Source organism: Ictidomys tridecemlineatus, chromosome 16 (genome assembly GCF_052094955.1).
Source record: "Ictidomys tridecemlineatus isolate mIctTri1 chromosome 16, mIctTri1.hap1, whole genome shotgun sequence".
NCBI classification, from domain to species: Eukaryota; Metazoa; Chordata; class Mammalia; order Rodentia; family Sciuridae; genus Ictidomys; species Ictidomys tridecemlineatus.
This window is the reverse complement of record NC_135492.1, coordinates 33,049,010-33,193,188: the sequence shown is the minus strand read 5'-3', so window position 1 is coordinate 33,193,188 and position 144,179 is coordinate 33,049,010. Positions and strand designations below refer to the sequence as shown.

The following is a 144,179-nucleotide window of genomic DNA, read 5'->3' as shown; positions in this document are numbered from 1 at the left end:
TTAGCTGCCTTAATCAGCAGAGACCAATTTCTTTTTCATTGGAATATTCATATATCCAGTGACCCAGAAATTCTCTTGAGAAGTATGGGCACAAGAGAAATGCTTTCCTATGTACCAAAATGTATATGAAAGACTGTTAAAATTACCATGATCTATAATAGAAAATATCCAGGAAGAAAACCTCCCTGAGGTTTGTTCTTGGAAAAATTATTTCATGTATGTGTTTTTATATATATGAATATACACATATTCTATAAACATATATTTACAAAGTATTTGTATATACATTTCTATAAACATATTCATGTGCATGTTTATATAAATATAAATATATATGTACATATATATATTTGCACATATTTTATATGTACTAGATACATTTTTAATAAAAGTAATTTACATATATTATTTCAGATTATCTTTGTTCATATTAGCAAAATGTTGAAAAATGTGTAAGAATAGAAAGAAGAATGAATACAATATATTTACTCAACAACATTCATTTTTTTGGGGGGGGGTACCAGGGATTGAACTCAGGGGCACTTGACCACTGAGTCACATCCCCAGCCCTATTTTGTATTTTATTTAGAGATAGCGTCTCACTGAGTTGCTTAGAGCCTCGCTTTTGCAGAGGCTGACTTTGAACTGGCCATCCTCCTGTCTCAGCCTCCTGAGTCTCTGGGATTAGAGACATGGACCACCGTGCCTGGCTCAACAGAATATTACACAGCAGTGAATAAATAGATATTGGCAAATCTTGAATATAAAACTACTTTGACTTCATTTTCAGCGATTAGAAATTGCTATGTAACAGTCTAGGAGAACTAGCTTAAAGAGAACAAAACAAAATCTGAAGGATCAGTGAGCTGTGGAGGGTTTATTGGAGAAGATAATACTAAGTGAAGTTAGCCAATCCCAAAAAAACAATACCGAATGTTTTCTCTGATATAAGGAGGCTTACTCATAGGGGGGTAGGGAGGGGGAGCATGGGAGGATTAGACAACTCTATATAGGGCAGAGTGATGGGAGGGGAAGGGAGGGGTCAATGGGTTAGAAATGATGGTGGAATGTCATTGACTTTATTATCCAAAGTACATGTATGAAGACATGAACTGGTGTGAATATACTTTTTATACAACCAGACATATGAAAAATTGTGCTCTATAGTATAATAAGAATTGTAATGCATTCCACTGCCACATATAAATTAAAAAAAATCCTCAGGTGCACATCTAGTCTCAGAAACCTCATCTTGTCATCTCCTATAGGTAAATCTAGATGCATTTATCCCAGGAAAACAAGGATTTATATCACTTGTAAAAAAATTAACAGATCTCATTTGTTACATTAACAAAATAGTGGAGAAAGAAATATAATCTTTTCAAAGGATGTGACATACCAATGACCAGACTCATATATATTTATGATAAAAATCATAGTGAAGTGGGAACAGAAGGGAATTTCCTAAGTTTGATAAAAGGTAGTTACAAAAACAATGTTGTGGACATCATATCGACAAGTGACATTTTCGATACTCTTCCTTTGAGAGTATAACAGAGGCAAATATTTTCATTATTTTATTTCATTCATAATTGTCCTGGTGATACAGGCCAGTGGGTTAAATTAAGGGAAAAAAATATGTGGGGATAGATAGGAAAGAAGCAAAATTATCACTATCCACACATTATATGCTGGTGCATATACAATAATTAGGATGGGTGAAGTTAGGGAGTTTGCTGACCATTTGATCAATTCCAAGTAATTATTATATTCTATAGAGCCTATAATAAAAGTCAATAAATAAATGAATGAAAGATATCCTGTCAATAATATTAAGGACTTTAAATATAAAGAGACAAAGATGTTTAAACCTCTGCACAGATGTTATTGAGAGGAATTAAGATCTAAATAAAGAAATGCATGATGTTTGTAGATTGGACAACTGAGTGTTGTTAAGATGTTAATTCTCCCCAAATTGATCTACAGATTTGAAATAATTTTAGTTAGACTTTAACAGCCCCTGTGTATGCACATAAATTGGCCCATGGATTCTGCAATTACATGAAAATGCAGATAGTCAAAAACAGCCAACTCCATCATAAAAGAACAAATCTGGAAGACATATGTTTGTTAAAAATGGAAGGCCAGTGCCCTTGCATTAATGTGCCCCCCCTTCCAGCAGAGGAGGTGAGGCACTGTGCACCTGAATACTGTAATCTCCTGGTTCTAGCAAGTACTACACTACTCAAGAGCCACCTGCCCAATGAACATAGAATAACTCTTCAAGGGGCAATTGAGATAACAACAAGAAATGATTCCATGTGAGCATGGGACACCATTCTCCAGGATAAAGAATGCATCCTAAATAAACTAAAACAATATGGTGCCCTGTCACCAGTAGGAAGTGCTATGGTTTGAATTATGGTTTATCCTCACTAAAGCTTATGTTGAGACTTCACCACAATGTAATCCCTACTGAGCAGTGCTGAGACCATTAAGAGCTAATGAGGTCACTACCCTTGTGCAGCGATTAATGTAGTTCCAGAGGGTGTGGACTGGTTATTCCTAGAGCTGGCCAGCTCTTTGTACCCCCTTTCACTTCCTTTCTCACCATGTGACCTCCCTAGGCTCACTTGCCTTTCCATCTTGAGCTCCTCCCCCAATGCCAACCAGATGCTATCGTCAAGTTCTCAGACTTGCAAGACCTCCAGTCCAAATCAAATGAATTATTATTATTATTTTTTATAAAATACCCATTTTTGTTGTTTCTGTTATTGTTTAGGAACGAAGAAAGGTAAAGTCTCTGAGTTCAGTTTCCAAGTGGTAAAAGTATGTTTGACTCCACTTACTCCATTCTCAGTAACCTACTTAGCAAAGGTGTTTCATTATTTCAGCAACTCTAGGCTCTGTGGTGCTAAGAGTATGGCCAAATTTCCACTGAAATTGGTCACGGTCATGTTTGGTCACTTTGTGCTACTGTGCCAAAAGATTCAGAGGCCAGGAAGGGGGTCAACCCATTGGCAGGGACCCTGATCATGAGGATATCTGACTGCTGCCCAATAAAGATCCAGAGAGGAGTGTTTGGCAGTTGAGATTCACTGGGACACTTATGCATCCCCCTGCTGAATTCAACATATCAGTACACAAGGCAGGTGTTGTGGCCCAAGGAAGACATGCTGAGTGGGCGTTCACATATGAGTCCGAGACCACCAGTGGTGGGGGAAGTTACAGTTCCCCCTATTAACTTTCCTTTTGTAAATTTCACCAGGAAAAGAGACTAACTGATTGGAGAAGATGGTCACAGACAGGCTGAAGATACCATAAGTAGTACTTACCATATGTAAGTAGCAAGAATTGTCCAAGATGGTGTCAGACAGAGAACCACCCAGACTTGGCCTTCTGTACAACCTATACCTACCACCACCTCCCAAAAAAGCAAGCTGCTGTGGGCTTATGGTTGAAACTTCTCTGGACTTTGCCCCTAGGAAATGAGCTGGCATGCCCAGGTGAAGACCCTGTCCAGGACATGGTCCTTTATGCCCCATTGGGACCACACTGAAAGGATTTCCTGTGTTAAGCCTGTGAGATCAGCGGTGTTTCATTTTTCCCAATCCTGATTTCTTTGCTTCCCAATTAAGTTCGTTCCAAATTACACTGTCCAACAAGCCTGTCCATCTGTGTCGTTTTGTATAGTTTTGGTCCTAGGACAGTTTTCATCTTTACAGCACACATAGCTGAGGTCCAAAGGTCAGGGAGGTGAAAAAGGAAGAATTCCCTTTCCTGCTGTATTTCTGGGCAATTGCACACACTCGACTTAAGAATATTCAGTACATCAAGAATTCTCCTTCCCAACACACTGCCAACCTCCTGAAAGCACAGGTACAATTAAAGACTCTTTATATTCCTACATTTTCTATAATAACCATTCACAGGAGACTTTAAATAAATGTGCTCTGTTCTTTAAAAGAAAGAATCAACTCTTCCCTAACAAAAGCAAAGTTCATCTATTCACACACAGTGAGAGTGCTATCTTCTTTTGCCTGGTGGTATCTGCTCCTCCTTACTCTGGTCTCCCCAGGAGCATAGATGGGGGAGGAGTCACTCCATGGGGTTGGTCATTCTCTCTTTTAAGTGGTTTTGACATCGATGCCAAGAAATTGACAGATGAGTGATGAGAGATGTCAATTTTTGGACTCGACTTTTGGGTGACGAGAGAATGTCAAGTGTTAGATGACTTTTCAGAAGCAATACAGATAAGGGTGGAAAGTAACTGTCATGCTAGTCATCCCTGAGTCCAAGGTTCTCAGCTGATGGCGTACTTTGTGACCAAATGAATGAGGTCAGTCTGCAGGAGGGGAACATCAGGGAGCCCTGATTCTATCAACTAACATCACCTGGTGTTTCTGCTCTCCAGTACAACATATTTTCCATGTAGTAATTAATGCCAGAGCACATTACATTGATTTGTGATTTCCTTTAAACAGCAATATGTTTAGCTGCAGATCTGTATGTGACTTTAAGAAAGAAGTAGAAGTCAGGGAAGAACAAGGGAATGAACCACTGGCTCATCTCCCAGGAAAGCAACTCTCTGCCACCCGATGTTCTGGACCCAATCTGCCGCAATTAGCTCAGTCAAAGGCCTGCCCTTCCGTGGGTCCCAGATTCCCAAGGGAAATCCTTCTGGGAACAGAGGTTAAGCCAGACCCTGATGCATTTTGCTGGCCAGCTGTGATTCCTCTCTGGAGGCACGGTGCAGTCAATACGTCTCAGCCTAAGTCGGGAACTTGAAATTCCAGGTACTGCCCTGGAAGCAGCTTGCAATGTGTCTTGGTGCTGGCTGCTCCTGCTTGTGGTGTTCCAGCAGTTTCTCAGCTGGAGCTTCTGCGAGAGGACAGGAGCATCTCACGACGACCCTTCGGAGGATGAATATTGGCAGAACACTTGTACAGCTGATGATGCACAGCGAGGGAGACTTGTAGAAACACAGTCGAGCAGAGCATTTTCATTTGCAGTTACCTATGCAATGAACACAGGTCTCCCACAGCTATTAAACCTGCAGGAATTAGTCCAAGGCCGAGGGAGATGGGACGAACAGTATTTGACATGGAATGGTGATTTTATTATTATTGGCTGCCATAAAATATGTACTTACATTCCAATGCTATGCGCTCATTCGGAAGTGAGACCCACATATTTAGATGTTTCCCTTCAGTGCCTACATGCATGAGGGGCTAACACCATATGTAAGGAAATTAGAGGCTGTCTTGGAAGATTTAGCACTACATAAAAATAAGTTCCTCTTCACCAGACAGCTCTCATTTGCCCTTCAAAATCCATTTTCTGCCATTCTCTGCCTCTTGTCCCATGAGGCTGACCTGTGCCTACAATCTCGAATCCTCTGCCTTTCTCTCAGCTCACACAAGTGAGGGGGAGAGGGAAGAGAGGGAAGGAAAATGGAAAAGGGGAAGTGAGCCTTCGGGATTTTAATCACCATGACATCTGTCTATAAAGTATCCTTTGAGCAAGTTGTGACTCTTGATTGGCGATAGCTCCTCTTAACGATGTAGCCACATTTAGGAAACAAGGGAAATTAATTTGAGTAGTCCATTGCATTTAACCCACTATATCTAGATGCCATGCTAAACTCATCACATACATTGTCTCATGTGATTGTAAAGTTGCTCTGTGAGTGTTACACTAACCTCTTCTAGGATTCAGAGAGGTTCATTTCTTGATTTGTTAGCTCATGCATAAATATGTACTGGGTGCTTCTGTATATGAGGAACTATTCTATGGTTGTTTTAGTCATATTTTGTGTCTCCATGACCAAAAGACTTAACAAAAATAAACTTAGAGGAGGAAAATTTTATTTTGGCTCAGGGTTTTAGAGATTCAGTCCATAGTCAGCCAACTCCATGGTATTGGGCCCAAGTTGAGTCCAAGCATCATGGCAGAAGGATGTGGAGGAGGAAAGCAGCTCAGGACACAGCAACCAGGAAGCAGAGAGAGCTCTGCTCACCAAGGACAAAATATAAACTTTTAAGGCACACCCCCAGTGACCTACTTCCTCCATGTACACCCTACCTGACTATAGTTACCCCCCAGGTAATCCATATCAGTGGGTTAATCCACTGATTAGGTCCGACCTCTCATAATCTAATCATTTTACCTCTGAACATTTTGCCTTCTCTCACACATAAGGTTTGGTTGCACACCTCGTATCTAAACCATAACCAGGGTCCAGGACACTTAATAAGCAAACATCTCCATTTATGGTTATGTTATCCAGTGAGCGGGCAGAATGGATAGGGAACACACTCAATAACCAAATCAGATTGACTATTAGAGAGGAGAAAATACTTCCAGCAAAAAGAAAAAAAAATAAATAGAGAAATCCCAGTGAGGATGGAAAGAATACAAGTGACAATGTTGTACATATCGATTGGGTCACAGTCCACCCACTCTGTAGGAGACTTTTGAGAGTTGTCCTGAAAACACCAGCCATGTTAACCATTAGAAGAGAAATAACTCAGGTAGACAAAGCACAGGGGCAAAGACCCCAAGAGGGGTGTGCTTGAAGTGGTCAGGGAACAAGCCAGGGTGGTTGGAATTTGCAGAGTCAGCTCAGGGTGGCAAAGCACAGGGTCCCATGAGCAATAAGACCAGGAAGCGGGGGCCACGTGAATATTGCATATGTCTCTTCAGCTCATAGTAAGTTTTTAGTTTACTTGGAGTGAATTGGAAGTTGTTCATAAATTTTGAGCAGAGACACAGCAGAATCTACTTTCAATTTTTGAAAGAAAATCACATTTGTGTCTGAAGAGAAGATGGAAAGTGGCAGAGGAAAAGGCAGAGGTCTCCTCGGGAGGTGCAGCAGCAATTTAGCCAACCTATTGGGGAGGATGGGGTTGGACTTCAAGGTCACTGTGAAGGGCATGCTGAGAGCTGGAATATGAATTTACTTACATGTGTGCAAGATTAGAACAAGGAGAATCTAAGTCCAGATTTGCCTGAGCTCAAAGCCCAAGCTCTTAAATTTCATTAATAAGTCCTTGGTTTTCTATTCACCTGCAGATGCCTCTAAAACATAAATTCCAATGTTTTCATGGCCATTTATGAAGGATCTACAAACTATAGAAGCTAAATTCTAAGATTAAAAGATTTTGGACTCTGGCTTTAAGTACCTACCCAAGTGCTAGGTAAGTATCTGACAACTTGGAATGGAACCACCATTGGACCCAGCTATCCCACTCCTCAGTATATACCAAAGGACTTAAAATCAGCATACTACATCGCCACAGCCACTTCAATATTTACAGCAGCTCAATTCACAATAGCCAAGCTATAGAACCAACCTAGATGCCCTTCAACAGATGAATGCATTAAGAAAATATGGTACACATATCCAATGTAATATTACCCAGCCATAAAGAAGAATAAAATTATGGCATTTGCTGGTAAAAAGATGGAACTAGAGACTAAGCCACTTCCCCAAAGTAAAGGCTGAATATTCTCTCTGATATGCAGAGGCTAACTTACAACAACACAGGGGAAGATTAGAAGTTCATTGGACTAGACAAAGGGGAATAAAGGGAACGGAGGGGGAATGGGAATAGAAGAAATAGTAGAATGAACTGGACATCACTTTCCTATCCTTATATATGAATACCTGACCAATGTAACTCTATGTTCTTTAAAAACCACAATAATGGGATCCCAATTGGAACAAGTTATAATTATGCATGAATATGTCAAAATATGCTCTACGGTAATGTATATCTGGAAAGAACAAATAATTTTTTAAAGAATCAGAACTTAAGGGATCTTCATTTTATTCCCAGTTCTCACCTCATGACGTCCTCAGTCAACTTAGGTAGACCTTTGCTCCTTACATTTCTCTATCTAGAGATGAATGCATTTTCTTAAGTGTAAGATTTTTTAATTATTTAAATTTAGATGTTAGAAAAAAATCATGAAAATCTTGGATTACCCAGTCTCCAAAAGAAGGAATGTTAGAGTCTCTCAGCTTTGGACCACAGCTTGTTGGAATGAAGGTTTATTAGCAGGATAGCCTGATTTTTCAAGAGAAGATACACAGTGGGGTAATGGTTATGGTATTTGTCATCACTCAGTGCCTACCTGTGTCAGAACACCACAACTTACACTGAAATAACTATGATTTTTTTGTTAGTGATTTTTTTATTTAATTAAGAAGATAGGATGGAAATCTGTTTATGTGAGACTCTTGTGAAGGTTTCAGTCTTTTCCAATTTGGGCAACTTATTCAATTCCAGTTTTGTGTTTTAAATATGTGGATGATAGCAGTATATGATTGCCATCTTCTACCCTTAATATCAGAACATTAAATTCCAGGAAGTGAACTTCTGGTCACTTAGCAACTTTATGTTAACCAGATAAATTTATAGTTCTTTTTTTGAAGGGTGGGGGATACTGGAGATTGAACTCAGGGGTGCTTGACCACTGAGCCACATCCTCAGCCCTATTTTGTATTTTCTGTAGAGACAGGGTCTCACTGAGTTGCTTAGCACCTTGCTAAGTTGCTGAGGCTGGCTTTGAACACAGATCCTCCTGCCTCAGCCTCCCAAGCCTCTGTGATTCCAGGCATGCACCACCACATCTAGCAATACCATCCATTCTTGTGTGATTGAAATAGAAGATGCTTCAAATTGAACATTGGTCCAAATTAGCATCATAGAGAAAAGCAAATGATTTATGGGCATGTAAAATTTTAAGTAGATTATGCTCAAAGAATTTTGTCTTTTCATAAAAGATAAACTAGTTACTAGATATGTCAAACCCTGTTAATAAAAATATTTCAATTACTACTCAGTGTATAGATGCAATTATTGTAGACAAATAATAACATGCCTATCATTAACTGAAATTGTGATTTTAGAATCATGTTAATGCAGTGTCAAATATTTATGTGTTATTATCGAAAATTTTATTCAGTGAAGAGAAATAAAAAGGTGTTGGTGGTGATAAACATTTTACAATTAAAAATACATAAACAGGCAATTTATGTTTGAACTATTATGAGCAGGCTTTTAAAAGTAAGTAGTATTGTCAACAGTAGGTCTTTGCTGTCCAAGGGCTAGTGGGTTTTCTTTTTAATTGTAAGGTGGTACATTGATATAGAAATGGAGCTTTCCAAAAATGTGTGCATTGCTTTAAAATATCAACTTTGATCTGATTTCTCAGATGAGGTATCTATTTTAACTGGTTGACAGCTGAATTAGTCCATCAAATCCAAAAAGCCTATTAATATTTAGCCAGAAATGGACGTGCCCTGGGCTGGTGTGAGGGCAGAGAGAGTACTTCCAAGCTTTAAGGAGTGGTTGGTCTGTTAGCTATCACTGGTGGGAGAAGACTGGCATAAAGGAAGGGGAAAGGGGTATGCAGGGCACCATGAAGGTCATGTGTGATGCCTTATGCAGATAGCACAGATCACCTACGACAGAGTCAGAGGCACACAGGGAAAAGGATTATTTTACCCAGGCGAGGACTCTTTTCTCCAGCTACATATCACCATCATTAAATAGGAACTTCCAAAACTGCAGAATGTCGGTATTTAGATACTGTGATATGAACCAAAGGGGTGGGTTCAAAAGGAGGCTGAGAACCTTTTCCTGGAAATCTCACTGATGAAATGGCATATGAACAGCCCTATTTTTTTTTTTAAATATATATGACGGATCTATTTATTTATTCCATTTTAAAAAGAATTTATCATATGATACATATCACATTAATTTTAAAATACCAAGCCTCATTTTGTTCAGGGATATGTATTTTAAAATACTTCCTCGAAAGACAGCAGAACGAATTGGACATAAGTGTCCTATGTTCATATATGAATACAGTGAACTCCATATCATGTTCAACCACAAGAGAGGGATCCTGATTTGAATAAGCTATACTCCATGTATGTATAATATGTGAAAATACACTCTATTGTCACGTGTACCTAAGAAGAACAAATTAGAAAGCACTTCACAACCACTAAAAAGACCAATTAAATATTGAATCTACAAATAAAAATTTTGTGTATTCAGTGTATGTGATGATTTGATATATGTACATATTGTGTGATGATTCTCACAATCAAATCAACTAAAATGACACCGATTACATCCTATACTGTATATCAGATCCCCAGACATTATTAATTTTATCATTGAAAGTTGGTACCCTTCGCCCAGCGTCTGACAGTTCTTAATTTAATCATTTCTACTCAAGCAGACAGAGACTTCTTTAAAGCATTGAACTGAAATTGTATAATTATATGTTATGCATTTAATCTATTAGGATTTTTAAAGCAGTAAGACACAAAGCAAACACATTTAGGAAACTGCTAGCTGGCTTTAGTTGTTCCAATTATGATTCCCTTCAGATATCAGTACTTAGAAATGTGAATCAGGACTACCAGGTGAGTCTACTGTGCATCACTGCGATGAATAAAATCAAAAGACTGAAAATATGGAGGCTCACAAATGATTTGGAGCAACTGGAACTCGCATGCAGTCCAGTAGAAGGATAAACAGGTGCAGCCGCTTTAGAGAACCATTTGTCAAAATCAACTTGTCAAAATGAAAAAAACCTGCGCTTTATGGATTGTGCAAAATTGCCTGCATGTGTCCATCGAAACCGCATACACAAAATGGTTCACAGCACTCTCGCCATTATCCCCCATGGAAAGGACACAAATGCAGGTAACCATGGAGTGGATAAATGGATTGGGACATGTTCAAAGAGAATGACAGCAGAGATCCAACTCCAACATGCATCTACCTGATCCTCTCGTAAGCAGAATATTAGCTAAAAGGAGCCAGACACAGAAGGCTCATTCTGAAGGATTTCACCGGAATGGACTAGAACAGGAAAGTGCAAACTGTGCTTCTAGAGGACAGGCAGGGCTGTCTGTCAAGGGAGCTCATAAGCAGGAAGGGAGCACAGGGATCCTTATGGTTCCCTGCAAATTTTCTAGATCTTGGATCTGGTGAGTGTCTGTATAAAACCATCATCCTGTGCATTTCCTGCATTAATTTCTTCCTGCAGGTAAGATACATAAAGAAGAAATATAAAATTCACAAAAAATAACCACTCAGAAAAGATTGTATGGCACCTTGTTTTGGAATGGCTAAGGTGTTTCCATTCCCAGCAGATACTTTCTATAATAGTTTACAGTTTAGAAACCTATTATGGAGTCAATCATGCATCTACAGGGCTGGAAGGAAACTCTGAGATTATCTAATGCGCCTCTTTCCTGTTACAGAGGAGGAAGCAGGAGCTGAGAGAGGAAAGTCTTGTGCATGAGGCTACCCTGCTAGACAGTGGCTGAGTGAGGTCTCACAGTATGTTGGTTTCCAGTGGGAATGTCTTCCACCACCTGCTGCTTCAATCCAATCTTCACAGGGGCTTTTAAAGGTGACACAGAGAGGTTCCCTGAGGACCATTCCGCACCTGACAATCCAGGTCTCAGTCCCACTATCCTGCACAGGGTGCAAGCTATTCTCCCTGTCTCAGGGCTCCTTTCCTCCCCTTTCAGCCTGCCTCCTGGGGCTGGCTTTCCCCTGACCTCCTGAACACTAGGTGCCACCTGCCTTGGGGCACCCAGCACCTGTCACCTGGGATCACCTCCAAAGGGAGCAATCCATATTGCCTTCCCACTGTGGCCCTTGAGAACACACATTTCAGAGTTCTTTAAGAGTCTGTGGTTTTGACACTTGTAGAAATGAATAAAAGAAAACAAACCATTTTCTTGAATCTCACCAAGTATTTTCTGAAGAAGTCTCAGTAGCCTCTTTTTGGGTAGAGGCAAATGCAGAAAAGAAAGTCCACAGGAGTAGAAAGCAAGTCATTCATCTTCAAATAATTGTCAATATTTAAAAGTAATGCAAGTTTAAGATAATTTATGAGCTTCCTTTAAAACACCACGATCCAGTGGCAGGTCTTAAAATTACCATAGTTACAGTAGTTACAGATAATATTTGATATATGTGTCACATTTGTAATGTGGAAAGCAAATGTCTGATTTCTATTGTTGATAACCAAGATCAATATGTTTATGCTTCTGTATGTGTTTTTGCTTCATTCCTAATGAAAAGAAATAATAACCTATGAAAACAGGCATTTAAAAAAAATAAGAATATTCTGATCTAAGTAAACAATGCTCCTGGAATTATTGGCTCTGAAAGATGATTCCTATTTATAGACAAAATGGCCTGAAGAGATTCTTAAAGGAAACAGATATATGACATTGAATCAGCCTTAATGATAATAAAAACCCCAGGATCTACAGTAGGGATGATTCTTTCCCCCCACCTATACCTATGCACTCCAGATTCCTGTACATTCCTTTGGAAGGACTCATGGGGGTAAAGCAGGTGCCTGTAAGCAATGAGGGAACCCGGCCAATACACAGGAGAGGGAGCAGCCTGTTAATAAGGAGGTGTAAGAAGGTGAGAAGAGGTGTTCTCTGTTTACAAAGAGTTTGCAGTTGGAAGCAAATCTTCTAATCCATGGAGAGATAATTACCAAGTAATTAAGAACAAACCTATGTAGACTGTGCTATAATATAAAATAATGGGAAAAATGAATTTTCATTCACAGGTAGAAGCAAAAGTACATTGGATTTTGTAATATTCCTCTGGAGTTATGAAAATTTACCAGGCTTTATTTCGGTTATTATCATGATGCATAAACTTCCAAACTCTAGGGAAGGTCATCTTTGGCAACAGAACTCCCAGGTTCTTGGGATTTGTGGTCTCTTCTCCAAAACACTTCAGCTTTCTAAAGGCAGGAGGATGACTCGGTACTTTGATGTGGCTTTTTGGAATTATTCAGGTCACTGATTTTATTATATCAAATAGTGTCCCAGGAAACGTTTACAGAGGGTTTTATGGAAGGGATCTTTGATTGATTGGCTGTTTCTCATTTTGAAAAATTTTCAATAATGGAAGTCAATTAAACTTTGGGGATAAAAATTAAAAAGTGCTTTATGTATGGAATATACTCCAAGTAATTTAAGTAGGATATTCTGTGATAGCAGAAATAAGATTCATGAAAAATGTTTTTTTTCCTGGCTTTTGTATTTGGGTTCTATGGCATGTTAAAAGGAAAATTTCAATTGGCTTTTGAGTATATGTATTCAGACTGAATGCTTTAATCTTTCTCCTGCAGAGCAACTCCTTTGTCTGTATCAAATATTCTATTTTGGTAAAGTTAAATTCACTAAAACAAAGTTTTAAAAATAAATAATGTATTGTTGCAGAAATATAGAATGTGATTTTTTTCTTTTTTTTTTTGATGCATTATAGTTTACTTAATTGGATTTGTTGTTACATATTCTTACACAAACCCAGTATAACTGTATAATTTTATAATATCCTTCCTCAATATTTTAACTTTCCCTAGAATGGGATTTTTCCTCCTTATTTTTAATTAAAAATTAGTTATGGCATATATACACAATGGAATATTACTCAGAATTAAAAAAAAAACATGGTATTTGCAAGTAAATGGATGGCGTTGGAGAAGATAATGCTAAGTGAAGTTAGCCAATCTCAAAAAAATAAATGCCGAATGTTTTCTCTGACATAAGGGGGGTGACTCATAGTGGGGTATGGAGGGGGAGCATGGGAGGATTAGATTAATTCTAGATAGGGAAGAGGAGTGGGAGGGAAAGGGAGGAAGAAGGGGATTACCAAGGATGGTGGAATGTGATGGTCATCATTATACAAAGTACATGTATGAAGACACAAATTTGGTGTCAACATACCTTATATACAGAGATATGAATTGTGGTGTATATATGTATTAAGAATTGTAATGCAAAAAAGTACATGAATTTCTTGTAAGATGATTTCTCTCACAATAAATATGTTAGTTTTTCTCGATTAAAAAAATTAGTTATGCATGACAGTAAAATGCATTTTGACACACTGTGCACAAGGGAGCTCAACTTCTCATTCCTCTAACTCTATGTGGTACAGAATCACATCAGTAGTGAAATTATACATGTATATCAGGTAAATTTAGAATGGATTTTTTTTTTCTTTTTTTGGGTGGTGCGGGGGATTGAACCCAGGGCCTTGTGCATGCAAGGCAAGCACTCTTCCAACTGAGCTGTCTCTAGCCCCTAGCACAGGATTTTTAAAGCAACTTTAGTGTTCCTTGTTTTAGTGGGTTCACCCTCAGACATGCCAACAATGACCACTAGAGGTCCCTCCAATCTGAGTTATTTCTAACTCCTCAAATGAGATTGTGTTTATTAAATGTGCAATCCCTTGCCTGTTTCTGAAAGCTGCTGAGACTTTACTGCATCTGACATAATAGTTTGTCATGACCTCCACAGAGAAGAGGGGCACACACTTCCAAACGGCTAGGCTGTGATTCCGCTTTATTTACATACAAGAACCCTAGTTTCAGCCCTTGCTCTACACAGTTAATTTGACAAGTTTTCACACTTCTGAGTGAGGATAGAAACATGAAAGCCCTTTATAGATAGTGACCACATGCTGGTACGGTTTCTGCAGCTTGCAGAAAACCCTGATTAGCCTATCGACTGGAAATAATTATTATGATAGGCAATTTTAGTCCTGCTCTTATCAAATCACAGAAAATGTAGAAAGGTTTCCATTCAAAGGAATCCTAGGCAGACTCTGGAGACAACTTTTTGATCTTCTGATACATTTATTCATTATGCCAAATAAGTTTCAGAAAGCTTGCCTCATGTGCAGGATGCATAGAGAGATTTGTCACAGTGTGTAAATTTAACATAATGAATTTTGTGCCTATGTGGGTGGAGATAAAGAAATTATGAGACTGCTTCTAGTAAACATACAAATTGCTCTTTATGATAGAAGTGTTAAAACAAGCAAAACTTTAATTTTGATTGAAAGTCAGCAAGGATTAGTCATTTAAAACCTTTTCCACATCCCTTAATGCCAGACTCTGTTTCAAGGGATGACAGAATGATTGACCAATGGACAGGGTTTTCTATTGACCAATAGACAGGGTTTCCTTCCAAGAAAAGTCAACGGTAGAATGATCTGAGGTCACTGCCCCTGTATGAGACGTAATTAATCAACTTATGATCCAATCCTTGAAAGTTAGATTAATTCTCTGATTTGCCCCCCAAAAAAACTGCTAGCCAAATAAAGAAGAAGAAAATTAAAAAAAAAAAACTCCTGAGTTTTTTACTCCTGAGTTAGCTGGCCTTAGAAATAAAGACCTGGGGACACAAACAGCTTGATGTCTCCACCACAAGAGATGCAGGAATCCTAAGTACCTGGTGTTTTGTTGCTATATTAAGGTAGCAATAACATAGGCCCAAAGCAGAGTACAACTAATTTCCCAAAATATTTTAAGCAGAAATGAAATGGTTTGCAAACTATTTCTCATGATGATCAAAATCAGCAGAATCTGTGGAAGTTTCTTACAAGATGGAAGTGGAATGGGAGTAACAGTTGAAACAGCCAAGAGACCCTCCAAGCTGAAAAATTCTGTCTGCTCATTAAGCATACAAGAAACTTTGGATGGCCTGCTCGAAATCTAATACCACACCATCTAGGAACAACCCAAACATTCACAGCTGGAGATCCTTAGCTTCTTTATTCTTCAGAAATAATTGGAAATATACACATAGATGTTCACCATCATGCTGCATATAACCACAAAGCAAGAACTAACTGAGTGCTCAACAGAAGGGGATTCACTGATGAAATGTTCAGGAAGAATTCAAAATGATTCTGGATGCCAATACTGGTTTAAAAGGGTGTGCTTTCACAATAAATATGAAAAGGAGATAGGCTGTAGTACTGATTCAGGTATTTTTGCTGTCAATAAGAATGAAACCCACCATTTTGTATCAATAATATTCAATCATTCAAAAAAGAAATCACTTCACACCGTGACTCCAAACACAACTGTGCACGTGTGTGCACATGTATGTACAACTGAAAAAAGATTCCCCTTTGCTCCATTTATTCTCTTACTTTATGTTTCAGTTAAATTAATTATTTTAATGCCAGCCATTATCCATGGAATTGATTTTCTAACCCACTAATTGTTCATAAGTCACAGTTTGAAAATCCTTGAATGGAAGAATAATGTAGAGTGGGAATCAATTTTTGTAAACACATAAATTCGCATCAGAATAATCACAAACATCACACATTGAAATATAAACAGCCTTTGTTGCTGGGTAATAGAGATTGTGACTTTTTTTCCCCTCTTTCTTTCTTACCTTTTGTTAGCTTATCTTCCCTTTGGAAATAATATTTCTTGGGTAATTGGTGAAATGAATTGTCTCCCATCACAGAAACATTTTAGACTCTTTCAAATTATCTCAATGTTCTCATTTCTAATATAAAATTGCGTTCTCTACTTCGATGGGGTTAGCCAGTGCAGTTTTTACCAGCAACCATAACCATGTCCCCACTGTGACACTGAAATTCAGAACACCTTAAGAAGGAGGAGAGAAAGAACCAGAGGAGGGAAGAAGTGAGATGGGAAGATGAAAGGAGTCTTACGAGTCTACTCCAAGCCTCTCCAGTGTATTTGCGTGTGTGTATGTATGTGCAGGTTTGGGGGCTAGCACTTATTTTTCTGTTTTCCTAGAGACTAGCATTGGATTTTTTTTTTTAAAAAAAGCCATTGAGACACTCACTTCATTAACCCCATGAAGTTGAAATACTCACATTGTGCTTTTCTGCCCCTCAGTTTTCCTACTTGAAAATAAATGAGCTCAGATGCCTACATCCAAGAATTATGGCCCAGAGTTACATTGGCTCCGAGGAGTCACCCAGTTAGCTACTTTGTGTTCCACTGGCAGATGATATAATTTTGGATTATTGGTCACTCAGATTCATACTTCTTACCTTACACCACATTCTTGCATTCAGAAAATTTTGAAAATGACTGCACATTTTATGCATTAGATGTAGCTCAGCGGCTAAAGCAGATGGGATGCTCCTTTCTACAAAGCTATAGATAACATTACTTCTACTATCTAGAGGGATGTGACCACTTCAACTTAGAAGTCCATAAAAATGAAAGGAAAACCTACTGACATGGAGATAACAATGTCCCTCTGCTCCCACGGGGATGCATTTATTTGAACAGTCCACATACCCTTTAGAGAAGGGCTCGGGGAATTTTTAGTGTCAAAGGTCATCATAAGTTATCTCTAATGAGAAGTCACTCAAAGGGCTCTCAATACACTTTGGGATGCTGAAGCTGCTTCTCATGATCAACAGCTGCCGTTCAAAGATGTCACTACTAACATCTCGAGTAGGTTCAAGGCAAAGATTCTCTCCAGGAACAGACTTCAGGATCTCTTTCAGTGGAAAGAGGATTGGTAGACCATTCTGAATATAATCAGAACTTTTAATACTCAGGCAGTTGGTTGTAGGTGGTTGGGAATTGCAGTAGGTGTGCTGAATCCACTTTCAAGACTTTTTTTTTTTTTGCCTTTGGGTGTTTTTTATAATTTTTAAAAATTCTAGTCACAAATATTTCAAATGAGAGCTTCTGTGTAACATGTGAGTATTCCTGACCAAGGACATCACCCGGGGACCCTCTCTTGCATTCCTGCAGAGAACCTTATCTGCAACTGGTAGCGTCCACTGTAAGAGAGGCTCGGGCTTCTCACTGAAGCACAGCCCAGGCCACCCGCCTTTCTGGTCAGGCCGTCTGCCAAGCCTTTCCGGGCCTGTGAACTTAAGATCCCTTCTGTAAACAAACACACTCATGATACCACCGTCGTGAATTCATAAACCAACATTTTTGATGTAACTAATTAAAAAATAAATAACACAAGCAGCGGGAAGAAACTAAAAACCCGACCATAGATGTTTAATGCAACTTTCCTCCCTCTAAACACACTCAATTTCTATCTTGCTTTTTACAAGGCCCATTAGCCTCATCGGCTTGCATTTCCATCCGTTCATCTCTTCCCACGTGCTCCTTGCCTCTGGGAGGTATTTCTGTAAAACATAGATAATAACACCTGCTCAGCCCACCATTCCGGGTTATTGTGAAGACCTGTAAAAGGGCTATATAAATGCAAAGTATGACTACATCCGTTTTTATTCATGCTCCGGAACCTGTGGGTTCTTAGTCTTAGCTGCTCGGCTGGCTGGCCCTGTGATGTCTCAGCAGGAGGAGGCGAAGCTGGGGAATGTGCCTTTAAATTTATTCACTGTGGTGCCAGACTCTGGCAAACCCTTATTGAGACAGCTCTTTCTCTCTGACAGCGCAACATGTCATCCAAAGATAAAACCTAAAATCTCCCTCTGATCTGTGACAGCCACTGAGGATGCGGGGCTGCTGGCCCTTTGTCTTGGCCGAGGCCCGTTCTGTCTGGATTGAGCATGGCTGTGGCCCCAGCATGCAGACAGGACTCAGCAGCCCCAGCCAGGCCTTCCTCATGACGGTTGGAAGCAATCCTTCAGTTGAAGGACTTGAAATCTCAGCACAGCCACTCCCCGGCAAGCTTCAGACCCTACACCCCACACCCACCCTCTGCCATCCCACAAGGACACAGAAGGAATTTCATCCATAGTTTTCAAAACTGCAGTTGGCGAACCATGGCAATTTGGAAAGGAACAAGGAGGCTTCCTAGAGCCCTGTGAGCAGGGTATCATCTGTTTCCACCCAGGCAGGTTTACGGGCCTCAACCCAATTCAAGAAGCATTGGCCAGGTGTTTACTGAGTTAAACAGAACTGGGTTAAGTGGCAGGCCAGGGGGTCCTACCCAAAGTACCAATCCATAACTGAAGCCAAAATATTTCCGTAATAACTCTGAAACAGCCCACCTCTGAACTCAGTTTCATACATATGTATTTTACATACATGACAAAATACAATTTCCTAAAAGTGAAGACCTCAGCCCAGGTGAGGTCTTTTTGCAATTTAAAATAAAATTGTAACTGGTACCTATCCCACCATGAGTGATTGCACAGAAAATAAAGTATTTTTAAATGGACAATGTAAATATTTAAACGTTTTAAAGGTCACAGATTAGTTTCATGCTTCTGGATCCCATGTAACTTCAACTTGCCCTAAACTGGAAACAATGTGAAAAAACACCCCCAAACCCAAAGAATCATGATAGTTCCTTCATGTTGCCAAGAAGCTTCTCCTTATTATCCTCAACTTTCACCTAGATGAATATTAATGACCTATTGCACTTTATCCCCAAAGCCACTACTTCTGGAAGGTTGATTGATTCCCCTCAATACATGTTGGTTGCTATAGGTTTCTAGTATTTCTCCTTCTTTCAAATAGATAGGTAGAAACCGCACCCGGTTTCTACCTATCTATTTGAAGTAAATGTATGTTATTTGTTTTTTTGGTACTATGGATTGAACTCAGGGGCACTGAACCCTTGACCCACATTCCCAGCCCTATTTTGCATTTTATTTTAGTGACAGGATGTCACTGAGTTGCTTAGTGCCTCACTTTTGCTGAGGCTGGCTGTGAACTCACAATCCTCCTGTCTCAGCCTCCCATGCTGCTGGGATTACAGATGTGCATCACCGCACCCAGTTTCTACCTATCTGTTTGAAGTAAATGTATGTTATTTGTTTGCTCATATAGATATTTACCTCTGTATTTGCACATGGAATTAGTGTCTGCTTCCTATCTGAGAGGGTCAATCACTTAAAACAAGGCTTATGATCCAGATGAGTGTTGCCTCTAGCATTCATCTGATGCTCAGTCATTACTTACTGAACATGTGAGGAAGTGAATGCATGAGTATGGTAGACCTTAAAGGAAGGCAAGTTCATGGCCTTGACAATTCAGAGGTATTTCCATTTTCTCCATGACTTTCTATAATGCGTGGTGCACACATTTTTTTATGAATATGATAATCATATTTCTGAGACTATAACAGTCCACCTTTGGGTGAGTGGAGAACAGACAGGGAGGAGATGAAGGTACCCCTGGAGTGAAAATTCATTTGACACAGAGGGAAGGCTTTCAGCCCACAGCATTCAGTTTAAAGCTTACATGCTGGTTACTGGGGGAAAAAAAAATCGACCACACACATTTAAAAGCATAGGGAAATACAAAAGTAAGACTCTTTGAAAACCTTAGGAAGCCTGTTTTCAATCCTGATTCTAAAGATGCACAGTCAGATACCCCTTCATTAGATCCTCATTGAGGCCCTTACAACTAGGTTCTAGGACACAGGGTGGAGTCAGGCTCAAAATCATCAGCATACAGCAAGTGTGTTCCAGAGATCCTGCAAATGCTTTCTGTTTCTGCAGCAAAAGGCAGATTCTAGCGAGATTTCTTACTTGGCTATTTGTTCCCAATGAGGATGTCTCCTTGCCACTGATATTTCAGCATAAACAAGAAAGATACACCTGCCCCCTAACAAAAATATTTAGCCCCTGCAAGTTTATATATTACATAATAATATATTTCCTACCAAAAGACATAAAGAGCCCCATAATTGGCTGTGATCAACAAGATCCAGGATACTGATTCTAGATTCCTGTATATTGTGAAAGTAGTTTTCCAACTATTGCAAATGGTGGTGAAATGATTAGGCTGGTGATGAACAATGCAGATGCCATATACTAATAAGAAGAGATTTGTCTTCCAGGGAAAACACTAAAAGAAGGGAGCTCAGAGCATAGCAAGGAAATAATACTTTGCAGCAAAAGTAAAATGGTAAACTCAAAGAGTTATAGTCCTGTCAATGATCTCCATGTTCACAGTTGTCTGAAATAAATTGAAAATAAAATCAAGCAGCGTGTTTAGCTGCATATCCAGTATGCCGTTATGAATATTGCTACAAGACAAGATGCTTACGATCTGACTGATGATATAAAATTATTCTCCATTGAAACATCCCTCCCATTTAACGGTAGTTGATGTCTTCATTGAGTCGTCTATTCAAATATGATACGGTACAAAGTAATTTTAAGATAAAATTTCAATCTGTAAGGTAATGAAAGATTTTTTTTTGAAGTTCATGAAAGTAATATTGGAGAATTCCTTTAAACTTAAAGGCATTTGTAAACAGTCTTAACAGAGGTAGAAAAGGTAATGCTGGAATATTTAATTATTCTTAGGACTGATGACACAATCATCACTCCCAACGAAAATTATTGTAATATAAAATGATTGAAAGGAGCCTTAAAAAAATCTCAGGAAGCTCTTGAATATTTTTTTAAAACTACAGCATTCTGTATTATTTGCAGTGAAAATGAAAAAAAAGAAAATGTTCCAGAAAAAAAATTTCTTTTTTAACTCGGTAAGTTTGCTCATTCTAAGTATCAGCTCTTAGCCGCCATCACCACCAACATTTTACAAAATAAAATGTATCACAGATAAAATACTTAAAGTAATGCTCATATTTATGTTTACAATATGGCAAAATGTTATATTTGTAAATAAAATGTAAGATATATTTTAAAAATAAATGTTAAAATTTATAAATAGGCCTCAGTCTCCAAGATAAAATGCTTCTTTGGAAATTCTGTGACACCTTCGTACCCACAGCGAGTAGATTCTCATTGAGGAGGCTTCCTAGAGCCTATTGTTCTAGGCAAAGAACCAAACCTAGTACAGCTCTCACCTCCTGCATTTCTGAATGCCTCTTCTTTCCTTTCCTTCTTTCCTTTTCCTTCTGTACCCCATACTCAAAAGTAGAGCATCTACAGATTTTATAGTTTTGTTAAAATACACACACACACACACAAAAAAAAAAAAAAAACATGGATAAGTTTTCTTGTTATGTGGGGGGGGCACTAATTAGCAGGCACTGGTTGATTCACAACAGTGGTTCACTGCTGGAGTTACAATTTGGGGGTCTCAGTTCTCCTCGCTCTTCATGCTCCTCTCCACCAGTTCACTGTCAGCTAGTCAACCAGGGACCTTTTTCCTCAATATCCCATAGTGTCTCTAGGTCAAAGTCTGGACATAAACAAGATAATTTCTTCACTCACTCATGGCCCCTTTGACCTGCTACCTTTTGAGGGGTTTTACCATTTGTTTGTGTGTGTGTGTGTGTGTTCATGAATTCATTTTCTTTATATTTTCAATACTGTTGTAAATAAGACCCTGATATGTTCATCTTTACCTCCTGCCCTGAACTTTCATTGGGACTCTGTTTTCCTTGACAGGTTCTTAACCTACACAAATGCACACCCAAAGACGGTCTCCTCTGACAGCTGTCCGGCCGAGGCCAATCTCCTTTGCTGGTCACAGGGAAGGGTCTAGTCCCTGTGTATTCTTCCATAATTTAGTCGCTAACAATTTTTCCACTTCATGCTTTATGGTAAAGCATTCACATATCCAGGGACATAGCGACCCTTGGACAATATGAGACATAATTGACATGTACATTGTGAACATTTCTTTTGGTCTGGAATGTCTCGATTCTAATACGGTTCAGACCCCCATCACAGGTGAACAGTAAGGACCTTACCACACTGAAGATAGAATGTATGGTCTGTGGATATGGCTGTGGATCTTGGAGAGCCCCCAACCCCAATGGATCGTATCATGGTCACTGCAGTGGTTGGTTAATTTTCTAAGCACAGTTCCACATATCTAAAACAGGACTAATGATTTCAACCACGTAAGGCTGATTATAAAAATTAAATGAGAAATTTTCCATCAAGTTCTGGTGAAGTCTTTCCATCACTGGTAGTTTAACATTGATGCTACTGAGAATGAAGGTGAAGCCAATGATACATTCCCAAGTTTCTCACTTATAAACTTCTGTTTGTTATTCACTCTGCTGAAAAAGATTCTCCCGTTTTACCAAAGTCTTCATTATTATTCAAGGTATCACTCAGACTTTATCTAATACACAAAACCTCTCCCTACTTGCCCCAAACCAAGATAGCTGCTCCATAATTTTATGTCTCTGGATATCTTTCTTCAAGAGAAAATACAGTATTACATTAAAATGATTCATAAGACTCTTGTCCCCACTTAGAGTCTATGTTCTCCAAGGTCAAGTACTTTGAAACCTCAGTTCTCTGATCAGTACTTGGCACATACATTTAAAGGGGTCCCAGGAAGTTGGGGGCTGATCAGCAAAAATTGATGTCCACTGGCACATTTGCTATTCACCAAATCTTGTTGGGAAGTAACAGAGCCACATGAGAAGGGAGGTCTTTAATAGAAAAAGACAGTAAGACAGTCCCAAGGCTATGTAAATGCATGCATTCATGTGTGTGTGTGTGTGTGTGTGTGTGTGTGTGTGTGTGTGTGTGTGTGTATGGGTATAGGTGTGGTAATTAGTATCACTGTGGGGAATCTTCTATATTAAAGAGCTTCCAAGAGCACTTTGGGGTGTTCTAAATACAGGATTGCATTTTACCGATTGGTGTCGGGGGTCAGGCAAAGTTTCATGGGAGATACAAAGCAGGTAGGCCCTAAGTGATTAAGAATCGTATTTGAACTACTTTAAAAAGTCATCACTACTGGGAACATTTGAGTTTGGTGTCAGCTGGCTTTTACTCGGCCTGTAATGGCCTGGAAGCCAATATATACAAGCCGGTTTGGGTTTGTTTATATGAAAACAGTGAGTTAGTTCTTCCTCACTGTGAACCTTACATGAAGTCACTAATGACAATTTTGCTGGATTCTCAGAGGTGCCCAAGGGAATATCACATTTGAACTAGTGCCAAATTCAGATTCTAGAGGTAAAGAACTAATTTACTTTTTTCCTTCCTCCCTCTTTCTTTTTCTATCATAAACGGGACCTTGTCACTATTCAGATTCTTGGATTGAGATGGTTCATATGAGTCCGTGTAGATCATTCCTTATTAGCACCTGCCTCATCCCCAGAATGACTACCTTCACCAGGAGGCTTCATGGGCTCCCAGTTAAATATGGGCCTCATTAGTACTTTTGCTATTCTAATGAAGACATCCTGGAAGAAGGAAATACATTGGCAAACTTTTCTGCATCTTTCCTGATGCTGTCTGGAATCAATTCATTGACCTCTTCTTTTATGTCATTTGTATGCATCTCTTGGGACATGACAGCTGTCATATTTTTCTGAATGGGGTGGACATGGGGCAGTCTTCTGTACTTGACTGTTTCATTCAAATAACAACACAGAACCAGCAGAGCAGAACCATCAGCTCTACCAGTGCCATCCATTGCCAAAACGAGTTTCAATCACAGGGGACCATGTTTTTGATCCTGGAGTACATTGTTTCGTAAGTAAGATCCATGCCATGGAACTTACTCAGGCAGCATTTACCCTCAATATATTCCATAGTTAGCTTGAATTTCCTAAATATAATTTTGTTATTTTTCAGGTCAGCAAGGCTTACTTCAAACACACGACCTTTGAGGACATCAGATGCAATTTTGGTCCCCTGCATCCTTGGGACTAGCATTTTCCCAGTATTTCTGATATTGAACATAAGAGGTGTTTTTTACTTTATACCAATCTTCTTTCTTCTTGGCTACCATTTTGCTTCCTATGGAAAAATGTTCTTGCTAAGCACCATGGTACTGCCCAGAGAGTCAAGAGGACAGAAGTGCAGTTCACTCAGAAACTTAGGCAAAAAGGACCCTGTGTTTCTTAAATATGTCCATTGATCTATTCTGCTTCAGAATTCAGGGCATAAAGAGATCTCTCTGGTGGCTGGAGGGATATCACAACTTGTCTTTTTTATTTCTACAGCATAATATCTGGTGTGTATGATACGCTCAAAAAAAATCCTCTGATTGGAGTGAATTAAAATTCCAAATACTTACAGAATGCATCCTTTAAATACAATAATCAAAATATAGAACATCGTTTTTAAAAATTTAAACATTTTTGTCTTGAAAAATAAAGCTAAATAAATCCAATCAATTTGGAGCTATTTGTTTAGATTCATAAAAACAAGCTATGTGGGTATTTTTCTAGGTGCAAACTATTGAATACAAGTTTTATAGATAAGAAATGTCAAATAATGCAGACAAGTCCACTTAATGAAGAGAAACACAATGCCTGAAGACTCATTTAATGCACAGGAATTCCTGCTTTACCTCTGCAAGGCCACAAATGGTAAGGGTAATAAGAAATAGGATTGAACAGATGGTTAGAAAGATGAATAGATGATTGATTAGATAGATAGATAGATAGATAGGCGATAGATAGATAGATAGTATTGCACATTGTTATCTGCTAAAGAAACTGCTTTACCCACATCATTTTATTTTAGAAGGACCCTTAGTGGAAGTTTTGCTATTATTATATTTTAAATATAGGAACTTAAGGCTTAAGAAAGTTATTTACAAATGACAACTGAGCTCCTACATGGTGTTTGAATGCAGGTTCTCTGACTTCAACATCTGTGTGGCCAGTTACTAAACAAGCACATGACATGCTGGTAAAGGTAGGTTTCAATTTTAACACTTCTATAGATTCTGTCCCTAAAAGAATCCTAAGCTGTTTCCATGTTGGTCTTTGAGCTTGCCTGCTAGGAATGCCCTTTTATTTTCAAAAGTAACTTCAAACACTCTGAAAATACAATAAAATCAATGAGGAATTGTATTCATGTTCCAGATCAACATATTCTAGAGGAAAACAAATGAAAACCACCAGAACACTCTGCTTATTTATGCACTAGTTGAATTATATAGGCCCACTCACTGTTCAATTAGTCTAATTATGGTCAACATCAGTCTCTGTTGTTAGGATGACAGAAGAATGTGATTCTGCCCCTTTTTTCGGAGCCGGACTTGTCTGATGAATAACTGATAGGCTCTATGTATAACACGGGTCATTTTCATGCACCTTGCAGGCTACTGTACAATTAAAATGATTGAAATTATCATTTTTGCATAAATCTCTTTTGAATACTTATTCCCTATGGTCATTTACATATGAACCTCCATAGTTGGCTGAATGTGGTATGATTTTATGAGATTTTTTATGTCTTTATTCAATGAGAAAAAAATCAAGAAATTCTTATAGTTCGGGTCTGAACTCAAGCCATCTTGAATACCCATCCCTTAACATGGCCAGAATTAATCAGATGATGGAATCTCAAAAATTTTTAAATGTGGCTCCATTAAGGGTATTGTTCAAGCTCGATATAAAGTTCATGCCCCATATGCATGAACACCTGCATTTGAATATGCATGTGTGTGTGCATGTGTGTGTGTGTGTGTGTGTGTGTGTGTGTGCGCATGCACGTGTGCGTGTGCACATGGGTATTTCAAGTATAGCCGGAGAACTCAGCAGTGAAAGTTGTAAAACCTGGAAATTTGAAATTAGGTAGCAACCAGGAATTGACTTCCAGCACTTCAAGGACTTCCCAAGGAGCAAACAATCTAAATTTTCTGCAACTCATGCAAATGTTTGTGGTTTACATAGTTAGAGGGTCATAAGATAAACTGGAGCATAAGACACTATTTTCTTTCTTTGGGTGGTGCTGGGTATTGAACCCAGGGACTTGTGCATGCAAGGCAAGCACTCTACCAACTGAGCTATACCTCCAGCCTAAAGGAGTAATTTCTAGCAAAATTACTAGGAGTTATGTGCCAGGAAGTGCTAGACAGGGTAAGAAATTGTGTTATTCCAGTTCTGCAGGAGCCCTGCCAAGCAGGGAAGTGGAGAGGAGGCCACTGAACACTCTCCTCTTAGAGGATGTCTCTGAGAAATAGCAAAGCAGGAGTTGATGGACACATTTGGTCCCAGAAATATCTTCTTTGGTTGGCGTGATAATCTGATGAAAAATTTTGAACAATGTTCCAAAATCAAGATATTTCACATAAACTCATATAATTCCAATTTCCTTTTTTCTTTGTTCTTTTTAGATATACATGACAGTAGAGTGTATTGTGACATATTATACATACATGGAGTATCACTTATCCTAATTAGGATCCCATTCTTGTGGTTGTAAATGATGCTGAGTTACCCTGGTGGTGTATTCATATATGAACACAGGAGAGTGATGTCCAATTCATTCTACTATTCCAATTTCTCTTGAGAAATTCAATATATCAGTACTGGGAACCCAGTTCCCACAGGGAATTATGTCCTGAACTGGAGTGAATGCTGTCACTTTAGATGTACCATGTGCTTTTCTGAGGCCAGAGCCCTGGCTGTCTGTCAACTAGAGTCAGTAATCTTATCTCTGTGATTTTGGGGAGAGGCATAAATGCAACTTTAAGGTCCTAAGGCTAAAGGATGGGGAGAATAATAAAAATGTAAACATTCTACTCAAATTTGAACTTCAGTTTGCTGCACAGACACAGAAAATCTGGGTGATCCTTTTGTGTCCTCAGAGAGTCCACCATCTTATCTGACATTTAGGTTGAAATTTGTTAAGCAGACAACGGTTTCACAAAGGTCGTCAATAAGTAATGAGTTGAACTGGGAATAAAATCTTATCAGATTCAAATGTAGCCATTGTATTTTGAGGGCTCTCTGAAGTAAATCATTCAGTTAGTATTTCATCAAATTAACTGGTTGTTCAACTGAACCAAAGCAACATCCTTGTTTGATTTATTAAAAACATACTCCTAAGTATGCTTTCTTCTCCTAAGACATGAGCAATAATCCATATAATGACTTTCACAAAAATATTCCCTGAACTAGGAGTTAGTTACAAATTTCTTGGCAAATCCAACAAAAATAATTTGAAGAGAACCAAAAAAACTCCCTAAAATACAACAGAATGACTCCATAAAATAAAGAATGTGTAAGAATAACTCCTGTTAAGAATTGTATTATTTCTCGTGGACATAATTGAGCATGCATTTTGTATTTTGTGAGAGCATTTGTTATGGTTTAGATATGAGGTGCCCTCTGAAAGCTCATATGTGTGTGAGACTACAAAAGAAAATTTAGAGGTGAAATGATTGAGTTGTGGGAGTTTCAACTTAATCAGTGCATTCATTAATCTGCTGATAGGGATTAATTGGTTGTTAACTATAGGCAGATAAGTTGTGGGTGGAGGAGGCAGGTCATTGGGGGTGTGACTTTTTATTTTGTCCCTGGTAAATGAGAGATCTCTGAAATCTCTTTCTCTCTCTCTCTCTCTCTCTCTCTCTCTCTCTCTCTCTCTCTCTCTTGACCTTGCTCAAGGACCAAGGCGGATCCAGGTTTAGAGCTGATCAGGTTTGAGGAAGTAACCGGCTCCTTGAGTTTAAGGCGTTGCCAGTTTAAGATAATGGGTTTTAGGGAAGTTGGAAGTTGAAGATTATTGCTGGGATTAGGGTGTTCCTGCTGCTTGTTCCCGTTGAGTTCTTGTGAGATTGAAATAGGATTTGGAGATAGCCTCGTGGGGTAGGTGAATTGTGCGGGAGACGGGAGAACGCGTTTGCCCCTGGACCTGTATGGAGGCGGTGTGAGAGCTGGAATAAAGAATTGCTGTTTGAACCTACAAAGGTGTGTGGTGGCTCGTGATTCTGGTGCCAAGCCGAGACATTGGCCTTTGGCATTTTGGTGGTCCGTACGTGGGATGTCTGAAGCTTGGGGGTAAGTGAATTTGCTCAATCCTGAAGGAGAGCAAAAAAATGGGTGAAGATTTCAAAAAACAATGTGTTCTTATTTTGATTTATTTTGTTTTTATTTCAAGTTGCCTGTTCCTAGAACTTTCTCAGGCAAACTGGGGAAAATGGTTGACTCAAGGTTTGAAGTTTTTCGCCTCTGAGGAAGAGAAATTGTTAGAGGAAGGAGGCACCCCAGTGAGACCAAGAACAATTAGGGCATATGTTGATACAATACAAAAATGTAGTCCATGGCTTTTTAAAGATGAGTTATTAAGTATATCAAAGGGGCCATCATGGTATCCTGTAGAAGGATTTTTCTTCAACAAGAAAGAAATGGCTAATTCTGTTTACTATACTTGCGTAAGATCTTGGGTTTTACAGACATCTGATTAATTTACAAAGCTAAAGTGTTAAAATATCAACCACTCAATATGAAATCAAGTACTCTTTACTTATTAAGTTCCATAAGGTAATATATTTAAACATTATGTGTGTTTTCATAAATTGGTGAATGGAAAAAGGTTTAATATTGCTTTGGTCTGTGTCTTTGCTAAAACAAGGTTACTTCGAGTTAAGATTATATCATGTGTAATTTATATACAGAGAGTATAAAAAGTTTCAGTTGGGTTTCAATTACAGTATAATAGTACCTTAGAAAATATGAAATTATTTCATCTTACTAAAGTGGAGTAATTTGTCTACATCGGAAATTTTATAAGAGTTGTTTCAGAATGTGAATTTATAAAAAGGGTTAATGGTTAAAAAAGAGATATAAAGAGATTCAAGATGTGGAAATATATTTTAATATAAAAGGTTAAAGGAAAAAGAAATGTTTATAGATGAGATAATCTCTGTGTGGTAATGTAAAAAGTTGTAAATGCCATTTAAAAAGATTTTGAGGAAACTAGACTTACTTTAAAAGCTTGAGAAAGGAAGAAAGAAGAAAAAGGTATTTGTACATGGCAGATTGAGACAAAGCTTCTCAATGGAGTAAAAAAGAGCCTTTGGTTGAAGGGCAGCCATGTAAACTAACATTAAAGCGATTTATACAGAATCTAAGCCTCGTTTAAAAGAGTAAAGCGGTAGGTGGTGAAAAAGTACATTTAAAAGTACAGTATAGAAGATAATTGGAAGGCTTTGAAAGGTTAAATTGAAGGTGGTTGAGATACCTTCATGGTGGAAAAAAGATTGCTTTACTCATCAAACTATTAAACCAAAAAGAGGGAGATGAGATAATCTTTGTGTGGTAAAGTAAAAAGTTGTAAAATGTCTAAGTACATTGCAAAAGGCTTTAAAAGGTTAAATTGAAGGTGGTTAAGATGCCTTCATGACGGAAAAAAAAATATATAACCCATGAAAATGGGAAGATAAAAGATTTAGATAAAGAAGATTAAAAATTTGAAGTGGAAAACTTCAAAAACAGAAGTACAGAAAGGTAAAAAAAAAGAGAGAGAAGATGTAGAAAGATAAAAAAAGATATAGGAAGATAAAAAAGATGTAGAAAGACAAGAATTTTAAGCCCACAAAATAGGAAACTAAAGAAAACTAGGAGAGAAAAAAGCAACTAAGGGTAAATATAAAAACCTTAGAAGAAAAGTAGAAGATAGAAATAAGATAAAAAATAGTTGAAAATGTCAAGTAAAGGTATTTCAGATGGAAAATGCCAAAGGCCAATGTCTCGGCTTGGCACCAGAATCACGAGCCACCACACACCTTTGTAGGTTCAAACAGCAATTCTTTATTCCCGCTCTCACACCACCTCCACACAGGTCCAGGGACAAACGCGTTCTGCCGTCTCCCGCACAATTCACCTACTTCACGAGGCTATCTCCAAATCCTATTTCAATCTCACGAGAAATCAACAAGAACAAGCAGCAGGAACACCCTAATCCCAGCAATAATCTTCAACTTCCAACTTCCCTAAAACCCATTATCTTAAACTGGCAACGCCTTAAACTCAAGGAGCCAGTTACTTCCTCAAACCTGATCAGCTCTAAACCCAGATGCGCCTTGGTCCTTGAGCAAGGTCACCTTATTAAAGCATGCATGCAATGTCCCATCGAATGTCCTCTAAGCAGCATGGGGTACGCTTGGCAAGGAATTTTGATGCGTCATTCCTACTTGGTAATGGCCCTCAGCACTGGATGGTGGTTTTCCCAGGCTCCTCATGCCCATGAGGAAGTGATGTTCTCATGTGGAGTGACGCTCCCTGCAACATGCATGTGCTCGTGGCTGAACTCCATGTGTCTCGGAAGCCCTGTGCCCTGGCTGCTGCTGCCTTGGGCTGATGCATGTGCAATGCCCTGTCCAAACTGCTCCTGTTGAGCAGCTGCTCACTCACTGTGCTGCACGAGCTGCCAGGAAAGGTGCTCATGCTGAACAGGAGCCACCTTGGATTTAAAGTTATGGAAGTGCTTATTTAAATGGAGTAGTGAGCAGGGGGTTCAACCTGTGTTTGGGGACACTCAACAAGAGCCTCTGGGACTGCTCACAGGGCAGTGTTCTGTGGGCCCATCTTTTTCTCCCAGGTGGTCTTAGAAGGCCTTGTGTACCTGGCAGGCGTGCCGTGGAGGCTGTGTGTCAGCAGCTCTCTTTCTCACCTGTCCTCCTAAATGTCACCAGAGGACAGATCAAATCCACTTTCATCACCCTGACCCCTGGACCTGCATTCCTCTGTGCCCGCCCACTGGCTTTTCCCAGTCACCTCCCGGATATCTCAACCCCACCATGACCAGCCTCCCTGGGGGGACTGCAGTGCTGAGATTTCTGACCTGGGTCTCAGCTTAGACATCAACAGCCGAGGTCAACCAGTTCCTTAATCCTCTAAGGACTGACTCTGAGATGCATTAGTGTTTGTAAGATTTTATTTCAATCTCATGTGTGGTTATCTTTGCTTTCCAAAGATTACCTGAACCTGTGTGTGTGTGTGTGTGTGTGTGTGTGTGTGTGTGTGTGTGTGTGTTTCTTTTTAGCAAGCCTAGGATTTTTTTTTTAAAAAGAAGCAAGTGTGGGTGCACAGGGCTGTCTCTCCACTGCCTTCCAGAATTTCTAAGTTGCAACCCGCAGGCAACGGAGTTCCCACTGGGAAAAGGCACTGTTCAAGGCAGTGTCAACTATGATTGGGGCTGAGTTGAATGTTGACAAAAAATCAACAGCAGCAACCAGGAAGGAGCAAGGATGTCAACTCTTTCTCTCTCCCCCCCGTCCCCCCCCCAGTCTTTCCTTCCTTCCTTCATATGTGTCTGTGTGTGCGTGTATGTGCGTGAGAGAGAGAGAGAGAGAGAGAGAGAGAGAGAGAGAGAGAGAGAGAGAGAGAGAGAGAGATTTCCCAAGAATTCACAAGTTCCAGGCAGAGGATTTTTGCTTCATGATAATGGTAAGACAGGTTCATAACATCCAAACATCCAGAGGGGTCTTCGGAAAATCCCTTTTGTCTCTTAGTACAAAGACAAAGACATGGCCTAAAAACCTTCCTCCCCCAAACTCAGTTCATGGACCAGCAGACTTGCACCTGGGAACTTATTAGAAATTCAAATTCTCAGGCCCACCCAGACCTGGAACAAGAATCTGCATTTTAGCAAGATGTCCAAGGGACCTGTGACACACAAAAATTGGAGAAGGACCAGACTCAGCCCCTGACTGCTTGGCTCTGCCACCTTCTGAGGTGAAATCTCCAAGTTTCCGAGCTGGCCTTGGCCTTCATCCTGTTCTCATTCCATGTCCAGCTCCAGCCTCCTTCTCTTCTAATGAATGCCTTCACATGGTCCAAATCTGGGCTCCAGTGGCACTTGCTCAGGGAACCATCCTCTGACTCCTTAGATTGCACATCAAGTTCACCTCTGACTCCGACACAGACCTGAAGGCCACATAGACCTCACTGCCTTCATGTGTTCAGGGCTGTGCTGTAGGATTCTTGGCTCTGGTGATTCTCATCTGTCACCAGTTCCACACAGAATGTAAGTTTCATGAGGGCAAAAGCTGAGTCTGGCTTATTACCCCAAGTCCCAAGACCCTAGCACAGTGTCCAGTATGTGGCAGAAGCTCAATAAATATATTTCAGAAAGCAGATGCAAGTTGTCAGACCTCGTCATTAGGATGTCACAGGCACACTGCTGGCTAATCAGTTTCTCTTTAGACATGTTCAGAGAACTTCTACAACTGTGGTCTGTTTATAAAATTCCAGGTAATAAGAGAAACCAACACATAGACCTACTACCTTGGGAGCTTCTGCTGCACATTGGACTTCATCCTGTTTAATCCTTACAGTGTTTTCTAAGTTTTATAAATTAATGAACCAAGGCTGAAATCCATGGTTTCAGACCAAATATCTGGGAGGAAAACCAGGCTGCATTCTTGATTGCTGCTTCCAAGACAGAGGAGGCTGGGACTCAAGCCCTGCCCTGGGTGGGCTGGCAAGTTGGCCCCCACAGCTAGATTGCTCCCTACTTCCGGCCCCTGTTAGCACAGATTTTGGCTGAGCACACTGCCTGGCTGCCCTGCACTGTTCCAGGCTTTGGGAATACCAGTGGGCCAGCTGCTACCAGGCTCTGGCTCTCATGGGGAAACCAGAACACATTTTAGATACCAGGTGGTGAACAGGGCTGAGGAAAACTAAGGGGTGGTAAAGGGAGGGAGGTAAGGAAGGGAGGCTGTAGTGTTGGAGGACCTCTGCCTCCTCATGCATTGCTAGCACTTAGTGTGCCATTTAATAGCTCCTCAATGAACACTGGTTGACAACTGGCTGACACATGGAATCCAAGACTCACAAAGAGGGCAAGAACCACCTGTGACCATAAATCAGGGCATGAAAACATCCAATCTGGGGTTGGGAGTTGATTCTGTAATTATGAGATTATGCTCTCTCTGAGCCACAGGTTTTTGGTTGGAATCATCAGATTTTCCTCAAGAACTTTAAAAAAAAATCACTAATGCTCAGCTTATTCCTTGAACAACTTTTGGAATCAGAGTTTCCAGAGAATGAAAACTCAGCCTGTTAAAGAGTGATCCTACAGTGGAATCCAAGTGCTTGGAAGGCTGGCATGTCCTTCTTTGAGCACGTGAGGAAAAAACACTGTCTCCCATTTTTTCAAGCCTACTGTGTGTCAGGTAGAGTGCTCAGGACTGCCAGAGCCTGGAAAGAAAAGGTGGTAAGGACGCTGGTGATGGATCCAGTGAACGTCGACTGGGGCCAGGTGGGGTGCGGGCCACCAAACAACTCTCCTCTCCTCCTAGCCCTCCTGTGAGTGGTCTTATCATGTTCACTGGCTGTTTTAAGTAATTTCAGAGAAGGCTCAAAAACACATTGGTTTTGTGATTTAAATCAGAGACTACGGCCCCTGAGCCCTATTCGACCTACCAGATGTTTTTTATAAGACCTGTGACCCTGGCTATTTTATTGTAAAGGGATTAGGAGAAAATGTTGAAATGTGTTTTCACTCATGGCATATAAATACCCACACAATATCCTTGATTTATACTTTTTGGTCTACAAAGCCTAAGATATTGACTATTTGATACTTTACACAAAAAGGTTTACTAGTCCTTACTCTATCATTTCAAAAATTTTGCAGTCTTAAGAGTCATATTAAAGGTAACTTTAAGTGGTATAAGCATGAATAGGTTAATAGTATTTTAATTTACTGTGTGTTAGAAGGGGAAAGTTTAACACAATAAATTTATGATTTCATGTTATTGCTAAATACAATGTAAAGAAAAATTAAATATATAAAAAATATATATATATATATATATATATATATATATATATATATTATATAACATTGGAATTTGAAAAACTAAAATCAGAAATGTTCCAAAATCAAAACAATGGATCCCCATTGTTATGATACAAGTAGAAAATTCCACACACAACCTCAGGGAATGGTTCACAGTCAAAACACAGGTGCACAAAATATATTGCATGACATGACCTTCAGATTATGTGTAAAATTGCATCAGCAGCACACAGGCATGTCCTTTTTAGACTTGGGTTTCATCTGCAAGACAAGTTATGCAATTGAAAATATTCCAAAATTGGAGAAATGTGAACAATTTCTCCAAAATATTTCAGCATAGACCAACTCAAACTATCTATCTCTCAATGAGTGTGTGAGCCATTGTGTGTGTGTGTGTGTGTGTGTGTGTGTCCTTGTATTTTTCTGTGTCATGGCATTTGATAATTCATTTCTTCCATTGAAAAATTGACTCAGATAATGCCATCTGCCATATTCCTAAAAACAAAATTTCTTTGTGATCGAATGAAACATTCCTCCCTGTTGCTTTGGATGTGTCCTTTAAGAATCACTGCTATAATTAATATACTCAAATCATCAAAGTATCAGACAAGAAAAATATATATATATATTTTAAAAAGTACTTGGTTTAAACAACAAACACATTATATAGTAATGAATGTGTTTACTAAAAGGAATAAATAAAAAAATATCTAATGTCAAAATACAGATTAGGACTTCAAAAATTTGAAGCAAATATTAATAAATGTAAAAGATGCTTCAGCGCTGCCCAGCCACACAGCGCCTGGGCAGTGTTCTTAAAAGGATCCTGTGGAGAGCTTGAGCCTCCTATGCTTACAAAGGGGAGGTTTGGGCTGGATCTACTTATCCTTCTCATTTGGGGTGGTCCTCTTCCTCAGTACAAAGCTGTATTGAATGTGGGGGTTCATTACATAGAAAACATTGGCAAGGTGAGGAATCTCTAGCTCTGGGAAGAGAGGGGTATATGAAAAGAAGGTGGCACTCAAGAGGTGTCTCATAGGACACCCCAACATCTGAGAGCCTCAGCCTGGAAAGGCCAGAGCCACACACCTGAAAGCTCTCCAATTCAGCACCAATACCAAAAAGACAGCCTCCACAGTCCTCCCTGAGGAAGAACTAGGCAGAGCACTTCCACAGACCTAATGTCCGTTCCTACCAAAGGCTTTGGACTCCAGAATATCCCAGGTCCTCTTGCATCTGCCAAAGCACACCACTGGATTTACATCTGAAATCTCCCACAAAAGGCTCCTGTGCCGAAGATTCAGTCCCCACATGAGCCATCTTCATAGGTGGGTTTGGAGGGAAGCATTGGATGGTGAGTGCTCTGATGTCAACATGAAATTCTTATTTAAGATGAATACACTACTGGGAGGTGGTAGGATCTGGAAGAAAGGCTGGGCATGGTTGGAGGAAGACCTGAACAGGGTGGTGTCCTAGGCAACAGTACCTTGTCCCTGTTGGCTCCACTGAATCCTCATTCTCCAAGTAGAATTTCTCCTCCTCCTATCCCTCTCTCTCTCCCTCACCCCAAGGCTCATCCTCTGTCTCCCATTCTATGCCCGTTTGGCAAGAGCTGAGGAGAGCCCCACTGCCACACACTACGACTTTATGGACAGCCTCAGAGCAGAACCAAATGGAAAGCTATGAAACCTGAAGGAAAAACATAGGATTCCACTCTAATTCATTTTCCTCAAATATGGCCACAGTGAGGACAGGCTGACCAGTTATAGATGCCACATTGGAGCCACGCTTCTGCCATTGTCGGTGCCCACTTCCACGTGGACCAGGCTTCCTAGAATGGAGGCCACATCTCAAATGCTGTTCTACTGAGGAACATTGCTCCAAAGACCAGCAGAGGGACTGCTTCCCTCCAACACGGTGCTTTGGTCCAGGGATGCCATGACCCCCGTGGGGTTCAGACAGCCAGCTACACCTACCTATGAACACCTGTTTCCTGAAGCCCTCTTCTAGCCTAGAGCCTGTTCTCCATCTCTTCTGGATAGATGTGTCTCTGCTATGAGTTTCTTAGCCTACGAAGGCCGCAGAATTTCTCTTCCATAAGACACTACTAACTGAACAGACTTAGTAGATTAAGGTATGAGAGAATTTAATCTAGAATGTGTAGGGATGGTGGTTTTCAGTGTGGACAGATTGCTGTGGGATCACAGCTGCTGTGGGTATTTGGCTCACAAAAATAGAAAATAAAAAAACACTAGCATTATGAACAGATCAGCTTTGTGGCAGATGTGCTGAGAAAGCCCTCATCTGACTTTAGTTAGGAATAATAACCTGGTTATTGTGATCACTTCTGGTAAACTCAGGTAGAGACAACCAGAGAATCCAAAGTCAGACTATTCAGGCTGTCTCCCAGCCTGTAATTTCCTTCCAATTTAGTCCCATTTCTGCTTGCTAGAATCCTGGCCATGCTCTGCCCAGGCAGTGGTTTCCTGGTCCTACATAAGGCTTTCAATAGCCCTGCTTCAGTCCACAAAACTGTAAGTTCCATCCTTAGCCCATGCATCCCCATCTTCCTATCAGAGAGACCTGGGCCACAGTGGCCCTGGAAGGAAGCCTTCCTCTTTGCTCCTCACTGATGTCAGCACTGGAGGCCTGCTCAGGACCAGGAGAGGATACCTGGTGTGGCGTCACACTAGAGTCACACCTGGAAACATCACACCAGCATTAACGTAGTTTTCTTTATGCATGAGCCCCAACACACCCTGTTTGAATGTTCTTCTGGGTCAAGGAGCACTCTTTGGTGCTATGAGTTGACTGAGTCTACTTCCTAACCTTGCTCCCCACCATATGAATCCCCCACTTACTCCGACAGTTGGAGATGATCTGGCCAAGCTCAGTCTTCCGGCTTCTCTTCATTTAGGAAGTGTAGCTTGAAGGCCCTGTGGATGATGATGAGCCCTGTATTGACAGGTCACCTGGAGCAGCATAGGAGACAGGTCTTCAGGAAATGGGCCTTGAAGTGCCTATTCAAGGACTGTGGACAGGTACACTCAAGAGGACAGGTACACTCAGTTCTAAATATCAGGGAACCATCTTAAGACACTACTACCCAAGGAAGACCTCCTGGTAGTCCTGTGGGCTCTTCCTATGGACCACTAGCCCAATCCCTGTACAGTGATCTGCCTGGACCTACCATTACCCTTTGTGGAGCCATATTCCACTCATGGTAAAAGGAGCACACAACCTGTATACAAACACAATCTCATCCCATCAAGATGGGAGGAATGGGACAGTGGCCCCCAAGATCCCACGTCTGCTTGAGGAAGCAGGCTGCATCTGGTGTGGCCCAGACACAAAACCTAGAGGCTTGGTCCTGATTGCCAGGGCCAAAAACAGACTCAGGAAGAAGACCACACACAGGAGTGCTGAAAGACAGCCACGAGAGCTCCTGGTCCCAGAGGCTCAGAGCTGCTGGGGTGTAGTAGGGCACCTCATCTGGCAAGGGTGGTCATTGGAAAGGGTTCCTGTCCTGCAGTTACCTGGACATTTGGTGTGCTTGCTCCACATCCATATCGATTCTGCAGAGACATCCTCTCAGCTCCTTGTTCAAGGAACATGAAAAATCTCCTGTTGCTGTCCTTCCCCATGTGTAACAATATCCTCGATCCCATAGAGTGGAAACTGCAACCTAGATCCTGTCCTATTCTCATCTCCCAAAATACCTGTCCCTGCACTTTTGGCCTGCACACTGCCACCTGACACAGACCCCCTCAGACATGGCAGCAGACATGCTGTTGCTCTACTCATCTCAGATCAACCCCTTAACATTGACCACTTTCTTCTTTATTTCCATCTATCCTTCCTGAACACCCAAAAGCTCCAATTCAAGAGGGCATGAGTAGTTCATTGTATTGGACTAGTGTCTGTTCCCCACCTAGGTGTAAGCACCAGGGGACAATCAGCAGAAATTCAGTTTGAATAAAGTAGGTGTTTTCCTCCTTCCCCTTGAACCGGGCTGTCTTCATGGTGGGGCGTTTTCTCAGGATAAAATGATACTTCATTCCCGGATTCATGGACAGATACATGACTGCGTGGTCAGGGACCTTGACTTCTGCAGAGAGAGGTGGAGATGATTGGTAGGTGACACTCAAGAATTATTCCACAAGACACCCCCAACCCCTGAGAGTCTTTGCCAGGGCAGGCCTGCGCCACAGACTTGAGAGCCCTCCAATCCAGCTACAGTGCCACCAAAGACTCCCTCAGTGATTCTTCCCTGGAGGAAGATGATGCACAGGATCTAAACCAAAAGAGCACCTGGCAATGGAAACAGCACCTTGGGCCCCAGAACTTCTCAGTGCAGGTTGGATCTGCCAAAGAGACACTGCTAGGCTTTGCATCAGGATTGGCCCCCGCAAAGGCTCCTGTGCTTAGGCCTTTCTGCCCAGAACAGCCATGCTCACACATGGGCATTCAGGGAAGCGTTGGATGGTGGGTGGCTGCACATCACCAATGGATTAATCCAGCCATAGGTGAATACACTAATGGGAGGTGGTGTAAAATTAGAGGTACACTGAGCAAAAAGATAAGATGACCTCAGCAAGACTATGCCCTGAATAATGATATTGTTTTCTAGATGAGCTCTCCTTTCTCGTTTCTCATTATGATCTCTCTGTTTTAGATTTTTATTCTGGTTCTTGTTCTACTTCTGGTTCTTTTTGTCCTGCACATTCTTGTCCTATTTCTGGGTCCTTTTCTTGTTCCTATATTAAGATTTCAACATTTCTTTCTTGCCCATTCACCACTTCTCATCTTCGTGCTCCTCCTCCTCCTTCTCCTCCTCTTCCACATCCTCCTTCTACTTTTCCTTCCTTTTCTTCCTCCTCTTTATATCTTTATCCTCTTCTCCCTCCAGTTTGTCCTCTGTCTCCTCCTCCACCTTCTCCTTCTTTCTCTCAAATCTATCACACTATCTGCCCAGATGCAGCCTCTGTTCAGGACCCCAAGATGAAATCAATTCTCAATGAATGGCAAGTAGAGAAACCAAGACAAAAGAGAACTTACTCCCCTTTTTTTGTAACTGTCACAGTCATGAAAGACTGCCTAACAGACACATACCATTTTGGTCATGCTTCTGCCTGTGCTAGTCAACACCTTATCTGGACTAGGCATTCAAAAATAGATGCCACATCTGATAATGAAAACAAAGTTTTCAAAATCTAGGAGACGGCCAGCATCACTGACATTCTCCTGCCATAATGCAAACATGCTGTCACACCTAGGGGTTCCAGGAACCCAGCTAGTTCTTCTATTTGACTTTTGTTATACACAAACCTCCACTGGTCTGGAGCCCGCTCTCAATTGATGCTTGGGTTGAAACTGGCTGCTTCTGAAATCACCTTCATAGACTCTCAGTTTTATAATTCCTTATTGAATGACTTATTTTTGTACCACGGATTAAAACCAGAGGCACTTAAGCACTGAGACACATTCCCAGGCCTTTTTACTTGGGTACAGGGTCTCCATAAGTTTCTGAGGCTCTTTGAACTTCTGACCCTCCTGCACAGCCTCCAAAGCCACTGAGATTCACAGCCACTTCCACATTGCCCATTTCCTTGATCTATCTTGAGCTCAGCCTTCCTTCTATGTGAGACACAGCCAACCCAAACAACTTGGTGTATAAAAATGTGAGAACTGATCATACATGCCCTAACATTGGTGAGTTCCATTGTGGACAGGGTGACATCGTGGAGGCTAGGAGTGGCTGGCTCACAGGAAAGGAAAGAGCACTGGCACTGTTGACAGATCAGCATTGTGGCTTCTCTGCTTCTGATGCCCCTCTTTGATGCTGGAAGGAATAAGAACTTGGCTATTCTGATATTTTTATGAGATGGGCACCCAGAAACAGAGGACTTGAAATTATTTCAAAAAACTACCCAACCACGCTGTCCCCTGGCCTTGACTTATTCTTCACTGAGTCCTGTTTCCAGTTGCTGCAATCCTGACATTCTTCCTTTCTGACATCCTGGCCATGGTGCTGCATCAGTCTACATCAGTGCTGATCCCACTTGGGCCTTGCTTTTTCCTTATGCTCATTAGAAGGCATCCTTATGAGTGAGTCATAAACCAAACTGCCAATTCAACCAGCCTCTCTTCTTTGACCCTCATGGATATTAGCTTTGCCACATCTGACCAGGCCCAGGAAGAACACATTTAGGAAGATCCAGCAGCCTCTGGGGCCTCACTGAGAACCTGCAGATATGACTCACCCATCACTGCAGTTTCTGTTGTGCACAAGGCCCAATTTCTGGCTTTTTTCTGGGCCAAGGCCCACTTTTTTGGACTGTGGGTTACCCTGAGCCTCTGTGGATCATTCCTCCCCACTGAATGTCCCATGTACTCTCATGCTCAGAAACCACATTGAGCAGCCCAAGTCTTCTGGATTCTTGTCGTTGAGAAAATGGTGGTCAAGGCCCTGTGGATGATGCTCGTACCCACCCCCTGGCAGGTCATCTGGATCAGAGGAGGAAAAATGTCATCAGAGAATGAGTTTTAGAACAGCTAACCAGAAGAAGGTGCTCAAGGACATTCAGGGGACACCTTAGCTATGTATACAAGGGCACCATCTGGTTATCTTCCTACCTGAGCATGTCCTCTTTATAATTCCCTGGGTTCTTGCATGGTGCTGCCAGACCAATCCTGGTATAAATAAATGTCTGCCTGTATCTGCCATCTCCCAAACCACCCGACCCCCATGGAGCCACAATCCAGTCAGGGTCAAAGGACCCAACTGTCTGTGCATAGACACACTCTCGTCTCACTGAGATGGGAGCAATGGGCCAGTGGCCTGTATGCCAGGTTTGTTCTGGGATGCAGCCTGCTTTTGTGGGTGGACTAGGCAGATACATTGGAAAATTTGGGACTGACTGCCACTACACAAAACAGACTCAGTTATAAGAGCACACACAAAAGGAGAAAATCTTCCAGGACAAAACTTAGGACAAGAGGTGCCAGGAAGCCTCACTGGGGGGAGACTTGAAAAAAGGCAAGTGTACTAGTAGAATAGTGTCCTCCAAAAATTCTTGTCCACACAAAACTAGGTGAGACCTTGTGTGAAAGAGAGTCTTTGCACAGTGATGAAGCTATAAAGAGCTCACATGATGGAACACAGCATCAACTGGGCCCAAATCCAATATGTGATATTCTTGTAGAAAGAGGGGCGCTTGGACCCAGAGACCAGGGAGACTGGGGGAAACAGACTGTGTCAGGTTTGAGGCAGAGACTGGATGCCCCACAGAGGAACCACAGATTGTGGGCAGCAGTAGGAGAGTGAGCAAGGGCTGGGAGAGTTGGTGGGGGGGGCACTCCCCTTGAAACCTGTGAGGGAGTTTGGCGTTAGGATAGCACAACACCTGTTGTGTTGCGCCTCTGAAGCCAGAGAAAAGCCCCTTCCTCCGCTGTAGGCTACCCAGATGGCAGGATTTGGTTGCAGCAGCCCAGGACCCGCCTGAAAGTCTGAGCTTGTTGGCCATGCAGGTCGGATCTGGGACACAGACACACTCTGATGACTACATGGTCTCACCCCTGAGGCAAGACAGGCGCCAAGCCAGGCCAGGTGGGGAAAGGGCTAGGAACACACTGTGGGGGCTGGTGCCTGTGTTACTGGATCACTTCTGACCTGTTTCCCTGATCTGCTGCCAACACAGACTACAGAGGAGGGTACAGGGACACAGAGCACGGATCTGCCCCACTCAGGATGTGCAGACAAACACCATGGCCAGGAGCCTTGTGTCATCTTCCCATCCTGAGAGCTCTTCCCTCCCTCACCTACCACTACCTCCCCATTGCCTCTGGCAATATCTACTCAGTGCGATGGCAACATGCCTGGGTGCTGCTCTCTATTGAATGCATGGGGAGCCTGTGAGCCCAGGAAAGTGTGTTTCAAACACCCAGATCAAACGGGCCACCTGGAGGCAGGAAACAGAGGTGGCTGAGGCAGAATGCCAGGTATGGACTTCTGGCATTTAATTATTTATATTAAAAGACAAACAAATAAACAAACAAACAGGTTTTGGTGTTCGATAATATTTGATGTGCAAATCCTCATCCCCCACCCCCAATATTTTAATTTTTTATTCAACATATGAGATTTTACCAGTATGAACTTAATTTTGTATTATAGAAAATTCATTGAAATCACATTGGTATAAATAACAAATCACCAAACCTTCAATGTTTGTTCTCCTTTCCTTTTAGAAACCACTTTTCTACAAGAGAACAGAGGACAGACTCATGGAAATGCTTGAAATGACAAGAAGCTCTCACTCAAGCTCAGCATTCAGTCCTGGACAGGGTACGACCAGGCCACTTTGACATCTACTCCAAAGAATCTACCAGACACATTCTTCTGACATCACTGACTGAGCCAAACGAACTGACTAGAAAAACCTTCATATCCTGAATACATTCATCACTTCAGGACACTTGAGAATGAATCAAATCCATTTCTCATTACCTTGCTCCACAGCCAACAATTCTTCAACAAATTCAAAGGAGCGACTCATATAAGCACATCCAGAGTAAGGTTAATTTTAAACATCTATGTGTAAAAAATACAGCTGGTATTTCTTCTTTATGCTAGGTATAAATGAAATCTCCCCCACATTACTTCCACAAACCAAAGGAAAATATTTGTGAAATTCCCATGTAGAAGACAAGATACACTTGCCAAGGAGGCAGTGCCAAGAATTTTGACACTCCAAATGTAGAGTGTGTGTTTAGGAGGCAGTCACAGTTTCCATGAGAGAGTCCCATGAAATCAATTAGGAAGATCCATGCTCTAGCCCTACCATACAAGTGATGTGACCTTGAAAGAGTCACTTAGTCTTAGCAACCATCACCACTAACCACTAAGTCAATGAATAAAGGTCCTCAGGTGTCAAGCTACAAAATGTGGGATGAGCATGGATGAGGATGGGTGGGAGAAGTCTCCCCCTCTAACATAATTAGGGAAGGCTGTGCCTGCCCTCAAGAGGCTGGGGGGCCTGGGATCCTGCCACAGAGAAGGATTCCAAATCTCACAACCTCTGAACACAGGCGAGAAGACCAGATAGAGTCCAAGGACCCTGGGGTGGCCCAATGGCAATAAAGGTCAAAAGGAACTAGGGATCTGCCTGGACCCTCAATCCTCTACTCTGAGCAGGGTTGCATGATGAGGCCAGAGGCCATCCACAGCAATCTGCCTTTACAGGAAAACAGGGACTGCAGGCTGCCTCTGGCTCACTGAATCAGGGTGGTGTTTTCATAAAGCAAGACCACTTCCTCACTTTTTTTTTAAGAGAGAGAGAGAGAGGAGAGATAATTTTTTAATATTTATTTTTCAATTTTCGGTGGACGCAACATCTTTATTTTATTTTATGTGGTGCTGAGGATCAAACACAGCACATGCCAGGTGAGCTCGTTACCGCTTGAGCCACATCCCCAGCCGAATACTTCCTCACATTCACCTGCAGCTGCCTCTAGCATCGAAAATGCTGCAGAGACACTTGGCTACACCACGAACAAGCTCTGCCATTGACTTCAGATCCTTCCCTGCTAGGAAAGGAGGACAAATGCTGTCCAGATGCAGCTAATAGAATTTTCTCTGTTCTCTGGCTTTGATTTTTCAGAATCAAACACACACACACACACACACACACACACATACACAAACGCACACACTATCTCTCTCTCTCAATGAAATAATATTTGGACCACAGCACACATATCAATATGGTAAATACTAATTATTTACAGAAGAAGGTTCTAGACCATGTGTTTGCTTGATGTTATTGTTTTTATTATTTTCTCAAGAGGCTAGGAGCAAAAAGGATCCTGTGGCTGTCCTCCTTAAAGTCTTTCATGGCTCTTCCTTTCTGGCAAGTCTCATGGGTTGTACAGCCAGGAAGGGGAATAAATTTGGAGGCCAGAGCTAAGGACAGCCCAGCCTATGAAATCAGATTTGGTGTTTTCTGGCACAGTTTGGAACACTGACACCTGAGCCCAAAGATCTGTCCAGAGAGTCAATTTTGAAAACACTTGTCTTTACACATGAAAGGCACATTTTCAGGGAATGATTAAAGGAAGGAAATGTGACTTATAATTACTGCTAAGCATGTCTTAGCAGTTGTGTATACTAACATGGCCCATGAAGAATGCCAAATTTATGTCAAGTTTCCAAACCACACACACACACACACACACACACACACACACACACACACACAATTCTAACAATTAAAACATCCATGACACATATCAAATAATTGTGAAAAATGGGTAAAATTATATGTATACAAAGGAATTTCAGAATACGCTGCTGAATTTGTAAAATGAATCAATATTTTTTCTCTTTAATTTTTATTGTTGGTTGTTCAAAACATGACATAGTTCTTGACATATCATATTTCACACTTTGATTCAAGTGGGTTATGAACTCCCATTTTTACCCCGTATACAGATTGCAGCATCTCATTGGTTACACATCCACTGTTTTACAAATTGCTATACTAGTGACTGTTGTATTCTGCTGCCTTTCCTATCCTCTACTATACCCCATCCCCTCCCCTCCCATCTTCTTTCTCTAACCCATCTACTATCATTCATTTCTCCCTCTTGTTTTTTTTCCCCTTTCCCTCTCACTTCCTCTTGTATGTAATTTTGTATAACCATGAGGGTCTCCTTTCATTTCCATGCAATTTCCCTTCTCTTTCCTTTTCCCTCCCACCTCTCACCCCTGTTTAATGTTAATCTTCCTCTCATGCTCTTCCTCCCAACTCTGTTCTTAGTTACTTTCAAAGAAAACATTTGGCATTTGTTTTTTAGGGATTGGCTAGCTTCACTTAGCATAATCTGTTCTAATGCCATCCATTTCCCTGCAAATTCTATGATTTTGTCATTTTTTAATGCAGAGTAATACTCCATTGGGCATAAATGCCACATTTTTTTTATCCATTCGTCTATTGAAGGGCATCTAGGTTGGTTCCACAGTCTTGCTATTGTGAATTGTGCTGCTATAAACATTGATGTAGCAGTGTCCCTGTAGTATGCTCTTTTTAGGTCTTTAGGGAATATACTGAGAAGGGGAATGGCTGAGTCAAATGGTGGTTCCATTCCCAGCTTTCCAAGATATCTCCATACTGCTTTCCAAATTGGCTGCACCAATTTGCAGTCCCACCATCAATATGATGTCTCTGGGTGAGGTATATCAAATATATGTTTATTCAGTGCAAAGTGTTTGTTTCCTTCAAGAAAATGTCTCATGATACATATAGGCCAGGAGCCAAAACCTGGAGACTTTCTCAGTTGAGAGAAGCCGGGAACTTTGTGTTTCATTGGAGAATTTCTGCCTAAATCTCAAAAGCAGGACCTCAATGACATGACCAGATAGTGGGTTTATTGGAGAATGTCCCCCATTCCTAAAATGATAGTATGGACTATATCCCGCTAGGCCAAGGGTAGTTTGGGCTTCTGCCTTCTATTTGATGCCATTTTCCCCCCCTCTGCTCCCCCACACCCCAGCTCACTCTTGAAAGGCCTTCTGTTCTGCCAGCCATAGTGACATCTGCTGGCGGACATGGGAAGTCACAAATCTGGGGGACCCTCTCAACCAAACCTTGTTAATGCTGCCATTTATCACAGGGGCAGGGGTGCGGGCTCTGGAGGGCTGGGGTTCCTGTCATTTTTCCCACACCCTCTCCCAAGAGAGCAACCGTGTCTCAAGCAGCCAGTTCCCACCTTCCATTCGCAGAACTGAAAGTCAGGCAGATGCAAACCCCAATGCTAGCGTGGGCCCTGGAGAAGAAGACACCACTTCAGGTGACAATAGACTTGACTGGATGCTTAGGGACTGAAGCAAGGCAGTTCTCACCCACCTCTGCTCCCTCCTCATTTTCAGCAGGCCTCTGCCTGTGGCTAGGAGAGGAGTGGAGCTCTGTCCCCCACCTGGCCCCGCTGTCTCAGCGCTGCTTTAGGGGCAAACTTGCAACTAGGTGAGTCGAAAGGGGATTATTCCAACTCAGAGTTTCTTTTCTTCTGATCTAACACAGGAGATGTCCACTTTGTGTTTCTGAGAACTTCATGGTGTCCTAAGAACTCCACTTCACTTTGGCTACTCAAAGTGGAGTCGCTTGGTCAGCAGCACCAGCATCCCTGCTCAGAGCCTGTGAGAAACACTGCCACTCAGAGGTGCTGGAGTTTTGCACTGACAGAAGACACTTTGAAAGAAGCCCCGAGGCTATATCTGCACACACCCAAGTTCATGTGCTTGTACTCCACACTGGGTTCGTCACCTTGGCGCCCTTGGCCCATCAGGCCAGATCCTTCTTAGTCTGTAGAGGTCTTCCCCCGTGCAATGTAGACATTCAGCAGCACCCATGGCCTCTACCTGAGTTGTGCACCAGCACCCCTGACTTGTGATAACACAAAAGGTCTCCAGGCATTGTCAAATGACCCGAGGGGACGGGGAAAGTCACCTCTGTTGAGACCCATCAGCTTCAGGGTCACCTGAGACCTTGTTACAAACACACATTCTCAGACCCCACCCCAGACTGGCAAAACCACGAACTCCAGTGGGGCTCAGGAAACTGGTTAACTCTCTGTGAGACACAGGCACTCTGAGGTGGAAGAGGACTCGGGAAAGGCCCTGCAGTGAATCACGATTTGGTGACAGAGAAGTCACAGCGGCCACAGCATGACCAAGAGATTACAGGCTGTGGGTGATAAAGAGCCCAAAGCTGGAGCCACCTGGGAGGGTTTGCAGCCAACACTTTCCCCTGTGCTGTCTCCATGACCTTGGCCAAGTGACCTGATCTTTCAGTGCCTCAGTTGTCACCTATGAAAAATGGGGATGACAGGAGAATTTGAAATAAACAAATGACAGGAGAGTTTGAAGTAAACATGTTTGGATGAAGAAAGGTGCCTAAGCTAGAAAAGTGTGTGAAATAGATAAGGATATAAGGTAAACATATTTTGATGTATTTTAGTACAACCAAAGGTGAGAATTTAGATAAGCAAGATGTAAGCAAGATGTGATGCAATATAGACACAATCTGTTAAGATAGGATAAGAAATAGAAGTTATGAAATAAACATGTTTTTGGTTTGAAGTGTTGTAAACAACTATAGTATTTAAAGACCAGGAAGGCTGAGCTCTTTGGCCAGTTTAGACCCACTATGTCGGTGGGTCAACATCGAGCGAACTGAGTCCCGCCAGCCTCTGTTCCTGTGCCTCCTGTGATGTGATGAACCTGGCGTGAATAAACCGAGCATTCGAAAAGGCATCTCGTGTGTAGTGGCTTTTTCTTCAGGACACAGATTGTCGGCCGGGAGCGGTTGCCTGGGGCAGGGCCGATCTTGACTCCAGGACCACCCGGGAGTGATCAAGGGACCTCGCCGCAGTCTCCTACTTGTGTCAGCGGACAACCAAAGCACTGTTCCTCCTGCAACTATTGAGGGATGAGGAAGCTTTAATGATAAGGTGCTTAGAAGAGTGCTTGGCTCCAAGACCTTCAGACAAGTCAACTAACTGGTCTTGTCTTCACCATCACTGGCCTGTCTTCCCCCCGATTGTTGAGTCCCCTACAAGCCAGCCAGGCATGTGCTTCATTCTCTGCCACATCCTCAGCAGGGAGCCCTGGCCTGGCCTGGACCAGGCTCTCAATGAACATCGGTGGAGAAAGGCCCAGTGTCCAGTGTCCAGTGCCCACGAGGACATGAGGACAACAGCAGAAGCCCTCTGTCTCAGAGCTTGAACTTTGCTGTGGATCCTGTATGTTCTGCAAAGGGACCCCAGCTTCCTAGATCCAATTCTATTAGAAGGTGTCCTTGCAAATGTGGCAACTGGGCAAAAGTGAGCTTCTCCGTCCGTGTGGATTAGACAGGACCTCAGGTAGATCTACAGGCATGCTGTAACCAACAGCCAATCAACACATGCTTAGAAAATCATGGAAAGACTAAAGATGGGGGCGGGGTGCTTCACAGATGCTGTGGGTTTTCTTCTTCTACTTCTAGGATTCTCTCTACCCACCTCCTGAAGTCAGTCATACAACTATCCCCATTTCAGATATGGAAACACTGAGGCCCCAAGAGGTTACAGAACATCCCAAAAATCATTATCCAGTAAGCAGTGAAAGTGTTCTTCTCATGCTGGTCTCTGATTCCAAACCCATACCTGCCTTTCTTCCCAGGGCACTTCCTGGTCTGCACACAGGGATTACATGCCTTAAGATTGGGAGGACAATCCTAATTTCAAACCTTCTACCTCATGTTATGCTGAAGACCATCCTTAGTAGCAGAGCACGTGTCTTATTTGGTTTAAAAACTCCATCTCTGGTAGTAATGAGATCTCTCTGCCACAGCCCCACCAGACAGCCATTTGGGACCACAGGAGTGTGAAGAAAGAGTGACCACAGGAGTGTGGAGAAAGAGTGACCACAGGAGTGTGGAGAAAGAGAATACAATTCAGGAAAGTGAAATACGAAGAAGCAAGAGCTGAATACACTAGAACAGACAGGACCAGCAGAGAGCCCAGCTGAGAGAGGCCTGGAGCAGGGTTGGGGCGAGCCAGCGCATTCCACGGGTATTGATGAAGGTCTGCTGTGTGCCTGGCACTATGCTGAGAAGTAGACGCTGCATTGAGTACAGTCTCTGTCCTTGCCCTGCTAAAGATCCCAGTCTGGGGATTCAAAGCTGGATGACATTGTCCAGCACTATGCCATTTCTTCACACCCCAGCTGACCTTCAGCCCCCAGCACCATAGCCCATTTGCCTACAGTGAAGGCCAGCAGCAGCTTCCCGTCATGGCTGGCAGGAGGGGGTGGAGAACTCCCAGCTCTCTCACCCTGTAAGAGGGCTTCTATTAGCAGCATGATCTACATGGACACCCAGCACTCCTTAGCAGGACTGTGCTTAGTCACTTAGTGACAACAACTGGCAGTTCCTAATCACTTCCTGTTTCCACCTGGAGTTTTCTAGCATAACCTCCCAAGAAAACTACTTGCTAACAAATCTGGATCACAGAGTCTCCACACTTTACCTCAGGGAAGCCAGAGCATGAAAGAAGATTCTAGAAAGATGTACAGTGATCCCAGTCTATCTGGCCATTTTATGCCTGAATTTATAGTACTCCTTGGCTGCTCTGACTGCCCTGATAGGTTTAGGAGAAAAGACAAGCCATATTTTGGCACGTAAAATGCATTCAGGCCGAGTCACTTTCACAGAACCTACCAAGTAGGGTAGAATCTCATGAAATTTTAAGTACAACAGAATGTCAAATGACTACTCATTCCAGTGAAGACATGCTGCAAATAAGACTTAGAAGATGTGCTGCAAACAAGACTTAGAAAAGTGTCCTCAGAGAAGATTCTATCATTCTGCATTTGCTTCTGAAAGTTGAAGCACACAGTTCTAATGAGCCCAGGAAGACAAGGTTGATACCCAGTTGAGTTGGCATATGATGTACCAGAGCTCAGGACTTCAGGGCTGCTGTCAGGTGGTTCCTGGGCTCTTCTGGTCCTCACCTACACTCAGTGTCTTTTTGTTGGTGATGTAGTTCAGCAATAAATTACTGGCCCAGAGACTTGTTCAGTATTGCTCAGCAGTAGCAAAACACTGTCACCAGTTGTAGGTAGCCAACTCCAGGTGAGAAACTTGATAGATGTTAATGCTCATGGCTTCACACCAGCAACCTGCCCCTCAGTGATCATGCTCTCTAAAATATACACCATGCTAAATTGTGTGGAAGCATTCTACGTCTAGCCAAACCACACGAGCTTTCAAAAGCAGCCCAATAACATTTAGAGGATTCACTCTCCATAGCAAGCTTGCCAATGCCTGAGTGCCCACACACTCTATTGGCGCCAACTTCACCTCATTTTAGAATGCACACATCCACCAAGATATCACTGCCTGTGGTGGTTGAGCGGCCTTTCCAATGGATGAGGTGGATGTGAATGTAACACGTGAATGAATTAGCATTTACCAACAACTGGAAGAAACAAATTCACACTCTATGATATGATGATGGAGCTCCTCTGTAATCTAGACCCTCCACCTCTCCTGCATCCTCTCTCTTTTCCTCTGCCTGGATGGACCTCCAACTCAACCCAGAAGGATGTGTCCTTTCTAGTCAGAAGCCCTGTCATGGCTTCCAATTCCAGGCCCTGATTCTGGTTAACGCAGCCAGAACTCACTTTCAAGGTAGTCTCTTCAGATCCCTTCCCTACCCTAACCACAGTGTGGGCTCTGGCCCCACCCTTACTCTCTACACCACCATTCCACATTATGGTCTTCCTGTCCCTCTCTGTGACCCAGGACTTCCCATGACCGACCCCACCCAACAACAAGCTGTTGAACCAGGTGCCATCCGAGGGAAGAAATGACCAGAGATGGCTAACTTGAAGATTTTACAGAATAGTTCATGAGACGAGGAATATCCTGAACCAGTGAAATGACATAAGAGGAAGTCAATGAATTCTAACCTAAAGGGAAAATCCTAAGGTACATTGGCTCTCAAATTCAGCTGCACACTGGAGCCACCTGGGAGCTGTACATAGTACTGACCGCTGGGCCACCCACTGGCCCTGGGCTGATGGAATGGCTCTGGGCTAAGATGGGACACTGGGGTTTGTAAATTACCAGTTGAGTATAATATAAAGCAAACTTTGGAGACATTGCTTTTTCTCCCACATGAAGAACTGTGTGCATACACATGCAGAAGTACACAAACCTGCAGCATAAGGCTCCTTGAGGCCCATAGATTAAAAGCACTGCAGTCACCAGTACCCTGGCTATGAACACCACCAGACCCCTGGAAGCCTCCTATTTCCACCTTCCAGGTGATCACAGCCCTGCCATCCAAGCATGGAGGAGTCCTCCCTGCTGCGAAATTTCAGTGTGCAGAATGGAGAGCCCTCTGTCCTTGGAGTCCCTGCTTTGAAAACAAGTGCACTGGAGAAGTTTAATTCAAGTGGGAGGCACATGGGCAGGCTTCCTGGAAGAGGCCCTATTGAAAGTAGGATGGGATCTGAGGAGTAGACCAGAGAGAGGAAAGATGGGAAGTACAGCAAGTACATTCAGAGCCGAGGTCAGGCCCAAAATACAATGTGGGCTGACAAGAGAGTCCTTGCACCAGGGTCACCAATTTTGAGAAGGCAATGAGGACTGCTGAAAAGAACAATTCCACAAAATTCCATGGAAACTCACTCATCAGACTTTTCTGAAAACACTGGAAATGCAGGTTTCATGCAAGGAACTCTGGGTGACAGATGGCAAAGTTTGCCAAATGCAAATATGCCTATCAGCTCTGAGAAGCCGTTCTCATTCACACTGCTTCAACCAGAAAAAAAATCCCCATGTGCTTACTGAGAACAAGTTAGCTTGTGCCACTTGAAGCTGCTTCCACAAACAGCTTCACTTCTGCACTTCTAAGCTGTTCTCCTCAAGAACTTTCAGAGCACAGTTCAGGCATGAAACACGAAGGGTGCCAGAAAGAGTTCTCTTGAATCTAGCATCATCAACTTGCAGGGAAAAAGAGGACCAGCTGAGAAGATCAGTTCTCCAAAGTCTCACTGACATCTATTTGTCACACTTGTTTACAACATTCACTTGAAGTGCAGGTACCCACATGAGTGAACTGTTTTTGATCAATGGCACAGAGGATTCAATGTGAAAGCATGCCTGTCACCTGTAAGAAGCACTTTTGATATCTTCTAGGTCACACAGAAAACAAATAGCATGTGCTCACTTACAACAAAGTTAATCAACAAAGCAAATTGAAATTTCTTGCAGCAAACAGCTTTCTTTCTCCCATTCCTCAGCTATTTTCAGCAATCACATCCAGAGTCCAATTCCAGCCCAATATAAAATGTGTGCTCCCAAGGAAGTCTGTATAATTGACATCACCCAACTTGGGGAGGCAAGGGGAATGCTGAGAAGATCAGTTCTTCAAAACTCCTACTTTTTCAAAAAACTCATTGAAAGGCAGGGCCCCACTTGCAGCCATCAGTGGTTGACAGATGGCACAGAGGCTTCAATGTGAAACCATGAATGTCAATCATTACAAGTGCTTCTGACACTCTAGTTCAACCAGGGACAGCCCAAAGTGCTCAACAAGAACACACTTTGTTCCTGCAAGTGGAAGCAGCTTGCATGAACTGCTTCAGTCAGGAAATTCCAAGCTCTTCTCAGCAAGCACATCCAGAGCACAGTTCTGGCCCAATAGAAAAAGAGTCCTAGCAAGAGGGTCCAACACCTACGATCACCTTCATAAGGTAGCTTCCCATCTTCTGTGTAGAAGTGGGTTTCTCCTTGGCATTTATGCTGTGGAGGAGACCACTAGGAGCTAAACTTCATGCAGGACCATCTGACCTGGACTTTTTGCAAGCCCTATGAAGCCCTCACACAAGATCAAATGCTACAGGATTTTGCAGAATAGTCCAGGCAACAGTAGACAGTCATTCATTGTCTAGAGTCTAAGATTCCTAGATGCATGGCATTCATTATCATCAAATGCACAATTTTGATCAAAAATCATATATATATATATCTTTCCAATCTGAATCAAAAAAATCAAAAATATCCCCAAATCCAAAGAGTGGATCCCCATTGTGATGCTACCAGTGGAAAATTCCACAGCTGACCTCAAGGGATGGTTCACAGTCAAAACACAGCTCCATGAAAAATATTACATGACATGACCTTCTGGTTATGTGGAAAGTGGCATGGGAAGTACACATGCATGTCTTCTTCAGACATGGGATTCATTTGCAGGACACCTTATGCAATTGAAAATACTCCAAAATGGGAGAAATCAGAACCATGTCTCCAAAGTATTTCAGAAGAGACCAACTCCAACAGTTTATCTATCTCTCATTGTGTGTGTGTGTGCTCTAGTGTGTGTGTGTGTGTGTGTGTGTGTGTGCTCTAGTGTGTGTGTGTGTGTGTGCTCTAGTGTGTGTGTGTGTGTGCTCTAGTGTTTGTGTGTGTGTGTTCTCTAGTGTGTGTTTGTGTGTCTTTGTTTCTGTTTGTACCATGATAGCCGATACTTCATTGCCCCTATTGGAAAAACTGACTCAGATAATGCCATCTGCCAAACTCCTAAAAAACAAACTTCTTGCTGATACAAGGAAACATTCCTTCCTGTTGGTTTGGATGTGTCCTTTAGGAATCACTGCTACATTTAGTATACTCAAATCATCACTGTAGATCAGGTAACAAAAACATATATATTTTAAAATAATAATATATTAATAGAAACAACAAATACAGGATAGATTAACAACTGTGTTACTAAACAAGGTCAAGGACAATGGCAAACTATAGATTCAAACTTTGAAGCAAATAGTAATCAATGTAAATATTCCTGGGCTGCCTCAGTCCCGCCCAGGCACACAGCAGCAGAATGGTTTTGCAAGCATCCTCAGGAGGGCTGCAGCCTTCTTTGTAGGATGAGAGGGAGGTTGAGGCTGGATCCACTCATCATTCTTTTGGGAGAGGCTCCTTTTCCTCAGCACAAAGTTGGATTCTGTGTGAGGGTTCTTTGCATAAAATACGTTGGCCTGCGCTGGAATCCTCAGCTCTGGGGAGAGAGAGGTGTACAAAATAAGGTGGCTCAGGAGGTGCTCCCTAGGACACCCCAACATCTGAGAGCCTGTGCCAGAAAAGGCCAGAGCCACACACCTGGGAGCTCTCCAATTCAGCACCAATACCAACAAAGACCACCTCCACAGTCCTCCCTGAGGAAGAACTAGGCAGAGCACTTCAACAGACCTAATGTCTGTTCCTACCAAAGGCTTTGGACTCCAGAACATCCCAGGTCCTCTTGCATCTGCCAAAGCACACCACTAGATTTACATCTGAAATCTCCCACAAAAGGCTCCTGTGCCGAAGATTCAGACCCCACATGAGCCATCTTCACAGGTGGGTTTGGAGGGAAGCATTGGATGGTGAGTGCTCTGATGTCAACATGAAATTCTTATTCAAGATGAATACTCTACTGGGAGGTGGGAGGGACTGGAAGAAAGGTTGAGCATGGTTGGAGGAAGACCTAAAAAGGGTTGTGCCCTGGGAAAAAATACCTTGTTCCTATTGGCTCCACTGAATCCTCATTCTCCATGTAGAGGTCCTCCTACTCCTCTCCATATTTCTCTCTCTCCCTCTCTGCCAGCCTCGTTCCCTCTCTCCCACTCTATGCCTTTGTGGCAAGGGCTGAGGAGCTCTCCACTGCCACACACTAGAGCTTTATGGACAGCCTCAGTGCACAACCAAAGAGAAAGCTATGAAACCCAGAGAAAAAGGCCTAGGATTCCTCTTCTGAGTTATTTTCCTCAAGTATGGCCACAGTGAGGACAGGCTACCCAGCATGGATACCACATTAGAGCCATGCTTCTGTGTTGGTGGAGCCCACCTCCATGTGGACCAGCCTCAGAGAATGGAGGCCACATTCCGAATGCTGCCCTATTGAGAACAATGGTTCCAAAGACCAGCAAAGGGAATGCTTCCCTCCAACATGGTGTATGGCCCAGTGGTGCCATGACCCTGGGTGGGGGAATACAACAGCCAGCTTCTCCTTCCTCTGAACACCTGTTTCCTGTCGCCCTCCTCTAACCTAGAGCCTGTTCTCCATCCCTTCTGGGTTGGATGTGGGGATCTCTGCTATGAATTTCTAAGGCTACCAAGGTCCCAGACAGACTTCCTCTTCCATAGATTCTACTAACCTAACAGTAGGTTAATATAGGAAAAAATTGATCCTAGAACTCATAGGGATGGTGGTCTTCAGCATACATAGGCTGGGATAATGGCTGCTGTGGTGTTTGGCTCACAAAAAACCAACCAATCAACCAACGAAAAAGCGCTGGCATTATTATCAGATGAGCTCTGTGGCTACGTGCTCAGGAAGCCCTCCTCTGACTTTAATTTGGAATCATAACCTGGCTATTGTGATCACTCCTTGGCAGGTGGACTCAGGTACAGACAACCAGGGAATTTGCCCAAACACAGATGATTCAGGCTGTCCCCCAGGCTGTGTTTTCTTCCCAATTTCATCCTGTTACTGCTTGCTAGAATCCTGGCAATGCTCTGCCCAGGCAGTGGTTTTCTGATCATACAGAAGGCTTTCAATCCTACTGCTTCAATCCACAAAATGCCAGTTCCCTCTTTAGCCCATGCATTCCCATGTTCCTCTGAAACCACTCCTATCCCAGACCACAGAACCATACTGCTCCTGGAAAGAGGCTTTCCTCCTCACTCCTCACTGATGTCAGCTTTAGATGCCTGTTCATGTCCAGGGGAGGCACCTGGTGGGGAGCCACAATATCCACTGGGGTATACCATTGGACCTCGAGACCTCCCACCAGCAGAAGTGTAGTTGGCTTTGTGCACGAGCCCCAACACACTCTGTTGGAGTGTTCTTGGGGGTCAGAGACTACTCTTTGGTGCTAAGAGTTAACTTGAGTCCACATCCTGACCCTTGCTCCCTGCCATCTGATTGTCCCACTTACTCTGACGGTGAGAGATGATTTGGCCCAGCTCATATTCCTCCGGCTTCTCCTGAGTAAGCAAGTGTAGCTCGAGGGCCCTGCGGATGACGACAGGAGCCCGATCGTGGCAGGTCACCTGGAGCAGCATGGGAGACAGGCCTTCAGGAAATGGGCCTTGAAGTGACTACTCAAGGACAGTGGGCAGGGGCATTCTGGAGGCACCTCCACTCTAAATACAAGGGCAACATCCATGACCCTACTACCTGAAGCTGGCCTCCTGCTCATCGGGCGGGCTCTTCCCATAGGTTACTAGCCCAATCCTTGTACATAGGACTTCCTGGGCCTGCCATTGCTCCTTGTGGAGCTGCACTCCTCTCGAAGTGAAAGGACCCCACTACCTGCATACAGATGCAATCTCATCCCAAAAGTTGGGAGGAATGAGACAATAGCCTCCAAGATCCCAGGTCTGCCCGAGGATGCAGGCGGCATTGGGAATGGCCTAGGCACAAAACCTAGAGGCTTTGGTCTAGATTCCAGGGACAAAAACAGACCCAGAAACATGACCACACACAGGAGTGACGAAAGATAGTCACGAGAGTTCCTGGCCTCCAGAGGCTCAGTGCTGGCTGGGGTGTAGGAGGGCACCTCATCCGGCAAGGGTGGTCATTGGGTTACCTGGACATTTAGTGTGCTTGCTCCACATCCATATCGACTCTGCAGAGAGACCCTCTCAGCTCCTTGTTCAAGGAACATGCAGAACCTCACACTGCTGTCCTCCTCCATAGACGTCAGCATCCCATACAGGGGAAACTGCAACCTAGGTCCCGTCCTGTTCTCATCTGTCACCCATACCGGCCTCTGCCCTTCTGGACTGCATGCTGCCACCTGACACACAGACTCCCTCAGACATGGCGGTGGACAAGCTGCTGCTATCCCTCATCTCAGCTCCAGCCCTTCACACTGACCTCTCCCTTCTTGATTCCCATCTATCCTCCTGATCTTCCAGAAGCTCCAATGCAAGAGGGCATGAGTAGTCCATGGTATTGGACCAGTGTCTGCTCCCCACCCAGGTGTAAGCACCGGGGGACACCCCTGCTCCCAGGCTTACCAGGACCTTCTTGGCCATCTTTGGACTTTGTGTTTCTAAGTGGACGTGAATTAAGCAGGTGTCTCCCACCTGCTTGTGGGAAAGTGGCCTGGAGGACTTGCAGGTTGATTCTGAGAACTGTGGGGGATGGAACATCATCAAACCCAGAAACAGAAAGCCACCCCAGCCTGTCAGTTGGCTCTATGGGCTTCTAGCACATATGTCCAGGTTATGAGGCTTCTTATTTCCCCAGGTGGGAGTGGAATGGCAGCACAAGTACAGCTTGAATAAGGTAGGTGTTTACCTCCTTTCCCTTGACCTCGGGGCGTTTCCTCACGATGAAATATTGTATTCCCGGATTCATGGACAGATACACGAGTGAGTGGTCAGGGACCTTGATTTCTGCAGAGCGAAGTGGAGAGAATTGTTAGGTGGCACTCAAGGATTATACCACAAAACACCCACAACCCCTGAGAGTCTCCGCCAGGCCCACCACACTTTGGTATTTTGGGGCCAAGGCCCACTTTCTCTTGGCTGTGAGTTATCCTGAGCCCACTGTCGATCATGTCTCCCCACTGTCTGATTGTCCTACTTACTCTCATCCTCAGATATCATACTCAGCAGCTCAAAGTTGTTCACATCCTCATGCTGCAACAAATTTTGGTCCAAGGCCCTGCGGATAAGGCTTGTCACCGTCTCCTGACAGGTCACCTGGATCAGGGTGGGAACACATGTCATCAGAGAATGGCTTTTAGAGGAGCTACCCAGAAGACTGTGGTCAAACATTCAGGAGAAATGTTAGCTACATATACAAGGGCACAATCTTGTTATCCTACTAACCAAGTGTGGCCTCCATATCCCCCCTGGGTTCTTGCAATGTGCTACTAGAACAATCCTGGTACAAATATCTGCCTGTACCTGCCATCTCCCCTCCCCCTGGGGAGCCACATTCCACTCAGGTCAAAAGACCAAACTGCCTATGCACAGACACACTCTCATCTCACTGAGATGGCAGCAATGGGCCAGGGATCTGCACACAAAGTGTGCTCTGGGATGCAGGCTGCCTTTGTGGGTGGAAGAGGCAGATGCACTGAAAATTTTGGTCCTTTATGCCACTACACAAAACAGACTCAGATACAAGAGTGTGCACTTGAGTGCTTCATGACAGCTCTAAGAGGCCCTGGGCTCTGGAAGCTCGGTGCGGGTCTGGTTGTAATGATGTACTTGACTCAGCACTGGCAGTCACTGAACATGTCTCCTCTGCAGCTGGACACCTGCAGCATTAGCGTGTCTACTGCACATCCATAGAAATTCTGCCAAGAACCCCTTTAGCTCCGTATTTACATACATGCAAAGGCTGACATTCCGAAGCTTTGGCATGACCTCCCAGGTGATCCCGACCCCAAATTCCTACACCTAGTCATGCTAAGGAGGTTCTCTTCCCTGCCACCAGGAACACATCCCCTCTAACATATGTGACAAGTCACTGCCACCTCCTCTGCTCCAACCTCACTAATTGAGAATACCAAGTTGTAGGCACTGCAGCCTGCACCCTGGACATATCTCTGCCTTCATCTGTCCACAGCACTTCCTTCTGCACTTCTGGCCTGCCAAACCCACAGTACACAGGCCCACGCACTGCTGGAGCTGGGCATGCTGATGCTCTCCCTCCTCAGGTCAAGCCCTTAAGACGGACCTCTCTCTATTTCCCACCACAGCCCCGGGGTTGGCTGTGTCTCCTGCCTTCCACTGTGTGGACACCCAGGAGGCAGCCCTGCTGTCGGGCTTACCAGGATGCGCTTTGTCTCCCTCAGGCTCTGTCCCTCTAGGAGGACGTGAACAAAGCGGCTGTCTTCCACCTGCTCACTGGAGTGAAGCAGTGAGGAGCTGCTACTGGTGACTTTTCTCAGGCACCACTCATTGCTTTGGGTGGCATGGGGCAATGATCCTGCAGTCACTGCAGAGCTGCTGCTCATAGCTGCTGGGGTCCTGGATGCCACTGCCACAGAAGGCTCCAAGAACTGTGGGGGATGACAACATCAGCAAAACCCAGCAACTGCACCCCACCCAGCCTGGAAGTTGGCTCTGTGGGCGTTCTACAACATCCATCCAGAACCTGAGGTTCTTGTCCCCTTGGAGGATGTGGAGTGGCACCAGGAGTAAAGACTGAAGAAGGTGGCTGTTTACCTCCTTTGGCTTGATCTTCAACGACTTGCTGGCATCTGTTTCCCGAAGAAGAAAGTTATAATCCACTCCTCCATCCAGGGCGTAATATACTTTCCCATCTGCAGGGATCTTCAGCTCTGGAGAGGCAGGGGCAGAGGCGTGGTAGGTGACACTCAAGAAATACACTACCCAACATCCCCTACAACTGAGAGCCTCTGCCAGCTCAGGTCTCACACACAGACCTGAGAGCCCCCAAATCCAGCTACTGTTCCACCAAAGACTCCCCACTGATTCCTCCCTGAGGACCCTCTATGCACAGGAGGTCCACTACAGGAACACCTTTCAAGGAAATAGCCCCTCGCACCCCAGACCCTCTTAGTTCATGTTGGACCCACCAAAGAGAAACAGCTAGACTTTGTATCTGGATTGGTCCCCAAAGACTCATGTGTTGAAGATTTCCTCCCCACTGCAGCAATGATCACAGGTGGGTTTGGGGAAAAGCACTTGATGATGGGTGCCTCCACCTTGCCAGTGGATTCATCCACTCATATAGGGCTACACTAATTTGAGGAGTATGGTTTGGAGGTGTGTTGAGCGTGGGTGGAGGATGTCCACAGCCAGCAGGGCTGTGCCATCCAGAGCAATATATTTCTCTTGAGTTCCCCACTTCTGCATTTCCTGCTCATGAGTATAATTCTCATTCACATTTTTTAATCAATTTATTGTTATACTTCTTGTTCGGCTTGTGTTTCTCCTTCTTGTTCTTGTTCTTCTTCATCTTCTTCTCATGCTTCTTCTTATAGTCATCTTGACCTTCTTATTCATTGTCTTCTCCTTCAACTTATTTTCATTTTTCTTCTCCTCCTCCTCCTTCTCCTTTTTCTTCTTCTTTCTCTCTCTCTCTCTCTCTCTCTCTCTCTCTCTCTCTCTCTCTCTCTCTCTCTCTCTCTCTCTCTCTCTCTCGAAGAGTTTACAAGCTGTGAAGGGTTCTATTCTACCACACACTTCTCTCTAGAAATGGCCTCTGGTCCTAAATGGACTCAGTTTGCAGTGAATAGAAAGATTGGAAGCCAGAAATGATTCTTCATTGAACTGCTTTTCTCATGTACTCATCTAGCTCAGGAAAGGCTGCCAAAGTAGGCACCCTGTGGTTGTCTGTCTTCTTTGAAACAAGACAAAGAAGCCTCTATTCTTGGGCCCTTGTGGATAATAGCTTTGCAATGCCTCCTCAGGCCAAGGAAAGAACACATGTTAGGCAGGTCCACAGCCCCTGGGGAACATGAAGAACCTGCAGATTTATGCCCCATCATTACACTTTGTTTTATGCAAAAGTCCCACCATACTCTTCCTGGGCATTGGGCCAATGCACACTGTGTTTTGGCTCCCAGTTATCGTGAGCCCACTGTGACTCACTGCTCCCTACCCTCTGATGGCTCCACTTACTCTGATGGTTCGAGACAATTTGCAGAAGCTCGTAGTTTTTTGGATCCTCCTGCTGGAGCAAGTGTGCATCTAAGGCCCTGCGGATGATGACTGGAGTTGTGTCCTGGCAGGTCACCTGAGCAGGGTTGGAGAAAGCTCATCAGAGAGGGAATTTGGGAGTAGCTACCCAGAGGACAGTGCTCGAGGACAATCAGAGACAAGTGAGCTCTCAACACAAGGGCACCATCTTGATACCCTGCTACCTGAGGCCTTCATGTGATCATGTGGGGTCTTCCTATGAGCCTCTAGTCCAATCTTGGTACAAGAGTTTGCTTCAACCTGCTATGCCCTACAGGGACAAGGGAATAAGGACCAAAAGGCTTTGTACAGACACACTCTAGTCCCATCAAATGGGAGGAATGGTCCAGTGGACTTCCATATCCCTGCTCTGGTCTGGGATGCAGCTGCATTTTTGTGTGGACCAGGCACAAACCCTAGGTGCTTTGGTCCTGACAGCCAGGGCACAACACACACTAGGACTCTTTAATGATAGGCATGGAAGCTGCCGGGCTCGAGAGTGTCAGTGCTTTCTGGGGTATCAGGAGGTTCGGACCCAGCAGGTGCAGTGGTTCAACATGGCTCCCCTGCAGCTGGACACCAGAGTCTCATGATGGATACTCCACACCCAGGAAAATTCTGCAGAGCCACTAAATCTATTCACATACATGCAAACTAGGACACTAATGGGCCCCTCCAAGGCCCCCAGTTGTCTGTGACCCACACCTACCCACCCTAATCATTCTACAATGGCTCCCTTCCCTTCAACCAGCAACATGTCCCCTCTCACACACAAAAAAATGACTGCCAACACCTCTGCTTCAACCTCCATGGTTCAATACACTCCTCCTCAATACCAAGGTCAGTAGAGGATGGCCTGTACCCTCGATATTTCTCTGACCTCCTCTGAACCCAGCACTCACTCCTGCACTTCTGACCTGCACACCCCAAAACACGCAGGCCCACTGGCACCCAGACCTGGCATGCTGCTGCTCTCCCGCCTCTCTCTTCCTCACTTTCTGCTCTCCTTCCTGACCTTCCAGAAGCTCCAGTTAAAGAAGACAGGCCTAGTCCAAGGTGTTTGCTGTGGACTCGGTCTTCCCCAGTGTGGGCTCCCAGGAGACTCCCCTGCTCGAAGACTCACCAGGATGCTCCTATACTGTGTTGTGTTTTCATTCTCCAGGTAGACGTGAATGAGGCACCTGCCTCTCACCCGCCTGTTGTACTGGGGCCGTGGGGAGTACCGAGTGGAGACCCCTGATGTCCTGGACTCCAGCTCTGCCCCTTCCCAGGGAGAAGGCTCTGGCTCTGGGGTTGGCTTAGGAGCCGTGACAGGAACTGAGCTTGTAGCTAGAGGAGAAAAGATGCCAACATGACTGCCTTGCCCTGACCTTTGCACAGACAGACAATACCCCTGGCTCCCAGGAAGAACTCAGGCCCTTAGCCCACACAGGACCTCTTTGCAGACTGGGATCACTTCCTGAGTGGACAAAGGCTTATCCTAATTTCCAGCCCAACACCAGGCATACAGACTCCCTGCAGTGTGACAGCAGTCGGACCTTTCCTCATATACCCTTAGGTACTCACCACAGTCCGCCTGGCTCTCAGGCTCTGCCTGGCTTGATATGTCATCTTCAGTTGGGGCCAAGAGGTGGTGTGCTTGGTGCTCCAGGAAGAGATACATATACGGCAGCAGCAGCTGCAGACTCAGAGAGCCTGGAGGCTGATGGAAATCCTCGGTGAAGAAGTTCACCCAGGTCCCCAGGAAGGAAGGTGAGGCACTGTGGGGAGGCAGGTGTGGAGTCAGCAAAACCCTGGCCTTGCCTTCGCCACGGCCTCCAGAGAAAACCTCTGACCCTACACTCCTGAACCATCCCTGGCTCTGAACACACCAGTCCACCCCAGACAAGTCACAGTGGCTGTACAGGCAGGGACAAGACAGGTCGCCACAGGCAAAGAACCTTCAATCAAGGAGCACTAGATCCATGGTTTGACCAGCTCTCCCCTCCTCTGGGCAGGCCTGACACTCTTCTTCCCCTTGGCTACGTGCTCTCCAACCTGGAATGCACCTTTCAGGAGTGTCTGTCCTCCTGCCCAGTCTTCTCAGGGCTCAAGAGACACCTCCTCCCCTGGCGTGGGCTGCAATGCTACCACATTCTCTGTGAGCTCTCACTGAGTCCCCCTGAGTAGCAGTGGACCTCTCTTTTCCCATGAGTGCAGACCACATCTCTGTGGCCCTGGGGGAGGACAGGGAGGTGTGATGTGGGGGGATACATTGTCCCAGGGGCTCTACCAGAGGACCATGACTACCTACAACTCCCCGCCGTACCCCTCCTACTGTTGAAGCCCCACACCTTACACTGCAGGCAGAAAACAGAATTGGGGAGAGCAGTCTTTCCTCAGCCTTCCCAAGTCAAATCACCTTGCAGGTCCCTATTTTGGAAACAGACCCCAAGCCCATTCCATGTTGAAGTTGGTCCAGGGGTTTACCATAGTCACTGAAGAGGACAACGTGCAGTTATGACTCATGGAGTCAGGGATGCAGTCACATGTAGGATATGTACTCATGGCACCTGCGGTTTTAGCCTGACCCCCATGAAAAGGGACACAATGGCAGTCATTTGCACCCCATTTTTTACTGAATTATGAAACGTGACTGGAAACATGTCTTCACACAGTGGGTGCTTTCTCTGTGTTCATCAGTGAATGAGCCCAAACTGCTGATTCCCACATATCTCTGGGTGTGGGAGCTGCCATGTCCAAAGCCCCTGTCCAGCTATGTCCCAGCTAGGACGCTCTGTCCCACTATGGAAACTAACATGTCTTTATTAATCCAAAAGTGCTTTTCCCAAGGCCCGAGTTTTGAGACGCCTCTGGCACAGATCTACGTTCTTCACGAAGCCAACATCACACCAGAAAGACCACCTGGCCTCGCTGAGTCCACCTGGGAATGAGCTCAGTGCACACCATTGAGCTGTGGTGCCCAGTGTGTGGGGACTGCTCCACGGACCTCTGTGGATCAGCTGGAGTCAGGATGGTTTCTCTCCCTGAGAGGGGAGTTCACTGCCCTTGCAAGGCTGTGGCAGGCACCTCCAGGACTTGTCCCATTTGGGGCTGACTTTCCACTATGAGTGTGGTCCTCTATCTCATTAGGTATCACAAACCTTTGGGTCCCTGAGAGGTACATGGCAGCCCCAAACCCAGGCATGAGGGGGCTACACACTTGGGCTTGGTGGTCTGGTGCTTACCTTGGGAACAAGAGATCCAGCACCTGCTGGGTGAGGATGGAATCCCAGGAGATTAACCCCATGTTGCTGCTGAAATGTAGGTTCCTCCCACCAATGTCAGGCAGGAGCTCATTCCTACGCTGGTCCTGCCTGTAAGGTTCAAGGCTCTGTACCCTGAAGGGCTCCTCCGTGTTCTGATCATTTTCACCCTGGGTTGGGACCAAGAATGGTGGGTTCAAAATGGAAATGGTGACAAACAGAAAAATGACTTGTGCCAATACACTAGAGTCAAAGCACAATGGGACAGTTCCCATCAGTACAAAAACACACACACACACACACACACACACACACACACACACACACACAGTCAGAATAAGAGTCCTGGGCCATTCATGAGGGATCAGACCAGAGGGCCTGCTGGGCTCACCTGCCCTGTGCTACTCACTGTTACTCTTGAGCTCCTCTGCGACAATTGCCAGAGGATCTGGCGTCTAAGATGAAGCCTCACCCAGTGTATCCACAAAAGGGCTATTTGGCCCCCCTGAGATTCCTGGGAGCCTGAGGCTCGGCATTGTTTGCAAGGACAGGGGAACATCCTTCTCACTCCAGTTTCTCCAACCAAATGAGCTCGGATGGCTTGGTCAGTGAAGTGGGTGCCTGGATACCAGGGTTCCATGTTCTGTTTGATCCATTGTCAAGGCAATGATGTCATTTCCTGTGCCCATACCTGAGCCTCTTTTCACATAAGACCACTTTCAAAAGCCCTATGGGCTGCTGATTTCTCCTCCATGCCTACCCATCTCAGGTGCGCATGTGTTCACCAACAACTACCCAAACATCCCCACCAGCATCTGCCCTGCTTGGTGCCACTAGAGTTCCAGCTTGGAGCCTTCAAAAATGCATTCACAACCAGTCCTTCCCTCTCAGCAGCTTTTGGACCCTGGTCCCATCATTGTGCAACTCATGGTGTGCCCAGTCTTTTCTGGAAAGTAGGGTAGCATCTAATCTCTAGTGTTTATTGTGTCTATTGGCCCATAACACCCTCTATTGTCTCTGAAACCAGAGATGGGACTCCCAGGTGGCTAAAGCACAAATGTAGAGATGGGACAATCACAAGAAGGGGAGAGACAAAGAATGCACCCTAACTCAATCGCGCCTGTGTCCCACACAGGGACGTGGCCAATGTCCGTCCTATCCTGGCTGCAGTTCCCTCTCTACACCATGGCGAGTTGGAGGGGACTGAGATGCAGAGGCTGCTCCCCTCTGCCATAAAACTTCCCAAAGCTTCTCCTAATATTTCAAAAGGGCCAAGTGTGTCTAGTGTTGGGGTCTCACAGAGACTCCGAGGTACCACAGCATCCTGCTGCCCAGAACCGGTTCACCCCTCACCTCAAGGGGGCTCAGCCTCTGGATTCATGGGAATTGAAGTGGGTACAGGTGATGGGATATCATCTCCAACACCGAGTTATGCCAAGTCCATGACCCCTGTCTGCATCCCTGTCTCCAGCACCACTGCCCTCCTCAGAGCAAACAAATCCATTTAGCAAGTGTGTCCTGTGATAAAGACATGACAGTCACCCATCCTCTCATTACAAAAACACTGAGGCTCAGCCAACATGGATCCTACTAGGAACACAGGCATAAACTCAGATTCTCATCCTCCCAGCTGAGACTCAGTGGAGCCTGGACTCCCAGCCTCCTGAGTCAAGGAAACAGAGGTACCTAGCCGAGCCACCTTGGATGCAGCTGCACACAAACTGAACTCATCAATGCCCCTTGCGCTCAGTTGTGAGTAAGAGGGGAGGTGGTGTTTCACAACCCTGGACATCAAGTGCAGTCTCCAGGCTTTGGGGTGTGCCCTGGTCTCTCTCTATCTGCCCAGGCCCTCCAACCCACACTGGCCTTTTACCCAGCCTCCTCCTAGGTCCAAACTCAATCCTGCCTCTCAATTTCTATTGCCTTCCCCAACACACTGCTCCCCAAATTGAGCAGGGCTGGCTCTCTGTTATCATGCTGGTGCCAGCAGCAATGCCACCCCACTGACATAATTCTGAGTCCCAACCTAGGCACTCCAGCTGTCTTTGCCACACCTGGCCTGTTTGGGCTCTGGCTCTTGCTCTTTTCTTTCATGTGCATGTGTTTCGAGGTTTTGAGTTTCTCCCACTGCAGAACTGCAGCTGTAGCAAAATAGAGCTCATGAGGGTGACATTCTGAGCCACGTCCGATCCCATCAGGACTGTTAACTGGGGTGATGCCGGAACACAGTGCTGAGTGAACACATGGGAGGTGGTTGGACCCACCTTGCCTATGAGTGGCTTCCTTTCAGGACAGGAATGTAGGGATGGAAGGCCCTGGCGTGGGATGCTTTGCACAAGGCGTGACCATGGGCTCTCTTTCCTGGCAAAAATGGCTCTACTCAGCATGGAGAGCACTGTCATTCCTGGTGGCTAACAACAGCCCTGGACCCCAGAAAGGAACCCACACTCAAGATTTACGTCTGAGTGTGCGTGTCCTCAAGGAAATGAGGTCTCCTGATCCCAGGTGCAAAGGGGTAAGTCCTCTAACTCCAGGGGCCATGAAGGGACATTTGAGTTTCCCTTGTCCTTCTTTCCCTCTTCTGAACCCATGGTGTCCTCACACTAAACACAGTTAGGACCCTGGGCTCATTCCCCAATGAGGATCATTAGGCTCCATAAAGAACAGTCTCTAAGATGCTCAGTGGACCAACATCCTCTGCACAACCCATAACCCTATTCACCCAAGATGCAAGGATTTCTATTCAGGAAAACCAGGAAAGGGAGAGCCTTTGTCAAGGACACAAGGACATTAGTGAGTGAGTAGTGATTAATGGATGGAGAACTATTTCCACCACCAACTTCCAGGAGCATATATGGCCCTTTGGAGAATTCTGCATTGTGTTGGTGATTAAGGAGAACGTGTGAATCCAGGGGTCACTAGGTCCTCTCAGCCATAAGGAGGGAAACTGCCATAAAGGAACTAGGACAAGGGTGCGAGGAATGCTCACTGGGGGGAGATCGGAAGGAAGGAAAGTGTACTCATTACAAAAGTGTCACCTGAAAATTCTTAGCCAGCCAAAAGTCGTGCGAACTTGTGTGGAAAAAAGAGTCTTTGCACAGTGATGAAGCTAAGAGCTCACATGATGGAACACAGCCTCAACTGGGACCAAATCCAATATCTGATATTCTTGTAGGAAGAGGAGAGTCTGGACCCAGATACCAGGGAGACTGGGGGATACCGGCTATGTGAGGTTGGAGCCAGGACGGGATGCCCATATGGGAACCACAGATCGTGGGCAGCAATAGGAGAGTGGGCAAGAGCTGGGAGAGTTGGGGGGACAGTCCCCTAGGAACCTGTGAGGTGTTTTGGCAGTGGGACTGCCCAACACCTAGTGTGTTGAGCCCCTGGAGCTTGAGGGAAGGCCCTTCCTCTGTGGTTGGCCACCCAGTTGACAGAGTTTGGTTGTAGCAGGCCTAGGACCCAGCTGAAGGTCTGAGCATGTTGGCCATGCAGGATGGATCGGGACCACAGACACACTCTGATGACTGTAGGGTCTCAGCCCTGCATCAACACAAGCACCAAGTCAGGCCAAATGGGGAAAGGCCTAGGAACACACTCTGGGGGCTGGTGCCTATATTACTGGGAGCACTTCTGACCCCAATTCCCTGAACTGCTGCCAACACAAGCTACAGAGGAGGGTAGAGGGACACAGAGCATGGATCGTCCCCACTCAGTGGGCCCAGGCATGTACCATGGCCAGCAGCCTCCTGCCTTGCCTGGTGAGTCCTGAAGCGGCCCCCTCTTCCCAATCTGAGAGCTCTTCCCTTCCTCATGTGCCACTACCTTCCCACTGTCTCTGGAAATATCTACTTGGTGTGGTCCTCTGGCAGTTTATGATTTAAGTTAAAAAAAAAAACAGATCTTGGTGCTCAAAAATATTTGATTTGCCCATCCTCATCCCCCAACCCCAATATTTTCATTATTTCCTCAACATATGAAATTTTACTAGCAAAAAGTTAATTTTGAATTATACAAAGTTGATTCAAATAACATTGGTATACATAATCAATCACCGTACTTTCAATGTTTGTTCTCCTTTCCTGTTAGAAACTGCTGGCAAAAAAGAGAACAGAAGGGGCTGGGGATGTGGCTCAAGTGGTAACCTGATCGACTGGCATGCGCAAGTCAGTGGGTTCGATCCTCAGCACCACATAAAATAAAATAAAGATATGTCCACTGAAAACTGAAAAAATAAAACAAACAAATAAAGAGAACAGAGGACAGACTCATGGAAATGCTTGAACTGACAAGAAGCTCCCACTCAAGCTCAGCATTCAGTCCTGGACAGGGTAAGACCAGGCCACTTTGACATCTACTCCAAAGAGTCTACCAGACAGAATCCTCTGACTGATCCCTGAGTGAGCCATAGGAACTGGCTAGAAAAGCCTTCACATCCTCAATACATTCTTCACTTCAGAATACTGGACAAGCATTGATATCCATCTCTCCTTACCTTGCTCCCCCGACAACCATTCTTCAACAAATTCAAAGGACCAACTCATGCAAGCACACAGAAAGGGGTGTTTACTACACACATCCATGTGCCAAAACGACAACTGGTATTTCTTGTTTGGGCTATTTCAAATAAAATCACTTCTGCATGACCTCCACAAACCAAAGGAAAATATTTGTGAAATTCCCACGTAGAAGACAAGATACACTTGCCAAGGAGGCAGTGCCAAGAATTTTGACACTCCAAATGTGGAGTGTGTGTTTAGGAGGCAGTCACAGTTTCCATGAGAGAGTCCCATGAAATCAATTAGGAAGATCCATGCTCTAGCCCTACCATACAAGTGATGTGACCTTGAAAGAGTCATTTAGTCTTAGCAACCATCACAACTAACCACTAAGTCAATGAATAAAGGTCCTCAGGTGTCAAGCTACAAAATGTGTGATGACCATGGATGAGGATAGGTGGGAGAAGTCTCCCCCTCTAACACAATTAGGGAACATGTGCTGCCCTCAAGTGGCTGGGGGGCCTGGGATCCTGCCACAGAAGGGATTCCAAACCTCACATCCCTTGACCCAGGCCAGAAGACCAGGTACAGTCCAAGGACCCTGGGGTGGCCCAATGGCAATAAAGGTTAAAAGGAACTAGGGATCTGCCTGGACCCTCAATCCTCTACTCTGAGCAGTGCTGCATGATGAGGCCAGAGGTCATCCACAGCAATCTGCCTTTACAGGAAAACAGGTACTGCAGGTTGCCTCTGGCTCACTGAATCAGGGTGGTCTTTTCATAAAGCAAGACCACTTCCTCACATTTGACCAGCAGCTCATGCGCTGACAGCACAAAGGCTGGCTTGACTCAGGCCCTGAGAAACAAAATAAAAAATTCATAGCAAATCCATCTTTAGCTCATCTACATCATCAGGGGCTCTGATTCACTTCCGTCAACAAAGGGGTCTGAAATGGTGTCTAAACACGCTGGGGACTCACCTCTGTGTGGAACTCTTCAGGAAAAAGGGGATCAAATCTCATGAAGCAACTCTTCTCTCCTCTAGCCCATGGGCAATGCAAGGAACTTGCATGATACCAGAGGCTCACTCTCTCTTCTCATGTCTTCTGGAAAGGAATCATTAATGCTTACTTCAAGGTGAAGCAGAAGCCTGAATTCCCAGCTGCACAGAAGTGTTTGAGGGCAGTGTCTCCCTTAAAACCCAAAAATAAAAAAAACAGGTCATTAAACAGGCACATGGAGTAGAGTACATGATCAATGATCCCTCCTCCCTGGAGCCTTCCACATGCCCATCTTCCACATTCACAGTGCAATGCTTGGCCATTCTCAAGACCAGGAGACCATGATGCTCACCAGGAAGTCAATAAGGAACATGAACAGAGCAGCATGGATTGCAGAAGGTGGCACACCAAGGATCTTCAGCTCTGCTGCTAGAACACAAGAACTTAACTTCAGTATTGACTTTCTGCCAACTACCAAGTACGATAGCAGTGTCAAGCCCAACATGCAGATATGCAAGTAGTAGGTGACATCCCGCATCCATTCACAGAAGTGGGCAACATCTGCAAGGGAACAAGGAAGTATCTTATCCTTCCTCATAAAAATCATCAGAAACAAAATTAAATGGATGCAAGACTTCTCATTTCACTATTACGTAGCTGTTGGAATTCCCTATTAAATAATACCTCCTCCAAAATAAAAAGTATCTCAGACATGTGTCAACTATTCAATGGATGACATTTTAAAAACTATGGCCTTTACTTAATATTTATGTATGCTATATCCCTGCCTAAGGCTCTTTGGGAAAGGAGCACATAGAATTGGATCTTTGAAAATCTCACATTTGCTGATAAATATTTCTGCTGATCTCAGGCATGGCAAAGTGAAAAGTGGGACTCTGGATATTCAAAGAACGCAATGTTGTGGGATTTGTGTCCCTGATCGATACATAGCAATGGTTTCTATGAAATCCAGTGAGGGAGCAGGAGTAACAAAGCTGATTGCACAGATGACCTCAGGGAATGCTGACAGGTAGGCCAAATGAAAAATATGTCCCAGCTGACCGTTGGTATTTGGGCTTCTGATCCCAGTCCTGTTTTTTAAAAAGGTGCAGACAGGCAGTGTTCATTAAAAAATGTCTACCATGTAAAAGTGGGTAATTTAAATGACATCTAGTTACACATCTGATAGAATGGTCTGGCAACATATGAATTTCATTCTAACAACAACAACAACAACAACAAAACATAGAAAATGAGACATAAAGATAAAACCTTGTCTTCACCAGGATGCCTAAAAATAGGTTTTATTTGGCTCATGCAAATATCTTTCAATAGAATTTCTGATTTCTGAATGAACCCATTCAATTTTATACTGCACAGATCCCAAGGTTTCTTTACACAATATTCTCTTCTTTTTAAAGCCTCACATAGAAAATGTCTCACAGGACATAGGAGGGGAATGACCCAAAGGATGACAGAATGGCTGGAACCATTCTCAAATGTGCACATACAGTCAAAAGTTTGAAGGCACCTAATTATACTCTAAAACAATTATGAACCTATTTGATCCATTAATTAATAAATATCACCACTTTACCACTTGAACCAAATCACAGAAAATTGGAAACAGATGATCATTGGCTTTGATACCTTTACTTCCATTTCATTACCCAGAGATGATCAGAATGCCTAAGGTCCTGGGGATATATTTTAGCTCAGCCCATGGTATTGCTTCATTGTTTTATTATTTTGTAAATAATAAAATATAACTTCATGTTGGATGATATATTCAAGCCATGAATATATCATCCAACATTGTTCTTCCCAAAACATTAGCCCAATTTCTGTGCATGCTCACTTACTATTTAGGAATTTTACTTATTGTTTGAACGTTCTAGAGGACCTGTTAGACTCGTAATGGACAAATAGTCCAACATACTCTTGAGAACATATGAGTGCCATAAGAAGAAAATAAAGTCAGCCTACAGCAATGGGCAGCTGCCTGCCCTCGGCTGGGAGAAGCACTGGAGAGGGCACCAGGGCTGCTGGGCAGCAGAGGCCTCCACAGCCCTGCAGGGAGCCTGGAGCACAGCTCTGCAGAACCATGCTCAGCCCTGGACAGAGGCACATGAGTTCCCATCACAGGCTAGAGTGTGACAGTCCCAGGTGCACGCCTGTCATGCCAGCCACCAGGGAGGCAAGAGGAACGTTTGATGTCAGCCTTGGCAATTTAGACCCTGTGGCAAAGGGGAAAGACAGTTACAGGGGTCTCTGAATGTGTAGCTCAGGTACATCACTTGTCTAACAGGCTTAGGGTCCTGGGTTCAATCCCCAGAACCACACATATACCATAAAGTGAACTTGGAACATCATTTAAAATGATGGGTCAGGTACACAGAAGGATTTCAATATCACCTCTAAGAGGAGCTCAACTTGAGATTAGAAGGCAACAAATGACCACCCGGACTATTGACTCAGTGTCTGAAACCCTCTTTGAGCGTGGGAAGAACTGCTGGCAAGATACCAGAGGACCAGAGTACTGTGGCCCCTGTAGGGGTGTCTCTTGGCTACTGACAAAGATTGTTCCCCTCCTGGGGCAGCTGAGAGCAAGCTGGGCCTTGATGCAAGGACTAGTGCTTTAGATATAGACTATGCAAGCAAGGGACAATGTCTTTAATAAAACTGGAATTAAGAAGTCACTTTGATAAAATTTTAAAAAAAAGAAGAAAATAAGGTCAAGTAGAGGAATGGGCAGAGGCATCCAGAGGAAGCCCATTTTCACAGGAGAAAATCCCCCAAAGAAAAGCATCAGAATAGATATCAAGAAAAATACTGGGCTGGGGATGTGGTTCAAGCTGTAGCATGCTCACCTGGCATGCATGTGGCCCGGGTTAGATCCTCAGCACCACATACAAAGAAAGATGTTGTGTCTGCCGAAAACTAAAATATAAACATTAAAATTTTCTCTCTCTCTCTCTCAAAAGAAAAAAAAAGAAAGAAAAGAAAAATACCAACAAAAACAGTGTCCTCTCACTTTGTATCTACTCATCATGCAAAAGTTAGAAAGTTAGATAATACAATCCTGGCCACATACAGAGCTATTCAGAAGAGCCACTTGGCAGTGCTAAATCAAAGAAGTAAACATACATACTTTGACCTAGAAATTCCACCTGTCTATAGATTACCCTCATAGTGCTTAAGCAGTTTCACAAGGGGACATGCACAGGAAAATTTATCCTCATGTTCCTTACAGAGTTGTCTGTGCTTACAGGGAGTTGAGGGCTGTCAGGGTGCCCATAGGTGGGAAAGTCAAAAGCTAAAAATGTAATGGATGCCAACCTGGATATATTAATAGAAATCAATGAAAAACAATAGATTGATACATGACAATAAAATCCCTGAGTTCAAGTTCTTGCTATCCTACCTACCAACAATCATGCTTGGTCAAGATACTGACGTACTTCAAGGCAAAAAAGAAAGAAAGTATTATGCCATCATTAGTTTTCTTAAATGCAAAAAAGGAAATGGTAATATTTACTGAGCCATGACCTGTCATACATAATATGTGGGATTATTGTGGACATGTTGGTAAATGATTATCTACTCAGATATGTTCCGTGACTCACCAAATGCAAAGGCCCATGAAGAATTAGTCTCCACACATGAATTCTTCCTCAAAAGCCTTGAGTCAACAGGGGCTTCGCAAAATGGCTTCTTGGCCAACTTGATGACCTCCTCCTCAGGCAATGCTTCCACCTGAAAGATGTCTCCAACTTGTTCTCGCTCACATTTCCACAGTGCCGTCAAAAGAAACAACATCTGATACTCTATTGAATAAATCCTGAAACGGACCGAACACCGTACTTCCTTAAATATTTTAAAATTATCAAATGCAACTTCAACTCAATAACTTGTATTAGGCAAAATGCAACCTTAACCTCTTACACTGTGCTCTTTTACAGACTCACGTGTCCTAGGTTTTGACTTAACTGGACACTGAGCAGTCAGAACACGTGCTACTTCACATTCCTTACAGGTGTTCAATTCATCTCTGCCAAGCTGAATACAAATCCCTGGTCACTTGAGAATGGAAGCATATCTCCCACAACAGCATGCATCAGGAAACACTGAGGTTTTCATTAAAATACCCTTTTGAAAATCACCTAAACCCTGCCAGCTCACTTTTCTCATCTCTAAAACGAAAGGTCCAACAGGACTGTCCACCTCGTGATTTCCCTGGAGTTTCCTAGAGGAATCAGGCTTAGGCTGGTGTCTGAAGTCAAGCATGCAAACAACCCATTTTAGCAATCAACCGCCGTCACTGGGAATCATCCCAGGGCACATTCTGCAAAAGCTGTCCCCAGGCGACTCTCTCACACACAGTGGAGAACCTGGGGCCCGAGGACTCCCTCCCGTGATGCCCACCCTATCGCTGCTCTCTCCTTGGCACTTCCAGGAACTGCACTGCTTTGCTGAATCCTTAAAACCCGCAGGGTCTCTTCCCATGTCCACCAGGAGCAGGAAGGAAACAGGACTTAAACCCCAGAATCCACAGGTGCCACAGGAAAACAAAAGGACACAGAGTCAGTGACACCTGACACCTGGGCGGGTCTCCCTTCTAAATGCCTCCTGCCCCCAGGTCACCTGGGCTCCCCTCCCCTCTCCAGGGGCCTGTGGGTCAGGCCCCCTCTTCTCCTCTGAGGTCCGTGGCGCAGGCCACACGGCTGAGGCCACCGCGTCCTGAACAGGACCCTGCAGGTCAAACTCCACCCGCTGTGACCAGCAGCTCCGCCGAGGAGGGCCCTCAGGTGAGAACCGGGACCGCGGGGTCCGTGGTGGGCGCTGAGGGGACCGCCCCGGCGGCTCCAGGGGACAGGCAGCCGGGACCGAGGCTCCAGGGCGGCGGTAGAGTCCTCCGGGTCCCCCCTCATGTGGGCACCTAGACCGGGGCCGCTCCTGGCCGCTCACTTTCTCCTCTCAAGGACCCCGGGAGCTGCACCCTCCATCCGGGACCCGCAGCCCCGCCTCCAGGGCGCTACTTCCGGGCTCCTCCCCCTCGGAGCTCCCCGCGACAGCGGCTCAAAGTTCCTGCCCTGCACAGGCCCCGCCCCCGTCTCCCGGGGACGCCTCTGAGGCGCTTCCCCTTTGGTCTGCGTGCTGGGGGCGGGGCCCTGCGCCCTTGCCGCCTGCCCTGCTGTCACCCCAGCTGGGGACCTAGGGTGCCGCAGGGTCCTCACCTGGATACAGACCCCCTCGTGTGAGGCCTCCGGCTGCCCCTCGTGGCCGTGGGACCCTGTGGACTCTGCCCCGATGCTCGGGTTTCCTCAGCCAGGGGGAGGGGATTGCTGCCCAGGAGGACAGGGCCCTGGGGAGGCGCCCGCCACTCCCCTGGCTTTAGGGACCGCCTCCGAGGGCCTCCTGGACAGCCAGCTGCGGGCGAGGGCTTTCCTGGGCAATGTGGTGAGCTCACTCCCAGCCTCAGGTCGGGAAGTGGGACCTTCCTTCAAGCAGGCACGGCACTCAGGGTAGCACTGCCCTCTGGTGGCCCTGTGCAGTCAGCGATGTGGTTGACTCTCCCAGGGTACTGGGACTAAGCACCTAAGAAAAACTAAACCGAAAGAAAGCCCAGGACCCTGCTTCCCAGGCTCCCCATGAGATGGGCCTTGGAGTCCCCAGAGCTGCTTCTGTGCCCTGATGGGCCCTCCAGTTCCCCAAGCAGCCTTCCTGCTGAAGTCCCGAAGAGTTTGCTGTCACCCTGACCTTCCACCAGTGTTCCCCATACAATCCCATAACTAAGGTCACCTGGAAAGATGACTCAGTTCCCTGTATTTTCAAATGGCCAAAAGGATGCGAAGAGGCAGCACACGGTATGGATCAGATAGATGGTAGTTGATTGTATTAGGTAAAGGAAGTGTCAACTAAAAGAGAATGACTACTGGAGACATTAGGGTGCCCTCTCTATCCTCTACTCTTCCCCTTCTATAGTGTGTAGCATTCTGGTGCTTGGCTGTGGTTGGTCCAAGGATAACAGATGTGGTAAGATGTACAGTCACTGAGGTTGGGCACTTCTGCTTAATATTTTGGTTTAATCGTATTTTTTTTTAAACCTTTGATTGCTGCCTTCAGAATTTGCCACTACAGAAGAAGACAGCCTGAAGACAAAATTGCTAAGAGGAAAAAGGCAGGCCCAAGATCACCATGGAGAAGTGAAGATGGAGTCCAGGTCCATCTATGAGCAGTGAGTGAAATTCATTTTGGGAATTGAGCCAGTTAGTATTGGGATTTGATATGGCTTGTAACAGTGTACCAAGAAATTTTGGAAGGTTTTCCAACTAGACAAAAATGATGCCCCATAGTGAGACAGTTTGAGAAAATGCCTATAAAGCTGTACATCATACAATGTGTAAAATGAGCAACTTCCCTATGGGACTAGAAAAGTAATATTGAACAATTATTTAGAAAACTAACTCCTAAGAGCGTTTTGTACAGTCAAATGGACTTTTCTATTAGCTTACAGTTCTTTGAGTTTCAGTAACATTGAGACTCAAGCAACCAGCAGCACCATTGAGTAGGATGTTAGTTGTAGGTTTGTTGTGGCTGCCCTTTACAAAACCTCTGAATCTGCCAGATAATCATCATTATGTCCATAGTGTGAAAATCAAATGCGAGTCTAGGGAAGTAAAGAGAACACTTTCCTCAGTTCACTGCACTTCAGCAAATGCTTCTCATTTTGTCATATCCCCTTTGGCTCACTTAAGTGACCCACTCCTGCTTTAGGTACTCTCAGGTGATATTTTTATTTCACTTGTGTCTTTGAAGCATGTCCCAAAGGTTGTGTTCTTCTTTATTTAGGTTTGCTCTACTATGATAACATGTCCAAGGAGGTAGTTTAACTTTTATTAACCTATATATCCATGTATCTGTCACTCCATCCATCCATCTCTCTTCTCTATTGCAGACATATGCACATCCATGTATATTCATCATCTGTTCTCAGTAATTGACAACATGTGGGTAAGTTCATTTTGTTTTTACTTACATTTACTAATGCCCTGGGTTTCCATATTATTTAGAAATAAGTGCAAGGCATCATATTATTTTACTCATAAATAGAAAAGTAGGACAAAACTATCATCATGGTCATCATGCAAATAACACTGAATTCTTTTTGATTTTTCCAGTGTCAGCAATAGAACTGAAGGCTGCAGTACTGCTAGGCATGCATTTTAACCCTGAGCTACATCTGCAGCCCTCTCCTAAATTTTTGTTTCAAAACAGGATATCATTAAATTACCCAGTTTGGCCTCCAACTTGTTATCCTCCTGCTTCAGACTCTGAGTTGCTAATAACCGTGGCTTCTTAATATTATCACACAGACAACCAGTGTTTATATTTCTCCAGTTTTCCTAACAAAATACTCTTTTAGGGTTTGGTTATTTGGTTCATATGGATGAGAAGGCCTATGCTTTGCAATTGAATTCACCTGTCTCTTAAGTTTCTTTATTCTGAAAGTTCTCTGTTTATTTTTTTCTTGCAGTGAAAGCAATGAGTCATTTATCCTGAAGAACTTCTTACACTGGGGTGTTGCTGAGTGTCTCCCTATGTTCTCACGGATCATTCTCTATGTCTCACTATCTTCCTATCATCAGTAGTTACATTTAAGAGCTCAGTCTCTGATTTTTGTTTGTGTACATGTGGGTATGTGCATGTACACATATGAAGAACAGTTTACAGGTGGTGTAATTCTAACAGGAGTTGTGCAAAATCTGTCATCATATGATTTGGGCAGTTATTGATGATCATTGCTTGGATTCATTTATTCATCAGGAGATATAAAGTATTGATATTCTGATTCTATCATTCTTTATTATAAGTATCTGGGATACTTCTCTAAGAAGAAACTTCCCTTCATTAACATTTTTCTTCCCTGAGGATCAATGTCTGATTCCCACTGTGCGAAGTAGTTTTCAAAGCAATCCTCCCAAGTGACCACTTCTTCTTTTGCAGAATCATTTAATATTCATGGGTCCAAAAAGATTGAATGAGTTTCAGTTTATTGTAGCTCTTTTCTTTCCCACTGTTCAAATTGTCCTATTCTTGCCTTTGAGAGGGATCCTTTTCAAGTCGGTTCTGGAGCTGACCATATCCTGTTCCATACACCTTTAACTCTTCAGTTTGGTGGAACCTTAGAAGTTTGCTGCTTCAACCTTTCTTCTTTTCCATTGAAGCTCATTTTTTCTTATCATTCAGAGACTTCCTGAGGGCCCTAATTATGTATTTACACTAACTTCTTTCTTCTGCTAATTGACGTGTTTCATGTCAACACAGCAATCATTCTTGATTGACTTTAGAATATTTGGGGGGCATTTTTGCTATAACCTGACAATTCTACAATAGAAATCAATCCACATTTATAGAATCTGGGATAAGCTCTAAAGTTATTCAGCATGTTATCCTATTATTTTTCAACTCCTTTAATCTCAGAGTCCCTTAAAGTTTTGTTCTTCTTAATTGAGGATGAACAACATCATCTCTAAAGAAGATAGAACCCCAGGATTGGTTGGGCTTTTATCCCATTTATCCTCTTTGAATCAATGCTCCCAGGTGAGAGGAAAAATTGATTTCTTTGAATTTCTGAGCCTCTTAAGGAGCACAAACAATGAAATTGTAGTAAATGGCACAATAAGATTGTGCATGTGCTACTTTTAATATTCAAATATAAATACTGTATTATAAATTTATGTGTACAAGATATATATATAAATGTAAACCCTAAGTAACCCATGAATATTCTGTTTCTCAACCCAAATTGCTTTCCTTTAATGCCATAACAAATTGCTTCCTGATATATGAGACCCTTAGGATAGATTCCTATTGATAGACCCAACCTGATCTTTTCTTAAAATTGGGAGCCATCTCGCCACAAAGCCATTAAAAGATAATTTCAGCTTTACTATAAATTACTGCAATTCTGAACCTGCTTTGAATGCCTGCCCATGCCTTGAACTCACCCATGCCTGGCTCTCTGACCAGATAGCAGCCCTTTCTGAAACTTTAGTGATGCCTCATAAATCTTGGCCTTCCCTGACCAGGCAACGACCCTCTCTGAGTCTCTAATGACCTTCATAAATTCTGATGTTGGGGCCAGCAAAAATGTAAACTACCATTAGTGTTATGCTCCTCAGAGTTTTGTTATCTGTAACCCCCCTTTGTGTAACTTTCTGAGCTATAAAGCTGGGCTGCAGGAAAGCTGCAGTGGCTGTCTTGTTCCAGCGGTTTTGGGTGGGAGAGGCAGCCCGGCCGGTCATAATAAGTTTGCTTTAATTTAATTTTAATTGGAGTCAGTGGACTTGTCTTGTGTCATGGTCTAACACTATTTTCATGAATACTTTGAAGAAATCACTTATTTAAAAAGAGCAGATTAGAAAGATACCATGGAGAAGAAAGATGGTGGATTAGTGGAAATTTGTGGTTTTCACATCTCCATGAGTTGAGACTCAAACAGTGAGGAATCTCCTTCTCCAGGAGGTGAGTGAGAGGGAAAAAACACTCCACTGACACTGAACACTGGAAGAGTTGGGTTACATCAGACAAGGCTAAGGAACAGAATTGAAGCTGAGCTCCAGATGGGCTCTGGGGGTAGGGAAAAAATACAAAGTCTGAAAAGATCTATAAGTGCTGATATATGTTGGTGTGGGGAACCCCAGGATTAGAGAAGGAGCCCACCCTGGGTAAGCCCAGACGCTACTCAGCCCAATAAACTGGTACAAAAAAATCAGTCTTTCAGCCATACACAGGGAACATAGACTTAAATACCTCCATGAAACCAAGCTGAAATCACACGTGAATCTGACAGGTGCCGTCTGCAAGATCTAAAGTGAGAGCAAAAAAGGAGAATCTCTAGTATAGAGATTTTCTGACATGGAGAAAATGGAGAAAAACCTTGCCTGGGGGCAATATAGATCAGAGAGTCCAGAGAAATCCCATGCCCCTCTCCCTGACTCCACTGAATCATCAGCAACCAGAACCAGCAGCAGGGAGAAACCAGGTGGGGCAAAGAGACAGAGCTCAGTGCTCAGAAACAGCTTTGCCTGGAAACAATATAGAACCCAGAGGTCAGAGAAAGCCTGTGACCCTTTTCCCCCTCCATTGAACCTGCAGCCAACAGTGCACAGAACCAGTAGCAGGAAGAAACTTAATGAGGAGGAGTGACTGAGTTCAGTGCTCTAAACCACCCCACATGAGAAGCCAAAAACAAACACACAACCAACCCTCAGTATCCCTGATAAACAGCACCAGTGAAGGTTCAACTTTCTCCTACCACAGGCGGTTCCCTGTACAGGGTACTGGAATACAGTCCTGAAATATCATTGACTCTTTAATGCCTGAACCCCCCCACCATAAAAAAATACCTGGGAAAGTAGCAGATCAAATTCCCACCCCTGGGAGCTTCACTTGTAGCAACCCATTGTACAGATCCCAAATACAACACTCAGGAAGTCAAGCTGATAGCATCTTCCACAGCTCATCTTGAAGGGTTCATTTTATGTATGTAGATGCTCCATGGTTTGGGGCCTAAATATTTATGATTGTTATGTCTTGTTGATGTATAGTTCTCTTAAGCAGTATGAAATGTCAAATAGATCATAACACAATAATGGACTTCAACACACCTCTCTCACCATCTATAGATCTTCAAATCAAACACTAAATAAAGTATCTGACATGATGCTGACATGGTCAAGTTTGCAAGTCTTTTTCTTTGTGAAGGAAGAAAGTATTTAAGGTTTTTGTGGGCCGCAGGGTCCTTGCACACCTAGTTAATGCTGCCATTGAGGCAGGAAGGGTCTATGGATTAGATCTAAATGAATGAGCACAGGTATGTTTCCCCCAAAACACTTCATTTATGAAAATAGGTGGCGACAGGATTTGGCTCATGAGCCATAGTTTGCTAACCCCTTATACAATAGTAAGAGAGAGAGGAAAAGAGAATGTTCTAACTCAGTTCCTTTAACTCAGTTAACTGATGAGACAGATTTTTTAATTTTTCTGTTTTCCTTTATGTCTGGGGAGATGCTAATCAAAAATGTTGGAACTGTGTATTTTTTTTCTGTATTTCTTATGCTAACAAGTTTAGGACTGAGTAAATCTTGCAGTCTACATCTGAGCCTCCTTGTCTCCTGTCAACTCTCACAACTGCCAAGACAGTGACTTTGCTTCTGGGTCACACCAGCTATTCCCTAAAAGGCTTGTGTTCACCTGCACTTCAAATGCCTGGATTTGAGGGGTACAAACCCCCAGCCCAGCACTCTTTTTGCTCCACATGTACATTATGCAGGCAATGCATTATTCAGCTCAATTGAAGAGCTCAGGATACAAAGCCACTGTGTCTTACGTGTCCTCCCACACTGCCAGGGACATTATTCAAACACTTGATGCTTGGGGTCCTTTTGCTGCTTAGCTAGCTCCCTTATCTTAGCTGAAAATAAATTGCAAACATCATCAACAAGATTCCTTAAGTAAATCTTCCTGTGCCTGCTCATATCAATACTCGATAGAAAATTATTTGAAATAATCTCTTTCTTTCTCAGATTTCATTTTTTGAATTGCCCAGGAACCTTGGAGTGTGGGTGGGGGGGACAGTAAGTTCTGGGCAACATTGACACATTTTGTTTTAGATGCTGTCTCTTCACACTTTCCTGGTCCCTCCTGATTCTTTCAGTAAGGGTCCAAATAATGTTTAAAAAATGCTAAGAATGATAATGGCTAATATTTATTAAACACTCAGCACTTTTCTTGAAATATCTTATTTAACTCCCCCAACAAGCCTCTTAGGGAGCTTTGACTAAAATCCCTAGATTTACAGAGCCGAGCTTTTGTCCCCAATTTCCAGTTGACTCCCCAACTTGTACTATGCTCTGTGGACCACATCACCCACACTCCAAGCCCTTGGACTCCCCAGCCTGTCTGGCTTCTTAGTCAGGTAGCCTTTTTGTTGACAGGATAACAAAATAATGATCACATAAGTAAATTTCTGTTTTTTTATGAAAACTTTCAGGTTCACACACATTGTCACTTTCTATTATCCCAAACAGGTCAGGAAAGTTAAAATAGAATTGAAAAGAAAAACCATAATATTTAAAGATGAAAAAAAAATGAGGATTTCCACATACATAGGTAGAAAATAGCAGAGTTGAGAACTCAGTTCAGGCTACTTGTTAGTCCGCTAAAGTGTCCTTTCAGGGTGCTATGGTTCTCCTCAGGAATTCTCTTTCCCCAGGGCAGTTCAATGCTTTCTTGTGATTAAGGCCCAATGGAACCAACCTAGGTAGCCTTCATCAGATGAATGGATAAAGAAAATATGTCATATATGCACAATGGAATATTACTCATTCAGAATGACATCATGGCATTTGCTGGTAAATGGATGGAGCTGGTGAATATTATGCTAAGTGAAATAAGCCAGTCCCCCAAAACCAAAGGCCAAATGTCTTCTCTGATATGCAGATGCTAACTCCCAGTAATGGCCGGGGTGTTAGTACCTGAAAAGATAAAATCTTATGGGAAACATAAGGGCACGAAGGTTGGGTGTAAATCAAAGAAGATAATTTGGGATTTTGAAAATGCTTGGTGCAGGAGAGCAATAAAGTATCTGTATATTTCCTGTTGATGCTAAAACAAATCACCTCAAACTTAGTGGCTCAGACCAACACACATGTGTCATCTTACAGTTCTGGAGGACAGGAGTCCAAAGTCACTGAGCCGAAATCAGAGTGCCACAGAGCTGGTTCCCCAGGACTCCAGGGAAAACCCCGTCCCAGCGCCCTCTGCCCGGCAGTCCCTCTGCCCTCAGCCTCCTGCACCTGGTCACTCGACCTTCTCTCTGACCTACCTCCACACCCACTCGTGAGGACGTCTGTGACTGTGGTAGGTGGAGGACAGTTTCCCACCTCGAGGTTCTTCATTCTCTCTGTGCAGCCCTTTACCATTTAGGGTACAGACTGATGGGTTTGGGAGTGTGGAGGGGCTCCTTAGGGCACATTTAGCTGACAGCAGTTATCGGGACCTCTACATCCCAGCGAGAAAGGTCCTGACCTTGGTCATTCCTACTCGCTCCTGTTGAGACATTTTGAATGCCCACTGCAGTCAGATGAGCTAGAGTGCTCCCATAGCTTCTCCACTGGCAACGGGCTCTGGGGTTGGGGTTCCGGGCCCATGTGCGGTGGAGAAAGCTCCCGGGTCTTTGTGTAAGTAAGTGTCAGCACACTGAGGCCAAGCAGTAGTGGGCCAGCTCTCCCTTCCTTGACCATGCCTTGTCCCTGCAGAAAGGGGTGGCAGTGGGGACAGCTGTATCCCCATTCCTGCAGTGTTCAGGCCCCTGGATCCACCTCCTTCTTGATTTCCTCTCTACCAACCCCAGGATCCCCTCTGTCTCTTCTTATTCCACAGAAGCTACAGACTCCAGCACTCCACTGAAGCTCTGCAGACAGGAGAGAGGCTTGGAGGAAAGCCTGTGTGTCCCCTGTGCCCTCAAGTGTGGCACACTCTCAGTGACTCCTGAACCACCAACCTCTGGGCCTCCGAGCCTCACAACTGCCTGTATGGACTCCACAGACCCTCCTCCTCCTGGTGGGTGCCCATACAGGCCAGAGCCCCCTAACTTGTCCTCACTGGTCTTCTGCAAACAACAGGCTCCCGGGACTGAAGCCCACAGGAGGGCAGCTTGCTCCACCGGTTTAGATGTCGCGGAGTCCTTGACAGGCCAGTCGTGCACCAGAGCTGCTTTGTGAGTGCAGGTCGGTGTGTGTGCATTTAGAAGTATGTCGAGCATAGGTACAAGCATCTGTGTGTAATGCAGCTGTGTGCATCTGTGTGCATCTGTGTGCAATGTGTATATATGTATGTGTATGTGCCCTGGAGAGTGCACAACTCATGGCAGCTTTGGGGCAGTCTGTCACCTGGGATTTCTGATACCAAGTTCCTGTTGTCCCAGGTCCCTGGCTCGATCTGACTGGCTCCGCTGCCTCCTTCCCACTTCCAGGACTCCCACAACCACAAGCTGGCTGCACAGTGCTCGGGGCTGAGGGATTCCCCACCCTTCTGTCAGGTGCTCAGTGTCAGGGGTCTGGCATACCCTCCCCGAGGATCTCAGTGCTGGGCATTCTGTGTGGTTTGGGTCACTTTAGTGGCTGATCAAATTGGCCCACTACCTCCTCTGATGAGGTAAATGAGCAAGTGCCTTGTGTGGCTTCACATATTTCCATGAATTGCTTTTAGAATAACAAGTTTTGCCTCTTCTATTCTGGCCTTAAGGAATGAACGATCACGTCAAAGGCATTAGTTACATTAACATTTCTGGCTGTTTGGAGGGTGTCCACCCCTGGCCTGGCAGGGCCTCCTGCTGCCTGCAGTTTTGTGAAGCACACTTTGTTCTGTGGCACATCAGGATGGCAGGCCAGAGGACTCAGCTGCCCAGAGGTACGTCTTGTTGAGAATTCCTCCTGGTGGATAGCAAGTCTCCTGTGGTCAGGATGGCTGTCTGTTATGCCTGCTTGGAGTCACCTGGAGCAGGTTTTGTGGCCCACGCTTCTCCCTTTGTCTTGGGACCTCCTGCTGTCTCTGGGAACATCACATCCCAGCTCCTGTAAGGGTGCTCTGCAGGGTGACCGGAAGGCCTGTGGGCATCCCTCCAGCAACCGTGACACCTGTGTAACATGACCTGAGCCCTGCTCCTTGAGTGCTGACCACACAAGGTAGGCATCTCAGTGGGCCCCATCCCTTGAGGGTGGTAGTGTCTTCTGGGGGCTGGCTATAAGAAGCAGGCAGCCCTCCTGAACTTCCCCACCATGCCTTCCAGCTGTAAGCAGGGGTCAGGGGTCTTTATGTTGGGAGAAACACACGTTCAAGGCTGCTGACTTTATATGAGTACGTATTGTAAGAAAAAATCTCCTAAGCTGAATTCTCTAGGTTATAGTTGTTTTGATGTTTGCTGATAAAAAAGATAATTAGTCTCTTGTGACCCAGCAGATCCTAGAATATATACCTTTCTAAGTCACTGGAAGACCATTTCACTTTTTTTTGTTTTTAAAGGTGGTTTTTCCATGTTTAGTTTTCGATGATTGATGCCTGTCAGACAGCATCGTCCACTTTTATTTCACATACAGAACCCCATTAAGAGCCCAGCAACTCTGCAAAGGCACAGGTAGGAGGCTCTGGAACTTAGGCTCCCTGTGGTCAGGGGCCAGCAGGACTGAACTCGGGGAGCTGGGAGGACTCTGGGAGGGGCGTGGAGACTGTGGGAGCCCAGCCTGGGGAGGGCTCTGAGGAGCCCAGGCTCTGGGGGGTGGCAAAAGCCTCAAGCAAGCAAAAGGAGGCTTGGGGACAGTGGCCTCAGAGGCCTCTTGCAAGTTTGTTGACTGTGTGTGGAAACAAGGTGATGGCCAGGAGGTCGGTGGCTTCACTGACCTGGCATTTAGGACCGGAGGTCACTTCAGTCAACACGAGCCGCTCCTCCTAGGTGGGGTGGGGCTGAGAGCCTCATTGAACACTGGGAATATTGGAGAGGGTAGCTTCAAATGCTGGTTGAGGACGGGGTCTGGGTCTGGCCTTGGGATGAGATGACCTCTGCTCACCAGAGTGTGGCAACTTGTTGGAGGAGTATGCTCGGTTCAGCCTCTGCTGGCAGGCCCTGTCCAGGACCACTCCCTCTGGGCTCTTCTTCAGGCCATGGATGTCAGTGGGAGGCACGGGAAAGCAAGCCCTGGGGTGAGGTCTTCATGGTGCTGCTGAAGGCCCAGGACCAGCTCCTGGTGGGAGGATCTTGGCCTGCCCTGGGATCCACCTGCGGGTAGGGACTCACCCGCATTTTGCACTCCACCCTGGCCATTCTGCCCTGGCCCCCAGGCCTGGGGAGACTGACAGGGGAGGTCATCAGCTAAGAGGGTGGGAAGGAATGGTATTGGGCCTGTGTCATCTTCACACCAAGATTTCCAGAGGAGCCAGAGCACTGGAAGTCCCTCTCCATGTTCCTGGGTCTCAGGCATTCTGGATGAGGACCAGCCTGTGTCCTGAGGGCAGCAGAGGTCCTTGTCTGAGCAAGGAGTGCTGCCTGGTGGGAGGGTGTGGGGGTTGGGGTGGACAGGGGCCTGGCTACTGCATGTCCTAAGAGAAGCGCCTCGTGCCGGCCCCATTCCTCCTCTCTGGGGCGCCTGGGAACTGTCACCAGGAGGCAGGTGCTGGCTTCCTGCAGTGCGGTTGGAGGAGCTGAGGAACACACCCCTCCACACAGACCCCGCTGGACACCTGTACTGGCAGGGCCCACTGTGGAGCTCGGCTCTGTGCCTCCTGGCCCAGTCCCTGCCCAGTGCCCTGGGAGTAGTCAGTTATTATCACTTTCATGTCACAGGGAAGAAGCTGGCTGTGGATTGGGGACACCCTCTTCCCACAGGCAGCAGGCCTCATGCCCTGGATGGCTTTGTGCTTGTCCTTCTTGGTCCAGGACTGCAGAGAGGACTGCTATACCAGGCTGGAGCTGGGCTGCCCAGAAAGCCAGGGCGCACCTCCTCACTCTCCCCTTTTCTCCAGCCCCCTCTCAGCCCAGAGCAGGCAGAAGTGTGTCTCTGGGTCGGGCTGTTTGCCCGGGGCAGCTGATGCTGGAGCCCGGAGCGGCCCCTCTGGTTCTTCTTGCTGTTCTTTGCAGGACATGTTAGTTTACACAGTTGCAAAATTTTTCTTTTTGCTCCTTCTCAGCACTGATAGCAATGCCTGGATCTTTCATATGAATTTTTATTTATATTGGAACATGATCCTTGCTTCCTTTCCTGATTCTTCTTAGGCTTGCTTTTCTTCCTCTCTGAGCTGCAGTTTGAGCCTTGGCCATTGTGCATGGAGGAGGGAGGAGTCAGACTCTGCTATGGCCTTAGCTGGCTTTTGTTGGAGAACTGGCTTTGAGTCTCTTGCAGATGTGTTAAGTGTCCTCTAACCAAGATTCTCATGACCAAGTAGGGTGCCGCCTTTCCAAATGAGCGTAGTCTGGGTGAATGCTTGTTCCTCTGCTTGCATTGGAACCTAGAGCTCTGCTGCTTATCAGGGTCTTCCAAGATGTTGGTGTTACACGTTTTGTTCATCTATTTCCAGCATGCATTTCCAGCCCTCCACAGTCAAAAGAGAGGAAAGATGAAATTATTCCTGCTTCTTTTTGATAAAGTCGCAGGATGTGGTAAGCTCAGTGCTGCACAGCTGAGTGGAAGGCTGTGAGAGGGGCAGAGAGAGAGTTAGCCAGGGGGCCAGAATCCTAATTCCCATCCTTTCTTGCATCTTTTTGAAGTCCATCCCAGGAGGCTGTACTATTTTCTTTGTTGGGATGCTGCTGATCCAGTTTTTGCTATTTTCAAAAGTGTTCTTTTTGTTTCCTGTGTGTATGTGTGTATGTTAGATAGGGTCTTCCTCTGTTGCCCAAACTCCTGAGTGCATGTGATTTTCCTGACACAGCCTCCTGAGTGCTGAGGCTACAAGTGCAAGCCCCCAAACCAAGTTTTTTTTTTACATGACAGTAGAATATATTTCGATGTATCACACATACATGGAGTACAACTTGCCATCCCTGTGGTTCTACATGAAGTGGAGTTACACTGGTTGTATATTAATATATTAACATAGAAAAATGATGTCCCATTCATTCTAGTGTCTTTTCCAATCCCATCCTCCCTTCCTTTCCTCCAATTCTACCTGTCCACTCCTGTGAACCTACTCTCCCCATTTCTGCCCATTGTAAGTCAACATCTGCATATCAGAGAGTTTTCAGCCTTTTGTGTTTGGAGACTGCCTTATTAAACTTAGAATGACAGCCTTCAGTTCCATCCATTTACCAGCATATACCATAATTTTATTCTTCTTTATGGCTGGGTAATATTCCATCATGTATATGTATTAAAAAAAAACAGAGGAGGCTAATTGAAATGCAAAATGTGATGAAGATCATGATGAACAGCAGTTCAGTGGTCACTTGCAGAATGACAAATTAGTAGAATATCATGAACAGACATCTTTACCAGCCCAGGAACAATTGCAACCGATCCCCCAGTTGGAGCAAGAAAACATCAAAAGCTCTCCTCTTCCCTCTTCTGATTTTGCAAAGGAAGAGGTGATTGGCATGGTGACAGGAGCCCACAAGGATACATTTTTGTATAATCAAAAGCAGCAAGAAAACTCAGCTGAGAGCATGTGGCCCCAGAGAAGAGAGTGGATTCCCAAGAACATGGAGTGGTAAAATTTAAACCATGACCATTATGGCAATGGGCTTAACAGCCATTCTCCTTGTAGTGAGAGCCAGCAGCATCTCAACAGACAGTACAAAGGGCGGAACATAATACATTTCCCAAATGGGCATGCCATTTGTATTGCAAATGGGCATTGTATGAACTTCTCCAATGCTTATACTCAGAGTATGTGATGGAGTTCCAATAGATGGATTTTCTCAGAATAAGAACAAGAATAGTTACCTGTGCAACACTGGAGGGAGGATGCCTCTGGTTTGTCCAATGAGTAAGTCTCCATCTATGGATCACATAAATCAGGGCATAAAATCTGGGAAGAATTTTCCAAGAACTTCACTCCGGCAGTGAAAGAAGTGTTGGAAATTGCAAAGCATACTCCAGGATTCAGAGATCTCTCTCAGCATGACCAGGTCAACCTTTTAAACACTGGAACTATTGAGGTTTTAATGATACAGTTTGCATCATTATTTGATGCAAAACAGCATACTGTCACCTTCTTAAGTTAAAAGAGAAATAGTGTGGATCATTTACACTCAGTAGGAGCAGGGGATCTGCTAAACTCTCTGTTTGAATTTAGTGAGAAGCTAAATGCCCTGCAGCTTAGTGATGAAGAGATGAGTTTGTTTACCGCAGTTGTCCTAGTATCTGCAGATCAATCTGGAATAGAAAATGTCAACTCTGTGGAGGCTTTGCAGGAAACCCTCATTCATGCACTAAGGACCTTAATAATGAAAAACCATCCAAACGAGGCTCTATTTTTACAAAACTACTTCTAAAGTTTCCAGATCTTCTATATTTAAACAACATGCCCTCTGAGGAGCTCTTGGCCTTCAAAGTTCATCCTTAAGGCCTTTGTTTATTTGAACATGAACTGATGCTAACTGCACATTTTGTGCTAAAATACTTATTTATATGTGTGTACTCTATATGGAGATAAAAAAGACAATACAAGATTGTAGGTTATCTCTGTGATCATACAGTAGCTGTTTGGATCAGGAACTCTTCAGCCATGATTAGACATTGACTGCATCTCCCCAGTGGACCAATTAGCTGTGTCACACTTAGACTGGAGAAGTTATACTGGATTATAATCACACTGAATGTTAGACTTTTTCATCTGCCAAAACCAAAAACTATTTTATTCTCCCTGTGATATACATATAGTGCACGATCACAAGTACAGGAGGATGTAAAAAATCAATCCTTTGTGGTAGAAGTTGTGTTGAATATTGGAAATCTTGGTATCACCACAGGACTGTTAGATCTGGTTATCAAATACTTTGGGGGCTGGGAGAGATTAATGTTTGTATTTTACTTTGCCACTTTTAAAGTATATGAACTTGGGCATGTACTTGGTTGTGGAAAATGAGAATTGATAGTGTCCTCAGTGCCCAACCTCACAGAGATACTAAGAAATCTCTATAAAGCATATTTACCTCTTGGAATACAAGTACTATATAAAAAAGGTAAAATGTTTGCTATTACAGTTATTCATAATAATATTCTTTTCTTATTTCTGAGCATTTCTGGGAAAAAATTTCACACTTCACACCAGTCAATTTAGGGTTCCTGCATATGTGTGGGTATCCTACTGATACATACATTCAGAGTTTATAGATACATCAAATACATAATATGTGTACAAAGTATGTATATGAATAGTTATACATAAATATATCTCTTTACAATATTTTAAACCATGAAGAACTTTATCATACAATAAATTTAAGAGGTGTCAAAAGACCCGAATTAGGTGCTTGTTGATTTTACTTGTTGATGATAACATAACCATTGCTCTAAAATGTTTAGATGGTAGAATATTGAATTCATGCTCTATTTTTATTTAAGTGACACTTTATGTAAAAGTGCAGCAGGCAATCAAGTCCAATTTTTTAAAAAATGTGTATTTTTTGAGTTCATCTTTGGTAAATCTTTGGTTCAAGGTACTAGTTCTTTAGTTCATCCAGATTCTTACCTTGTGCTATAAGGTTGCATTGCTGCCCCTCGTACACATGCTGCAGCTTGATGACATGATAAAGAATTTTGGTTCTTTCTGGAGAACTAATTAAGGAAACTGTTTACTGTGTTGCATGTGTGCTTGTATGTGTTTGCATATGTGTGTGTCCTTAGTTTATGTGTTTTTTCCCCTCCTAAAATAACACTACAGGGACTTTGTCAATTAGATTTAATCTATAATTGAAATCATTTACTATATGACCTACAGGCTTAGAAATTGTGTAGTCAGAGACTTTGATCCACATGTCTTATGGTTTTATTAAATACTTCAGATCAGTCTCTGTTCATGGCAGTGGTAGAAATAGCCAAAGTTTTAGAATTTCATGTTTTTATTTTTCCCTAAAAAATAGAAATTAATTGGACTTTTTTGGTAGAGATGCCTTCTTTATAATATTTGGATTATATAAAATTGTAAAATGTTAAGAGCTCACTTTACTGCACTAAGCCTGTTACTTTCCTGGTATGCGAACAGAATTCTTTATTTTTTAATATAGTTTAACTTGTTGCTACTGGGATTTGAATTTCTGTGGCACTCATTAAATAATTTAAAAAAGAAAAAACCTCTCATTATAAAAGAGGAAAGGTGATGGTGATGTCTGTAACACAACACGAACCACAACTGTGATTTACCTGAAGTAGTATGACGGTTACGGAATACACAGTTATAGTTTTGTGAATTCTTACGTAATAGCATTATCTTTTTATATTTTCTCCTAAGATAAACAGTTGCATAGTTTTCTTCTATGAGGGATAGAAACAGCTTTTTGAAGTGATATTGAAAATTTCATAGATCACATTCTTAAATTTTGCCTTTTACATAAGCCACTTTATTACATGTATCTTTAAGACCATTAAGTCATTAGGAATGTGTAACCAGAACTATGCTAGTATTGCTTGTAAAACTTTAGTTAGGATTAATATATACATATATGCATCCACATGTAGGCATAGAGATTCTCATTTTGTTTTGTAAAATTTTATTTGAATAAATTCCTCCTATAGGTAATGGGAAACAAAATTAACAGTTCATATACCACTCATAGCCTTTCTCATATTTCAAAATAGCCCAGTATAAACTGCTATTTCTAAAGTTACACCATGAGCTGATCACAAGCACATTCTTTGATTGAGTCATGTTACAGACTTATTAAGTGCAAAGAGGACAACCAATGTAGGGAACTTCTGAGTCTGTTGCTTAATAATGTACTGTACAATTTAAGTGATGCTTTAACTCTGATTTTACATTTTAAAGTTAAAATGTGGGCATTATGTCAACAAACTAAAACATTTTCCCCCTGTGCATTTAATATATGTCTATGGGATCTGGGAGAGGACTTCAGGATTCAGAGAGAAATAGCTGAGGGTAAGGAGAAACGTCTTGGGATGAAGCTTGTCCTTATGGTGATAGTTTAATTACAGATTTAAAAATCAGAAGAAAATTTCATTTGATTAAGTGTATTGCTTTCATATGTATATTTTAAGAAATTACCATTGTAATTTGATGAGGTGATTTATTTTTTGCAAACATCATCACACAGCAATGTGTAGAAGCTCAGATAGATTTATTACTGTGCACGAGAGTAAATACGTATCTCAATTTTTCTTTTTCTTTTCCAATATAGAGTTTGCTGAATGTACAATAAGACTTTATCACTTAGGATATAGAAATTTTTAGGGGTGGGGGGAGGGGCTCTGTCAGAAAATTGTAAACAAAGACTGTATTGATTTAATCCAAAAAATTAAACTTTAAACTATTCTTGAATTAACATAAAAATAAAATGGCTATTGTTTTAAAAAGATAGAAAATATATTGTTGACAGGATATGAGTTGTTTATTTTCTACATACTGTAATTGATGAGGACATGGATAATATCTTCATGTTTCTGAGAAGTAATATGTACATGGGGGGAGGGGATAATAAATATTATTTCTAACTGAAAAAAGAAAAGAACCAAAAATCATGCCAATAAGTCAATGAAAAACCAATCTGTAAGGCAATTTTCTAATATATTGAATTTACAGAGAAATATGTTAATAGATTGTTATCAATTAACTTTTAATTTGAAGTTTTACAAAATAATTCTTTAAATAATTAAAAAAATGACTTTTAGGACTTTGAGCAAAACAAATTGTTGCATCCTAAATCCTGCTCTAGTTTCCCTTGGCATTTGTCTCCAAATATCTCTGGTATGTGCCTTTGTACAGCATTAGTTAATGGGGAGTTCTCCTATGCCCTATTTGTTTTTTTTTTTTTTTTGGCATGTTCAGTACTTTAAATATTTTATGTTGTTTATTCTCAGTTAAGGAGCAATGGAAAAGTAAAGTCTTAGGAGGATAACAGAGCTTGCAAGGAATACATCTTTTATTAGTACCTTAATAAGGAGAGCTTGCCTCTAACAGAAATGGACTGTGACCACCTGTGAACTCGTGTGGATGGGACGGCTGACTGTGCCAGTGGAGCCATGGCTGCACTTCAGAGAAGGATTAGAAAAATAACAGACTGCAGGTTTCTCCCTCTGTGGGTCCTTCTTTCTTGTAGTGTGGAGAGCTGTGCCATTGCCTTTCTCACAGTCAGAGTCCTGGGTGGACTCGGTACTTGCAGACACTCCTTTTGGGAGGACTTTGGTCAGGAGGGACTCTCATTTGCCATATGCATAATGGGTCTTGTCTTTCAAGGACCCATTTTTAAAAAATTATTTTCTGTTTATTAAACACTTCTTTGTTGTTCAATATCATCAGCTTTCAAGAAAGCTAAATATTATTCTTTGTTTCATGTTTATAGTTATCCAAAATGTATCTGTTCAGCACTCAGAGGATGAAAGGTGGACACTAGGGTTGCCTACATAGAAAATAAAATACAGAACAGAAAAATGAAGCCAAATTCTAATTTCAGATAAACAATAATTTTTTTTGCATATTTCTGCCCCCAGTTTAACGAGGCATTCTGTATTTTATCTAACAACACTAATTAAGATTGAATCAAATTCAAAGACAGTCGGGCTGAGAAGTTGGATTACAGTGTACAAGGCACAAATTAAATATAAACAAACATTCATATTTGAATTTTTAGGTCTTACTCTTAAAAGATTTCTTAACTTTTAGAGATATTTAGTAGAACATATATTGATAAAATTATATACTAATTGGGATTTGCTTCTAAATACAGGAGGCAAGAAAGTGAAGGGGCAGGATTGGCTCTGGGTTGATATATATGAGGGTTAATTATCCTATTTTGCCTACTTTTTATTGTGTGTGAAATTTTCCATAAAGAATGAGTCAAAAGAGACAGTCATTTTTGCCTTCAGGTTAACAGATTGTATTTTAAAGGCACCTTAGATAACCAGTGACTGAAGATTTGTGTAGTAGTATGAGAAGAGGTTGTGAATGGAGACAAAGGATTTTACTGTGTGTTCAGAATTGTGGACATCTTTGTCCCTTGATTGACATGTTTATCAATTTGATCTTTGTTGTTATCTTCCATGGAGCAATGCAGGTGAGTTGCAAATTAGTTCCAGCCTCTGCAAGTGTAGGTTGCTCACTGGGTTATCTCAGAAAGCTCCTGAGAGGAATGTGGGTGAGAAGAAAGGAAGGATGCTCAATACTCTGGCAACATTTGAAAGCATGTAAATACCAAATACACTGTCAGGGGTTAGGTCTGAATAACAAGCATTATATTTTTCAACTTGATCATAGTTTTTTTTAAAAAAAAACAAATCTCTCTAAATGATTGGATTGAAGCTCTGGAAAATTAATTAATTAAGTGTACAACCTAATAAGTTGCCTAGTCTTTCTCTACTATCAGGTGAGCTGTCAGCAGCTGGGAATACTCAATCTCTGGCATCATTCTGGCAGTTTCTTATTGATGAACATCTTTAATGATTTTCTTTTTTTCTTATTCCAGGATTTCCTTCCAAAGCTGTTGAAGAACATCCCAGAAAAAAAAGGTGAGGTCCAACTTAAGAATTAAGAGCCCAGTTTTACTTTAATATTAACAATGACCCCTCCAGTGTTGGCCTGCTACATCCTAGAAACTTCAGTTTTCCTCTCTAACCAGAGGCAGGGTCCTGGCTCAGCCAGTGGAGTCGCCAGACAGACATCCAGACTCTGGGAGAGGCCAAGTGGATAGTGGGGGCCAGTGCATACACCTGAGATTCCCAGAGTCAGGGCCCCAGGAGTGTTTTAGGAGGCAAATTAGGACAATCTGTAGCCTCAACTGCTGTGGTGAAGAATAGAGAAGAAAGTTCTGAAAACGGGGGTGCCTTCAGTAAATGTGACCTACCAAAGGAAACACTTGAATTGGAGGTGAGGATGTGCAGTCAGGCCCTGGTAGGTTCTAAACCAGGTCTGCCACTTCCTCTGTGAAGCTCGGAGTGGGTCACTTCATCCCTTCACCTTTCTTTTCTACTCTCACTGCTAAGGTTAAGGAGACAGATAATGCTTGTCTAGAACAGATGCCCAGTCAGTGACCCATGTAGCTACCACATCCTCACATCAGGAGTGTCCAGAGGCTGTATGTACAGAGACCATTTAACCCTTGATGTTCTTGAAGCCAGCAAGTATGGGGAGTTTACATATGAAGATAGCCATTTCATCCTCAAAACAACACTCCTTGGTAATTGTATATTTATCCCTGCTTTACCTATAAGGGGACAGTTCCAAGAGGTTGAGTAAAAAGCCTGAATCTCATGGCAGTATGTGGCAGGGCTGGGATCTGGGCCCAAGCAGTCTTGCTCTAGAGTCTGTCCTCTTACCCACTATGTTACCAGTGGGAAAACTGGGGCTTGGGAATGGAGTCGATTTTCCACAATTCCTTAGCAAGTGAGATAGCACAGTCTGGAGTTGGGTCTGGGTGGTTCTCTCTCTCTCTCTCTCTCTCTCTCTCTCTCTCTCTCTCTCTCTCTCTTCAGTGTGCTGCTCAGTACAAGTGCACTGCCCTGGACGAGAAGGAGACTGCCATCTCTGCACGTGTGCAGTTGTAGGCTGCCTACCTCCCACAGGGTTTGTAAAGAAGGCTTAAGACCCAGGTTTCAGGTAAACTATATTCATTTCAACTTTTACTTCTAATTTCTTACCTTAACTTGGGCCTTGGAAGTAAATACCCTGAGACAGTTTTCAGTAGCAAAATTGATATTCAGACATTAAAGGGGGACATCTTGAGATATTAAGTATTTCTCTGAAAAAGAGCTGACCTTACTTTCCTCCTTCTATGCACCTAATAGATTTCCAAATGTGGCAATGAATTATTTAACACAGTTGAGTCTTAGATTCATGCAGGATCAGTCACTTGCATGTTGATGAGCTGCTTTTACATGCTTTCTGAATTGGGTGTCTCAGGGTAAGGTGTCTGGGCTTATGCTGTCAGACTGGATGCAGGCAGTGACATGAGAATCCAGGAGAGGGCCCAGGGTCATGCAGATGTGGAGATTTTATTTAAGCATGGGATTTTTCACTGGCTTATTTTTGTTTAAACTCCTCTTTTCATTAAGGAAGACTCCAGAGTCAATCTTCTGCAAGTAAAAGGGTTATTGTTAGTCCTTTTCTTCTTTTTTTTTAAAATAAAGTAGAAACACACATAAAGGAAGCCAGAACACCACAGCTTAATGTGTCTGTCCTACTTGATGACCTCCTTGTCTCTACAGCTCCATTTGCAGGCCTTCAGGGCTCCAGTAAGCCTCACCTGTAGAGCTTGCAGGAGGCCTTAGTCATTGGCCAAGACACTCATCTGCTCAGGATGCTGCTTGAGATCCATGCCTTGTTTTGGAGGTTTCAGATATGCCATTCCTTTTTTTTTTTTTAAGTAAACGTATGGGTTTACCTCATGCAAAAATCACATCAGATGTGGCCAGTATTCTTAAGATCAAGAATAACCTACAAAATGTATATCCACAACCATCTTTTTGGACCTACCCCAAAATAACTTTTTCAGGCCCTATAATAAAATGGAGCACTTTTCTTAAAAAGAAAATCCACAGGCATGGTGTCTTATCTTCTTGGAGCCTGTTCTGTGAGATAACCACACATTCTTTTGGAACTTCTTAGAGTATAAGTATAGCAATTTTCACTGAAGCAGCAAAGTTCATTTTTAGTTTAGGAAATCTCTCTTAATCTTCATCATAAGGTTATGGAGTTAATTTGGATGGCCCCTGAGCCCTCTGGCTCTGGGGGACCTGGATTTTGTCTTGAGAATATTTATTGAGTCAACACACAGGACACACAAAGAGACTGTAATCGTGGAAGTGAGAAGCACTTTTTTATATTATTTCTTGGTACCATGGATTGAACCCACTGAGCCACATTCTTAGCCTTTTTACTTGTTATTTTGAGACAGGGTCTCACTGAGTTGCTTAGGGCCCTTGCTAAGTTTTGAACTTGCAATCCATCTGACTCAGCCTCCCCAACTGCTGGGATTATTGGCATGCAACACTGTGCCAGGCAGAATATGATCTTTAGGATCTCAGGAGGTTGGAGACAGGAGCCAACAGTGATAAAGGCACTTCACTTGCTCAGCCACAGGTTGATAGTCACACTTAGCAGGTGTGGCTAATAATCAATTCCCCATCCTTGTCACCCCAGCCTCAGAACTCAACCAGCTCATGCGGGCAAGTGCAGTATAATTTTTAGGCAATTCATTGTTTATTTCTGTTTACTTTAAGAGCATAAAGAGAACAACTGAACAGTCTGTGTGCTTTAAACATGGCTTATTTTTCTAACTAGAATCTTGCCAGGATGGCTAGCATATTCTCTCCCCTGCTGTGTTAACCAAGTGTGACTGCATTGGTAGCCCCAATGCAGGGATTGGTGGACACACTTGAAACTCAGAGTTGCCCTCTAGGATGGGAGTATAGCAAGGGAGCAGCCAGCCAGCAGGCAAAATCACCTTCAGCTCCAGATACCCTGGAGGCCCAGGGTTGGTATGGCCCAGGTTTCAAGCATGAGGTGGGAAGTAGTGGTATGGAGGACTCTCAGTCCGGGGTCTGTGTACTTCTATCTCTATAAAATCAATTTCCATACTAATCAGACATGAAACAGAGTAATTTCCTGTAAGTCCTGGGTCCCAGTGAAGTGGAAATGCTTCTGCTTATCTATCCTGATTATTTAAGCCACAGGATCTCTGAGGGAAAGACTTGGCTTGGATTCTAAGTCTTGAAGTGTAAAAGTCAATTTTTGACCTCAGCACTGACTTAAATACTCCCTGCACTACCATCTCAGCAGTTACCATCCAAACAGCAAAAGTGTCTTCTCCTTTTCCCAATGTGTACTGTCCCATTTCTTCCCTGAAAGCTAAGCATTTTCATGTGGGTTCTCACCAGTTCCTGAGGAGGTGAGGCCACTTGCAATGCCTTACAAAGGACTGTTGTCTTAAGCACAGGAGGTGATGCCTGCATCTTCCTCTCCTGGTGGGACATCTTACTCCACCTTAGCAAGCCCCAGGCAAGCTAAGTGCTGGAGGCTGCCTGCCCCTGTGAGCTGAGAAACCCAGGTGAGTGTCTTTATTCCTCTGTCTGTGCTGACTTTGGCAGGAATCCTCCTATGCTTTCTGTGCTGTGCTTTTCCATCTGCACAGAAAACACCACACAAAAATTGACACCCACTTCTCAAGGATGTTATGAGGAATGAAGATCAAGGCATCTCCTGCAACTTCAATGTAAATTCCAAGTGACCATACAAAGTGATTGATTGTGCAAATAACACATTTCCCTGGTTGGAGTGTTGCTATTTCTCCCCCTGTATTCAGCCTCATTATAGAAAGGAAGATATTTATAAAATGAAGATGGGTATGTTATGGAAATTCATACAAAACATGTTTATTGTGTCATTTAATATTATTTCATAATTTCACACTTAAATGTGAGAAGCATGACAAACATAGGATATGAGCCTCTTCACAAATGATTCCAAGAGGTGGGCAAAGGGCAATAACCACAAGTGCAAGCTTTCTTCACTACCCCTGATGTTGCTTAATGGTCCTAACCAGTATACACTGTTTTGTAATTAAATATTATGACAGTGAAATGGGAAGAGCTGACAAAGAGTAGTCTATCCTTGCTCTACTTCTACACAAAATACCCCAAGAGTCAACTGGGAATTCAGGAAGAGCACCTCCACTCCTGCACTGGCACTGTATGAATGGTGCCCCCTAGTGGTTTGAGGGATGTAGCCTGCAGAGCTGCGTTGGCAGGAGATGGACAGACAGGAGACTCTCTGGATGACTTCATAGGGCTTCATATCCTAAAGCTCAAAATTGTGAAAATGTTTTCAAAATGAGAAGTTCAAGATACTGCCCTCTTTGAAGTTTTTCTCAAAAATTCAGATCGACAGTATCTGAATGCTCACCTAGACATGTTCAGATATCTTTGACACCCTGCCCAAAAGGCTGTGGCAGAGAACTGAGTTCCATTTGTGGAGGAGCTGTGCACTGCATCAGAGAACTTGAGGCCTCTCCATTCCTTGGCAACCTGAACTCTGCTGTTGTAGAAATGAGGGCACCTGCTGCCCTAAGTCCCCATGCTTCTGGGACATTAGAAGTAGGTCCTGAAATGGCAGCTTCTCTTGGTAATCCTGAGGCTGTTGCAGCTGTAGAATATAATATCCCCAGTCACTCTGCTACTGTCCTTCACAAGCTAGTATGACCAGAGAGCTCCTGGTTCTGCTGCTGCTGTGTCTTTCCCTGCACCCTGTCAACACAGGACGAAGGCAAGGGACTGCTCTGCTAGCTTTTCTCCATTATGAATGTGGCCCTCTCAAAATGCTGCAGAGATCAAGCAGGATGACTGCAGATGGTTTGACTGAAACTGGGAGAACTTTCACTTCCTGTGGCCCCTTCACCCAGTGAAGCACAACTTAGTTGTTTTCTAATGCCTTTGGAACACAGAGTCACATGAGCCATCCTCTTCACTGGGAAGTCCCCAGGTCTCCATAGGAAAGGAGCTAGGTCCTTCCAGTGGAGCCTGCTTGGGGGAAGATGTGTTCAGTGGCCCTGTTGTCATACTTCATCTGGACAACCTGGTGCCTAAAATGGGGTGACCTTGGACAGGGAAATCATGTCATCTTCTAGCGACAAACATTCTCTGTTTCTCTCCATATCATAGTCTGGATTTTGTATTTTGAAACCAATCTAAAAAGAAAGAAATTATTTTCAGACAAATATTTTATTGTAAACCGTAATTTCAGCATTATCATTGACTTGCTTATTGTCCTGGAATATGCACTAAAAAAGACAATCCTTCCTGGGCTGAATCATGGAGGTTATTGTGCAGGTTATAAATGGTGAACAATTCCCAACTCCCAAATTCCTCAGAATCTGCATCAGCTCTTCTATCCAGGTGAACCCAGGCTTTTCAAAATCTCCCAGCAACCTCTCTTCAACCTCTTCAATTAGACTGAGCAGAACCCCAGCTACCCTATGCACATTCCCACAGCTTCTTGACTTTTCTCAAGTTGCCCCATCAACACACATGACTCAATGTATTGTAAGATTATTCTTAAGTGCATTGCATATAAAAGTCATGAACAGAACAAAAGTTTGTAAATACTAGACAGTGTGTTATAGATGTGATCTTAATAATTGCACAAAAGGACTCTAGTCTACTTTTTTCTCCTGCACCAATTGAGTATAATTGCAATGCCAGCCATGATCCCCAAAGCTTAGAGTCATGAGCTTAAAAATGAAAAAATGCTTTCTAGCCTATGTAACTTAATTATCTATGGTTGTAGAGGGTCACAGGCAAGAGTGTCTGGAAGATTTTTGATATTTACACACTCCTGGAAAACATCTCCAAACTCAGAATGGATTTAGGTAAATATCTAGAAGAATCTTTGATCCACACATAGGATGGTTAAAAATTTAACTCTACTTAATAAAACTGGTATCTCTAAACACAACACTGTTATCATTTTCTCTTCCAATATAATTAGACGCAATGAAATAAGGTGGTAGCATTCATAATTTGTCAATGGATACAGATCAGTTAGCAGGTCTGTTACAAAAAGATGAAGCCAAAAGGCAGATGCTCCCTTTCTCATATCCAGACCTCTTAGGATCCTCTCCCTGACCATGCTTGCTTCTGGATCACATGGGCCCATTCTAAACAGTTACACTGCTTTTCAAACAAATTTATCTCCCTGTAATTATCTTGTTCAGATTTTCTACTGATTTGTACAGCATCATTGATTTACAGGACCTTTGAAATGTTTCCAGTTCATGGAACTTTTATAACACAATAACACCATAGCTTACAGAGAATTTGCTATTCTTTTATTTTGCAACAATGTTTTTATATTCCCTTTCTTATTTTCTCTAAGAAAATGTCATCCTAGTCTCAAGCAACCAATATTTTCAATAACCAGTGAATAATGATAGAAGAAAGGTATATGGAAACCTGACTCAGTGAATTAGTGCAATCCCAATACAGTAAAACTTTGTGAAGCTTTAATGATGATTCACAAAAAATATCTTATCAGAAATTCCCCAGGGGCTGGGGATGTGGCTCAACAGTAGCACGCTCGCCTAGCATGCATGCGGCCCGGGTTCGATCCTCAGCACCACATACCAACAAAGATGTTGTGTCCGCCAAGAACTAAAAAATAAATATTAAAAATTCTCTCTCTCTCTCTCTCTCCTCTCTCACTCTCTCTTAAAAAAAAGAAATTCCCAAAACAAAATATTGGCTCATGTAACAAATGGCTACAAAGTACCTACTAATACTGTAAGGTGCCACATGTTGGACATAATTGAACCACATCCTTTCTTCTGTATCTTAGGGGATCACCTCTTGGAGGTTTGATTGGCATATTTGACAGATCTCAAGTAAAAACTTCTAATGTCTCCAGCAAGAAATCTGATCAAGACAAATTGTAGAGTTGTTCTTAACTTCTCTCACAGAATACCCAACATCTCTGCAGACTACCAATTAAACCTTTAAAATATTCAACTTTTCTAGTTTTGTTTAATTTCACAGCCAGCACCATGATAAAAACCTGGCAGGATTCCTATTCTTGATAATTACAGAGAATCTTAATTGGTGCCTACTCCAATACCTGCCTCCCAATACTTGATTTTTTCATAAAAGTAATATTATACAGTCACAGTCACACTGAAGTAAATATGTGACAAGGGTCAACAATATCCTATGTGGAGAAGTGACATGAAACATTTTCAAAGAAAAATTTATATTTCCTGTATCATGTAAAAAATATGTTCTTGCAAATTTTTGGATTTGAATTGCATTGATTTTACATATATGGCAGTGCATTTGCTTGTCTAGCTGTTTCCTGATGCAGAAATCTGGGGATGGATTCTGTACAAATGATCAATTAAGAATCTCTAAATCATGTTTTCTACATGTGTGCCATGATTTTTCTTTTTATCTTTTTTGTTTTGTTCCTCTTACATCTTTGTGACTATCTTCAAGTGAAGATGCTGAAAAAATACCAAAAACAGAAAGAAAAGAACTTAAGAATGCTAGAGGCATCCAGAGAAAGAAAAGAACACTTGTTCAACCAGATTTTTGCAAGATGGAGCTCTGCTTCACAACTGATTCTTTATAATAAAACCAACAATGGATTAATGGCTGATCCTTAAAAATATGAGAAGAACATGAGATTATGATCTGCATGGCTGGAAAAAATTTTATTCTAACACAATTTCAAAATATATAGAAAGAGACCAATAAAAAATGCTCAGCCATAACAGTAATCGAGGAAGTACAAATAAACCAGTTCACATCAACCTGATAACCAACAGTATGGATGATTCTGACCATTTTGAGTTTTGCTCATACTATGACATTCAAAGTGAGCTTATCCTTCAACATACTAATCAAATAAATGATACTTGAAGTTTTGTAGCATGTTTATATTACCCTTTCCTAACCCCCCTCCAGTGGGATGGTAGTGTTAAAACACTGGACATAGAATGTCAAGGATTGTATGGTGAGTACATTTGTTTGATGGTATTACAGATTGAAGCCAAGGCCTCAGGCATACTAGGCAAACCCTCTACCACTGGGTCACACCAAAATAGAAAAAGCAAAAAAGCTATGCATGTAGCTCAGTGAGAGAACACCTCTGGGTTTAATCCCAGAATGACACAAAAAATAAAGAAAAATGAGGACACAAAGTGGGAAATAGGACTATGAAGAAATAATGTATTTATGAGATTGAAGCTAATTTAGTATTAACATGAAAATAAAATATTGTAATTTAATTTTTTTTACTGTAAGAAAAAGAGCTACAGATATGACACCAAAAGAAATGACAAGGAAGTCAAAACATGCCACTACAAAGAAAGAGAAAAAAAACAAACAAGTTGAAGCAGTAGAATAACAAATGGAGAAACACAAATACACACACACACACACACACACACACAGAGAGAGAGAGAGAGAGAGAGAGAGAGAGAGAGAGAGAGAGAGAGAGAGCGCTGGAAGATATACCAAAGAAGAAAAATGGCAGGAATAGCCCTATTCTCTCCTCCTCCTTCCTGTCTCTCCATCCAATGGCTTGTTTTTTTTTTTTTTTGTTACGTTTGTTTGCTTGTTTGTTTTTGTTGTATTTTGTTTTCTGTTTTTTTGTTTTGGTATTTTTCAGTAGGGTAGGGGATAAACCCAGCAGCTGTCTCACTGGCTTTATCACAGAGCTTCATCCAGCCCCCCCCCCACTTTTTTTAACTTTGAGACAGGGTCCTACAAAGTGGCCTCAAAATTGAGATCTTCCTGCCTCAGACTAAAGGAGTCACTGCAAAAAAAGGCATGGCCCCCTGTGCCTTGCTACTAGTCCATTGTTAATTGAACAAAATAATGAATTTTTAACATTAACCATGTATTAAGGACATGTTTGATTGATACTCCCTCCTTTTATTTTTTGTCCTTTCCTCCTCTGTGGGTGACCTAATCCACTTGGAAGGCATCCATTCTTCCATAGAAAACAAAAATGGAGCATTTATTTTGGATTCAAAAGAAACACTAGGCAGAAGTTAACAATTGGTGCTCAAAAAACTAGATAATCATGTGCAAAGAATCAAGTTGGACATTTTACCCCATAAGCAAAAATCATCTCAAAATTGAAAAAAAAAAGATGGATAAACCTGCCATAAGAAAATGTGGGGGAAGGTTTAATAATGTTGAATTTGGCAACAATTTTATAGGTATGTCACTAAAATACAAACAAAAACAAAATATATTAGACTACAATTAAATAAAGAACTGTGAATCAAAGGACACAATGAAGAAAATAAAAGGACCATCTGTGGAATAGAACAATGCTTTTGAAAATAATATCTGAAAAAGTGTTGATATCAAGACATAAAGAACCACAACTATAATTTAAAGTAGACAAAGGATTGGAATAGACATTTCTCCAAAAAAATAAATAAGTGAATAAACAAATTTTCATCAAGCATGTAAAAAGATGGTCAACATTACTGTTGGTGGGAAGACAAAATGGAGTAGGTACTGTGGGGAAAGATATGATCATTGCTCAAATAAATAAATAAATAAACAAATAATAAAAATAAAAATAACGTATCCAGCAATATCATTTGTATGAAGTACCTAGAGTAGTGAAAGTCATAGAGACAGAAATACAATGGTAGTCCTCAGGGGCTGAGGAGGAGACATTGGGGAGTTCTGCTTTAATGGTTATAAAATATCAGTTTTACAAGATGAAAAGAGCTCTGTGGACAGTTGCTCGTGGTGCTTACAAGGCAAGGTAATGTAGACGAAGCTACTGAAGCATACATTTTAAAATGGTAGAGAGAGTAAATTTTACATGATGTTTTAATAAAATAATCATAATTTTAAAAAACCCTCAGGAAAATACACCCAAAAAAGAAGACCTGAATCTATACATGTTAAACAATTATAGTTCACTTTTAGAGTAAAGCTACTTATAAGGTAATATATGCCTCAAAACAGATTCAATTCACTATGGGGGTGGAGCCTCTCTGGCCTTAAAGACCACACCTCTCAATATTATTCCATCAGGGTTAAGGTTTTCACACAGGAACTTAAGAGGGTTCAACATTGACTCCATTCCAGTCATACTGAACCCAGAGTTATTCCCTCTCAGACATGCATCAAGTAACAATGCTGTCCTCAAAGATGAACTAGATATATGATGGTGATGCCCCAGATCATATCATCAAGTGAAAATTGATATCAGAGTTGTATTAGTTTATGTAAGTGCACACTTACATAAACTTCTCATGCATCTCTCAGAACCAATCTCACCATTAAGCAATACCTGATTGGAATTGATTTTTTACCTTTTCACATGTTTTTACTATGATAAATACAATTCCTCTTAAATACAGGCATTGTGAGTTCTGACTTATGGAGCAAATGACAATTTCCTTTATGAAAGAAAATGAAGATTGTACTTTGTCATACAGTGAGCTCTGGAGAGTACATTTGAGGCTTCTTACTCTCTAGGAGAGGCTGGTGAGAAGAATAAAGGAAGCAGTGCTTTTAATAATGGTACCTAGGAGATATAATATTACCCCAACATTTCATATGCAGAAACACTTTTAAACCTCTTATCCTAGAGAACCTACAAAGAGGTGCAGCATGAGGTACTAGAATGAGACTGCAAGATCACCCAATATTTTAAAACAACACCTAAATGGGGATTTAAAATTAAGAAATGAAATAAAACACTTTATTCACAGGAAAATTACACTTGGGGATTCCAGATGAGCACCTCCACGATTCCAGGAATCTTCTGGTCTCTTTTATTCCACTCCCTACCCCATAACTCATATAAAACAGTCTCAGGTTTTCTGAAAAGCAAATGTCCATGCTTCAAATGTATGAAAGACATGAGGTTTTTAAAACAAAAACTTAGTAGTAAAAACAGAAACCAAAGAGACAGTCCTGTGCATTAGCCCCATGAATAAAGCAGGGCCTCTGGAGCCTGCTTACCTGAGATCCATGAGGCTTTGTTGAAGACTTCACATTCCAAAGGGACTACAGTTAATTCCTCACTTTTTTTCCTGTGAGGGGGGGCGGTCTCTTGTAAACATTTTTACCTCTGAGAACATGTGCCCAGTGGAGTCCTGTGTCCACTATATACAGTTGGGGAGGAGGGTCATGTATAAGTTGCAAGACAGCTGGAGCTGAACCCATGACCTCCTCTGAGCAAGGGCTCATTAGAACAAAGAAATCAGAGCTACAACAAAGACTTTTGAAAGTCTACTGCCAAGAAAAAAACAGATGTGTCAAAATCTCTTCCACTATCCTAGATTTAAAATTTTCCAATTTGTTTCTGAATTGCACAGAATATTAAAAAAATTATGAACTAAAAAAAAATTCCCAGGAGCATTCATTACATTCTTCCAGTATATTTTCTAGCCTCTCTCCCACATTTGGATTCTAGAGATCTAACCCAGGACCTGGGACATGCTAGGCAAGTACCCTACCATTAAACTACTCCCATGAATTGGTTTGATTTTTTGTGTGTGTGCTGGAGGTATCCAGACGGAAGCCAAGGCCTCATGCATGTGGGTCTCCCATGTTTGAGCCTCCTGCCTGGTAGGTAAGCACTCTACTACTGACCCATACCCTAGCCTATTCTGTTGATTTTTATTTATTCTCTTTACTCTGGGCCCTTTACCACCTCTGTCCCCATTAACATTCAAAATGCCCAGACTGGCCATGAAGTCAGGATCCTCCTGCCTCAGCAACCTAAACAGCTGGGATAACAGGGACACAGCACCATGCCTGGCTAATTCTTTATCTCACAGGAAACAATAAAGAGTACAAGAATCTAAAGAACTTATCCCTAAACCTCAAAATAGCTAAGCGAAATTAGCTACACTAACCAGCCCTTACTGACTGTGTTACAAGTGTCTGTGTATGGCCCCTGTGGGTTAGTACCTAACAACAACAACAACAAAAACAACAACAGGATTGAACTAAAAGAAACCATATTTCTGAATGAAGAAACAATACTGTCTAGACCTACAGAATCCGACCCAGATGACAAAATACCAAGAGAACCATAGCCTCTATTACCCCTACAAATGAGACCATGAAAGGTAAAGGAAAACCAAGAAACTAGACTGGGTACTTCACTCAGGGAGCAGAAATTTACGAAGTCATGGGAAAACACATTTAAAATTAAAGGATGCTGAAAAAATTTCCCCAACATCATCTTGGTATTACATTAGTTCTGTATCTGGCCCCTTCCTTTGTACCATAAGAGATAGTTATTAATTTAATGGCCCAGTTTCTGTTTCTACTATATTACAATACTGTGTTTTGCTGATCATTTTGTTCCTGGATATCTAGTAGAAAAAGTGCTTTATATGAATTTGCTAGAAACTTGGAAGTGTTTTACAAATTTGAGCCCAAACTATTTTGGACAGTTTTTCCTACTCTTCCAGAACATAAGCAAAAGAGTATTTTTTGTGCTTAAGGACTGCCATAGTTTGGACTTTGAGAGTCCCCCCAAAGGCCCAGGTGTTCAAGGATTGTTCCCCAGTGTGGTGGTATTGGGAAATAATAAAATTGACCACAGAGCAAAACCTCCAGAGCCAAAGTAATGCTTTCTCTTTATATTTGACTATTGTAAATAAAGAATAACAGGAAGCTGAGAGACATAGGGATAAAAACTAATAATACTGACTGAATAGTTGGACCATGATCACTTTGATGATGGCAAAATATATTTTTCCTATCTTCACAGGACCAGCCTGGTCAGGTTTGTCTTTCAAGAATAGGAGACTTTACAGCTTAAAATTCAAGGTTTGTTCTGTGACTTCAATCAGCCAATGAAAAATGAGTAAATAGTATTATGTAAAATAATGAGAAAAATTTTCTACCTATTTGGGACTTTTTTTTCTGTCTAATTAACTAATAACAATTGTGTTAATTTTTGAACTCTAATGTAATGTTTGGAGTTCATTTACAACCATGGCACTATTTAGACAAAAATAAATAATCTACAAATTTCTATTGCTAATATGCAACCTTATGACAGGCCGCTCCCTTTAGTATGCTATATTAAGCCCGCCGTCCAGCTTTGTCATGTTTGTGCAGTCCTCATGATGGGCCGGGGTTCTGGGTCCTTAAATTTGCAGAAGCAAGGCACCTGCTGCAGTAGCCCTCCACAAAGTCCATAGTCTAGTCTATTATTTTTAACTGCACTGAGCTTATAGCTAAGATCTTAAAATTCACATAAGACTACACAGGGCATGGTGACACGGCAACATGGTGGGATGTTTATGAGGTGGGGCCTAGTAGGAGATCTTCAGGTCATTGGAGGCAGGCTCTCAAGTGGATTATGGGACTTTAGCCCCTCTCTCTTTCAACTTATGACTTCCTGGTCATGTGGTTGATAGTTTTTCTCTCTTTTTTTTTTAAAGAGAGAGTGAGAGAGGAGAGAGAGAGAGAGAGAGAGAGAGAGAGAGAGAGAGAATTTTTTTTAATATTTATTTTTTTTTAGTTCTCAGCAGACACAACATCTTTGTTGGTATGTGGTGCTGAGGATCGAACCCGGGCCGCACGCATGCCAGGCGAGCGCGCTACCGCTTGAGCCACATCCCCAGCCCCGATAGTTTTTCTCTAATGTGCCAAAAAATGACCAAAAAATGGGGACAATTGCCTAGGAACTAAAACCTCCAAAACCATGAAATGAGCCTGATGTGGTGGACAACACCCATAACCCCTGCAACTTGGCAGGCTGAGGCATACACTGGATGCTATCAATTTGCCAGTGTTTTTCCCACTTTGCCCTATGAGGAATCTAAGACTCATAGCTGATAATAACCCTGTGGTCTAGGATCTGATTACAGAGTGGACTCCAGAGGCTCCTAACCACTGTGGACACCTGGACTGGACTCCATGAAAATAAGCACTGGGTCTCATATTATTTTATAAACTATAATGCCCATGTTTGGCAGCCAAGGCAGATTAAAATAGCTGGGCTGATGAAGGGTCTCAGACTGTTGCTTGGGGCAATGTGTGGGGCTGGCTCTCCTGGCCATGTCCCAGCACCCTAAGCCAAATCTTAAAAATAAGAATCTCTTTTTGGCAGAAGAAAGAAGCAAGACTTTTGGTCATTTCACGAACTAAACTCCCTGAAAGGATAAATAATTCTGCCCCTTTACAGTAGTAAAAATGCTTAGTCTTAACACAGTTCCAAAAGAGAATTCAAAAATTGTTTTGGCAAAAACTGCATTGTCAGAAAGTGATTATCACCTCCTCATTACTCATACATGATATAGCCTCCTGCATATTTGTTCATACACATTCAAGTGTATTTGAGAAAATATTAGGACTATTATTTTGTATTTTCTAAAATAAAATCAGCTTATGTAGTTCTTTCAAGATTTGAAAAAAGAAAAAAAAGTTAGACATTACCATTCTAAATTCCAAGAGAACCTCAAGTTTGAGTCCTGGTAATGAGTCCTGGTGAGGACACACAAGCACAAATGCACACGAACAGACGTTAATGTGTATGTATCTATAAACATAAACAACATTAATATGTGTGTATGTTACATATATCAAAATCCATGGAAATCATTTATCTTAAAAAGTCAACTAGTTAAGAATTTTTAAAAAATATATTTCAACTTTGTTATAAACTTATAATTATATCAAACAGGAACTCCATAACCTTAACAATTTTATGATTAAAAATTTCAAAACAAGGTGTTTTTATTCTTTATTTTCACCAACTGAGAATAAAATCTCCCTCTGCTGGTTGTTTCAGTATTTGCAATTTTTTCTGGCAAGATGGTGAAAAAAAGTAAAGAAAAAAAAGAAAAACAGCTTTTATCTTTAACATTCCAAAAACTAAGTACTTAGGGACATATATGTATATTTAAATTCTAGTGCTTAATTATCTAATACTTTTATCCAAGATGCTGTATAGAAGCAGCAGCTTAAAACAGCATAAAAATTGCTGAGCTGGGCTGGGGATATAGCTCAGTTGGTAGAGTGCTTGCCTCACATGCACAAGGCCCTGGGTTTGATCCCAAGTCCAGGTTCCATGGCTGCCCTTACAGGGTCTATCTAGCTGGAGGTTCATGGGCAAAGTGGATCCTCTCCAGCCTCAGCTTCTTTATATGATATAATGAGATGATTTCAGTGTATGTTTTGCAAGAAGCTTTCTAACCCTTAAGATTTTATGAATCTTAAAGTATTAATTCCCTTTCTTTTTAGGACTATATACATGTTGTGAAGTGATATAAAATAAATATTTAGAAAAATAAGATTAAAATGACAAAATGGGTATAAATCAGTTGTGCTAGTGCTGTCACAACATGGTGGTGTTGCATACTATAATAAATTTAGAAAGTAATACTCTCAATTGTTCCAAACAGACTGAACTTAAATTACAAAAAAATCATTATTTTACAGTCTTAAATTACAAAAAAATTCATTATTTTACAGTCTTCTGATTAAAGTATAACACATAGTTGATAGTGTGTTATATCCAAATTTCAGAGAGGTTAAATGTGAAAAAAATGTTTTTAAAAAAATCAATGAAAAAAAAAGGTAGTTTCTGAAAGTGCTACCATTAATGCCAGACTACTCAATAATTGCAATAGTCTGATGTGTCTTGAACGATTTTATATAGTAATTTTCTCTCTTTATGTTATTCTCTTCTCTGGTCTAAACAATTTTCCCTTCACTCTCCCAACTTCTTGTTCTTTCTCACTGTGTGAACCTGCTTTTAACTTTTTCTCTTATACATATATTATGGTTATTCTGGGAATAAACTATTGCTTAAAAGCTGAAATGAGATACTGTAATACCATTGCATCAAATATAAGCATGACCTGTGGTTTTCTGTTTTAAATATGAATAAGCATTAGCACTTGTGAGGTATTTTGTTGTTGTTGTTGTTTTGTGATTTATTTCAATTAGTCAGCATTGGCCTCTCAGCAGGAATTGCCTAAGTTATAAAAACACTGACAGTTCATAGAACACCCCTTGATGAAGTCACTGGGAACATTAGTGCAAGATTTGTGATTTGACACCCTTTTTATTTCTCTATCATTCATATTGAATTTACATCCTTAAAAATAATATGTGTGTGGGGGGGGGCTTAGCACAGGATAATTTTTAACTTAGCTTTTCATATTTGCTTTTTTTAATAATGAAATTGGATCACTGTCTTTTTGCCTTAAAAAATAGTTTTAGTTTTAGATGGACACAATACCTTTATTTTATTTATTTATTCTTTATGTGGTACTGAGGATGGAACCCACCACCTCATTTGTGTTAGGCAACTGATCTACACTAAGCTACAGCCCCAGGCTCCCCCCACCCTACACACTTTTTTGGGTGGTTATTGTTGCATAACAGAGCAAACCTAAAGGGCTTCCAGTTATTCTGTAAAATTGAACCCCCATTTGAGTTAGGGTTTCTCTACCCCTTGTAGGAGACAACCTTGAGGGAGGAGCCCTCACCAGGGATCTGGCCTGAGATAGGAGATCAGAAAAGGTAGACCAGAAGAACGAGTTGAGTGGCGTGGAGGGGCTTTAAGGAAGTATTCTCAGCCTCTCCTTGCTTGAAAGCTGTTTTTCTTCTCTTGGTTGGAAGCCTAGATGTGCCATGATTCTGCAGTGTCACTGACCCAAGCTGTCAGGTGTGGCAATACTAGTCCCTTCCCATGCCAACTTTAGGGGATTTCCAGTAGTGAGGGTATGCTGGATTCTTCAGCCTGATTTCTGGATGGGAAACTTAGAGTACATCATAAAACTCCATCATTGCATTTGGAATTCATATCCAGAACTCTTAGACACTCTCCTTGGATTCCCAGTAATATGGGCCTCTAGTTCTGAATCAGTGCATCTCTTCATTGAGGCATGCCTTGTATTTTTCCTATTGGAACATAGTAACATGCAAATGAATATGAGGTCAGTGTTTTTACCGACGTGTTGTGAGAATTATTCATCTGGTGACTTTAATAACAGGTTCAGGGAAAAGAATAATGAGCCCCAGTTAGTGGGAGCTAGATGGACCTGCCTAACTAAACCCTGAGCTGCTTGCCTCTGCTTTTAGTTGTGAGGAGAGAAGGAAGCAGTTCAATCTGACTAACCCAGTGTAGTGTAGACTTCCTATTGCTTGTAGCTGAGCCCTTTCCTAAATGATTAAATCGACATAGGGTTGTTTATCCTTATTCTCTTTCCACTTTGTAATCATATTCATGTAAAACTGTTATTTTAAAACTTAATTCTCCATTGGCAACTGTTTTTAAAATGTACCTTGTAGTTTGCTTGTCTTTAAATGATCCTTTTCTGTGGCGGCCCCTTCACGAGTTTGTGCTGATGGAAGCCAATGTGCCCAGCCCTGGGTGAAGGCCCTTTCCATAGGGCTGCTGGCCCTGTGCCTCACCTTCTCACCTGTTCTTGGTATCACAGTCCTTCTCCTATCAGCAAGGTAGGCTGTTAACTCTTCTTGTCAAAATTGGTTTTCCGTCTTCTTTGATATTTTTGCTCATGATATTTGCCACCCTCAGATGTTTCCCTACCTTCTTCTCTGATAATCACAGGATCCAATTCTTTTTAAGATATATGTCACCTAATTCAGCTTTATTCACAAATTTTATGAACATGCCTTTGTTTTCTTGTTAGTCAACATGTATCTTTTCTTCCCTAGCAGTTTCCAAATTTCTTGAGGTTTCAAAGCTGCTATTTAAGGAATTTTAGTATTATCTCACCCAGGGTTATACATGATTATTTCATTCCACACTGGAGCAATATTTTGATTTCCAGTGTGTGTTGCATGTTGTGATAACCACTGGGAATATCATAGGAAGCAACATTACCAGATCCCTGGTGTATTGCAACAGTCTGAAGAGCAAGAGTTATGTATGGTGATTACATAATTGTACATGTGTGGACATGGAGGGGGCTGGATCCACACTTGGAGGGTCATTGAAAGCTCTCCCACAGATATAATGGTTTTTTTGAGATCTGAGGGAGGAGAATAAATAGAAGCAAGGACACAGTGTTTTGGCAGACGTAGCTGCATGCTCAAGGGCCCTAAGATGGAAAGGAGCATAGGACTTTCAGAAAACAGAAAAAAAAGTGTGGTTGGAGTGAGAGAATAAGGAAGAAATTGTAGGGAATAAAGTTAAAGGGTAGGTTAAGGCTATGGACCTGCTGTGTCAATCAATTTCTATAATCATGATACTGGTCACAGTATTTATTTTGAATCACTTACTTACACAGGTATTGTTAATGCTCATGTGAAATGTGTTGTTGAATATCTTCCTTGAAAGGGGGAATTTAAGACTTTTCTTGCTACCTGATTTCACTAAACTATGTACTCTTTTGCTCTTAGTAAATATTTGACAGCTTGCAAAATAATACAGAATAGCAATAAGAAAGCAACAGCTTTTCTTGAGCTATCAGGGTCTTCTGGAACAGTCTTTGTTTCTAAAATATAACATTTTAAAAACACTGTTAGAGATTTGGAATAAGTAATAATGAATATCTTACTTCCCATTCCCTTCGAGGGAACACACTGAATTGCTTAATTCAAAATATCTAAGAATGTCTCCTCTTATCTTACAATACTGCATTCCTTATTTAGAAAGATATAAAAATCCAGGGCTACTCTGACCTCATTATAAAATATTTCACATGCTTTAGGTACATTACCTATCTATTAAAAACAATAACAAAACAATCTTAAAACATTAAAATCTTACTTTAGTTGGATGATAAACTTTTAAAGAATAATAGAAATAAGCTGCGCTTTGGAGCCTTGTGCATGGAAAGTTTCTTTGGGACTTTTTTTTAATTTTAAAATTCCTATTAATTATGTATTAATAGTACATATCATTAATAGATATAAGAAATAATTAAAAAATTATGTTTTTGCATCACAATATATACTTTTCAATATGATATCAGATTTAATTGGTTTAAATTTTTTAAGCTAAATATTAATTAGTTATATTAAGTTAACTTAAAATTAAATTTTAATTTTCCTAAAATGGAAACTTTGATACAGAAGATAACCAGTGCTAATTATGACCCAAATATTTTTTTTCTTCACTTTGCTCTTTTTTTTTATCTTTTCCTTCAATTCCTCATATGGATTCTTGCTTATTTTTTTTCATGGTTACTCTGTGCTTGTTTATTTATTGATTTTTTCCTGCTGAACAACAATGGGTTCCTCTTCTTTGTACTATCCTCTGAAGAAACAAGGATAAGTGGGGCAAACTTATGGAGTATTAATCACTTTACAGTTGTGGCAGGTCTGAAGCCCCCTTGATGCTCCGTGGAGCTGTTGAATGACTAGATGAGAACTCTGAGTTCACTGCAAATATTCCAGAATGGACCCAGATTGACAGGAGTTGCCTATCCCATTTCATCACATTCCTTGGGGCCATCAGGGAGAAGAAGAAAGGCTGATTGCTTAATCTTTAATCAGTTTTTCCTTACAGCTTTCCAAACAATTCATTCTTGGAGTCAAAATTTCAGAAGATTGTTTATTACAGAGAGATACTGAATATGCTCTGGGAGCAAATCTATGCTTATTGAATTGACTTTCAATTTCTCTATCTTTTGCTTATTTTAAATATTTTTAAAAGAAATGGCCTATGGCTTACACTGTAAACATTTTATTTTTTTAACCTAGAGACCTTAGGGCCTTCAGACTTTTCCCTGAACATTATAATTTTTTTGTTGTTTTCTCACTGAATAGTAATATTGTTGTCTTCTTCTTAAAAAAAAGGTTCATTTTTTATTCTTTTTCTCTCTTTACTTTTTATGGAGGGCAGTCCAGAGGAGGAGTTGGTATGTAAAGTGCATAAAGACACCTCGATAGGACATGTGCTCAAACACAGGTGGGCTTCACCCACATTCCAGCACATCATTTCAGGGGTTCCTGGGGCTATTGAATTTTTACTGCTACCTTCCACACACTCCTAGAGCAAGTTTTTTTAAAATATTTATTTTAAAGTTTTAGGTGGACACAATATCTTTATTTTACACTTATGTGGTGCTGAGGATCAAACCCAGTGCCTCATGCATGCATGCTAGGTGAGCACTCTACCACTGAGCCACAACTCCAGCCCCTAGAGCAAGTTTTGAAGTTGTAAACTACTCTGCAGGTCAAAATTGTCAAGATTGCCAGCAAAACAGTGGCACCAAAGAGTTCCCAACTTAGTATACACTCATGGCTTCCTTGGGAGCCCTATCTACATGCTGGTGGGATGAAATAAACAGATGTTATCTGAGCTGTACTTCCCTTATTAGTCACTCTTCTCCATCAATGAAACAAGGTTTATTCTAGTTATTATTTGGGGCCCAGGAAAATTTTCTTCCTGTTGGCATGCAATTTCAAACAATCTTATAAATAAAGTGTTATGAGTAATACTCTCATAGTTTTTATTTTTTCCCCACTTTATAAAGCAAACTGGATGTTTGGACCACTGAACTGGAAATATATAACATCCATTTATTAAATAGCATGATTATATAAACAAAATCTTTTTCTCTGTCAGTATGTGGAGGAAAGAGTATATTGATATTTCTTTCTAAGGATTCTTAAGAAAAGGCCTTCCGTTTTTACAGAATCATGAAAGTTAGCATTAGTACATATTAGTCAGATAGGGTTTCTGATGAGTTGACTTTTTTCTGAAACAGGAAGATTGAGCATACTTTCTGCAATAGGAACACACAACTCTTCTAGAGACATAAGGCTTAGATTGATATTTCCTTTTTAACATATTTAAGGGAGAAATGGATATAAATTAAAGAGTTTTTAACAGTGGTACTGCACTGGTAGTGAAAAGAGTCTTCATAATCACTGAATTGATCTCAGAGATGACAGGATTTACTCCTGTGCAATATTAACCTAGGTATAATTATACCATTAATAGACAAATGTGTATTTTGGATAAATAGCATTAAATAGAATTTTAAAAAATAAGGGTTTGAAATGGAGATCAAACAAAAGTCTTAAGTTTTTCTCTCAGTAGACTTTATTTATTTTAAAAATGAATATGTGTGCTTATGCCAGAAGTTTAAGTTGGCTTACACCCTCTAAATTTGTGTCTTTCAATTCTCAGCAATTTTTTTTGCATATTTACAGTAACATAATCTGAACAAAACAATGGCATTTCCCGATTGGTTAGTTAAATTTCTCACTTTCCCCAATTTTACCTCCTGCTCTGTTCTTTCCCTCTTTTCTATTCTGGCTGAGGCTTCAGAATGCCCTAGTTTTACATTTTCTTAGCCTCTTTAATGTAGAAGACAGAGCATGTAAAATAAGAGGCATGCTTCTATTATCACAGGTGATGAGTGTTTCCTGCAAGAAAATACATGGGAATAGTGAGGAAGCGAAGGGAACCTTTGCAGTAGCCACCGCTCATTCTCCCCATTTCTGGCCTGATATGTGTAACAAGGAGCTGCAGCAGTGACTCACCATTGCTCCACCTAAAGGAGCAGTCCAGAGTGGCAGCTTATTGTCCTCTCAGAAGTGGGCATTTTTACATTGCTTTTGCCAAAAGCACCCACCATGCTTGGCCCAATCAGTTTGACTACAACAGCGTGAATCTATAGTGGGAGCATCCTTTAGAATGCCACCAGTTTTTTAGCACAGATGCAATACTTGCAAACATAGTCTACCCAGGTGCAAACCTGGGCTATGCTGAGACTACAGAAAGATCCCAGCATCTTAGTGACCTGCATGTGTTAGGTAACAAAGTAAATGTAGATTTGTAGACAATCATAACTGGCTTCAAAACATATTTCCATGATCTTGTTCAGATGACTTTATGGTCATCTCAAAGATTAAAACTCAGATTTGCAACCTGGAGTCAATTCTTACCTAAAATTTTTTATGATGAAAAATTGCCTGTTTCTACTGAAAAGAATTTAATTTTCTAAGCATAGAAATTTCAAGTAAAAATTGCATACTTCATGACAGAAAATATTTCTAAAGTAAATGTTATAAATAGGTTTTGAGTACTTGTTATGAGCAAAATGCTGACAGGTTTGCAGTGAGTCCAAAGTTCACTAACTTTGAAGACTTTTATTAAGCCAGCATCGCCCAGGCTAGTTCCTCCTGATACAGTCATACATGGTGAATAAATGGAGATTTTCCTTAAAGGAGCTTGTTAGCATGCCTGAGGAGAAATACACATAGACAGATAATTTTTTAAAAAATCACGTGAAAGGGCATATTTCAAAGCCTTGGGTAGTTAGGGTAGACTTTCTGGAGGCAGTTCTATTGGAACTCTGGTCAAATTTATGTAGGAATTGGCCAAAGAAAACATGTTATTGGTGCTTTGAACTTTAAAATATATTCCAGGTGGAGGATATCACATGTGCAATCAAGAAAGAATGGATTTCAAGTGTTTATCACAGAGTGACCAATTCCATAAGACACTAATCCCATAGAGGAGGGCTCTGCCCTCATGACTTCATCACTCCCAAAGGTCCCACCTGCAAATACCTTCACTTTGGGATTAGAGTTTCAACATAAGAATTTGGGTTGAAACAAGCATTTAAATTTTTGCAGTATGATTTATATACCAACAATGATTAACAGTCACAGCTTCAGCCTACTGTCTTTCCAGGTTTAAGCCCAGTAGAAAAGAGGGTGTCTTCTATGGTTATGGAATAGCAATTTGCATTGGCTCTGGCTCTGAGTAGGTCATTTGCCTCTGTTAAATAATGACTGCTGTCAGGGGCATCTGGATACTGATTGGTCAAACTAGGAAATACCTTCCACCTTGGAACAGAGGTTGGAGTGGAGGCCGTTATGCACTTATAAATTGGCTTTAAAAATTAGAAAGAAAAAAAAGGCTTTTTAAAAGCCTTAGTATTTATGGCATTTATTAGTTTCTTTAGTATAAATACTTCCATCATGGCTAATTTGAAGATGCCTGACTTGCATGACTTCTGAATGTTTAACGGTCAGCTCCTGTAGGCAAGTTGCAGCAGCTCCAGCACACCATCTTTGGGCTGAAGAAAGAGCTGCCAGAATCATAAGGATTGCAAGTGAGGGATAGCATGGTACTTTAAAAGAAAATCAAAATGGTGCCATAAAGAGGAGTGGTGCCAGGTATCCAAAGCCAACAAGTAAATATGTACTATTCTATTTAAGAATTTGTACACATTCTTAGGTAGTTTATTTGGATAACAGTTTTAAGGACCATATAATATTCCATTCAATGAAAGTTTACCTTTCTTTTACTGTTGAATGTTTAAGTTGGCAGAATTCTAAATAATACTTCATTGGACATGTCAATGCCCAAAGCCATTTTGTACCCTTAGCACAAGTTTGTTGAGATAGTTTGCTTATGTGCAATTACTATGTTCAAGGAATAGACCTTTTAATGCTTTTAATAAATATTCTCTAATAGATGTACAAAATAGGTTTACCATTTTATATCACTCCCATCATTGTAGGAAAGTAATTATTTCATTATGTTTTCATTAAGTATAATTAAAAAATAATTGATAGGACAAAATTGAATATCATTTTGTTTAGCATTTGTTCAAATTTCTAAAAATGCAGACATTTCAATGATGTTCTTACAATAGGCATACTTCTTATATTGAATTTTCCTCTCATTTCCCAGTTGTGTGTTTATATGTGATCTTACCATACTATTGTCATAGGAATTTATCTTCTTTTACTTAATTAACACATCAAATAGATAATATTGGAAATTCTAGTCCAAAGCACAGCTTGATAAATGTTGATGGGGTATTTTACATAAAACTCTGATTCTATATGATTGAAGATAACACTGGCTTATCTAATAGATAAATCCTCATATACAGTGAGTCAGCACAATAGAAATTTATCTCTTGCTCATGTTAGTGTTTCATAATGACTTTTCTCAGTTAAACATCTTCCTCAAAATCATTTAAGGACAAAACCTCATTCTGTCCCATGATTTTCCTTTTCCCTTGGGTAATCCACACAGTTGTTTCCATTCAGTGGGAGGGGGGATGAAAAAAGGATGAAATTTGGGAGAATTTTATGGCATCCTGGAAGTGCAGCAGTCCTTACACACACATTCCACTGACTCAAACTCAATCAGCTGGCAACATTAATTGCAAGGGAGTAAAAAAAAGGATGTGGTGAACATCTATCCAGTATTTGCCCAAACTTCTATACCTGAAGTGGAAAAATGTTTTCAAACAGTCTGATTTTGTTCCATACTACATAAGTGTACCTGGGAATAAATCACTAACATTGCTGGGATTATGTACAAGATTTAAATATGGAATGTGAAACTTAAAGTATTGATAAGAGATATATAGATTTTTAAATAGAGCAAAGTGGTGGGGAAAATTTTTTGAATACTCATTGAATGGCTTTTAGTTTAGGCAATGTAAAAAAAAAATGGAGTTTGTTGGACAAAGTGACCTTGACAAATAACTTTTGGTTAGGTAGCATTCAATGTATAAGAAAATTAGTATAATCAGCTCAACTAGTAAACTGGCTTATTATAATGTCATTTTAATTAAATATTTTAGTGAAAAAGTTGTTTATGGATTGAAGAAAATCTTTGCAAATCACATATCTGATGAAGGTTAATATATAAAAGAAAAATCCTTACAACCTGATAGCAGAAAAAACAATGGGCGAAGGTCCTGAATATACATTTCTCCAAAGGAGACAGAAAAAATGTCCAACGAGTATATGCAAAGGTGCAGATCATCACTAACCATCAGGAAATGTAGACCCACTATGAAATATCACCAAAAAGTCCTTAGGATGGCTTTTCTGAAGATTAGGGAAGTATTGGTAAGGATATAAATAAAGGGAAATGTTGGTGGGAATTTAGATTATTTCAGGCATTTTGGAAAATGGTTTGGAAGTTTCTAGAGAAATTAAATACAGGATGACCATATGACCCAGATATCCTTCTTCTGGGTACACCCAAAGGAAATTAAATCACTACTTCTTGAAGATATTTGCACTGCCATGTTTATTGCAACATTATCAATAATAATAGCCAAGATATGGAAACAATCTAAATGTTCCATCAAAGGATGAATAGATAAAAAGAACCATGGATGTGTGTATATACTCAGTTGTATATACACATAAAAATACACAATGGAATATTTAGTAAGCTTGAAAAAAAGGGAGATCCTGTCATTCACTACAACATGTCTAGCCTGGTGGAAATTATGTTAAGTGAAATAGCCAGACATAGAAAGAAAAATATTGCATGATTTCAGTTGCATGTGGTATCTTCTTTTATTAAGAAATTAAAATACAGAAATAGGGACAGAGTGAGGAGAAGGGGAATGGGAGACATAGATCAAAGATACAAACTAACAGATATATAGGACTGACATTTCCAAAGGTCTAATGAATATAATGAGGACTAAGTTAGTCATTGTTTTTGGAATTTTTACCAAATGAGTAGATTTAAATTGTTCTTGCCATACACAAGAAATAGGTAACCATGTGAAATGATGGATATGTTAATTCACTTCATTATAATAACTAAGTAATTAGGGAAAAAATAGAATTAAGGATATTCTGTAGGTAAATGGTGACACCAAATGCTGAGGTAGAACTCAAGTGAGTTGAGGAAGAGTGGTTGTAATGAGGATGATAAAAGTTTGGTGTGGTTACGCATTGAAATATGCCCAGTATCTAAATGAAACAGGCAGAAACATAAGGGATATATGGAAAAATGAAGAAATGACAGGAAACTGTAGAAAACAAAAGGTATTATCAGTCAGACTATTACCTGACTTTTCTCAATCCCAAAGCATAGTAATCATGTATTCATTTAATTGGCCAACAAGTATTAAATGACATGTCAGGAACAGCCTAGTTGCAAATGCTTCCTATTTGTCCAAAACCTATCCTGTTTTTGAAGAATATCAGTTATTGCATTGATACATAAAAAATAAAATAAAAGCACAGACATCCAAGCCAGTAATTTCATCTTTCCTTGTTCTTAGGTGCATGGGATGAATGCCTTGTCTGACATCATTTCTGTAATGAGAGAATTCCATAACCGAATGAGTTATATATTGAAAGACAGCTAATGTCTTAATTCTTGAAATATCCCAAAATACAGGTAATATGACCATTGGGTAGATAATTTTTCAATAATCAGTTCCAGTCTGAATTGCAGGTGAAAATCTTTCATTCAATCTTAGTTCCTTGTTAATTAGTCTATCTAAACAATATTTGCAATCCTATGTGTCCATGAAATAACAAAACTCAAATGTGAGTCAGATAATTTCAGAACCAAGATTACCAAAAATGGAAAGTAGTTTTGAGCATAAAATACAACATCCTGATCAAAGCAGAGAAATTTTTTTTTTCATGTTGAGAAAAATATCTAGGAAACTAAATGACACATGGAAGGGGAAGAAGATAGAGAAAAGTACAAAAGAAATACAGAACACCAGCTTACAGAGTGTGTGTTAAGATCTCTGGGCTTATGAAAATGTCTAGATTCCCCTGAGGCTCCTGTTATAGATCCACAACCTGGACCCTGATCATTGCCCTCGGTGGCAAGAGCAACCTAGCTGTTGATAGACGGGCCGTTACTGCCTTTTGACAACTTACACAGTAAATCAAGCTTCTGATCAGCACAGAGAGAATCTCCAATCATGGCATCTAGATCCAGCACCATCTCATTGTTCATCTTCACTTCTTCACCTTGGCCTTTGTTTCTCAAGTGACTATTTGATGCAAACATACTCTAGAGTCCCTGGAAAACTCCCCTATTTCTTATCTTCAAATCACTACTTCAGTTTCTCTTGTTCAACGAAACATTACACTTTAACCAGTTTGGGCCTAGTCATTTGAGACCCTGACTTTGATCCAGAATTCTGATTCATCTTTAGTTTATTCTACTCCTTCATCTAATAATAAAATGGTGCCTCTGATCTTCCTGACAAATATTTTTGATGAAGCTGAAAACTCCTAAGAACACTTGAATTTCTATATTTGATGTAAACAATGATCTGTGTTAACAGGTAAAAAGCAAAAAAAAAAAAAAAAGATTTTTCTCCCAACAACAACAAAAAATATTGTCTAAGATTGTCTACCTTTTAACCTCTTAGAAGAGAAATAAAAGTCCTATTACTTAATGGACCCTCCAAGTAGTCTTGTGAAATAAGCCCACACATTTGTCAAAAATAAAAAAAAAACAAACCCTATTGTCAGCACTTCAAACATCCTAATTCAAATATTGAAGTTAATGTAAACTCGCTTTAATCTTCTTAAAAAAAGTCTGTAGCAAGAGGAAAGGGAGAAAAAATTTTAAAAAACCTTTCGCTCTTGATGTTACATTTTATAGCTGATCCTTTGTTTCTTCACTGATTAAAAGGCCGATTCTCTGTTTCTTTACTGGTTTAATGAGGATTCCTTTAAATGCCACTGTCATTTATGAAGAAGATGCCCCATGAAGGTCACCTAAAAGACTTTACCTCAAAGGCCTGAAAGGTCAGTCCGACATGGTAGCCCTCAGACACCGTTATTTTCCACACACACTCTTTCATCGGATGATAGTCATCAGGGTAATTAGGAGATTGAATCTGCCCTTCATTTCTACGTATCTCACCTCCACAGATAGCTGAAGAAAGCAAAAATAAGTAAATAAATAGAACTAGACATGGCACTTCATTTTCATTTTCTATTAAGCCAATATTGAAGTTCAGTTCCTGTAATTAAGAACATTTTATAAAAAGGTTATAAAAAAAATCAGAGTTGGCTGGTTATACTGTTGTGCAGATTTAGAGGGTAAAACATGTAGTTCTCTTAACTATAAACAGTAGATCACTATCAGTCAAGGAATATATAATTGTTGATCACTCTTATGTCACATTTTCACCCCTGAAAAAATGAATATGTCTTAAACTTATATAAGCCTTTAGGAATTTTATAAATATATTCTATGTGAGTTTGTTCTATGATTTCCTGAGGAAATCATAGAACAAACTCACAGCAGACAAGCTTCATAGAACAAACCTCATCAGCAGACAAGCTTCACCCTGAACAGAGCTTAATGGGCCTCTGGCAGTGAGCTAGCATCATGTGCTCAACATCTGTGGCTTCATCCAAATACTCCTCTTCACCACTGTGCAGTTAATCTTTAAAGCAAAATGCTTCCATTCACTTAAAAGTTTAAGGGAAGCAAAAATCTCTGTCTTGGAGATTACCTAAACTCCTATACAAGCAAGGATCTCCGCTGTCTACCACATGGTGAGTAAGGGGCTGTTTTTAAAGCCAGGAAGCACAATGCTATCTTATTGTTTTAGAGAAGCATAGGACAAAGCATGCAATAAATTCTTCCTCGAATGCTGACTCTCTGATTTAGTCAAAGCATGCTTTAGAAATGTGCACAATTACTTTCTGTGCAGTTTCCTATAATAGACTATTTCAGTAGTGCTGGGGCCAAATACGTACAAAATCAGGACAAAGGAAAATAATGTCTTAATACTATTTTAATAGTATTGTGAAACAAATTTTAAACACTTTGTGCCATTTGGATTTTTTCTCCCACACCTCTCTTAGCACATTTTGTTGTTATTATATCATTGATACAAGAAAACTGGCAGTTTTTAACAGTTTTAATGTCTGGAGAATTTTTTATAAAGATAATTTGTGAATATTTAAATGCATGTTCACAAAATGTTATAATTTAAAACTTTTAAAAATGGTCACAAAATCATTCTAATGAAATTGGGGGAAAAAAAGGACACTTAGCTGAGAGATCTAAAATACATTCATTTCTTAACTTCAATGTGACTTGCCTTCATAGACAGCTGCAAACCCTTTTCCTACCCAGTTACTGCTGCTACGGAACTCAATCCACATTCTGCTGTCTGTAGAGGTAAGAACTTCAGGCACCTTGTCCCCACAGAATCTACCTAAAAGAAATGAAAGAATAAAGAGCACCAAATAAATATGATTCTGTGTTCTACTTGCTTTCTACATTAGCTACAAACTATACATATAAAACCTAGTTTGGCTAGTATCTCTATCCCTAGTGATCAGAGTTAGAATAGTGCCTTAATATTTATTTAATAAAGATTAATAAAACATTCTCTTCATATATATTTATAAACTATCAAACAACTGATGTCAGTATTATCATCACATATAGTAAGAAGAGTTAATTCAAAAAGGATATTTACAGATGGACCCATGAAACATCAAGGTGAAAAACAGAAAAGACACAAGTCCCTCGAGACACTGGTTCAAGTCTCCATCTGGTCAGTAAGCAGGAGAGTGACTTGCTGACAAATATGCTCCTGGTCCAAACAGAAGTTGGTTCTCTAGCCAGGGTCAATGAGAACCCATCAGGACAACATCTGGAATACTCCAAGGAACTTACTGCATACACTATCTCATCTATAAAGCTGCAGTTGGTGGAATTATACGCAGAATAACCAATATTACTATAAGACTTCAGTCTGAGATGTGACGTTTTCTAATTGCATATCCAGAGGTAAAAATAATGAAAAATAGATGCAATACTAACTATTGTTTCTTCCTTTCTTATGCAACCCTTCCACAAAAATTCACTGTATATCTACCTTGGGGTTCTAGGAACTCACATAATGACAAATGTTTAAATGTGACAAAGCACATGAAATAATTCTATAAATACATGACATTTCTATCTACTTTTGTGTGCCTCTGAAAATGACATCATGCATAATTTTTATATGAGAAAACTGGTAGCCAATTTAAATAAAGCAAATTTATCAACATTGAAAAGAAAGAACAATATCTTCCCAAGATGCAAAATAAATTAGAGGTTTCTATAGTGCATTTTAAGCTGTAGTATGCATGAAAATTGCCAGGAAAATCTGTTAAAATTAATCTCTTGCTCAGAAGATATTGACTTTTTATAATTCCTGAGTTTTTATAATGCTTACACCTTTCCAGATGAATATAGGGTAAGCACTCTGAGTGCTAAAGTTTTACAAGAAATGGTGGAGAAATCTTTTCACATGAAGACCATATCACATTGAGTCAGTCTGGTGGACATAACTCAAATTTTAGCTTCAGATTTATATGAGCTTAATGAAATGTTTTCTTTAGAATACACAAATGTATATAACATATGGCTTCATCTAGGCTAAGACAATGTTTTCCTCAACGTACAAGACAATGTTTTCCTCAAACGTACAAGACAATGTTTTCCTCAACCTGACTGTTCACATTACTTTAATTCTTCATTACTTCCCTATTTTTAAACATTTCCACAGATCTCCAACTTACTCAGGCTGCTGTCACTTTTAATCTAAGAGTGTCCATTCAGCAGGTTTTGGATGTTCAGAAAAAAGAAATCTGTCTAACACATCAACATGGCTAAACAAAGCTACTTCTAAAAATAAAAGCAGCCACAATCTCAAAAAAAAAAAAAAGGAAAAATTAAGAAAATTTTCAGCTCTCACCTCTTAAGTTAAACAGGGTGACAGTAAACCACCTCATACAAATTAATAGTGTGGTCTGTGGTTAAGCACTGATGGCAGATTTACATAGGGACCAAATCTGGCTACAGCTAATGACACAAACTACAAGTGTTTTTGTTTTCTCAGCCACAGAAAAACTCTTGGAAGAAAAAACAGCAATGTCTATAGAAACAACGAATATGCTTGGCACAGGAAGAATCTATCAAATACCTGACAGAACACATGCTACTGCCTCAGCAAACACAGAACACCCACAGAATATATTCACACCTGATCTTGTTTTTGTTTCATCAAAATGTTTGATCCTCAGCACCACATAGAAATAAAATAAAAATAGTATTGTGTCCACATACAACTAAAAAATAAATGTTTAAAAATTATGAATTAAAAATCACAATTATGAAACTGAAAAAACAAGAAAATACTGAAGAATTAGCATTATAACCCTAATATATGAAAAAGCTATGCTCAAGCATTACGTTCAGATCCAAATATCCACTTGTAATTAAGTTAATTTAAGTCAATTAATCAATGTCTTCATGTCTCTGAGTATGTTTGGAAAAGGGTAGTCGAAATAAAAGCAATGTAGACTACATACATTTAAACTCTAAGATGACCCTTGAGACAACGGATGGTGTCTATACAGGACAGAATACTTGTGTAACCACATAGGAGATAAGTAAGCACTTACCAAGGAGAGGTGACTTCTTCCAGTACCCATCTCTTACTTCAATGTAGTCATACCAACACAAACTACTCTTGTATAGGTCCATTTTGGTAAAATTTAAGACAATCTGTAAGATGGAGAAAAACAACACACAAAGTAAAAATGATCGTAATTTGAATCCTGGAAGAAAGGAACCAAAACTACAGTGAAAAGGAACTTACAGCTATTTCTTTCTTTTTTCTATATTTTAATCACCCTAATATTTTTTTTTCTTAAATGCCCCCAAACCATGTTTTCTCATTTTCATTACTAATTCCAATAGAAGCACAATGTTAATAACTAGAAGGAATTAAATTAACCCAACATTCTGTAAAGTGAATTTGAACAATTAATTGCACAAATAAAACAAATCTTCATTTGAATAGTTTATTATGAATTTTCTATGATAAATATGATTTAAACTATGAAGAATTCCAATTTTTTCATGAATATCTTCTTTTTAATAATTTATTTCAAAGACAAACAGTCAGATATCTATAATTATGTTAAAAATAACCACTGGGTGCCATTTTCCCAGAATATAATATCATTGTGTATGTTGAAATGTTTAAATGCAGTCCTAGCATTTAAATGTATCCTTGAAACTATAATCAAACTCATATGTCACTACTCTTCTTAAGGTCCAAGAATACATATTCAAAGCCTTTCAAGTTAGATTTTGTACATGACCTTTATTCTGTACTTTGTTTTGGAATGATGCTGCTTTTTGTAAAGATAATTCAAGAGCAATTCTAGGAAAGATAATTTTTTCATTGCTTCATAAAAGTTCTTTACTTTTCAAAGAATTAACTCTTTACTTGATTACAACAAAAGTACAATCAATCTAATGTTAGAAATGTGCTCAAATTAAGTAAAATTCATTTGGAAATCATTTTGTGTGTTCAAAACTCATTCTAACTCAGTTCTGCTTAAATTATCTAATATGCTTATGGCTCATAGTATACCTGTTTTTTTTCCTATTGACATTGAAATGTACTTTGCCCAAATGCAACAAATTATGAATATTTGAAATGTTTCTATTATAAAATAATAATTTATAACAATATTCAAAGAGCTCAAAGAAAATGCTGATTATAAAAAATCTAAAGGAATAATTAAAGAGGTAAAATATATAATCATTAACCCTGAACCTATATTACATAAAAATCCTACCAATACTGTGAAGAAAACATATACTTCTTCCCTTTCTTAAACACAATATTTGACAAAAATTTAAGTACTAATTATGGCAAATCAATCCTAGCTTGCCTACTCCTTCCTAGTATGAAGACACAATATCACACAAAAAAATTCTCTTAGCATCTTCTATCTAGGTGCACAGCTTCAATTGTTCATATAGATTAACATCTACTTTTTAATTAATGTACTAAGAAACAAAATTCTACCAAGGATGAAAAAATGAGAGATACTTTTTTTAAATACAATACAGCATGCATTATTATTTAATTAGTACTTATTTAGTTGTTACTATTAGTTTTTAGTTTTAATAGTTATTTTTATCATTCCATTTTGAAGTTTATCTATTTTTCCTTCAATTTTTTAGTTTCAAATATTTTCAAAGACTGTTTGAAAAAATTTCCCAAATAGGGGCTAGGGTTGTAACTCAGTGGCAGACTGCTTGCCTAGCACATGTGAGGCACTGAATTTGATCCCTAGCACCACATAAAAGTAAACAAAATAAAGGCATTCTGTACATTTATAATTACAGGAAATTTTTTTTAATTCCCTAAGTATCCAAGGGTAAAGTACTGATCATTTTTTCTTTCTTTTTCAAAATCCTCAACACTTGATTGTCAAAACGCTTTAGTTTCTAAATTATTTTTTCCAAGTTACCCAAATATTTTCTTCTCCCATGCAACCTCAGATTATTCTCGGGATACAATGGGAAAATAATTTCTGGCTTTTGCACTTAACTATGTGTTTACTTTAAGTCTGCTACAAATAGGGAATACCACCACTGCCTGATATTAAGTTTCATTCTGCATTCGTATTTTCCCTATAGCAACCACCAGAGTTTCAACTCCCTATGATCTCATTTGTTATCATTTGTTATAGTGGAGACAGCAAAAGTAGAAACAGACACAAAAAAGATAACCTTGGATCATTTTGTGGCTCCTCTCTCTGCTTAAAGGGGAGTTTTTTACAATGGTGTGAAAATAGTTTCAATTTTCTCCTGCATGAGAAAAAAAAATCGATGAATTGGATGTATATCATTAAATTTCATCCCAAATTAAAAATGACATGGTTGGATTGTTAATAGTTAATATTCAAATACTTAGAATAAACATACACAACACAACACACACACACAAACATATACACATGTCGCGACCCCTTGCCGGCAAGGGAAACACAACACAGGATTCTTCTTTCAGCAGTTTACTCAGGACCTTTGAATCATGATGAGAAAACAGGAACAAGAGAGCGAGCAGTCAGTCTTCCCTAGCTTAAGTACCCAGCCCCGCCAATGAACTAGCACCACGTGGAAAAGTCTAATAGGTACAGCACAGCGGAAGCAGGCCAGAGCCCAGCCCCACAGCCTTACAAAGAGTTGTTTACTTCTAACAACTTTAACCGCTTAACGAAGCGGAAGCAGAGACCAGCGCCATATTCAGGGTGTGGTCGCTGGCTCCCAACAGTTCCCCCTTTTTTTTTTACAAGCAACAGATAAAAGTAGAGGTCCTATATCCATTGTGCAAAAGTGGCCGTAAATAATGGCACACTCCTGAGGGGCGCCTCCCCAGGCGAGTCACCATTCCGACCGATGCCTTTTTCATAGTGGTGGGGCGTCGACATCAAACCCACATGCAATAGGACATGCTTTTCTTGGGACTCAAACCTAGAGCTCCCAAGTGCAGTGCCTTGCCTTGCACCCTGTGCTGTGTCTATCGCTTGAGCATGGTGAGCCATGCTTGAGAGGACTGTCCTGCCTCTAAAGCGGCAAAGGCTTGTACAAGCATAAGATTCTGCACCTGCTGCCGCTTGCACATACGAACCAGACACCACAGGCACAATCCAATGGCAAGTACTGTGACCACAGCCAACTCACCCATGCCTGCCCATTGCTTCAAGAAACTAAAAGACTTAAACAACCATGATATTACATCTTTCACGGGAGCAATATGGACTCGAGTCTTGTAGTCCATCCATGGGCAATAAACACCCATGAGTGAGTACTTGACTCAAAATGTCCACTTGGTCTTGTAGTAGATCTACCTGCTGGTTGAGAAGCACAATGCCATGATGTAGATGTTAATTCATCATAGTCTGAGTCTCCATGGCTGTTGCAGCAGTACTCGCAAGCTTGTTCACAGCATCAGCAGTAAGCATGGCAGTAGCGAGAGCCGCAGCGGCAGTGGCCGCAGCAACAGCAGAAGCTGCAACGGCTGCCACAATGGCTGCAATTATACCAAGGTCTCTTTTGTTTCTTTGCAATAATACAGGCAAATTATCATCATCAATAGACACAGGTAAAGGCAAGTAGGAGGGCACACGTACTACCACAACAGAGTCCTCCAAAGAGGCATTCCAGCATTGTACAAGTCTACACCTCTGGTTAGAACAATTGAGTAAAGGAGATGAATAATTGAACATCAATAACATGAATGGGGGTCATACACACACAGGTGTTGGTAACCTAAATCACTTGCTCTTCGATAATGCCAGCAGAAGTATTGTAAGTGTAGTTACATTTTTGAACACTACCTCCATCAATAAATCCGAGGGCATTAAGTTGTGAGCAGGCGCTCAAACGAGTTCATAATACCCAGGAGTCAAAAGGATTCGAGAAAGCAGCTTGAGTAGGATTATTATAAGTGAAATTGAACCCTAGAAAAGTAGCATTCTTGTAGGTGGTTGTTAAAGGAAAGGTAAAGGTTTTGTTAGAATTAATAAACTAAGGGGTCAATGAGCCCTGACATCCAGTCCAAGCTGGTGAACTAGTTTTTATGGCTTTACAATGGGCAACAATGCTGGTTGTTGAGAAATAGAAGTATTGGCTCTCAATACCTTAGCAGGAAAAACACCATTGATTACAGTAGCATTACCACTTGAGCCCCGAGAACCATCACTATCAAACCAGCCCAAAGATTGATTGGTTAACATAATACAAGGTATGGAATCAGAGTAATTAACATGTACAGAGAAACACAATGTGTCAAATAATGAAACAGTAGAAAAGTTATCAATAGCTGCTACAGTATCCATAGGCAAGTTCGGTCAATCCATGGTGGCAGAGCCATTAGTAGTGAAGAAAAATGAAAGTACACCAGCCTGAGAAGTAACGGGCAATGGATATGGCCACGTCTTTACCACCGCCCAGAGGAGTCGTTCTGCAGTCCAGACGACCTCATGTCCGATCACCATCAGGAGAAGCATCAAGCACCTCATCTTGTTCATCTTCATTCTTCCTTCCTGACGGAGCTTGAGGAACTTTCCGCCCGAGGCGCTCTGGCACCCACAATGGTTCCATTTGGTCCTGTGGGAAGACACAGACAGAACCTCGTGCCCATGCCAGAACGGGATCAGGCCCATACCATTGTCCAGAAAGTACATCTTTCCACTTAAAGTGCCCAAAGTTCGGGGCAGAGGGCAAACAGTGCCTAGTCGCAGCAGAGCGCCCTTGGATGTCCAGATTCAAAAAATTAATAGTGAATAGAGCCAGGGAGAGGCGCTCTTTCGGGGTGTGACCTAAGCCAATTCCCCCTTTTTGTTTTATTAACATCTCTTTTAGAGTCTTATGAGTGCGCTCTACAATACCCTGACCTTGAGGATTATAGGGCAAACCATGGACAAGCTGGATACCCATCTGGTTGCAAAAGGAAGAAAATTGTCGTCCAGTATACTCTGGACCATTGTCCATCTTAATGGTCTGTGGTAATCCCCAGGCTGCCCAGGCTTCCAAGCAATGCGTGATAACATTTCCAGCCTTTTCACCAGACAAAGCAGAAGCATGGATAATGCCAGAACAAGTATCTACAGACACATGGACATATTTAAGTTTGCCAAAGTCGGGAACATGAGTGACATCCATTTGCCATATAGTTAAAGGCTGCAAACCACGAGGATTTACGCCCACAGAAGAGGGATGACGTAAAATGATACAATTAGGACAATCCAACACAATCTGCTGAGCATCAGCACGGGAGATAGTAAAGCGCTTTGGAAGTGCTCGTGCATTAATATGAAATTTACTATGAAAGTTTCTAGCTTGATCTAAGGAGGAAACAGGGAACACCCAAGAAGGACGAGTAGCAAGATCAGCTTGGGCATTGCCAGCAGAAAGAGCACCCGGTAAACCTCTGTGGGCTCGAATATGCAAGGGGTAAAAACAGGCGGAGCGATTCCAAATCAATGTTTGAAGATGGAGAAAAAGGGAAGACATTACTCCTGATGTGTGTATGGGACCCACTGCTTCCAACACCTTTAAAGCTTGAACTACATAAACAGAATCTGAGATTAAATTAAAAGGAAACGGACATTGTTCAAATACTTTTATGACAATTTGCAGCTCCACCCATTGTGGATTGCCAAGAGCAAACTGATGTTGGATAGGAGGTTGCTCATTTACCACATAGGCTCCAATACCAGTTTTAGATCCATCTGTAAAGATATTTGCAGCTCCTGGGATAGGCGTAGAAGAAGTGATTTTAGGGAAAATGATAGGATGTTACTTAACAAATGTAATAAGAGGATGTGAAGGATAGTGATTATCTATCTCTCCTGGAAAAGAGCATCGTAATATAGCCCAATTATCCAGGTTAGCACACAAAACTTGAATTTGTTGACACGTATAAGGGGCAATCACAGACGTTGGAGGAAAACCAAAAAATTGTATACTTTGTTGTATCCCTAACATAGCTAAAGAAGCAACTGCATCAGGATAATACTCAAGGGATTTTCCAGAGAATATTCGTGGATGTATCCACAACAAAGGACCATCTTGCCACAAAACTCCAGTAGGTTGCCATACAGTGGCAAGTACACATAATTGAAGAGGCTTATCCTCTTGAAGCCTGCAAAGGCTAGCATGTTGTATAGCCTTTTCCACTTTAAGCAACACTGACCTGGCTTCCTCAGTAAGACGACGAGGGGAAGTAAGATCTGAACCACCTTTAATAATTTCATACAAGGGTTTTAATTCAACATTGGGAATATGCAAGTAACCCCTAATCCAATTTATGTCACCCAATAATTTTTGAAAATCATTTAACGTATGTAAATTATCAGTCCCAAGAGTTACCTTTTGGGGTGTAATAGTTTCACAAGAGATACTAGCACCAAGATAATCAACAGAGTCTCCTGTCTGTACTTTATCAGGTGAAATAAGCAAGCCCTTTGATTGTAGTAAATGTACTAAATCAGTGTAAGCTGCCTCCAACATAGGGAGAAACAGCTGCCTTACATTCTTCAGTACATTGCTCAAAAACAAGTTGCTTAATCAAAGGCATGGCTCTATCGGGATCATCAAAGATTTTTCCCGCAGCATCCACCATGCTAGCAACAAAGTCTGAGAAAGGTTCTGTAGGGCCCTGTATAATTTTAGTCAGATTGCCAGACACTTCTCCTCTATTTGGGAGTGATTTCCATGCACGGATACAAATCTTATTAATTGTTCATATACTTCAGGAGGATATCCGTCTGTTGATTGGCAAACCTACCCTGCCCCAAAAGCATATCTTTATCCCAGGCGGGGCGTCCCGTGCATGATTTTGGGCAGCCTGCTCTACCGCGCCCTCTAGCATAAATGCTCTCCCATCCAAATATTTCCCTGGGTAAACACAAGCGTGCACCAGACTAGCCCAATCTGAGGGGGTCATGCAAAATCTGGTAAGCCCCTCTACCTGAGTAAGAGTGAAGGCAGCATCTACACCATAAGTGCGAACGGATTCTGCCAAAGTTTTAATTATTTTAAAATCTAAAGGCTCATGGTATCTTCCCCTATTAGCATCCTGAAAAACCGGGTACGTTAGTCCCATGTCTGTATTAACTGTTCTCCAAACTTGTGTATGAAAAGTTCTCCCGGAGCTTTGGACTCCCCTCACATATGGGGGCGGTGCAACAGGCACTGCATCTTCTTCTAAATTCTCAACCTCCTCTTCAGAATTAGATTTATCAAAATTAGATTTATCCCCCTTCTCACAGTAGGCTTTCATGCTTTGTGTCTCCCTTTTTTTCCTTTTCATTTTTATCTTACGTAGTTGCTGTAACAATATGTCCAGGTCCTCAGAACTCTCCGAGCCACTTGTGTCCTCAGGTGTTTTTAGTTCGGTCAAGTCTGGATAGAGCCTTCTCCTATTTTTATTTTTAGGCTCTTTTGCCTTTTCACCACTCTTACTCTTAATACTCTCTGCCACTTCGCTATATGACCCCTCATATTTTTCCTCATGTAGTTGTTCAAGAACGGCCTGACCCTCACCCACAGCTTCCTGGCATTTACCGTCTGCTATACATTCTCTAACCAATTTCCAAAGTGGTATAACGCCACCCTCTAAAGTACCTTGCTCATAAGAGAAATCCAGATCTCTCCCTAATTTGTCCCAGCTGGGAATCGTAAGACTCCCTGAAAAGGCAAACCAAGGAGCCGCTATATCAGCTTCTCTTAAAAACATCTGCAAAGTACTCTGCTCCACCTTAAGTCCTTTTGAACATAGCAGCCCATCCAGGGCCAACAAAATTGGGCTTGAAGAGGTAACACCCATAATATTTTCAAAGCTATAAAGAAAGTGAAAGTACAAAAGCCCCGCTCTCTCTTTATCTACAGAGGAGTGTCCCGTTCTATTATTTTCCCCCGCTCTCTCTTTATCTACAGAGGAGCGTCCTGCTATTTACTTGCGGATTCCCACTTTACCTGGGAACTTACCGGTGCACCACTCTGACTGCTGAAAGTTCTGGATCCTGGGTTCGAGGAATATTCTTCCCCGCTCGGGCCACCAACTGCCACAACCCCTCGCCGGCAAGGGAAACACGACACAGGATTCTTCTTTCAGAAGTTTACTCAGGACCTTTGAATCATGATGAGAAAACAGGAACAAGAGAGCAAGCAGTCGGTCTGCCCTAGCTTAAGTACCCAGCCCCGCCAATGAACTAGCACCACGTGGAAAAGTCTAATAGGTACAGCGCAGCAGAAGCAGGCCAGAGCCCAGCCCCACAACCTTACAAGGAGTTGTTTACCTCTAACAACTCTAACCGCTTAGCGAAGCGGAAGCAGAGACCAGCGCCATATTCAGGGTGTGGTCGCTGGCTCCCAACACACACACACACACACACAGGAAAGGGGATAACTGAGCAGAAAAGTCTCCTATCTTGTTTTTAATCTTCTAGTTTAAACTCCAAGCTCCGTGGAGAAACAAAACCAGCCTGACACTAATATAAAACACAGAGTTCTTTAGAAGTAGAAAATGTAATAAAGATAGGTTTTCTAAAATTAAATCTCCCAGGCTCTGACTATAGAAGTAAAATTCTGGCCTTTGACTAAAATTGCCAGCAGAATTCATACTTGCATTACAAATCAAAAGCACTTGGAAAATATTTTGTTGTTTCATATTATGGTATTTTATGCAAACATATTGCATCTTTCAAAGAAAGATAAAATGAATACTACATAGTACAATTATACAAATATTTTATTTCAGATGGTAAATATAAGTATCAAGTTAAAATTAACCATCTTCACTTGGAACATGAGATGGAGGAGATTCAAAGAACAGTTCTGTTTCCTGTGATCTGTTAGGAGTCTAAATGCAACGTTAAAGTGATACAATTGCTGTTAAATTTGCTTATTAAAGACTTTGCTTCACAAAGCTGCAGAGTGAAGAATCTTGAAGAAAGACAGAGCAACAGCTCAAGGGACTGGATGTCTGCAAGTCTCCGGAGAAAAATGTAATCGACTAACTTTTGTCCATGCAATTAAGACATTATCGATTACCTAAACAAAGTCCATGGGCACCATAAAATGGCCAATTACAATAACATTTACATCTTTAGAGCTGAGGAGAGGGAATATGCAGACATTGCCAACCGGATTGATTATTAAATGGCTCTTTAGATAGAGAGAGATTAGATTCAAAAGCAACAAGATGAAATAGATTGTTAGGTTCCAGCCCAAAGAAACCTAAACAAGTCTAATAAAATTTCTGGATTGACTACAGCTTTTTCTCTCAGAAATAAGGCTCATGGGGAGTAGATCAGAGATTGGTACAGAATCTGCCTGCAACCTACTTTTGTGAATAAAGTATTATTGCATCCATTTCCTTACTATATCAACTATGTCTGCTCTTGCACTACAATGCTAGAAATGAGCATTTGAACAAAGACTATCTACCCTCTAAAGGTAAAAATATTTACTCACCAGAAAAGTTTGTCAATCCCTACAATAATTGTTATAATTAAATAATAATCATTATGTATTAATTATATATTTAATAATTATAACATATTATAATGTGTTAATTAATAATTAATACATTAAATTTTTGTTCAGATCTGAAATTGTATTGTAGTAAAGGGAGAAATAATTAACATCTCTTCCTATAATTAAAGCTGTTCTGGAGTAGGAATCAAAAGACCTTGGGTTCAAGTTTGAGCTTTTCAGTTTGCTAATTTACTTAAACTTTATATCAAATGAATCTTCTTACCATCTCAGATATCATCCTATCAGATTTGTCCCATCAAAATTAAATTCACTCACATGTAGAAAAATACAGAGAATCCTAAAGCATTAAGATGTTCATTTCATGGTAAATATTCAGGCATCTATCACAATATATGTTTTGAAAAAAAATGTAAGAAATTTTCATCCAATTTCATGAAGTCAACTATTTTAGGAAATATAAAAATGTGATTTTAAAATTTCACAGAAAAAATAGTGATATTAAAATAAGGGAATCTCAAAATTCATATAATGGACAGAAGATCTTGGGGCTTTCCTTGAAGTTCCTACCTTAGATTATTTGCATAACCTCAAGTAGACCCTAGCCTAGTTGTGGAACCTTGGGGAGACCCAAATTTCAATAAGGAATTATTTATATCAGAGATAGAAACAAGAGTGTGACTATGTTATTAAAACAATTTATTGCTTAAACTCATGTGATAATATTTTGATTTTGATTTTTGTCATCACCTACTAGTCACCAAAATATTTCCTTATACCTCTCCTTAATCTCCACTCCTACCACATATCTAGTTAGTTCCTAAATGCACACCCCTGCCTAGAAGCTTTTACATAGCCAATGATGTAATGGCTTCCAGTGGTTTTTAGCTTCACTTGTCTCCAGCATGTTCTACACTTATAGTCACATGAATCTCAGTAAAGTCTAGATCCCATCAATGCCTGGTTATCAAAAACTCTCGAGTCCAAATCCACCTTTTCCACTTTCTCTTCCACAACCTCCAACACATAAGATTTATTCTACTCATTCCTAACTTCTTAAAGTTATGCCCTGAAAAAGCATCCATGTTTTTTTTTATTTTTTATTATTGTTGGTCGTTCAAAACATTACATCTTTCTTGATATATCATATTTCACAGTTTGATTCAAAAGGGTTATGAACTCCCACCTTTACCCCATATACAGATTGCTGAATCACATCAGATACATCAGTTACATTTCCATTGATTTACATATTGCCATTCTAGTGTCTGATGAATTCTGCTCTCTATCCTATCCTCTACTATCCCCCCTCCCCTCCCCTCCCCTCCCCTCTTCTCTCTCGACCCCCTCTACTGCAAAACATTTCTTCCACTTGTATTATTCTTCCCTTACCCCTCACTTCCTCTTGTATGTAATTTTGTATAACCCTGAGAATCACCTTCCCTTTCTATGCAATTTCCCTTCTCCCTCCCTTTCCATCCCACCTCTCATCCCTATTTAATGTTAATCTTCTTCTCCTGCTCTTTGTCCCTACACTGTCCTTAGTTACTCCCCTTATAGCAAAGAAGTCATTTGGCATTTGTTTTTTAAGGATTGGCTAGCTTCACTTAGCATAATCTGCTCTAATGCCATCCATTTCCCTCCAAATTCTATGATTTTGTCATTTCTTAATGCAGAGTAATACTCCATTGTGTATAAATGCCACATTTTCTTTATCCATTCATCTATTGAAGGGCATCTAGGTTGGTTCCACAATCTTGCTATCGTGAATTGTGCATCTATGAACATCGATGTAGCAGTGTCCCTGTAGCATGCTCTTATTAGGTCTTTAGGGAATAGACCGAGAAGGGGAATAGCTGGGTCAAATGGTGGTTTCATTCCCACCTTTCCAAGAAATCTCCATACTGCTTTCCAAATTGGCTGCACCAATTTGCAGTCCCACCAACAATGAACCAGTGTACCCTTTTCCCCACATCCTCGCCAGCACTTGTTGTTGTTTGACTTCATAATGGCTGCCAATCTTACTGAAGTGAGATGCTATCTTAGGGTGGTTTTGATTTGCATTTCTCTGACTGCTAGCGATGTTGAGCATTTTTTCATGTACTTATTGATTGATTGTATGTCCTCCTCTGAGAAGTGTCTGTTCAGGTCCTTGGCCCATTTGTTGATTGGGTTATTTGTTGTCTTTTTGTCTAATTTCTTGAGTTCTTTTTATACTCTGGATATTAGGGCTCTATCTGAAGTGTGAGGAGTAAAGATTTGTTCCCAGGATGTAGGCTCCCTGTAAACCTCTCTTATTGTTTCTTTTGCTCAGAAAAAAACTTTTTAGTTTGAGTAAGTACCATTTGTTAATTCTAGTTGTTAACTCTTGCTCTATGGGTGTCCTATTGAGGAATTTGGAGCCCGACCCCACAGTATGTAGATAATAGCCAACTTTTTCTTCTATCAGATGCCATGTCTCTGATTTGATATCAAGCTCCTTGATCCATTTAGAGTTAACTTTTGTGCATGGCGAGAGAAAGGGATTCAGTTTCATTTTGATGCAAATGGATTTCCAGTTTTCCCAGCACCATTTGTTGAAGATGCTATCCTTCCTCCATTGCATGCTTTTAGCCCCTTTATCAAATATAAGATAGTTGTAGTTTTGTGGATTGGTTTCTGTGTCCTCTATTCTGTACCATTGTTCCACCCGCCTGTTTTGGTACCAATACCATGCTGTTTTTGTCACTATTGCTCTGTAGTATAGTTTGAAGTCTGGTATTGCTATACCACCTGATTCACACTTCCTGCTTAGCATTGTTTTAAAGCATCCCAGTTTTAGCTTACGTTCCCCAAGGTGTGCTGAAGTCTACCTGCATTTCACATTCGCTTTCCCTGTGCCTTGAAACTCTTTTACAACCCCCCCACCCGTCTTCCAACTCTTCAGTCATGCTAGAATCTCCCAATAAAATCTGAGCTCTCTTCAGAACCCAAGTTGCATCTTGCTTTCTTCAGTAATTTTTCATCCTAGCAATTATATGACTATTATTAATTTGTGAGATTCTTGATAGCAAGGATTTATTTGGCACATCAGAAAAATACATCTCTTTTTTTAAAAAAGAATCAAAATTTTTATGCATCAGAAAATATTTATCTATTTTAATAGAATCAAAAATATATATGGTGATTGTTGAATTTACATGGCACCTTTGGCAATATAAATTATTGTGAATTGACCTCGTAGATATAAAACAAAAATGAGGGATCAAAAAGAAGTGTTTGCAAAAAAAAAAAAAAAAGAGTCAAAGGACAGCCTTTAAATGAGTTGGACAAAAAAATATTTGGTATACTTAATCTCATCACTAGAGTTAACTATAAAATAGGATTATGAAATAAATAACTGACATTTATAAAGTTCTCCCTCATAGGACATTTTCTCATTCTTTCTCAAGAAGCCAGTAGCCAACTTAAAAGACACCCATATTCAGGATGAGGCTAGTAGATACCAAGTTGATGCTTCTCTGAGACTGCACAGAACAGTCTATTAATATATTCTAGTGAATTGAGGTTAATAGTAAATAGCATTCAAGATTAAAAACATTGTAAATGATAACTAATAAATCTTCATTAAAGGTGATATCAAAATTTCAAGTACAATGTTTCAAAATAAGAAAAAAATTTGAAAGATTAAAAATATCATGGAAAATTCAAATTTTCCAAAATATCTAAACATTTTACTTTGTCTTTCTGTGATCATAAGTAGAAAATTGCCATAAAAACAATTTTTATTTTCTCCTACTAAGCTCGTCTTGTTACTTGAAAATAATTATCAGTCATTGAAAATAAAAACTGATCAGCTACACATAATCAAGACCTGTATTTGGCAAAGTTGGTGATCTGCACTATTTTATTGTTGGTTTTGCTAGTGCTTTTGCAAGACATGGTATAAAGCACATGACCTAGGCTGTTTCAAGGATCCCTAATTCAAGAATGATCTCTCTGGTGCAGCCTGTCATCTTTATAAACTTCACTCAACAATCTGAAATAACAGTTCATTCCTTCTGAAGGAGACTGCAATCAGAACTGAGATATTACCATATTACAGAGTCAGAGCTACCAGCAGGTGAACTCTTGTCTCATCAAATCCTCAATAAATTATAAATGGTCCTGGAAATATTGTGTTAAATAAGAAAAGATAATGACTCTAAAAACATAAAACAGAGCTGTAAAAATAGTTTGTTACAATATAAATATTCAGAAAAGATATATTATGTTTGCACAACAAAATAAATTTCAAGAAGCAGTACGCAATGTTTATTTTGATGAACAAGCAGATAAAAGTAACTTTAGTACAAAATGAAAATACTCAAGGTCAAAATACATAATTTAACACTGTTCTATGAATCATCTAGGGCACTCGACAATTGCCATAATGTAAGAAGGTTTTGGAAAAACGAAAATGTGTTAAGATTCTATCAAGTGCCACATAATTTGTGAGTAGAATGTTTCAGTGAAAAAACTTAAAGTTCTCAGCAGTTTAAAACTAAATTCTGTAATGATTTAAAGCCCCTTAAGCCACAGAGAATGCTTAGACAGTATTTCCTAAAGTGAAATTAAAATAATTTTATGTATATATATGTGTATCTATACACATACATATATGTTTATAATATATATGTACACACACATATAAGTAATATATATGTATTTGTAAACATACATATAATTAATAAATTTATACAGTAATGTCCTGAATGAAAAAAGACTGTCTTAAAAAACAAAACAAAATATAACATACAATTTAATAATTAAGTGTTTATGACATAGTGTCTGCTTATAATTCAAGAAGTACAGAGCCAGGCTCAGGAGGCTGAGGCAGGAGAATCACAAGTTCAAAGCCAGCCTCAGCAAAAGCGATGTGCTAAGTAACTCAGTGAGACCCTGTTCTTAAATAAAATACAAAATAGGGCTGGGATGTGGCTTAGTCCTTAAATGCCTCTGAATTCAATCCTAGTACAAAAGGAAAAAAAGTACAAACATCTATTATTAAAGTTTCTAAACATTCCTCAATAAATGTGATTGTTCCAAGTTAAAGATCCCCTCCTACACATGACATTTTAGCCATTAATTGAGTTATGTTCAGTTATAAAAAAAATCTTTACTATTCAAGTAATTTTAAAAATTAACAAAGAATAGTTGGCACCATTCAATTCTACCACTCAGTCTACACATTGACGACAAGGTTTGTGGATGAGAAAACAAATGTAAGTACTGACATTGTCACTTCCTAATTACATCATCACACTCAAAGTTCAAAAGCCTTAGATCCAGTTTTCTCTTGCATGTATTTTGTTCACATAGACTTCATAAGGTTGTTTTGTAGGGGTCAAATGTTACTATGCCCTGAATCATCTTAGCACTTCTCCTACTGGCAGAAAGACTAGAACTGTATGGTAAAAATTTGTCTTTAAACTACAACTAAGAATTTCTGAGTATATTTGGAAAAATAAAAGCATTCAAAAATATAAAGAGGTAAATTATTATGATGAGTATTCTAAATCAACATTACTTTAAAACATAATTTGGAAGTTAAATATAAAAGTCTATCATATGACTTACCTAATATTTCAATTAAATAACCTATACATATCTTCATCTTCTAACATAGAAAATTTTGGTGTAAGCACCATTTAGATTGTGTATTATTGATAAATAATTACAGATTCTCATCTTTTAATAACATGATCAAAGGACTGCACATCCATCTACAAATATATTTCCTGTCAAATGTCCATAGCATCCAACAAATACCAAATTTTAAAATCATATTCTTTTCCATATTCTGTATTTTACTAAAGATAATGAAAACAGACAACTGCAAAATAATTTGAAATAACCAGTCTCTAAAAAATTGATAAATTATAGCTTAAAAGAAGTAATAAAAACATCTTATTAATTTAGTAGTACCTAATGTTTTTAAATCATACATAAATTCTGGGCTCCTTAAAATTTTTAAAACATCATAAATAAAATTTGGGTTCAAAATGATTTTCATAAAAGGAAATGGAAAAAAAAAGAATCCTAAGTAATCATCTGAGAAATTATAGTAGGATAAGTTGTTGAAAATTTTTAAAATATATGTTGTAGCAACCGTGTAGCCAAGCCTAAACACTTCAAGTCAGGGCACAATTATCAGCTCCTGGAAGACAGCAGATCAATTACTCCTGACTCTACTCTAGCATCCTTTATGGATTAGATTTACTTCTTCACCATGCTCTACTGCCCTCCTCTGAAGTCCCTCCCTTGCTATCTGAATATAAATTCTGTGTTACCTTCCATGTCTGTAATATCCAGTGCAGTTCCCAGCACATATGAAAGCTGCTTCATTCATTCATTCATTCATTCATTCATTCAAGTTTCTTGAGCTCCTAACTTCTATCTGATTCCAGATACCAGGAAGAAAAGCCCAACTCTGATCCTTGAGAAGCTTTCAGTCTAGTATGGGAAATGACAAGTAACTGACAATCATGAGAGTAACAAAGACAAGGATCGAATAATGAATTTACCACTGCAGGAGTCCTGGAAGACCAGGGCATTTTTAAGTAACAGGATTTCAACAGCTGGCAATTATTGGTGGTTCTGTCTGACAGAAGAGTCCCAAAGCAAGAGATTCCACTGGAGGCTAATGGATGTAGGGTGAGAAATTAAGTTCTAGGGAAATCAGTATCTAGACATGAGGGTGAGGGAAGAGATTTGGGACAAACTTTGAAAGAAGCCTGGAGAAGAAATTTAACCTTTAATCTGAAGACACATTTGAAAAGACTTGCATTTTGAAATGTCACTTGGACAGCAGCATGGCCAGAAAACTGAAAGGGTAGATGAGTAAAGGCAAGAGATAAACAGGAGGCATGCCAGCATTCAAACAAGAGAGGATGATACCCAAAATATTCACTGTAGGAATTTGAGATTCTAAGAGGGTGGAAACAAAAGGGTGGAGATTGAGTAGGCATGGGAAGAGAGGCAGACAAAAGAATGGAGAGGATGATCCCACTGTCTAACTTGGGCTACTGGGGGTCCTGTGCTACCATCCACTGAAAGGGGAAGGTTTGCTGATAGATAAATTGATACAATCACAAATAAATAGAGAAAAATGACTAAGTTGACAGTATATGTTAGCCAAAAACCATACATCTAAAAGCAATTATAGAAGAATTTTCTATCTGCATTCTTGGAGAATCATAGAATTACAGTACAGAAATAACTATAGTTTAGGTAACTAAAAAATATACCTATATCAACTTTAGAAATAAATGAAAAAAGTGCTAGAACACTTTGAAAGTTCCTACTCTATCAAACCCCATGCATGTTGAAACTGGCCTTTCATCCCTTCAGCCTGCACATAAATTTACATCTATACATATATACATTATATATATGTATTGTTTGCATATCAAAAGTGAATTTGTGGACACAGGTTATTTGCATAAAAATGTGAGTATACATATATGTTTATATTACAAAAGAGATTCTAATTTTCAAAAGCTTATTATTAGATATAAATTTATTTCATATCTTTTTTTAAAAATTTTACTATGTTGCTTGATGCTACAGTTTGGATATTAAATGTTTTTCAAAGGCCCCTTGTGGTAAAGGATTGGTCCCCAATATGGTGCTATTTGAGAAGAGGGAGACATTTAAGAGGTGGGGCTTAGTGGAAGGTCTTCAGGTCATTGAAGGTGTGCCCTCTCTTCCTCCCTTTTTCACTTCCTGGTCATGAGGTGAGCAGCTTTGTTTTACCACATGTCCCTGCCATAATGTGCTACCTCACCACAAGTCCAAAATCTATGGGGCCAATAAATCATAGACTAGACCCTCTAAAACTATCAGCCAAAAGTAAACCTTTAGTCTTTATAAAATAATCACCTCAAGCATTTGTTAAAGTAATGTAAAACTGGCTAACATGCTTGACAGACTTAGCTATGGAAGACCTATGGAGAAAATATTACCATTTATAGTTGGTCCAAGTACCAAGTAATTACAAGCAAAAGGTTATGGGATTACAGAAGAAAACTGAATGAAGAAAAAAATGCTGATTTCTACCAGTGATTGTAGGAGAAGAGTAAAACTTTTTAAAGATGAAAAAGAAATTAATGTAAATATTAAAGTAGAGAATACCCCTAGAAAATAAGAATCTCAAGGAAAAATAAGAGGCCCCAAAAGAGAGAGAATAAGAGAACAAATTAATCATTGACAAAAGCAGATATGTTATAACACATATCTTAGAAAGGATCACCTTCACAAGCAAACTGCTAATTGATAGGATAAAGGAGAGTTTAACAATGACCTAGTCTCTACCCCCACTGATGTTTCTTGACCAAATGGTATACAGGATACTAATTACTATGATAGCAGGCAAGTAGCTTTGGTGGGTGTCCTTTAAGATGCCTTACTGCTTGAAAGGCTTGGAAGTCATCAGGACACAGGATTGAGCGTCTGGTAGCAGAATCCAGGAATCTATCCTCTCTCAATGCTGAGCATCTCCACCTTCCCTTCCCATGACCCTCTGGGACCATGTGATCCAGCATGTCTCCTACATCAGTACCAGGGCTGTAAGGGATCATCTTTTTTCTTTACACAGTAATTCGTAAGAAGACTTTCTTGCCTACCTATAGAACTAAGAGGAAGAAATCACAATGAAAACAATTCTAAATTATAATTTACCTCTGGAGCATCACCTTAAAAATCTAGTTTTAGTCTTATTTTGAGCTTTTTCATGATAAGGATTTACTGATAATAAAATGAAGGTTTCATACATCCATTTAATTTATACTTTCAGCATATAGAGATAAATATAATAATGGATTTAATAATAATGGATTATAAATATAATAATGGTTTATGTCACCTATAGGTTCCCATAAATGTAACTGTTACTATTTTAATTAAAAATATACACTGTTCACTATCTTATAACAATTTTTAACCATTCTCTATATTATTTAAGAAGGAGCAACAGTATTTGCAGGCAGTCATATCACTCACCACTCACCACAGACCCTAAAAGCCACAACCATGCAAATCTTACTCTATACTTTACCAGGTCAGTGTTTCTTTCAAGATTAAACTCTAAGAAATAGCTCTACAAAATGTACTTCTACTAGAGTTTTGAGTATAACCAGATGAGAAGCAATGTTGGCAAGAAAAGTAGTCAAATATATTTCATGAACTCTGCTGATGAGCAATTTCTAACAGAAGAGTAAGAATAAGGCAAACTCCAAAGGAGCATGCAGTGTAACATTTATCTTTCAGTTCTCCCTTGTTCTGTGAAATTCATAAACTGTAACACATCTTTGTGAACTGCATGAAATACAAATTGTCTTTCTCACAGATCATTGTGCTTTTATGAGTGTGGATATACTGTATTAAACAAAATAGTGCCTATGTTAATTATGACCCATTGATGCATTTTACACAATTAAAATCTCAATATAAAAATGTAATGATAGTTCTGTTAATAACTGAAATATGAAGATCCATAGGCTGAAAATTAAATTATGGTGCCATAAGTTCAATTATTATTGTATTCTCATTGACTTTCCAAGTCAATGTGCAAATGCATCTCAAAGAGCTTTTTATATATATGCATACACACACACACAGACATATTTAAAGAGACAACCAAATGAGATTTTCAAGGAATTCATTTATGAAGTTATGACTAATCACATCATCTTTCTCTTTTTAAAAGTACAAAAGCATATGTCCAATGTTGCTAGAAATTAGTAAAGGATCACCGTATCCTTTTTCCAAGTAGTAACTGTCTTATAAATTTATCTTTCCTATCATAAACTGTAGTAAAAAAATAATAAAACAGCACCACACAGATGTGTGTATTTTACAGATCTACATAAATATTTTTAAAAGGCATTATTCAAATATGAATTTAACATAAATAACATGAAGTAAATTAACTAATTAACATTAAGTAGAAATGTCTGTAGATATGATACAGAAATGTTTATGTGCAAAAGAAAAATTTTGAAGTCTTCAATATTGCATCATTGAGATACAAAAGTTTTTATGTACTCACTTAAATTTCTCAGCTTCACTCTGAAAATTTAATGGACCTAAATTTTTTAAACTAATAAAAATAAAATTGGGAAAAAATAGTTTCT

General features: G+C 41.1%; 1 protein-coding gene, 2 long non-coding RNA genes and 1 pseudogene across 20 annotated transcripts; 3 read left to right on the top strand and 1 right to left on the bottom strand.

The window, feature by feature from the left end:
• Nucleotides 1-53,474: 53,474 nt before the first annotated feature.
• LOC144371523 (uncharacterized) lies at nt 53,475-74,644 on the bottom strand. Of its 17 annotated transcripts, none has more exons than XM_078033842.1 (15): nt 74,481-74,644; nt 72,870-73,084; nt 69,596-69,804; nt 69,223-69,435; nt 63,727-63,914; nt 62,066-62,259; nt 61,623-61,828; nt 60,443-60,557; nt 59,021-59,136; nt 58,624-58,854; nt 57,430-57,544; nt 57,138-57,235; nt 56,855-56,971; nt 55,768-55,882; nt 53,475-53,846 (listed from the first exon to the last, which is right to left on the bottom strand). In XM_078033842.1, exons 4-15 carry the CDS (start codon nt 69,262-69,264, stop codon nt 53,641-53,643), a joined length of 1,743 nt encoding a protein of 580 aa, XP_077889968.1. In that variant the 5' UTR covers nt 69,265-69,435; nt 69,596-69,804; nt 72,870-73,084; nt 74,481-74,644; the 3' UTR covers nt 53,475-53,640. The 17 variants fall into 17 exon arrangements, with proteins under 17 accessions (XP_077889968.1, XP_077889969.1, XP_077889970.1 ...); XM_078033843.1 differs by lacking the exon at nt 74,481-74,644 and adding an exon at nt 74,212-74,326; XM_078033844.1 differs by lacking the exon at nt 74,481-74,644 and adding an exon at nt 74,183-74,298.
• Nucleotides 73,912-85,276, top strand: LOC144371524 (uncharacterized). 2 transcript variants are annotated; one of them, XR_013431481.1, is made up of 8 exons: nt 73,912-74,051; nt 75,370-75,481; nt 76,202-76,257; nt 81,975-82,170; nt 82,693-82,842; nt 82,935-83,039; nt 83,237-83,996; nt 84,334-85,276. It is a non-coding gene; the product is annotated as an uncharacterized LOC144371524 (long non-coding RNA). The 2 variants fall into 2 exon arrangements; XR_013431480.1 differs by having other exon boundaries at nt 82,693-83,039.
• Nucleotides 85,277-87,179: 1,903 nt separating this feature from the next.
• LOC144371522 (nuclear receptor subfamily 1 group D member 2 pseudogene) lies at nt 87,180-89,907 on the top strand (annotated as a pseudogene).
• Nucleotides 89,908-93,320: 3,413 nt separating this feature from the next.
• LOC144371521 (uncharacterized) lies at nt 93,321-101,186 on the top strand. The gene is made up of 4 exons (XR_013431479.1): nt 93,321-93,479; nt 94,443-94,566; nt 96,905-97,015; nt 100,947-101,186. It is a non-coding gene; the product is annotated as an uncharacterized LOC144371521 (long non-coding RNA).
• Nucleotides 101,187-144,179: the final 42,993 nt, after the last annotated feature.

Excerpts from the sequence above, each read along its gene's own strand:
- LOC144371523 (XM_078033839.1), bottom strand. The coding sequence starts at position 64,019 with ATGGGAACTGTCCCATTGTGCTTTGACTCTAGTGTATTGGCACAAGTC. Across the intron at positions 57,545-58,623 it reads GGGAGACAAAGCGCATCCTG|GTGACCTGTCAGGAGACGGT; the intron begins GTAAGCCCGACA and ends ACCCTGATCCAG. Across the intron at positions 53,847-55,767 it reads AATCATCTCTCACCGTCAGA|AGCTGAGGATTCCAGCGCAG; the intron begins GTAAGTGGGACA and ends CTCTCTCCCCAG.